The following is a 144,179-nucleotide window of genomic DNA, read 5'->3' as shown; positions in this document are numbered from 1 at the left end:
GCTTGACAGCTCTCATACCGATGGAGCCTTGCTCACTGCTGGTGCAGCAGTCTGAAATCGATCTGTGAGATGGCAGGCTGACTGGGGGAGGGGCGTCTGCCATTGCTGAGGCTTAAGTAGGTAAACAAAGTGGCCCAGAAGCTTGAACTGGCAGGAGCCCACCACAGCTCAATAAGGCCTATTGCCTCTAGACTCCACTTCTGTGGGCAGGGCATAGCTGAACAAAAGACAGCAGACAACTTCTACAGACTTAAATATCCCTGTCTGACAGCTCTGAAGAGAGCAGTGGTTCTCCCAGCGTGGCATTTGAGCTCTGAAAACAGACAGACTGCCTCCTCAAGTGGGTCCCTGAACCCTGTGTAGCTCAACTGGGAGACACTTCCCAGTAGGGGCCAACAGACACCTCATGTCGGTGGCTGACCCTCTGGGACGAAACTTCCAGAGGAAGGATCAGGAAGCAATATTTGCTGTTCTGCAACCTCTACTGGTGATACCCAGGCAAACAGGGTCTGGAATGGAACTCCAGCAAATTCCAACAGACCTGCAGCTGAGGGACCTGATGGTTAGAAGGAAAATCAACAAACAGAAAGGAATAGCATCAACATCAACAAAAAGGTCATCTACACCAAAACCCCATCTGTAGGTCACCAACATCAAAGACCAAAGGTAGCTAAAACCATAAAGATGGGGAGAAACCAGAGCAGAAAAACTGAAAATTCTAAGAATCAGAGCACCTCTTCTCCTCCAAAGGATCACAGGTCTTCACCAGCAATGGAACAAAGCTGGATGGAGAATGATTTAGACAAGTTGACAGAAGTAGGCTTCAGAAGATTGGTAATAACAAACTTTTCTGAGCTAAAGGAGGACGTTAGAACCCATGGCAAGGCAACTAAAAACCCTGAAAAAAAGATTACACTAATGGCTACCTAGAATAAACAGTGTAGAGAAGACCTTAAATGACCTGATGGAGCTGAAAACCATGGCATGAGAATTTCGTGACATATTCACAAACTTCAATAGCCAATTTGATCAAGTGAAAGAAAGGGTATCAGTGATGGAGGATCAAATTAATGAAATAAAGTGAGGAGACAAAGTTAGAGAAAAAAGAGTAAAAAGAAACAAACAAAATCTTCAAGAAATATGGGACTATGTGAAAAGACTGAATCTACGTTTGATCGGTGTACCTTAAAGTGATGGGGAGAATGTAACCAAGTTGGAAAACACTCTTCAGGATATTATCCAGGAGAACTTCCCCAACATAGTAAGGCAGGTCAACATTCAAATTCAGGAAATACAGAGAACACCACAAAGACACTCCTCGAGAAGAGCAACCCCAAGACACATAATTGTCAGATTCACCAAGGTTGAAATGAAGGAAAAAGTGTTAAGGGCAGCCAGAGAGAAAGGTCGAGTTACCCACAAAGGGAAGCCCATTAGAGTAACAATGGATCTCTTGGCAGACACCCTACAAGCCATAAGAGAGTGGAGGCCCATATTCAACATTCTTAAAGAAAAGAATTTTCAACCCAGAATCTCATATCCAGCCAAACTAAGCTTCATAAGTGAAGGAGAAATAAAAGTATTTACAGACAAGCAAATGTTGAGAGATTTGGTCACCACCAGGCCTGCCTTACAAGAGCTTCTGAAGGAAGCACTAAACATGGAAAGAAACAATCAGTACCAGTCATGGCAAAAACATGCCAAATTGTAAAGACCATCAATGCTATGAAGAAACTGCATCAAATAATGGGCAAAATAACCAGTGAACATCATAATGACAGGATCGAATTCACACATAAGAATATTAACCTTAAATGTAAATGGACTGAATGCCCCAATTAAAAGACACAGACTGGCAAACTGGATAAAGAGTCAAGACCCATATGTAATGACCTCAGGAGACCCATATCATGTGCAAAGATGCACTTAGGCTCAAAATAAAAGGATGGAGGAAGACCTACCAAGCAAATGGAAAGCAAAGAAAATCAAGGGTTGCAATCCTAGTATCTGATAAAACAGACTTTAAACCAATAAAGATCAAAAGAGACAAAGGTGGCCGTTACATAATGGTAAAGGGATCAATGGAACAAGAAGAGCTAACTATCCTAAATATATATGAACCCAACACAAGAGCACCCAGATTCATAAAGCAAGTCCTTAGAGACCTACAAAGACTCTTACACTCTCACATAATAATAATGGGAGAATTTAACATCCTACTGTCAATATTAGACAGATCAATGAGACAGAAGGTTAACAAGGATATCCAGCAACTGAACTCAGCTCTACAAGAAGCCAACCTAATAGACATCTACAGAACTCTCCACCCCAAATCAATAGAATATATATTCTTCTCAGCACCACATGACACTTATTCTAAAACTGATCACATAATTGGAAGTAAAGCACTCCTCAGAAAATGTAAAAGAACAGAAATCACAACAAACTGTCTCTCAGACCACAGTGCAATCAAATTAGAACTCAGGATTAAGAAACTCACTCAAAACCGCACAACTACATGAAAACTGAGCAACTTGCTCCTGAATGACTACTGGATAAATAATGAAATGAAGGCAGAAATAAAGATGTTCTTTGAAACCAATGACAACGAAGACACATGTACCAGAATCTCTGGGACACATTTAAAGCAGTGTGTAGAGGGAAATTTATAGCACTAAATGCCCACAAGAGAAAGCAGGAAAGATCTAAAATTGACACTCTAACATCACAATTAAAAGAACTAGAGAAGCAAGAGCAAACACATTCAAAAGCTAGCAGAAAGCAAGAAATAACTAAGATCAGAGCAGAACTGAAGGAGATAGAGACACAAAAAACCCTCCCAAAAATCAATGAATCCAGGAGTTGGTTTCTTGAAAAGATCAACAAAATTGACAGACCGCTAGCAAGACTAATAAAGAAGAAAAGAGAGAAGAATCAAATAGATGCAATAAAAAATGATAAAGGGGATATCACCACCGACCCCACAGAAATAAAACTATCATCAGAGAATACTATAAACACCTCTACGCAAATAAACTAGAAAATCTAGAAGAAATGGATAATTTCCTGGACACTTACACTCTACCAAGACTAAACCAGGAAGAAGTTGAATCCCTGAATAGACCAATAGCAGGCTCTGAAATTGAGGCAATAATTAATAGCCTACCAACCAAAAAAAGTCCAGGACCAGATGGATTCACAGCTGAATTCTACCAGAGGTACATGGAGGAGCTGGTACCATTCCCTCTGAAACTATTCCAATCAATAGAAAAAGAGGGAATCCTCCCTAACTCATTTTATGAGGCCAACATCCTGATACCAAAGCCTGGCTGAGATACAACAAAAAAAGAGAATTTTAGACCAATATCCCTGATGAACGTTGATGCAAAAATCCTCAATAAAATACTGGCAAACCGGATTCAGCAATACATCAAAAAGCTTATCCACCATGATCAAGTGGGCTTCATCCCTGGGATGCAAGGCTGGTTCAACATTCGCAAATCAATAAACATAATCCAGCATATAAACAGAACCAAAGACAAGAACCACATGATTATCTCAATAGATGCAGAAAAGGCTTTTGAGAAAATTCAATAGCCCTTCATGCTAAAAACGCTCAATAAATTTGGTACTGATGGAACGTACCTCAAAATAATAAGAGCTATTTATGACAAACCCACAGCCAATATCATACTGAATGGGCAAAAACTGGAAAAATTCCCTTTGAAAACTGGCACAAGACAGGGATGCCCTCTCTCACCACTCCTATTCAACATAGTGTTGGAAGTTCTGGCTAGGGCAATCAGGCAAGAGAAAGAAATAGAGAGTATTCAGTTAGGAAAAGAAGAACTCAAATGGTCCCTCTTTGCAGATGACATGATTGTATATATAGAAAATCCCATTGTCTCAGCCCAAAATCTCCTTAAGCTGATAAGCAACTTCAGCAAAGTCTCAGGATACAAAATTAATGTGCAAAAATCACAAGCATTCCTATACACCAGTAACAGACAAACAGAGAGCCAAATCATGAATGAACTTCCATTCAAAATTGCTTCAAAGAGAATAAAATACCTAGGAATCCAACTTACAAGGGATGTAAAGGACCTCTTCAAGGAAAACTACAAACCACTGCCCAGTGAAATAAAAGAGGACACAAACAAATGGAAGAACATACCATGCTCATGGATAGGAAGAATCAATATCATGAAAATGGCCATACTGCCCAAGGTTATTTATAGATTCAATGCCATCCCCATCAAGCTACCAATGAGTTTCTTCACAGAATTGGAAAAAACTGCTTTAAAGTTCATATGGAACCAAAAAAGAGCCCGCATCTCCAAGACAATCCTAAGTCAAAGGAACAAAGCTGGAGGCATCACACTACCTGACTTCAAAGTATACTACAAGGCTACAGTAACCAAAACAGCATGGTACTGGTACCAAAACAGAGATATAGACCAATGGAACAGAACAGAGCCCTCAGAAATAATACCACACATCTACAGCCATCTGATCTTTGACAAACCTGACAAAAACAAGAAATGGGGAAAGGATTCCCTATTTAATAAATGGTGCTGTGAAAATTGGCTAGCCATAAGTAGAAAGCTGAAACTGGATCCTTTCCTTTCTCCTTATACGAAAATTAATTCAAGATGGATTAGAGACTTAAATGTTAGAGCTAATACCATAAAAACCCTAGAAGAAAACCTAGGTAATACCATTCAGGACATAGGCCTGGTTAAAGACTTCATGTCTAAAACACCAAAAGCAATGACAGCAAAATCCAAAATTGACAAATGGGATCTCATTAAACTAAAGAGCTTCTGCACAGCAAAAGAAACTACCATCAGAGTGAACAGGCAACCTACAGAGTGGGAGAAAATTTTTGCAATCTACTCATCTGACAAAGGGCTAATATCCAGAACCTATAAAGAACTCAAACAAATTTACAAGAAAAAAACAAACAACCCCATCAAAAAGTGGGCAAAGGATATGAACAGACAGTTCTCAAAAGAAGACATTCATACAGCCAACAGACACATGAAAAAATGCTCATCATCACTGGCCATCAGAGAAATGCAAATCAAAACCACAATGAGATACCATCTCACACCAGTTAGAATGGCAATCATTAAAAAGTCAGGAAACAACAGGTGCTGGAGAGGATGTGGAGAAATAGGAACACTTTTACACTGTTGGTGGGACTGTAAACTAGTTCAACCATTATGGAAAACAGTATGGCGATTCCTCAAGGATCTAGAACTAGATGTACCATATGACCCAGCCATCCCATTACTGGGAATATACCCAAAGGATTATAAATCATGCTGCTATAAAGACACATGCACACGTATGTTTATTGCGGCACTATTCACAATAGCAAAGACTTAGAATCAACCCAAATGTCCATCAGTGACAGACTGGATTAAGAAAATGTGGCACATATACACCATGGAATACTATGCAGCCATAAAAAAGGATGAGTTTGTGTCCTTTGTAGGGACATGGATGCAGCTGGAAACCATCATTCTTAGCAAACTATCACAAGAACAGAAAACCAAACACCGCATGTTCTCACTCATAGGTGGGAACTGAACAATGAGAGCACTTGGACTCGGGAAGGGAAACATCACACACCGGGGACTATCATGGGGAGGGAGGAGGGGGGAGGGATTGCATTGGGAGTTATACCTGATGTAAATGACGAGTTGATGGGTACTGACGAGTTGATGGGTGCAGCACAGCAACATGGCACAAGTATACATATGTAACAAAGCTGCACGTTATGCACATGTACCCTAGAACTTAAAGTATAATAATAATAAAATAAAATAAAATAAAATAAAAGAGGAAGTCAAATTGTCCCTGTTTGCAGATGACATGATAGTTTATTTAGAAAACCCCATTGCCTCAGCCCCAAATCTCCTTAAGCTGATAAGCAACTTCAGAAAAGTCTCAGGATACAAAATCAATGTGCAAAAATCACAAGCATTGCTATACACCATTAACAGACAAACAGAGAGCCAAATCATGAGTGAACTCCTATTCACAATTGCTTCAAAGAGAATAAAATATCTAGGAATAAAACTTACAAGAGATGTGAAGGACCTCTTCAAGGAAAACTACAAACCACTGCTCAAGGAAATAAAAGAGGACACAAACAAATGGAAGAATATTCCATGTTCATGGGTAGGAAGAATCAATATTGTGAAAAGGGCCATACTGCCCAAGGTAATTTATAGATTCAGTGCCATCCCCATCAAGTTACCAATGACTTTCTTCTCAGAATTGGAAAAAAACTACTTTAAATTTCATATAGAACCAAAAAAGAGCCCACTTTGCTAAGACAATCCTAAGCAAAAAGAACAAAACTGGAGGCATCATGCTACCTGTCTTCAAACTATGCTATAAGGCTACAGTAACTAAAACAGCATGGTACTGGTACCAAAACAGAGATATAGACCAATGGAACAGAACAGAGCCCTCAGAAATAATACCACACATCTATAGCCATCTGATCTTTGACCAACCTGACAAAAACAAGAAATGGGGAAAGGATTTCCTGTTTATTAAATGGTGCTGGGAAAACTGGCTAGCCATAGGCAGAAAGTTGAAGCTGGATCCCTTCCTTACACATTATACAAAAATTAACTTAAGATGGATTAAAGACTTAAATGTTAGACCCAAAACCATAAAAACCCTGGAAGAAAACCTAGGCAATACCACTCAGGATATAGGCATGGGCAAGGACTTCATGACTAAAACACCAAAAGCAATGGCAACAAAAGCCGAAATTGACAAGTAGGATCTTATTAAACTAAAGAGCTTCTTCACAGTAAAACAAACAAACAAACAAAACAAAACAAAACAAAACACAAAAGAAAACTACCATCAGAGTGAGTAGGCAACCTACAGAATGGGAGAAAATTTTTGTCATCTACCCATGTGACAGAGGACTAATATCCAGAATTCTCGAAGAACTCAAAACTCAAACAAATTTACAAGAAAAAACAACAACCCCATCAAAAAGCGGGCAAAGGTTATGAACAGACACTTCTCAAAATAAGACATCTATGCAGCCAACAGACACATGAAAAAATGCTCATCATCACTGGTCATTAGAGAAATGCAAATCAAAACCACAATGAGATATCATCTCACACCAGTTAGAATGGCAATCATTAAAAAGTCAGGAAACAACAGGTGCTGGAGAGAATGTGGAGAAATAGGAATACTTTTACACTGTTGGTGGGACAGTAAATTAATTCAACCATTGTGGAAGACAGTGTGGCGATTCCTCAGGGATCTAGAACTAGAAATACCATCTGATCTAGCAATCCCATTACTGAGTATATACCCAAAGGATTACAAATCATGCTACTATAAAGACATATGCACAAGTATGTTTATTGCAGCACTACTCACAATAGCAAAGACTTGGAATCAACCCAAATGTCCATCAATGATAGACTGGATTATGAAAATGTGGCACATATACACCATGGAATACTATGCAGCCATAAAAAAGGATGAGTTAATGTCCTTTGCAGGGACATGGATGCAGCTGGAAACCATCATTCTTAGCAAACTATCACAAGGACAGAAAACCAAACACTGCATGTTCTCACTCATTGGTGGGAATTGAACAATGAGATCACTTGGACACAGGGCGGGGAACGTCACACACTGGGGCCTGTCATGGGGTTGGGGGTTGGGGGAGGGATAACATTAGGAGAAATACCTAATGTAAACGATGAGTTGATTGGGTGCAGCAAACCACCATGGCACATGTATAGCTATGTATCAAACCTGCACGTTGTGCATGTGTACCCTAGAACTTAAGGTATAATAATAATAATAAGAAGAAGAACTTGGCTTATTTCTATTAGTTTCCTAGTAAGATTCATTGGGAAAAATATCTGTTTGACTCAGAAGAAGGAGGAATTATTTAGAATTTATTTCATAGTGCTCTAATAACATGCCAGAATCTTCTCACTGAGAAGGACAGGAGGAAAAGGAAAGAAGAAGGAGAGGGTTGGATGAAGTCAAATCTTGTTTCCTCCAGGAGGTCTGACTTCAGTGAAGTTCCAAAGGCAGAGGCCCCTTAGGAGTCCTGCTCCCTGGAGGCAGTACATATTAGATTGGCCTTATGCTTAGCAGACAGGCCTTAATGCTTATTTCTCCTGACCTTCTCATGTGATTCGTGTCAGCTTGGTCCTCATTTGTTAAGCTTGCTTTAATTATGTGCATAATGCCTCATTATTTTTCATAATGGAAGCAGCAAAGGAAACAATTATGCAAATGACTGAGGTGTGTTGTTCACTGAGGAGTTGTGGGCTAATTGGGCACTGGTACAAAAATACCATTGCCAAATACAGTGCTGCCAAAAAGATTCCCACCAATCTCTATTTCAGATTAAGTACATCAGTGCCTACAGGATAAATGTCCAATAAGATAAAATGCCCTGAGAACTCAGATAAGGCTGGGATTTTTTTGCTAAGGTTGAAGTCTTATCTCAGTTGACCAAGGTGAAGCTTCTCCTAGAAACATCTTTTTAGTTTTGTCTTTGGTTGTTGCCAAATGGGAATAATTTCTGTGTTGAACCTAGTATTATTTCACTTTGTCTCTCCTTTGGAAAGTCTCACTCATTAATTCATTCTGTCTATTTTAATTCAATCTAGTTAAAATCTTTAACTAGGCCCCTCGTGTGATTTGGCTCCTTCATACCTTAACTCAGGTCAGCTCTCATTGTCAACCTATCTTCACCCCACCATGTGACCTCTAATTCTGTTTTATTAGATCAGGTCAGGAATAGATGTCCTATGCTTCCATGTTACCCTGTGTTTTTCTTTTAGGACATCTGTATTTGAAATTCATTACTGTTGTAAAATGACCTAAGCCACCTTGGTCATTTGCAATTATCATGTTTTCTCCAGAATGCATAACCAGCGAGGATATTACACTGAAGGCAGATTTCAAAACAGATTCTGCACAACAAATACCAAGCAGGCGCAAAAACTGTCACACAGCTTGTTCTGTTGGCACAGTGAAATCCTCGATTTCTGTCTTTTTTCTGTTTTCTTTTTTTGAGATGTAGTCTCACTCTGTAACCCAGGCTGGAGTGCAGTGGCACGATCTCGGCTCATTGCAAGCTCTGCCTCCCGAGTTCACGCCATTCTCCTGCCTCAGCCTCCCAAGTAGCTGGGATTACAGGTGCCTACCACCACACCAGGCTAATTTTTTGTATTTTTAGTAGACATGGGGTTTCACCGCATTAGCCGTGATGGTCTCCATCTCCTGACTTCCTGATCCGCCTGCCTTGGCCTCCCAAAGTACTGGGAGCTTTTTGTCTTTTTACGCACCCAAACTAGCCCTTAATTAAAGGGTTCATTTGAGGCAGATGTGAAAATATTCAGTAACAAGAATCAACTAAACTTCTAATCAGGATCAAATACTGACTAAATGGTAGGACCCAAAGAAATACCAAGGTCTAGGGCATTATTTCAAAAGATGTAAGGCTATTATATCTTATCTTAAATATTAGATTTTTATATGTGTTTATTGCAAGGTTGGGAGTGCCTATAGAATATTCTTAGTCATTCCATACAACTGGCAGATCTTTTATTTGACCAAAGAAAAATCATCTATAATATCCATTGTACTAAGTAACAAACTAGCTGTTGATCAGATATTAAGGTAACTAGCCTTCTGATAGCTGCCTCCTGAGTGTGGATTTTGATTAGTCTTTCAAATGCTAAGTAATCATCCTGGAGTGTGTATTTTTGATTAGGGTAGTTCTGATATTAATCAACCACCTCTAAGACATAAATTAAAATGCCCACTTATTGATAAACACAGTCTATGAAGTATTTAAAGTTAATTGCAGACAATGTAGCAATTGTTAAATTTGCAAGTTATTGTCTGACTTACTTGCTGAAATGCAAGCCCCCTGGAGGGGAAGGCGATTTATTCACATCACATACCCAGATTCTGCATGGTTCCAGACCTGGAGCAGGTGACCAAGAAATGTTTTTGGAATACATGGGGATCATCTGACATCATCACTTCTTTGCTTCTCAGTTCTCCCTTTGCTTCTTATTTTCTTCTATCACTCTTCTTTCTTTTTTTCTCTGTCTCTTGTGATTCCCCACCATCCCTTTCTTTTTTTATTTGTGTGGGAAACTCATGTGGCTTTTAAAGAATTTTGGCTATATATTCTGCTTTTGAAGAATTAGGATGTTTGAAGATTTGTTTTATCTTGATTTGGTCACTTGGAGGCTTTATACCTTGTTTTTTTGTCTGCAAAAGGATAGAAGTAGTGCCTATCTAGAGGCTGTGAGAATTTGTGGATTGTGCTTAGCATGCTTAATTATTCTTCTCCCTCACTCTTCTGATTTAGCCCTAGGCCTGCTTCACTAATAACCTGATTACTTGAATTTCCTTAGCCATGTTGTCATTCATTTATTTCTCCTTTGGTCTTGAGAGTGTGCCAAGGCAGCATTTTCTTTGTTGGGTGTGTATATATAATGTAAAGTAGGTGGGCAGGGGCTGGCAGGCCAAGGAGAATGCTTTGCTGCACTTATCATCCTCTTCTAGCTGGGTTCTCTTAGACAAGCCAGTTAATCTCTTTCAGCTTTTGTTTTCCCATCTGTAAGTGGAGGTTATGATGTTAACCTCACATAGAGATCATAAGAATAAAATGGGATTAGTGTGTGTGGAAGACATTCGGCCCAGATCAATGTTCAACAAATGTTAATGGAATGAAATAATCCTTTTTAGCCAATTGCCACATCAAGAGTTCAGCCAGGAAGCTGATCTTTCTGAGCTATGGATAAGAGATTTATTATAGGAATGAGACCCTTATACAATTGTGGGAAGGTGGGGAAAGTGAAATGAAGGGTGACTGGGGGACTGGGGGATCAGAGAATACATAAATTTGAAACCCAAGCACATCCAGCCACCAAAGTGAGACCAAGGGAGAGCTGATGGAGAGGACTGTGGGGGCAACTATTGCCTGTTTGGATCCACAGCCGTGTTTGTTAATGGACCTGGGATCTCTTAAACAGCAGAGGGAATGGCCAGGAAGAAAAGCTTGACCTTGGGTGGAGGAGGGTGACAACAATGTGGACCTCTCTGGTACCTGCATCTGTCTGACACCACATTCCAGGATGACGATGTTCAGAGAGTAATGGCTACTGTTACATTTCCATCTTCCAAATCTACGCAAATTCCACTTTTGACGAATATGACTCTGTATAATATACAGCATAGGTATAAGCATTCTAGGAAATGTAGTTTCAGCTTTGCCAAGTTGACACAGAACAGACCACCATACCAATGTTTTCCAGTTTAGAGCTAACTTCTTTTGGCTTCGATTTAAACTACTCCCCACCCCCAGTAAGGTATTCTGAAGATTACCCTTTAACTATGACTTAAGTTTACGGAGTTATATGAAGTATTAGTCTAAAGAGGCTCAGGATCCCACTTCACACTTAAAATGCAATCTCACATAAGAGAAGGATTTTAATGTAATTATATATTAGTTTCCTTACAAATAAGAAAGGGAGTCTTATTGATCATAATTTGGGTTTAAATTCCAAGTATACAGTATTACCTGTCAGGTTCTTTATGGTTTATTCATTGATTTATTATTTGTCTTCTCCCATTAGATTTAAAGTTTTGTGATAATAGAAACATTGTCTCTCTTGCGATCTTTTCTGGGAACCCCTTGGGACTCTGGCATGAGAGACCTGGACTCTTTTGAACCTGTGTCTCTGTATCTGTGGTGGACCCAGAGCACCATGGGCAAATAACTGAAGTAACGAGTACCATTTCCCACTTGTTAAGGAGAAATTAATGACCCAGAGCACCATGGGCAAAAAACTGAAGTAACGAGTACCATTTCCCACTTGTTAAGGAGAAATTAAGTGTTATGGTTCTTGGTTTTTTTAAGGTTTGATCCTTACATTTTTCTTAATAAAATTTGCTTCCTTACTTGAGGCTAATAGCACAACTGTGACACTGCTTACTTCAATATTTTAGTGTAGGTTAAAAGCATTAATCTTCTGCCTTGTTAAGCACATGGGAAGGAAAGAGGAAGGAGATGCTGGCATTGCTCTCAAAGAATTTAAATTTTTTTTTAAATTTTAAAATTAAAAAAAATTTTTTTGGGGGGTTTTGGGGAAGGGAAGAGAACAATTGTAAGATGACTTTGGTCTCTGGAAGAGAACATAACCAATTCTTGGGGAGGTGAGAACAAAAATCATGAGAAGAAAACTAGAGGGGATGCCCTCAGTGGTCAGCCTTCTAAGACTTCATTAAGCAAAGAAAGTGGGCAGTGTGTGTTTATTCCCAATAGAGGAAACTCGAGGAGATCTGAGGACTGAATTAATCTTGTAACAGTTTTGGTTGAGTGAACTGAGAAGCTTAGTTCTTATTTTAACAAACTGAAACCTAACAAGAATAGATAAAGGAGAAGATAGAGAGCAACCAAAATAGAATGTCTGTGATAACAAACAAGTAAATCGCTAAGGTTGCGAGTCTATTTTTGGCATCTCCATGGATCCCCTGGGGGTCCTCTCACCGCTTTGCACCCAGGCGCATGGGACCTTATGACGTCTGTGGTTGCTCCCCTGGCTTTCATGCTACACCACGGCTCAGCAGCACTCTTTCTCCCATTGAATCTTACCTGCTGTCTTAGTCAGTTCAGACTGCTATACAAAATACCATAGACCAGATGGCTTAGAATCAACAGAAATTTATTTTTCATAGTTCTGAAGGCTGGGAAGTTTCAGCTCAAGGCACTGGCAAATTTGGTGTCTGGTGTGGGCTCACCTCCTCATAGGTGTCAGTCTTGTCTGTGTCCTCACATGGTGGAAGAAATGAAGGATCTTTCTGAGGTCTCTTTTTAAAACATCACTAATCCCATTCCTCAAGGCTCCCCCCCATAACCTACTAACCTCCCAAAGACCCCACCTCCTAATAGTACCACCTTGCAGGTGAGGATTTCAACACAGGAATTTGGGAAAGACACAAACATTTAGATTATACTCCCTATCTTCATCTTATTCTTCTGGGGCTCTTTTGTTTATTAAATCATATTTTTAACCAGACAATTACTATTATCATTAGAGTGTCTCACATTTGTAGAGTTTCTTTAAAGTTTGCTAAGTGCTTTTAAGTATATCATGTCATTTGATCAACTTATTAAAATGAGTTAATATCTTAATAAGTTAGTCCCCCTAGGTATTGATACATTAACTACTGGAAATAGTACCATACTCCCCCAAATATCTTAGATTTGCAGAGTTCATTATACTTGGCTAAGTGTGACAACTGTTATTGAAAAGGCTCTATAGTATTGAAACTTGGGCACTGGGGTAGACTGGTGGGAAAGATATCTTAAGGCAGAAGGGACTTTTGGGCCAGGGTCACCACACTACACAACCCCAGAGAGCGCTGTTTACACTGTGGACACTGGGAAGAGTATCTGGCAGCTGTGCAGGGCACTGCCTTTGAGTGGCCAGATGCAGCAGCTTTGTTTGTGGCCTTTAATTCACTCCCTTGGTTCTGCTGCCCATGCCCAAGAAGATGGCTTAAACCTTCTAGCCAGCAATGGTTTGGGGTAGGGGTTGGATGGAGGTGATCCTGACCCTTACACTTCCCAAGATGGAATAACCGAAGGCCCCACAACACATCCTTCTTCCCTTAGCTGAGGGGCAGTCATAAAGTTATGCTCCACAGAAATGTTTTTTTCTGAATATTCAGAGTAAGTCTCCTTGGAGCTGGGAATAAAACAGAGGTCAGAGATCATAAAAGTACGCAAAGCAAAACAGGCTTTATTTTTATTTATTTATTTATTAGACACAGTCTCACTCTGTCGCCAGGCTGGAGTGCAATGACTTGATCTTGGTTCACTGCAACCTCCGCCTCCCAGGTTCAAACAATTCTCTAGCCTCAGCCTCCCAGTGGCTGGGGTTGGGGTCAAGTGCACACACCTGGCTAATTTTTTGTAATTTTAGTAGAGACAAGGGTTTCGCGTGTTGATCAGGATGAGTCTTGGTCTGCATTTCGATATTCCATGCCCTGACCTCCCAAGTTCTGGGACTGCAAAGGCATGACTACTCTTTCGGCCAACCAGGCTTTATTTTAAAATATTGCTCCCCTCACCAGGCGGCTGTCTCATTTAGGTCAGTTCCATGTTTCCTTCATTCCATTCCTTCCTTCCCTTCCCTTCTTTTCTCTTTCTTTCTTTCCTTCTTCCCTCCTTTCTTTCTCTTCCTTCCTTCTTTCTTTCCTTTTCTTTCTTTCTTTTCTTTTCTCTTTCTTTTCTTTCTTTCTTTCTTTCTTTCTTTCCTTTCTTTCTTTCTTTCCTTTCTTTCTTTCCTTTCTTTCTTTTCTTTTCTTTCCTCTTTTCTTTCTTTCTTCTTTCTTTCTTTCTTTCTTTCTTTCCTCCTCCTCCACCTCTTTCTTTTCTTTCTTTTCTTTCTTTCTTTCCTCCTCCTCCACTCCTCCTCCTCTACTCTCTCCTCTTTCCCTTCTTTCTTTTCTTTCTTTTCTTTCTTTCTTTCTTTCTTTCTTCTTCTTTCTTTCTTTTCTTTCTTTCTTTCTTTCTTTCTTTTACCAAGGCAACAGATGAATTTTCTTACAGATCCAGAGGCCAGAGTCTCAAGCCAAGATGCCAGCTACGTTGGTTGCTCCTGTGAGCTTGAGTGAGAATCTGCTCCATGCCTCTCTGCTGCAACCTTGGTGCAGCTTCCTGCATGGCTTTGTCTTTGTTTCCAAACTCCTGGGCTTCTTGATGCCCCGTCTCACATGACCTTCTCCCCTGTCTATCTGTGTTCAAATTTCCTTCTTTACTAAGGAGACTCACACAATCTGGTCAAACCTTAACTAATTACATCTTCAAAGATCCTATTTCCAAGTAGATTATATTTCCATTCTGAGGCTCTGGTGGATGTAAATTTGAGGGGTACAGAAGGAAAAAGGTGTGTAGGCAAGATCTGGGGACTGCAGAAGTCTTCCCTTCTTTCCTACCTGCTGGTGCTTACCTTGAACATGCATTTAAAAAGCAAAAGCAATAAAGCAGAGTGGGTTAGGCTCTGGACCCTCAGTCACAGCATCTGCATGCATATCTCAGCACTGTCTCTCACTGTGTGAAGTTCTACTTCTTTGCTTCTGTCTCCTCACCTACTAAACGGGGATGATGATAGTCTTCACTTCAAAGGTTTATTCTGAATATTATCTACATTAACCAATGTGGAGTGCTTAGAACAGTTCCTGGCACATGGTTTGTGCTCAATTAATGTTACCAGCTGCTGCTTATATTTTCTTTTAAATATTTTTAACTTTTATTTTAGATACAGGAGGTACATGTGCAGGTTTGTTACATGGGTATATTGGGTGATGCTGATGTTTGGGATATGAATCTGGTCACCCAGATAGTAAACATAGTACCAAATAGGCAGTTTCAACTCATGTCCCCTTTCTCTCCATCCCTTCCCTTCCAGTAGTCCCCGATGTCTATTGTTCCCATCTTTATGTCCCTGTGTACTCAATGTTTTGCTCCCACCTATAAGCACGGTCATGCAGTATTTGGTTTTCTGTTCCTGTGTTAATTTGTTTAGAATTACAATCTCCAGCTACATCCATGTTGCTGATAGACATGATTTTGTCCTTTTAATGGCTGTGTAGTACTCCATGGTTTATATGTACCACATTTTCTTTATCCAATCCTCAGTTGATGGGCACCTGGGTTGTTTCCATGTCTTTGCTGTTGTGAATAGTGCTGCGATGAGCATTCGAGGGCTTATATCTTTTTGGTAGAATGATTTATATTCCTTTGCGCATATACCCAATGATGGGATTACTGGGTCAAACAAAAAGGTATTCTGCTTTAAGCTCTTTGAGAAATCTCCAAAATGCTTTCCACAGTGGCTGAACCAACTTACATTCCCACCAGCGTGCATAAGAATTCCCTTTTCTCCACAGCCTTGCCAGAATCTGTTATTATTTGAATTTTTAATAATAGCCAGGGCCCCTTCTTATCAATCTTTCACATCAAAATGGTGTTTTCAGAACTTCTTGGTTCTTCTGATCTAAACTCTCTGTGACGTTTCTGCTTCAGATGCCCAGGAGTTCTGCAAGGACTCCTGATACCTTTGGTTGTCTTAGCAGTTTATCAAGACGTCCTCAGAAAGTGTGATGATTTTACAGGAAAGAACAATGACCATTTTCTCCATATTTATTTCACATATTTGCAATACAAGATTAATTATAGGTTTTGGAGAAATTCTATTACATTCTTAACAAACCAAAATGTTCTAAAAGTATTGTTTCTGTCAAAACACCAAGTGGGTCAGCTATTTCTGCTGACATCTGGTTCATCTTCATTACTATGTTCATGTTAGGTTTGAATTTCAAAAGTTTGGAATCACTGCTCCAGACACACACAGATTTTGTCTCAGGCCTCATAAGGAACAAGAATAAATGGGAAAAGCAAGGTTTCTTTAAACATTTAGGCATTCCCCCCTTCCCAAATCTCAATTTGACAAGTAAAGAATGCAGGAGCAGGTGACAGTTTCTTCAGATCTTGGCGGGAAACACGGAAAGTCACAGAGATAACACAATACATTTGAGTAGCTTTTCAGCGCTTAGGGCAAATGAATGTACAAGTAGCAGATGCTCCTCACAAACTCTTACATGAAAGCTGCCTGTAAAGCAACTTTGTTTGAGGATAGTTTTGAAAGTCAGAAGGAAGTAGGGTCTGTGGGGTGTGGGATTCTAACCCTCCAGTCCTCCCTGTCATCTCCTCGGCCAGTTGGCCATTCTAGCTTCCTCTATCTGTCCACAACTGTTTTCTCTGAATGTTAACCCCACAGTCAATTCTTGCCAAAACTTAAGAAATGGTCATTACCTGATATTACTGATTTAAAAATATATGGATGTTACCTTAGTGCCCCAATTTATGCCCAACATCTTAATCAATGTCATTCATACTACATGCATGACACATTTGAATGCTCATATCAATAACTCTCTGCTTTACAGTTGTGACACACACAAGCTCTTTACCCAGAGAAACTAAACCATCTCTAGTTGTACCTAAACTGGAGATGAGGTCTTCACAATTTTGCAGAGAAAATTCGACAAGTTGAGTATTTTTTCTCAGCTCCTCGCTAGCACTGTGTTTTACCATTGGTGTTATTATTTATATTTGTTATTTTTTATTTTGGTTGTTGCATGATATACTGATGTTGTCAAAGTGATTCAAAGCCTTAAAAGGGTTTATTGATGTATAAACATAATTATAATAGTAGGCACTGCGAAATTCCGGAAACTGGGACAAGTAAATCCATGGGAATAATGATTTTACACAAGAAAAAATATATTATTAGAAAGCACAACCATAAATACCTGAATATGAGTGTTTCTGGACTGACAATTTAATTTTCCCTTATAGTGTATTGCTCTTTGGGAAAAATAGCATGGAGTCGTTGTAGTCTTTTTCAAACAAAGTTTAATAATATACCCACTGGGGATAATTTCAGCTGCATATAAGAAATATCCCCAACATAACAATGACTTGAGATCATTTCTCTTTCTCAAAGAAGTCTGGGGTTAGGCAGTCTTGGGTTGGTATAGTGGCCCCATGGTGTCATCAGAGCCCAGGCTCTTTACTCTTTATTCTACCTTCTTAGTGCGTGGCTTCTTTGTTACCTTTAATTCATGGTCAAAGATGGCTGCTGGAGTTCCGGGCAACACAATCTTACTGTAGCCTGCAGGAAGAAGTAAGGATGGGTGCACCCATTCTCCTTCAAGAAGGCTTCCTGTAAGTCCTAACACAAACACATCTATTTATATCTCATACCAGGATGTAGTCACATGACAATCCTAGCTGTAAGGAAGGTGGGCTCGTAGTCTTCCATCTGAGCATCACAGTGTCCATTCTAAATGTGAGGTTCTGATACTAAGGAGGAAGGGGAATATGGGCATTTTACAGTCAACTAACAGTTTCTTCCACAAATGACCTCCATAGCAAACTAATTTGTTTCCCAAGGATAAGCACAAAATGATGATTTCTGGTATAATATCAATAAATTTTATTGCTAAAGGTGAAGAGACCAAAATGCAAGAATAAAGTCATACTACTTATGACAAAAAATCAGTACTTATTACACAAATCACAAGAATCTTATAAAATTGGTCACAAAGTTAATGATAAATATGTTTGAAGATTATTGGTAAAATTTCTTTATGAATTGGCTCCATTGTGCATTGCTCAGTATCAATAAAATGTAATGTGAAGAAGCAACTACTATTATGATAGCATTATAATGGTAAATATTTTACTTGGCAGTTGTATAAAACCACAGAGATTGAGAGTTTTAAATTAGCTCCTGACATTTGTCAAGTTATATATGAGGGAAAATTGCTTGATACTTTTTTGTGTTATCTATTCCTGAAAACCCATGGTATAGGGGATTTGTGTTCTTTTAGTTAGGAATAACTTTATAAATCATGATGTATATAGGAAACATACATGGAGATTAGTACTGAAGAAGAACCAGCCATGTTTACATCAGGTCAAAGAGATTCTACTGAAATGTGAAATCACTCACTGTTTTATTTACACGGGATAGTTGGTTGTCAAGTAGGCCACAGGTTTTAATTTTAGAGAGAATAGTGAAAGTTGTAAATATACATAGTGGTTACCTAGTGTTTTCTGTTCAATGAATTATTTAAAAAGTTCAGCAGCAAGTGAAATCTACTGATGGAAGGTAGAACACAGATAGCCCAAGACATGTGATGGTGGTGCAGTTGTTCAACATTTTAATGGTGGTGAATTAGATGACATGCAGCCAACACCTTGACTTTGGCCTTGTGAGATCTTAAACAGAGAATCCAGTTGAACCTGCCTGGACTTCTGACCTACTTCTGACCTAATATATGGGTGTTGTTTTAAGCTGCTGAGTTTGTGGTAATTCTTTATGTAACAACAGAAAATTTAACACAAGATGTTCTAGAGGGTGGGAGATAAACACTAAGAAAATTCAGGGGCTCACAAGATTAATGAGATTTTTGTCCTAATAGTGTGAGGCACACTGAACATTCTCTCCAAAGTTAGGGGAATATTGCGTCTTATACTTCCCATTACTAGGGAGGTACACAATGCCTGGCAGGCATCTTTGATTTATAGAGGCAGCATATTATGTACTTAAGAATATTGCTTCAACCCACACACTGGGTGACACATAAGACTTCCAACTTTGTGTGGGGCTCAGGACATAAAAAGATCTGCAGTAAGTCTAGGCTGTGAGACCCCTTCTGCACTGGAATTGGCACCTATTCCAAATATGGGTTTGCCTTTTCTGTCTGCAGAGCTTCATCCAGTACCATTAACCAAGGGCTGAGACAGAGTTTGAGCTGTAGCACGGGATCCCACATAACACTGCAATGGGCCAAGACACCCATTATATAGCAAAGGAGTGCAGCAGGGGGCACATGGCCATGGTATCCACTGGTCCTATCAAATACCCCACCACCTAGAGGCTACTGGACTGAGAGTAAAGCAGTCTGTCAAAGGCCCCGCTGACCTACTCTCTAGGAAAGGGTGCCTTGTGCAGATGGGACACCATCCTTTAGGATGTAGTATACACCCCAAATCCATACACATATCATGTTACACATATTGTGTTTTCAAAACGTAGAATATATAGATCTGGAAAGCAAGAGGTGAAAGTAGCAGTGACCCTGTTACAGTCAACCCTAGTGGCCCCCTTAGGGAAATTGTGTGCTTCCCTTCTCTACAACTCTGGGTTCTGACATTTTAGTGGCCTTGGTTTTTAGAGGGTAAATCGTTTCACCAAGGAACAGAGAAAGATTATGTAAGGTTAGAACTGCTGCTTAGTTACTTCAAAGACCTTGTCTCAAGAGACCAGTAGGCAAGAAAAGTAATCGCCATACTGGCAGGAATAGTTGACCCTAACCATCAGCTGCTGTGGAGCAATATAGGAAAAGAGAATGATATATTTGGCACCAAGGTGATCCACTTGGTTTGCTCTTGGCAACCCTTTGCCCAGTTTTGATGGTAAATGAACAAATACAGCAATCATGGCCTGAGAAGGTCATGGTGACCAGTGAGTTGCCAATGGCAACCCTAGGAGTCTATCACATCAGCAGCCTAGCTACCTAGAGCAGCAGAGATGCTAGTTGAGGGAAAGGACACTCTAGAATTGGTGGTGGAGGACAGGGAAGATGACTGTCTGTTACTTCCTTGAGATAGCTGCAATGACAGGAATGGTAGTTTCTCTCATTAACCTTTCTCTTATAAGAGTCCTCCAGAATACTGGAGTTTTCCCAGAATTTATTACATGAAACAAATGGATCTAAATGGTGTCAAAAGTTGTCTACAGTGAAGGTCATGGTGTGCCAACCAGATCCCCTTCCAGGTCTGTTTGTTAATCCCCCCAGCTGGCGGGAGTGTTGGTGGCAGATAGTCGCAGTTGAGCTTCCTTTCTGGGACTTGCCATGGAGTGGAGAGAGCTGTCTTGCCTGAATTTATGTCCCTGTGGGGTGAGGGTGAGGAGACAGGTGAACCTGTAATTTCACCAACTTAAGACAAAGCTGAAGGGGCACCTCAGACTCAGAGGTCCTCACAGGATTGGCTGAGACCTTTGCTGCCACTGTACGACAGTTCCAACTTGCCCCCTGCCCAATCCTGCTTCTTTCTCTCCCTTTCAGGTGCCGATCCCAAATTCACTTTCCAATAAGCCTCCTGCACACAAATCTCCATTTTGGAGAATGATCCTCAGGTTTCCAATCTGTGAGAGGTTTTCCCCAACATATATTCCACTAGAAAAAATAGTAATCATTTTATTAAAGTATGTCTGGAATTGGATACCTTGATTTTTAAAGTTGGAAATGTATTTTTTGTTGTCTAACTTTATTATGCAAAAATGGTATATCAGTTTTATTTAGAATTTTAAAAATTACTACCAAGGTTGAAAATATTCTTACATATTCATTTACTAGTTATACTTTTTCTTTCATAAAATGTCTGTAGGCATGAATATTTCTGAACCTGACCTTTTAACGTCATCCAGACCAATAACTGTTTCTTTTCTACCTTTCCTACTTCTTTGACATGGTGCACAGCAGAGGATTTTGAAGCATGCTGATCTTGTTTACTGTCAGGGTTTAAGACACTATTCCATTCTTCAATCTCCCAAATTCCTAGAAGGACCTATTAATAAAATTGGGTAGAACGCTGGGTTGAAAATATGCTAAATGTAAATAGGTTTTTTATTAAAGAGCAATAAACATACTTCATTACTTCTTTTGCTTGTTTAAGTTTTTTGAGCTTGTGACTTCAACTTTTCCAAGGCTGGGCTATTTACTCTGGATGTAGGACTACGTACTTCAGGACTAAATGTGCAGACATAACACTCAGTATTCATAACCCTGTATTGGGACCCTCTTCAGACTGACAAAAAATTTCAGCTTTCATCTGACTTCATAGAAAAGGTTACACAGACTTAAGGATATTTGGAAGTCTTTTCAAAAGTCAGAAACACTTTTATATCACTCCAAACTACAATTGACATTTAAAAACTTGATTATGCAAAGAACTTCGTCTCTAGGACAGGAATTACCAAATGCCAAAAATAACTCAATTGAGACCTAGAATCTTTTCCTAGCTCTCAGAGAAGTGATGTTAGTAGGATTAGTTAACAGGCCAGAGTACCCCTTTTGAGCAAAGACAGCGTAGGTGATTAATGGTATATTTGGAAACAGGCACCACTTGACTTAGGATGGTTTAACTTGAGAACTTTCATCTTTATAGGCTTATCATAAGTAGGGCTTTAATCATAAAGAACAAATTTTTATTTATGATTACCTAACAGTTGAAACTGATGTTCTCTCAGAATAAAGTCAATGCAAATAATTAGTGATAAGACAATGTGATGTGCTAATTTGAGAGGTGGAAACATTGTGATGATATGGATTCATGATTGGCTAAAGAACATGCCCTTGAACTAAGCTATAAATTTTGGCAAGGGCAGTAATTATCTCTTTTTAAAACTCTTACAAACAGAGCTTGTGAAAACGTCACAGAAACATGATAAATGGAGTAAAAGATGGTTTGAACATTCCAAAAGAGAACCGATTATCAAATTATCAGATTTTAGCACAAGCTGAAAGGGTTGATATAGAGAAGTTAGCTGAAGTCTTTGAAAATGAGCTACTGTTCAAGATGGGTGTTTAATTTTTGAAAAGGAAACAGGAGATCTCTGTAAGAGAAGTCACCTGAAAACTCCTCCCTTAGAATTGACCATTCATCTTCACTAGCTTATCAGTGGAAAATTTTGCCCCAGGCAATCCAAATACTGAACATTTCTAGGTCCCTGGAGCAAAGAGAATTGCGGAATCTGACTATTTAGAAACCTAGCAGGAAAAGGTGGCCTCTTTAGTCCACTGGACTCTCATTTTCAGGAACTAAACAATTAGCCTATATCCTCCCTCATCACAGATATTTTCAAATGCAGATTTATGTCACGTGTTTGGTTTTAGATACTAAATATATTTTTATGAAAGTGTGTATACAAAGTGTAGGGGTTTTTCTTTTCATGAGTATTTGGCATTTTAATTAAGCGAAATGGGATTTTTAGGGACAAAACTCAAATTTATAAAACTTCAACTAATTTAGCTGTCATCCAGAAACTTTATTGTAAATAATTTGTCAACAAGATCTGCATTTCTAATTTCAGTTTGTCATTCCTTCTGAGGCACAGAGGAAGGAAAAGAAAAATGACGGTTAATGTTTGTTGAGCGCTATACACAAAGGATCTTATTTGGTCCTTAGAAACAACAGTGCCAAATAAGACTTATTATCTGTGGATTTTTAGGTGAGGAACTGGAGGCTATGGGAGATTGAGTTATGTGCCCAAGGTCATTAAAGACAGTAACTTGCAGACCTGAGACTTAACTGCGTTTTTATGTTCACACGCCAATTTGCCAATGATCTATCCAACACGAAGATAAAGGTGTGGCATGAAGTTATTAGTTTGAAAGTAAACGTTGTGAGTCTAGACTGGGCACGGTGGCTCACACCTATAATCCCAGCACTTTGGGAGGCCGAGGCGGGTGGATTACCCGAGGCCAGGAATCTGCGACCTGCCTGACCAATATGGTAAAGCCCCATCCCTACTAAAAATACAAGAAAATTAGCCGGGCGTGGTGGCGGGCGCCTGTGATCCCTGCTACTCGCGGCTGAGGCAGGAGAATCGCTTGAACTGCGAGGCGGAGGTTGCGGTGAGCCGAGATGGCGCCATTGCACTCTACCCTGGGGGACAGAATGAGACTTCGTCTCAAAACAAACAAACAAACAAAAATCATTGTGAGTTTTACTTTGTTTTATCCTACAGGATGCCTAGCTTAGGGCTGGATACATAATAGATGAACAATAGGAAGGCGAGGAGATGGATAAAGCATGGACTTGGGAACTATAGCACTCAGGCTCCAGAGTCAAACCCTTGGGCTGAAATCCTTGATTCACCACTAACCAAACAGGTTACCTTGGGTGAGTAACTGTTACTTCCTAGTTGTGCCTCAGTTTACTCCATGGTAATGTCATGGGATCCTTGGGGTGTTGTTTTGCCAGCTAACCTCTGTGGCTGGTGGCACCTTCTGCCTGAGCATTGCTCACGCCTGCTGGGCTTGTTCCGCCCACTCGGCCTAGTGGGCTGCGCTTGCCTCATGCTACTGGCTCAGATCCCACACCTGCCAAGGGTGAGCCAGGCATGGAGCTGCAAAGAGTGTGTGGGTGAGTGAGTGCGTGGTCTGGCCACTGTGCACAGCCAGGCATGCTGGCTGTTGCGGCAGGGCAGGCTGCTCCTTGCGCCAGGACAGGTGCCAGCCCCGTGCAAGACTGCGGCTGGAGATGGACCCAATGCAGCTTCTGCTGTGGACACCTGCATCTGGACGAGCGGGATGTGTTGATGCCCAGAAGCTTGGAAATGCCAGGAACTGCAGGGCCTCAAAGAGGGTGTCACAGTCCTGGCTCATGGAGCCCCTAGGTCTGGGCTCCCTGAAGGACCCCAGCTCTTCTCTCCTTGTTGCCCACAGCATGGTGAGGTGGCAGGGATATTTCAGTCCTGTTTGTGTTATGATTCTTTCAGTCCTGCCATTTGACAGGTCCTGAGTTCTTGTCCTGCATCCAGGAAGAAAGAGCTATGTAGAAAACTGGAGGGTGAAAAAGGCAGAAAGGAACTTCATTCAGAGGCAGAACAGCTCTCAGGAGACCCACAGTGAGTAACTCCTTTCCACAGACAGGTCGTCCCATTGAGTGTCCTGTTCTCTGTAGAGAGGAGACCTGCAGTGGATAGCTCCTTTCCGCAGGCAGGTTGTCCTCATACCTGTTGGATGCTGGTGAATCCAGGGTTTTTATAGGCTCAGAAGGGAGGAAGTGCATGCTGATTGGTTCATGGACGGCCATGGGTGGGCCTGGAAAAAGTATAAATTCTCACTCCTGGCCGGGGACTTCACCTGGAACTAGCCGGCCCTCAGGCTTCAGGCCATCCCTGGCTTGAAGGTGGGGTTTCACAAGGGACCCACCCTTTTCAGCCCAGGAACCTATCTGCCTCCTGCCATCAATGCGCCATCCATGGTGCCCAGGCTGTTCCTGCCAAAGGGTGCAGGCCTACCCCAAGAAGCCCTCAGCACCCCGTCATCCTCTCTCTTATGCTGGTTAATGCCCAAAGTCCAGAGGGGGCTGAGGTGGCAGGGGGCTAGTGTTTCAGTGCTGCCCTGAGCACGTGCACACCCAGCCAGGTTGCAGTAGTGCCTGGGCTTGGCCACAACTTTGCTCCAGCCCAGAATGGGCACCAGGAGCGGGAGCAGGCACTTTCAAGCCTGTAGGGGGAGGGAACTTCCTGGATTCCGGAAAGCGCAGTGATGCCTGGGTCCAGAACCCTGGCTGGGCGGCTGCAGCTGTGCCAGGGATTGCGGGGCTCCTGTCCCACCGACTGGATAAGGAGCGGGGCTCCCGCCTGTTCCCAGCCCTGCCAGCTCCGCAGAGCACAGCCCAGGCCATGCCTCCCAGGCTGCAGTTAGCATCCCCACAGGGGCTGCTCCAGACAGGCCAGAGCCGCCATCAGTAGAATGGGGATAAAATACCTATCTTTTAGGGTAGTTGTGAGGATTGAGTTGATCCTGATAAAACACTTAGAATAGTATCTGGCACATAATAAGTGCTCAGTGAATATTAGCTTTTATCATGATTAATCAGATTTTACTACACTGTGGCTGTGTTCAACTTGAATGTCTCAGTTTCATCATCTGTAAAATGAGGAAAATCATTTACCTAACATGGCAATTTTATTTGGCAATAATATGCTTTTATTATTTCAAAATAAAATATTTTATTATGCTGTGGATCTAATGAAACAACATTTGTACATTTGCTCTGTGCCAGGTACTATTCTATTCATTTCATAACAGCCTAATAAGGCAGATGCCATTCTGATCCCCATTTTACAGATGAAAAAACTGAGGAAACAAGAGATTAAACAAATTTTTCAGGGTCACACAACTGGCAATTAGCTCAGCCAAGATTCAAACTCAGACACAGTAGCTCCACAGTAGTCTAAGTCTATGATGACTACACTATGCTATGGATCTAATGAAATAACATTTGTAAAGAACCTGCCCAGTTCCTGACGTAGAGAAGAAGCTTAGTAGATGCGAGCTCTTTGCCTATCTTTTCAATAAATACCCTTTGAAATTCTCATGGAATGCAAAATGATATAAATTTTTCAGCTGGCCTACATGGTTTACTAAAATGTCCGATTTTAAGTAATAGTGGCTTCCCTGTACTCTTGGAAGGCACACAGAAATATGTGAACACACCTCTCTCTGATAAGGCCCACCTTGGATCATCTTTTCTGTTGACATTTACGAATTTCAGTTAGCAAGACATCAACATGCACTCATGTGAGTGCAATGATATCCTGCAGAGGAGCTGTCAATGATGACAGTTTGGAACAGAACAGCTGGAGGGCAGACCTGAGTTTCTAATGACTGAGAACAAGTCATGGAAATAAGGCAGCCAAAGGGCTCGTGGCTGACAGTGGTGTGCACCTCCCCACGTTGCTGTTCTGGGTTTCTTGATGGGGATGCTATAAAAATTGTAGGTGGTACAATTCTGGGTTGTGCAGGACTGTCCTGAGCAAATCAACCTGGACTATTTCTTTCACTGTAGCATTTGCAGCATCCTTGACTCCCAGATACTAAATGCCAGTAACTACATCAGTCATAGTAACAACTAAAAAACACAACTAAGAGATGCTGCCACACTTTGTTGCCCTGGGGGAAGATATGGTGTTATCACCCCTATTAAGAACTGAATCCTGTGGGATCTTTTGGGTTTACCTAGGCTTATGTGTAGAAGGTTGCGTCTTCAGTATTATCTCCCTTCTCAAAATTGGGTGCAGTATCCCAGCATTAGCACCACCTGGGAGGTTATTACAAATGCAAATCTCAGACTCCACCTGAAAACTATGAATTAGAATCTGCATTTTGACAAGATCTCCAGTAATTTGCATGTGCATTAGAGTCTGAGAAACATTTCCATACTAGGTAGAACATAGATTTTGGAGTAAGAAGGTCCAGGGTTAAAATTCAGACTCTGACTCTCACTAGTTGTGTAACCATGGGAATGTCACTTAAACTTTCTAAGCCTCAGTTTTCTGCTCTCTGAAAAGATCTTAATTTCTCATGTGTAGGCACATAACAGGCATTCAACAAATGTCATTTCTCTTCTCTTCAACCTTTCATCAGAAAACATAGTCAAGAAAACCAATCTAGCTCTTTGGATATCATTAGGGAATTATTACCATAGGATAGTGTGGCAAGATAAAGAAAGATGACTACTTTCTCTCTTTTTCCACGAAGACATACTATATGTCAAGTTCCAGTTGTGGCATTGCAGACACTGGAAGAGGGGTTCTTCTGGCTGTGACCAGGGTTAGAAAAGGCCAGTACACCTGGTTCAAACAGGTCAGTTAGGAGGAACAAATCAAATTTCCCAGATGAAATCTGGGACTGATGGCAAAAGAGAGATCTTCACAGGGAGAGCCCAGAGAACAAATTCAGGCCCAGGAAGTCAGTTAGGCAGATGGTGGGGCATGAGTATCAGAGAGACATCTGGAAAAAAGGAAGAGAGGAAACACTTATCAGGACGCTTTCATATCCTTTGGCTTTATCCTCTTCTTGCTCCTTGTGTACCCTGCACGTTGCTCTACCAAAAGGTGCCCATTATACACTACAGAATTGTAGATTGGACTGTTTCATTAACAGATTCAAAGCATTTTGAGGATGAGTTTTTGAGAGGTCATGTCTTGTTTTATTGTTTCACCTAAATATTGTGTGCAATGTCTAAGAAAGTATCTAGAACGTGTAAAATAATACTGTTTGTTAAGTGATTGAATGGATGAATGAATGTATGTTTTGCTTCCAACGTTGTAATTTCCATCACAGGCCGTTCCTTAGAGAAATCCATGGGGCTTTTAGGAGAGTAAACATTGAGACTCTCTGTGAACAAACGCATCCTTGTTGGTTTCAACTCGCATTTGCCTGTATAGCAGCCTGGATTTCCCACCTCCCCCTGTCTTCTTGCATCTAGTGTCTCAAGCCTACGCTTCTCTATAGGAGAAACCAAGGGAAAAAGGATATAAAATTGTCAGAATTTTCAGTCTACCAGTTTTTCTTTGCTCATGGTTTTGGCTATGGTTAGATTTAGAGTCTGTTACTTTTCAAGGACCAGCTGCCTAAGTTTCTAGGAGATCAAGGAGACTAGGAAAGAATGATTGTGCCGTTCTTTACTGAAAAGCCACCTGCCAGCCCCCTGGGATTGCTCAAATGGTCAGTGCCCCAAATTCTTGCTCAGGGATTTACCTGAACTGTGATAGATGAAGCATTGAGACTGGCCTATAGGAGACAGACATGAAATCCGGCCTCTCCACCCTTTGGAGGAGAAGCCAGCAGCCAGGTTACTCTGGAAACCCTTAGAAGGGGACAGGTAAAGGCCTCAGGTTGTGTTCCCTTGAGTAGAGCTGCTTGATGAACTTGCCTTCTTTCTAGAAATGGATGTTCAGAAGGAGGATGCGACAACCCCTCAGACAGTCCCTGGGCCTAAGGACATGAGATTAATTGTCATCGAGGATTACTCATCCTATAAAAGTTAAGTGTATTTCATTTCACTGCTTATCAGCTCCAGAGCTTGTTATCAGTGGCCCAGTAAAAGCATCTGCAGCCTGACATGTGTATGAAATGGCTCATGGCACTTCTAAGTTGAAAGTGAATACATTTAAGAAAACCTTGTTCTTTCTCTCCCCCACACTTCCTGGCATGTCTTTTATCAACTCTTCCCTGTTTGAAGGATGCATAGGTCTTCTCAGAAGAGCTCAAGCAGAGATAGGAGAGCTGGGGGGAGTTAGTGGGCAGATGGGGGCATGGAACGGTCCATGGTTCTTCAGGCAGCAAGCCAAGGGCTGAGAATGGTTCTGAATCCCTTCTCTATTTTCTCCCCCACTTTTTCTTTGCCTTTTTGATAAGGGTAGGTGAGGTGGGCTGGAAGGATGGGGGAGGAGAGAGAGAAAAAAAACAATGAAAATAGGAAGGGGAATATATTTGGGACATTACATGCAATGTGAGCTGGTCTTTCTTTTCAGTGGTAGAAACATTATTCAGTTTACTAACTCCCTTTTTCTTTCCTAGTACCCAAGTGTTAGCTGTATTTTGAAGACAGGTTTGAGTCACCCTGCCACATAAAGAACCAGGACCAAATGAAATGTCGACTGAGGACAAGAGGAACACGCAATGATTAGTGGAAGAAGAAGAAAGTTATAAATACCAATATGGTCATATGACTAGGGGTAAAAGGGAACTTTTAGTAACTATGCATATTCTCTTGCTTGCTTTGATATGTATATGTGTGTGTGTATAAATCAGTTCTTTTTTCTGTCCTTTCTTATCCCCCCTGTCCAATATAAAGTGAGTTAAACTGGCTAACCCTATAATTTGGTATCAAAGGAAGATTGCATCTGAACTGGGAAAGGCATGAATATTTCCAGAGATAAAGCAACAGATGGAATGATGTGTCTTTCTTTTTAGGGAGAAGGTGTGTGCATCCTCAGTTGTATAAGGAACAGTTGCATAATGTTACAGATAACATATTGTTGTTATTGACTTTTTGCCAAGTTCTCATTTGTGGTAACAGAGGTGGCCTGTGATTATTTGCTTACTTTTAGCTCAGCATTATCACCTTTCTAAGATCTTTGTAATACAGAGGAGAAGCCAGAAATTACATTTCTCGGAATGCTCTTTCCCTTATGGCTCTGGCTAGAGTTTGTCTATGAGAGGTTCTCAGGCAAGATACGGAAGATGGAAAAAAGGCAAAGCCATTCTTCTTCAGAAACAGTTGCCATCAGGTGTGTGGGCAGGTGTAACTTTCCAGTGAGCTCTTGAGAACCATTCACTTTACTGTTGTAGCCTGAGATGGTGGCCGTTTTCCAGAAACCCTGGCATTTTAGCAATTATCTACCGGTGGTTTCCCTAACCTTTTCTCCTGCTCTCTCAGTGTCTGTATAAGAAACTAAGTTTTATATGAAATCCACAACTTTGTATCAATACTTTTAACATATATTCCAGAAATACACAGAGCAGTGTCTTGGTTTCTCATGTCAAACCTCTGAATGTCCTGGCACAGGGGCTGGCAGTGAGCATTTGTCTCTTACCACCTGACAACACTTGGCTTATGACCGGTGTGAACTTTTCAACACTCTTCTCAGTGGTGTTTGTGGCAGCAAATTCTGTCCAAATGCCAAGGGAGAAATGGCTAGTGGGAGAAAAAGACAGTAGTCTAGACTGTCTCATTACAGCTGCTGTATGGATCTGGTCACAAGGGAAGGGTCAGCCTGGAGTGCCCTGCTGTTGAGCTGGTGGTTATCGGATCAGTGACTTTGACTGGAAGTGCTATGGTGTAGACAGAGACAAGTCAGAATCTGCCAGGTCATCGGTTCTGAGGGTGCCAATGTTTTCAAAAAATCCCAAGCCACCATCCTGACAAACATGAATGTGTAAAGGCTCAATCAACCACAGAGCTGCCTAGTTGTGGGTGCCCTTAAAATAGGCCCTTTGGGCCACTCTAGAAACCTTTCTTCAGGGAGAAAGCTGCTTCTGCATTGGGTGCTCAACTTTGGCTTCAGGTTGTCGCACATGGCTGGGCATGTTTGATGGGCAGCAGCACGTACATGTCAAGAATCTCTGGCATGGAGTGAGAATTTGGCTTGGGAGTGGTCCAGAGCATGGACCCTGGAGACCCATGGTCCCCATTTCAATTCTGTCCCACCGCTGTGTGACCTTGGGCAATTTTCTCCACCTCTTTGGCCCTTAGTTTTCTCTTCTGTACAATGGCGATGTTAATAATATCTATTTCACAGGGATGTTAACCCAGGTAAAGTTCCTACAGTAGTATCTAGTTCATAGTAAGTGATATGTAAGAATAAGTTGTCATTATTATTACTACCCTGAGGAAAGACAAGTTGGCCCGGTGATGGAATCTCAGGTTAAGATCAGGGAGTGACTCCGAGGGCAGCATCTCTAGCGTAGGTTGCCATGAATTCACATCTGATTCCTGGGAAGAGCAGGGAGGCTGTAAGTTGAAATTAAGAGAAGTTTTCACCAAAATTCTGTGAGACAATGGGGCTCTGTGCTGGCGTCCTGACAGGAGGGAAGGCAGTCTCCCCCTTGGCAAAGAACACAGCCATAGATGTGGGAGTCAGCAGAAAGCGACAGTGTCTGGCAGGGGATATGTGCTTTAAGAGCTGACTGGGCTTGCTCTGGACTGCATGCTAGACACCCTTGAGACTGCCTGAAATAGCTGAGAGGGACTTCAGCAATTTCTGCAAGGGGTGGAAGGTCTCATATGAGCAGGAGGTATGAGGGTCTTAATACCCAGATAAGATTTACATTGGACACTTGTCCTTTGGGTGATAAAAGACCAAGGGCTCTAGTGCCAGATGGACATAGTTTGAACCCCACCTCTGCCACTTACTAAACTGTAAATACTTGGAGGGTAGGGACTATTTTGTTCATTACAGAGTACATAGAAGGATTTAGTATGTGGATGAACAAATTTAACGTTCTGGAACTTCAGTTTCCCCATCTGTAAAATGGAGATAATGTAATGACCACTAAAGCAGATGCAAGGATTATACTAGATAATGCTCACAGATACCCAAGTTCCCTAAAGAATATTATACTCCTTTTTTTGTGGTAATTATTGAATATCTTGCTTAGGATAAAAATTCAGTACATTTGTTGAGTCAAACTGATTAATGGTGTTTTGGTGCAGTAAATGTAGTCTACATCTGCCAAAGACTAGATCCTTTAAAGGAAGCGATCATGCTTTTTATAGGTTTTCCCCAATATGATCAGTGCTTTTAAAAGTCATTTATGATTCAGTGCTTTCTGACAAAAGTCAAAATGTAGCCAGCTATTGTAGAGTACTATCAAATTTTGGGGGAGTAAAAGATCACAGATATGTTACTAAATAATCTAAATAGATTATTATCTGACCTAGAAAACCTATACTATAGGAAAAATTAGATTTGGACACAAAAATTCATAATATGTAAACACCACACATTCTTATTAAGCCTTTGCTTTCTATGCCCATTTAAGGTAACTTTCTGACCAATCCTCATTCAGGCAAGCTTGGAATAATAGGGTTTTTAGTTGCTTTTGTGCCCATGAAATGGCCCTCAAGAAATGACCAAATAATTAATGGAAAGGGCCTGTTTCATGCTCAATCCTCATTCCCTATCTTGACTCTTTCCAGTCAATCCTCCATGCTATGTCACTGAAAGCGAGTAACTAAACTTATGAAATCTGACCAAGTAACTAAACCTATTAAACCTGACCTTAAGTTTATACCCATCATCTAATCAACAAGTTCTAGTTTGTAGGTGATCCATTCCTTTCCTATGGAACAAAATGAATGGGTTTTGCTGCTGCTCTTTTCTTTGGAATTAGAATCATCTTCAGTTAGCTTTTGGGGGTTGAAATTATATTTTGGATGACTGAAATTGCCTGCTATTTAACTGTCAGATAAGGATGAGTATGCTGAATTTAATTTTTAAAGGGGAGTGAAGCAAGTGTCAAATGTGTCACTAGTGCCAATATGCCTTAATATGACTTGATTATGTATTGCTATCAACTCATTGAATCAAAGTGTTTGTTTTTACATCTATTTTATAAGGCCCAGAGTATATTTGGGAGTAAAATCACTGCTTGAAAAGTTTCTTCAATTCTGACATTCTTCAATTCTGTTTCAAGGTCAGAGAGCCCTTTCTGCTATGCAGAAAATATTTACTGGTGTGGGATACATTTTCTTTAAGAACAAGTCAGAACTACTTAATATGAGCAGTGTTGAGCATATCAATCAAGTGGTTTAAATAACAAAATATATCAAAATGTGAATCACCCACAGCCAGACGGAAGCTTTTATCAACTTTAATTGATATAATTATAATTGGTATGCAATGTGTCTTACAACAAATGTGGATACAATGACATCAAATATCAAAGAAGTTTCCCATCTTTCCATCTTTAAATGACTTCAGCTAACTCACCCCAAGAGAGAAATCTGGCATTGATCTCTTGGTTAGCATTATTACCAACAGCAACTAGCACTATTAAAATCAAAGATTGAAATGGTACATTCATTTGCCAAAAAAAAAAAAAAAAAAAGGTTAAAGGCAAAGAAGGTGAATCAACGTGCAAATTAGCGTCTGGCCCAATTGCAAAATTCATTTCCTGGATGCGAGGGATTGAACCATGCACACTTGCAACAAGATGAAGGGCAAACAGATGACATCAAATCAAAATCAACCCCACAAATAATCCAGAAGACCTCAGATGGTAAAGGCCAGAGGTCTACGTCTACTGCTGTTAGTGCTCAGGTGTCCATCCTGTTTTCCCTAATCTCCTGATTCTGATTCAAGAGTCTTTGAGACCTATGTCCTAGGCCATCCTTTCATCTAGAAATGGAAACCATTGCTGTGACCCCAGGCATGGTCAATCCTGCAGTGATTCAGCTGTACAAAAGGGTAGTCCAGAGCTTAGATAGCTGTCTGATGTGGCTAGGACACAACTGTCATGTTACAGAATAAGTAAAAACAACACACTAGTATCATAGCAAACAAGAAACTGGGATCACTTATACATCTATGTAATAGTCAAACTGTCTATAAGTATTTTTCTCCAGAAACTGAAAATACCGTAGACGTAATTTTATTAATCCTCACAACACATCTGTGAGGTAGTATGGGGTGAGATCAATATGAAAGCATCACCCCCATTTTAGAAATGAAGACACAGACGTGCAGGGAGGGCAGGAGATTTCACTGTGGCCACAGAAAAAGAAAACAAAGTAGAATCCCGCTCTTTCATCATCTGCAGTCGATGGTTGAAAAGAGGCAGCTTGCCTCTCTCCTGCTCTGACATTCTCTCTAAAGTGTTATGACTAGACCTATCCACGGATGGGACATGGTTGTATAGACCCACTGGAGCCATTTCCCTTAGGTAGACCTGAACAGGTGCTCTCCCTGAGGTCAAGGACGTCAATTTTCGGTATATATTTCAGATATGTGTGTGTGTGTGTGTGTGTGTGTGTGTGTGTGTTTTAAGTAACATTTGCATAATATAGTTGCTAAAATCCTTTGGCCAATTCAAAAGCAGAAAAGATACATTTGGCAAAATAAGGTTCAACCCTTACATATTTTACACTCACATAACATAAGAAGTGTTAGAATTGTTATGGGAAACTGTCGCCTTGCTGAATACATCTACTCTAGGCCCACAACTCTCTCTTTGCCACACACATTTGGAAGCCAATAAGAGCAACAAACCCATTATGTGCCCTTGCACAGCAGCAGCCTTCAGTAAGAAAAAAAATGCCTGCTTGAGTTCACGGTTTATAGAAGGCCATGGTTCCTGGGAAGAGGCTTGCCCCAGCATTTACGGCAGAGGCAGCAATCAGACGTGCACCTCTCCAAAGGTGTTTCACAAACACTGTGTCAAAATGTTTTTGGCCAAGGGAGAAAACAACACATGGAATGTCTTGTTTTTATCTGCTTTTCCTTTGCCAAACTGAAAGCCCTATGATGGGGGTGGGGAAAGAGAGACAGTTACTCAAGCCAAGCACGGCCAGAAGGGGCACCCTTGGTCATTTGCTGCCCTTTTTTTCTGACAAGGTGACTTTTTTGGTTGTTGTTTTCAATATTCAGAGATATCACGATTCCAGTAAGCCCCCTCCTCAGTACCCACTCTGGTTGTAAAACACTGCTGGGGCTTGCTCATTCTCCGTTTGCACTTAGAGAGTTTAGGAATAATTTTTTTTCAGAATTACTCCAGTGCGTGGGTTGACAGGTTGTAGAAAGTGGCACTGCCCCTATTGTCTCTGAGACCAGAGGGGTTTAGAAAAGCAAGGGTGGTTTTCATGTCAGTGCTTTGCCGGGCCACAGCCAGAGACAGGATGAGCCGGGGTCAAGTTTCTGTAAACTAAACAGTCATGACAGCATGGTCCAACTTGAGAAACAAAAGTCCATTTTCAGGTTCTTTATGACACCGTAGGACAATATAACACATTTTGAAGTCAGACCCAATGTTTGTTTTCTACTACATGAAATCAGGACATAGATGCTGCTTGCTAATGTCAGCTGTTACAAGAAGACAGAGTTGTAGCAACGAAATAAAGCTCTCTAGGAAGCACACAGAAATATAAAGGTCACCATGCATACCAAGAACAACCCACCAGCCAATAAACTAAACACTTTGGAGATAAAAACTTAACAGATCATTTCACTTCATTAACAGTAAAACGTATCACTGATCTGTGAGTGTCTTGTTCTGTCACAGTGGGCACTGTGATAAATCAGGGCTTCTCAGTCTCAGCACTATTGATATTCTGGGGTGGATGATTCTTTGCTGTTGCAGGTTATGCTGTGCATGGTAGGATGTTTGGCAGCATTCCTGGTCTCTAGTAGCACCCCCAAGTCATGACGATGAAAAGTGTTACCAGACATTTTTGAAAGTCCCTAGGGTGGAGGCAGGGGGCAAAATCACCTGCGGGCTGAGAATGATTGCAATACACGGATGCCAACAAAGAGGAACAATTCTTTCTCAAAATTTATTGTGCAGAACTTTAAGACTATACCCAGAGTTGCTCATTTATTAAAGGGAAGAATTAGTAAGGTCAGTGTGTGGGAAGAATAAACGGATTAATCATAGTCTGTTTCCTATGAAAATGCCTCATTGAGTAATTGCAGATAGACCAGTGCCTCTTTTTTTGTTTTGTTTTGTTTTTAAGCAGTTTACAGCCATTAACCAACAGACAGGAAAGCAGTGGACCAGTTGCTGTGTGGGTATAAAGCAAAGAGTTTCTGGGCTCCTCCAAGCTGTGGATGTCTCCGGCCATTATCGACAGCTGATTCTCACTAGTCCTAATGAGGTACTCAGTGCAGGTTAGCCTCCTTCTCCCCCCGCCAGCTTCTCTTCCACTTCCCCACACTGTACATGCCTCTCCCTTTCTCTCTATAACTCAGCTCATCTCATAGCCTTTTTCTTTGGAAATGCAACTCTGCTGATCATTTGTGGGCTGGGATCCCAGCTGCCTTTTGAACAGAGCAGACATCCTTTATAGGCCTGGAGGGGAGAACAGGTAGGGGCACACTGAGATCCCCCAGCAACCTGCGAGATTCTGCCCCGTGACCTGCTGGCCTCCTCCAGGGCACTTCCTATTTTCATCTTTCATTAATTAGGCAGCTAAGAAGCTGCTTTCCAGCTTGTAAAGCCAAGTAGGCAGCATCCTGTCAGAAACAACCAGATAAACAGAGATGAAAAAGGAATCTGAGAAAACCCTGCTCTCTCCCATGCAGGGTGAAATCCTTATAGAGCTCATTTCCTTTTCCCTCATTAATATTTAATGTAATTTCCTAAATAGAAGTTTAAGAAATAACACAAATGAAATGTTCCCCTGAAAGTAACCCCTGACAAAACAACCCAAATCCTCCTCCTCGGTCCTTCTCAAAGTGGGTCCTGCAGTGGGGAAAGAAGCCTCCACCATGGTGGTCTGGCCTGGCTGGTGCAAGGCTGGCCCACTTCAGTGGCAAATCAGCCTCCACTCACCTTTAAAGAATGGTTTTTTTGTACCAGAAGGGGGAAGTTGTAGCAGCCAGAGGAGAGGGAGGAAAACAAAAACAACCATACCAACAAAACAGGACTTAAGATTGTCGTTCAATGTGCATCAGGTACTTATTAATTCTACTGGATAAGCACTTATAAATAAAGAACAGTTCATCCTCATCCCAGGCCATATTCCGTTGTTAGGAGTCATCGTACAGGGGGTTGTTGTAGTTTCCCCAGGACCCGTAGTCGTGGTCATCCAAAAGCCTTCCATAGGAGGAATGCCTGGTGGAGAAACAGAAGAGGGTGGTGATTACTTGGAAAATCATCCATCTGAGGACAGCGTAATGCCCTGCACTGAACTGGGGATGCTTACAGGGCAAAAGAGAGGCAAAGGTGTGATGCTGTCACTAGGACAACAGACCCACCCACTGTGGAGGCCCCGGTCTACCAAACACCCTGTCAGTGACAACTCTTCCTGCTAGGATCCCGACTGGCACGTTCTGTTGGGATCATCTGAGTCCTTGTCGTCTTCTGGATCTCCAGTGCTGGGGAAGGAAGAGGAGGCTCCATTTCCATAGTAATTTAATAAGAAGAGATGGGAAAGGGAAGCTTGCATTCCTAACATTCTGACTTAGGTTCTGGGCTTAATTTTCCCTGAAATAATGGTGACACAACCACAACCACTGTTGCTATCACCACCTCTCCTGACATTTATATTGTCTTATAATTTATGAAGTGCTTCTATATTTAGTTTTTACTTGATCCTTAGAATAAAGCCATGGGGCAGGTATAGTTTATACTTATTTCTCTGACAAGGAAAATGGGGCTCAGAGATGTTACTTGAAGAGCCCAAAGTCATCCAACTAAGCTGTCAGCCAAATCCCCATCTCCTGTATCTAAATCCAGCACTCAGAGTTCAAGTTCCCAGAGTCTCATTAGCACCTTAGTTGAATGGTAATATGGGTTAAGCAGAATTTGGTGGATAATTAATTGTGAGACCCTCTCTCATAATTAATAATACATCTATAAGAAATGAAATCAGATTGTTATCACTCCTCTGTTCAAAACCTTTGAATGGATCCTCCTTTCAGAGTAAAAGCCAAGTCATTAAAATGCCTTGCAAAGCCCTATGGGGTCTGGCCCCAGGTACTTTTCTGAGCATACCAGCCCCTATTAAAGGACCCTTGCTCCCTCTGCTACAACCATACTTGTCTCCTTCTCCTCACTCTCATGCCTGACACAACTTTGTCTCAGGGCCTCTGCACTGACTATTCCCTTGGCTTGGAACAATTGTCCTCCAGTTCTCCACACAGCTCATTCTTTCATTTCCTTCAAGTCTTTGCTCAAATGTCATCTTTTCAGTGAGGCCTTCCTTAACAACTTGATATGGTTTGGCTGCGTCCCCACCCAAATCTCATCTTGAATTGCAACTCCCACAGTCCCCACATGTCGTGGGAGGAACCCTGTGGGAGGTGATCAAATTATGGGGGCGGGTCTTTCCTGTGCTGTTCTCATGATAGTCAATGAGTCTCGTGAGATCTGATGGTTCTGTAAGCGGGAATTTCCCTGAACAAGCTTTCTCTTTTTTTTACTGCTGCCATCCACATAAGATGTGACTTGTGCCTCTTTGCCTTCCGCCATGATTTTGAGGCTTCCCCAGCCACATGGAACTGTTACGTACAATTCAACCTCTTTCTTTTGTAAATTGCTCAGTCTCGAGTATGTTTATCAGAAATGTGAAAACGGACTAAAACACAATTCAATTTAAGTTTTCAACCCCCACCCCAGACTCCCAGCTTAATATTTCTCATAGTACTCATCACCTTCTAACACATGATATAATTTACTTGTTATTGCTTCTCTTCCCTAACTAGACTATAACCTCCATGCAGGTATGGATTATTTGCCTATTGTGTTTATTCTTAGCTCTAACTCCAGCACCCAGAAGAATATCTGACACATAGTAAGTCCTCAATATGTGTTTATGAAAGAAACAGTGATTGTAAAAAATAAATCCAGAGTTCCCCTCAAAACTGATCTGTTCATAAGACGGGAGCTTCCTGGAAAGGAATATGGTCATTTTAAGGCTAAAACCAATGGCAGGATTAGAAGAACATCACAAAATGAGCATTTGTTACCTCTAAGGCTCATGCTAGCATATAAATTATTATACCTTGCCACTGGAAATCATGTGTGCTACATACAGCACAAAAAATGACCACTCCCACTAATTTTTATCTCAGCTAGATGTGAAAATTAAACAAAATGAAAACACAATTCGAAGGTGCAAAAGCATTTGGTGTACTTTTGTCTGTGCTAAAATAATTGCCACTGCACTTTTGAAGCTTATTTACATCTGCCAGGTATTTGCAAAAAGATGAAATTTTTTTTTTTTTTTTTTGCAAAGAACTAGACCTTGGCTGTGCTCATTTCAAACTCTTAGCCTTCAAAATTCTGATTTATGTCCTGAAGGCTGACTCTGCTGACCTAATCTAAGTACCCGAAAACCTGAAGATGTTCCACAATTTACTTTGCTTTCCATAAAGGCTCACATTCATTTCTGTGGGTGTGGGAATGAAAGAGACCACAAATAGAAACCCAGAAACACTACTGCTTCTTTGATCTATAGAAATAAGGGAGGTCGTTTTGGTAAACAAAGGTGATGGGCTGTCTATGGCCCAAATTTAAAACCTCCAGTTCCAATCAAGTCCTTTAGCAGGATAGTTGAGAAATGGAAGCTATAGAATGAACAAGTTAAAACCTTGTAACTAAAGCCCTGGAGCCCTGCCTAAATTTCAGCATAACTTACTGCTGCAAGCCTGGCAAATGTCTACTTAATAAACATGCTCCTTTATTGATAGGGTACTCCTGCTTCACCATTGTATGGTAATTGAACTTCTCACAGAATTTTTATATCTATCATATAATTTTATTCCCATAAAATGCAAGTTTGGTCAATAAATGTATGTCCTTGAATAAGTTTTTAACCCCTGTTTCTTCATCTATAAAATGGAGAAACTTTTTAAAAAATTGCTTTATGGTTGTTAGGAGAATTAAATAAGGTAATGAATATAAAAGGCTTGCCACATAGTAAATGCACACTGAATGTTGGCCAATATTGTTTTTTAATTTTTAATATGATAAATCTTATACAAGCACGTGGTGAATCTGCCAAATAGTAAAAAATGTCATTGAATGAAAAGTGAACCGCCCTCCCAGTAGGAACTCTTGAAACTATATCCCAGGCATAGTTATAAAACCAGTTTCTTACATGATTGTTATTGTATTTGAATTTTTAAAATTTATTAATATGTTGGAATGGGGATTAGAGGTTTAAAAATCTTCGGGCTGTCAGGTTTTACTGGCTATGGTTTTCTTAGGCAAGACTATTTGGTTAATGTTATATCTGAATCTCCTATATTGTAAGACACATCTATACAAACACTAGTAAAATAAAGTAGAAAGACTGGCCTTTACTTTCCATTTTTTTTTGTTCTTGTTGTTGTTGTTGTTTTTGTTTTTTGTTTTTTTTTGCCTTCCCATTGAAGAAACAGTGAGTTGAGTAAAATGCTGATAAGTGAGGAATGATATACAAGAGATATGGATGAACCAAAATTGGGAATGTACTGAACCCATAGGGCTTATTTACCACATTAATGAGCTTAAACAGGAAAAATTGGGTGTGCAGGGATTCCAGCCAGGTTTGGATAAATTGGATACTATTGTAGTAAGAGTAAGACAAACACTTTTTTTTTTTGTATGTGTGATAAGAGGACAATAATTAGTGAGCATGTTAAACTTTCTCTCTAGGTCAGATGGCTTACTACTGGCAGACAATCATCACAGAAAAGGTCTACACATTGGCACATCTGTTTATTTGTAAACTAGTTCGGTGCCACGAGGTAGCTAGTAAAAGTCTGTGTGGTTTAACAGATTCCCATGGCTTCCCCTTCCCCAAACCCTGGTTCTTCTTCATTAGGAGTAAACAAATGTTATTGCTGCACCTCCAAACTTTCCTATTCAGACTCATTAACTCATCCAATAATGTTCATTAAGCAACTACTATGCCAGAGACTTGATATTGTTCTAGTGGAGGAAACTGGTAGAGAATGCACTGATTCCAGTACAGGGAAGCACATGGTATGAGGGAAGCATGCACAGCAAGGAACTCAGTATGGAGAGGTGGGAGAAGGCTTCCCAGAGAAGGTCTCTCTTGAGCTGGACAACTTGAAATTAGCCAGATGAGAAAGGGGTGAACCAAACACCTCTCACAGAAGGATCAGCATGTTCAAAATTCCAAAGGCGATATATCTGAAACAGGACAACATATCTGAAATATATACGAAACAACAAGGCAACCTCTCTGAGAAACTCTACAGCAGAGAGTGTGTTTGGAGTGGGTAAAACACTCAAAGTGTGATCCTTGGACCAGCAGCACTGACATCACCTTTGAGCTAGTTAGAAAAGTAAATGCAAGGGCCCCACCTGGACCTACTGAATCAGAATTTATGGGGATGAGACCCAGGAAATTGTGTTTTTAATAAGCTCTCCCATTGATTCTTATGCACACTAAAGTTTAAGAACCACTGAGGGAGAAAATGGAGTAAACAAGACCTAGAGAACTCCAAAAGGTGACCTGAAAAAGTCAACTGTGTATAACAAATTCTAGAAGATCTCGGCCTTTATGGCTGGCTGGGCCTACTCTAACAACCAGAAGAAATCCAATTGTACAATACGCAATCACTAGAAGACATAAAGTAAAATAGGTGACATCTAACAAGAGATCTTAAAAGACAGGTCCTGTTGTGTTTATAAATCAAGATTGCATTTATTTTTGTGAAGAGAACACCCCATGTAGTCTGTCTGGGTAACTAGCACACCTAATTACAGCAACATCCACATCACTGGTCTTAGCAGATGTGGTCTCCTGTGCAGGGAGATTATCTCTTGGTTGGACAGTTTTGAGCCAACTTAAACAAATCAAAACAGACTTATCTCATTCTTCAATCATCACTAATTAAAGACACTTCTGCAAAAGGCAGGCAGGGGCTTTGCTTTCTTTTAAAGTTGCAAACAAACCCTGGCATAAAGACTGCTCAGAGATAGTTTCCATTTATAAATGTGTAACATGGATGCAACTTCACAGGCGTTTCAGAACAGCACTAATGAAACTGCCAAACTGGAACATGGAAGACCAACATATCAATATTCAATTAGGAAATGAGCTGTTGTACCATCTTTCTCCTCCTCCTCTCCCCTCTCCTTTGAATTCCTGTGCCTACTGAATGGAAATGGTAGGATGGACACTGCGCTCCCAACCTCACAGCCTATGTGTTGGTGGTTACCAGTTCACTGAGTCCCTATTTGCTAAGCGCTATTCTAACAATGACTACAGCAGTAACAGTAATTGCCCTTCCATCATCCTCACCTCATACCAGGCACTGAACGTTTATATGTATCATAATTTAATCTTTGTAACAATCTTGAGTTAGGTACTACTATTATTATAGTCTCATTTTACATGAAGAAACTGAGCACAGAGTGATTAAAAAACTTGCCCCAGGCTGGGCGCGGTGGCCCATGCCTGTAATCCCGGCACTTTGGGAGGCCGAGGCAGGCGGATCACCAGGTTAGAAGCTCAAGACTATCCTGGCCAGTATGGTGAAACACTGTCTCTACTAAAAATACAAAAATTAGCCGGGTGTGGTGGCATGTGACTATAGTCTCAGCTACTCAGGAGGCTGAGGCAGGAGAACTGCTTGAACCCAGGAGGCGAAGGTTGCAGTGAGCCGAGATCACGCCACTGCACTCCAGCAGCCTGGGCCACAGGGTGAGACTCCGTCTCAAAAAAAAAAGAAACTTGTCCCAGAGTGCATGTTCTTAGTCACCATGCTACAGTCACTCCAGTTACTCTGCATTCATTACTTCATTTCATCTTTAAAACAACCTTGAAAGATACATATTATTAGCTCTATTTTTTGCAGATTGAAGAAATTGAGGATCAAGGAGTTAATAATTTGCTCAAGGCCACCTAAATAGTAAGCAGAAGAGTCAGCATTAAACTTGACTGCAAAGCTCACATTTTTCCCTCCACACCACACTGCTGCAGGTTAAAAGCTGGGGTCATAAACCAAGAAGGATCCTGGGTTCAGGGCAGTTCATTTTATAAGTCACATCCAAAAGTGGCTCAGGTTACAAAAAGATGTGGTTCTCCAGGCAGGGGTCACTGTGACAAAACTAGGGGTCATGGGTCCCTGGAGAAAGGGAGTGTGAAAAGCAGATGGCTCTTAAGTTTACAATGTCTTTAGAGGAAATGAGGATTTGGGAAGAAAGGTGAAAAGTCCCAACCCACTGTTAGCAGAGCTTGCCAAGCATTCTATTTTTCTGGTCATGAGGCTGCCTTTTCAAGCAGATTCTCCCCTTGCATTTGCAGAGAACTTGGCTGGGCCAGGGCCATATCCTATGGTTGCAGGTCAGAAGCTAATGGCTCCCTATGGGTTGTGATTTTAGTCACTTGCTGCTCCAGCCAAACCAGCTAAAAGACCACAGAAACAGACTTTTTGTTATGTTATTGTTTTTAGAAATCTGGAATGAAGAAAGAAGAGTAAGTTCCCAGCCAAAGCAAAGCCTATCCTTAGGAACATACATGCACACACACATGTCAATTGAAGTATTTTTGATGAATGATTAATGGGGCTTTCCGACAATCTGGCAAAATAACAGTTGAAGGGGTTTTAGCATAGCCTTAAGATTCATAACAACGATTAATCTCTTTATGTCATCATTTTACCGAAATAATTAATAGAGAGGCAGAAAGGGGTTTTCCTTAGGGGGTTTCTGAAACCCCTTAAGGGTCTAATAACTGTATCCATTCATTCTTAAGTTTATAGTGCTTAAACTTAAGTAGCATAATAGATAAATAGCAACCTTATATTTATGCCACTGTGGATCTTACTATATTTAGGAGACAGAAGCTGAATGGGGAAGAATAATAATGATTTATTCAATTTAATCATTGACTTAATTTATCTGGTGCTCTGAAGGCCTGGGGAAAATATGGCTTAAAATAAAATTTTAATCAGCACTCATCAGAGCAAATTGTAATGGCCTGCTAACAAAATTTTCCAAGCATGGTAAGTTCTGTGATGGCAGAACTGTGTCACATCACTGATGTGGCCTGGCACATGGCTGACGCTCTACAGCGGTCTATCAAGGACTGTCGTCCCGGGGCTCCTTCCAGTCTACCACTTTGATGATGATGATGATGTTGGCAGTGCTATGTACTTGCTTCCAAACAAAGCCACAAGGTAGAAACTACTGCCCTTATTTTACAGGTGAGGGAAATGAGGGTGAGTGGTGCTCTATGACATGCCTATGTCACAGTGCTGGAAATAGTAGAGCTAGGATTTGAACTGAGGTCTCCCTGCTTGTGGAGTCGGAATTGTTAATCACTGTTTTAGACTGCCTGCGTATAGCCAGTGTGGGTTTAGAGGTGGTAAACTTGAATTCTTGCCAAAGTGAAGAGGAAGAGTCCTTCCAGTTACTTCCGTACCGTTTTGGGGAAGTGTGTAGCAAGAAGGAAGTGTTTCTATTTCACTCCACACGTCAGTGAAGGTTGTATTTTTGATACTGTAGCCCGTTAGGAACTCACCATTGGTGATTCTAAAATGACTCTAAAATGTATGTGTAAGTTCCTTTTTGGGGAGGAGGGGCAGAACATATTTTTCAACAGATACTTTGTTATAAAATGGAAATGAGGTTCCCAGAGTAGTTCATAAAAGCCAATTTAACTCATAATTAAAATACGGTGTATCTGCAGCAATAAACTAATAATTAAACCAGATGGAAAAAGGTACCATTCAGTAAGACATAATTTATAAAATTAAGTTGAGTGCTCAAGGACATGCAGACTTAATGAAGAGAAATATTTTTTTAAATCTGGGGGAAACTTCTGGATGCTTTTATAAAATGTTTTATTAGAAACAGATCATGTGGGCCCTTTCATTCCAATTTCTCTTCAAAACCTGGCTTTCCTGTTCTTTGTATCGTTGATGCAGGTGATATTGCAAGGCACTCTCATACTTGACATTATCAAGATTGATTTGGTGCACATTTAGAACACAAGATGGAGGGAGATGAAAGGGAAGGAGGAGGGAAGCGCTCCCAGTGGGCACTGGGTGGGGCTGGGCGATGAGTGGGGATGAGACGAGGCAGCAGCAGAGTGGATGTGTGCTCTGAGATGAGGAATCATATCCATGAGCTCTACATGGGAACAAGGGCAGGAGGGAAGGACAGGGTGGCACAGCTTCTTGAGGAAGAAGCATGGCTGCTGGGGGTACAAGTCACGGGTGTCTGTGTGTGTGCCACAGTGCCCATGGGATTGTGTGTCTTTATGTTTCATTGCTTATTTGTTCAATATATCAAGCACCGTCTTGGTCCCTAGCACTGTCCTCACAGACAAATCCAGGTCCTCAAGTGCCCTACATTTTTTGTGGGGAAAAGAGACAATAAATAAGCAACACATATGCAAAAACAAAATGATAGCTAGAAAATAAAATAATAGACAGTGGTCATAGCCAGGATGGACTTAACAAGGCACTAAGAGAGTAAATAACACGGGCCCTGAACTGGAATGGATATCTCTCAAAGGAAGTGAGATGAAAGTCAATGTACACAGCATGAGAAGGAGCTAGAAGAAGAGCATCTCAGGGAGGGACTAGCAGGATCCCAGGGCCTGGGGAAGGAAAGACAGAACCTGATGTGTCCTAAGAATTGGAGGGAGCTGGAGTGACTGGAGCTCAGGGCTTCTGAGGGAGAGAGGGATGTGATGATTGGAAAGAGGGAGGCAGGCATGGTCCAGGATGACTGAGGGCCATGCTGAGGAGTTACAATTTAATTCTCAGTGCAAGGGGAGCCACTGGGGTTTTTCAGGAAGGGAGTGACAGGGCAGAGGAGCTTACATAGAAATAGTTCTGGCTGCTGAGAGGAGAACGAATTGGAGGTCAAAGGTGAGTGTCCTCACCACGCAGCCTGTGTCTTTCTGTCCTTTGTTATGGGCACTGCACAGACTGGGAAATAAGACAGTCACTTGCCATCTGGCATATTACAGCTGGAAGGACACTCAGAGACTGTGAGTAACGTGGTATTGAGACTTGATTTCACAGAGCAATAGAAGACATAAATGGAGGACTCACGGAGTATTGCAACTTCCTATTAGGCTAAAGAAAGTAAAATCTCAGCTACTATTACTTAATTTCATAGGAGAAAAGATATTTTAAAACCAAAAATATAAAGACATAATCACAGGGGAAAAATAGTTTTATAGGAAAAGCCACACCTTCCTTATATTTTTTACATTTTGCATTAGAATCAGTGGAAACCTCATTAACAGATTGGGTACAAATCCACAGTTCGGTATTCAGAACATCAGAATTTAGGAACCATCGATCCCACCCTTCTACCCCCTTTCACAGATGAGAATAGGTGAGCTTTAGGAGGCATGTGGCTTTCCCAGGGTAATGAGGTACATTCAGGACAGAGAGCCTAGGCTTCAGTCTCCCGACTCCACGTTAATTCTTCTTCCATTGCATCATCATGCTGTATATCTCAGCTTACTTCTTCTACTTTGCCAAGGTACATCTATACCTGTGTTGTGCGAAGCAGAACACCCACCATTTTTCACTTCTCTGCCAATATTTCTGAGGGCTCAGATACCTATTAAGGAACAAGTATCCAGCAAAACAGCGCTCAGAACCAGAGCCCAATAACACAGAATCCTTTTCTTTAAAGAGAAGACGAAGCTGCGTCTCACCTGATCTTTAGGTAGGCCGCAACTCCAAACACCAGCAGCACCACGGCGATGACTGTCACGGTAATGGCGGCGATGCTGCCTGTGGGGGAGGAAGGGCACAGAAAAGAAGATACATGAGGATACAGGGCATCACGTGACTTTGGCGTGCATCGTATCCACCTTCTGCCTGATCCCATCTTTTCTCTGAAAGGGGAAAAAGCTACTTCAGATCATTCTGTATGACATTCACAGTTAGAATAAAACCCAGGATCTTAACTCTGTTACCAAAACACTTTTTATGCAGGTAAAATTGGGTAAATGATCAATATTTATCAAGACTTTTTGGCTGACCTGGAATTCAGAGAGAAGTACTTAGTCATAGTTTGATTATCTTTTTAAGAATGACATCAATCTGTTGTTGTTGCTGCTGCTGTTGTTTGCAGGGGTAGTGGGTTTTACATTTCTTTTTGTCCTATTTTCTTCTTTTATGGGCTCTGCCTCTTCTTTCTACTACTTGTGAAATATTGAGAGACTTAGGATGTTTTATTCAAGGGTCACTACAAAGTAATGTGGTTGGTTTTTTCATAAAAATATCAGCAGTATCCACTTTAAAAGGGTCGCCTTGGTAGGAAATACACTAATTTTCATGAGGCAATCAAGTCAAAGCATTTTAAAACATTCCTCTGTGGGAAATATGTTCAGTTTTCATTCTTGAATAGTCAACTTGGTTTTATAGAGAATAAAGCAAAGTTTGATAGATAGAATAAGGTCAGGTCTGATAGGTAACACTATTTTGTGTTTGTAGAAATACCCTGGTGCGATATAAAGTAACGTGAATGTTTTATTCTGTAGTTTGAAATCTGGTTCCCAAAGCAACTATTAATGGGCAGTTTAAAAAAACTCTTTGAGCATGTACCCATGTAAGAATAACCATACCTCCTCCAAATACTACTTTGAAGCACAACATGCTTTTTGTGTGAGCTTTGCATTAATAATGAATATACTTTAGTTTTATTTCACCTTAAAAATGGCAAGAATCAATTGGGTTCTTGTCCCCTAATACTTAAAGTGAGTTTTTGGCACTAAAGCTGGTGTTAGGGACCCCATTTACTCTTTTAGGCAACTGGGAAATTATTTACTAGTACTTCAACAAATGAATTGGACTCTTTTAAACACACTGCAAAGAGCACAAGAGATTTGGAGTCTGAATATGTGGATTTGAGTGTGGTCCAACTATTAGTAGCTGTGTGACCATGAACTATTTATTTAACCCTGACGACTCTTACACTACTTACCTGCTGAGACAGAGGAATAAGAGTGATCTACCCATCTTGCATGATTTTAAGGGGATTAAATGAGATGCCAGGTGCACCAGTTTAAAGCACTATGCAAATATATGATCCTGGACCAATTCTCATCTCTCGTGCACTAGAGATGACTCTAGTCTCAAAAGTCTCAAAAGTGATGACTCTCCCCAACATTTTTGGAGATTTATCACTGTAGATTATTTTAGTATCTCTTCTTTTATTTATTTATTTTTGTCTGCTGGTTATGAATGGCTCCTGTTACTGTTCGCTTTATTAGCCTTCCCACCAAAAGAATTGTAGCACAGTTAAGAAGCCAATCAGTCCACTTGTTAATTCTTTAGTAAGTTCTCAAAAGCTTTGGATGAAAGAATGCTACATCAGACATCTATGCTCCTGTTGGTTATAATTTCTAAAAGAGAGATCCAAAAAAAAAATCATTGCTAACATTAAAACTGAGACGAAGACTTATCATATTTAACCATTTCAGAGCTTACAAGCTTCTGAACACTCACAGATCCATTTCTTTGCTCCTGGAATCATTTTGAGCCAGATTAATATAATTATCATAATAATTCTCTTTCCTTTTTACTATTGTAAAGACAGAATTACGGCACTGAATGATCAAATGTGCAGACTGGGTCAAGTAGAGAACATCCGAGGTCAGTTCCCCTTATGGAAAACCTCCACTCCTACTTCGAAAGACTCCTCTTGGCTTCTTGGCCTCTAAACTGTGTTGAAATTAGAACAATTCAAAGTTCACTGAAGCCTCGTAATAGCTCTTTTAAAAGCTTATGAAAGGAGGGTTATAACCACAGGGTAAGGTGATAGGAGTATTTTAAGATTCAAAAAGATACAGTAATTGCAATTAAGAGAAGTGTAAAAAACCGACCTTTTAATTTAATTTTTCTTTTTTAAAACTGGAAGAAAAAAGAAGGAATGTAGCTGATTTTCCCGCAAGACTCTTCTTTCTTGCTCCAGGGATAGCTTAATATAGGAAATCACAGGTTTGGCCTTTTTCAGAGATTCTTCTCTAACTTTAGCAGTTGGGTCCCCTCCAACTTTGTGATTTACTGAGTTTATTTATATACCACCTCTTTCTAAAGATAAATCAGGCAGGTTCTCCAACTAAAGTGCATTCTTTTTTTTTTTTTTTGGATTGTAAGTGATAGAGTGACCACTTCTCCTCCATGTAATGGGTGGCTCTCTAGCTCCAAGTTTACCCCCAATCTTCAAATGGGGCTCTTCCACGTCACCCTACCATGTCCATAGAAGACAGCCTATATGACCAGAGCTGGAATTAGCCAGTTATTTTCCTCCTGATGGGCCCTTGAGGGCAGCTGGGCAAAGGGGCACTTCTGAGAGTTTGTACAGCCCAATATAAGGCCAAATGGTATAAGATAAAATAGATAGTACTTAAATATTTGAACCACTGTATTAACTATTCTGCTACCCACTGACTCTTCTCAGTGGATGCCAGCCATGGGAACAAGAGTCCTCCAGAAGCCGAAAACCTTTATCTGGCCCTGAGCCTAGGAGATCTTGTATCCTGAGCTTGCTGTTACCTCCACAGCAGTGGCTACTTTCAGAAGCAGCTGGTAACATCAGCCCTGGGAAGTTCCACACCTGAGGGCATCACAGTTTGAGAATATGAAGGGGTTGCTGAGCCCATGTTAGCACAACTTTATAGGGTGACTGAAAAGGCTTTATGTCCTCCTTCTGAAAACAAATGCCATTTCCCTCTGAGTTCTGTTTAAACTAAACTGGAATTCCCCTCCTCCTCCTCTTACATTTTTCAATATGAGGAAGGGAGAGAAAAAATGAGGAAGGTGTGGCTGGGGGGCAGGGGAGCCTCTGCCTTACGAGGAAGGTGCGGGACACTGACAGGCAGTGCACTGGGAGTGGAGACACGGGGAAGGTGGCTCGCATTTCATTTCTTCCTCATTGGGATTTGTAAGTTAGAGAGTGGGTGTGACTCATGTGATAAAGCCCTGGAATGGGCAGAAATTAAGAACTGGAGGAAACTTATCTATATGTTTTATAATCCAAGATACAAGAATATTCCACTGTACTAGCACATTTCACTCTACCAACATGTTCTGCCTATCCAAAGGGTTGGTGAAGGCCTCTTAACCAAAGCCTCTTTGAATTTTGGTCTCCCTGAAGTCTGGAATTCCTCAGGGTTGCATTTTGCCACTTTTTTTTAATGCCCCAGGACCAGAATAAACGGGCTAAAGAATAACCATAGCTACCGTTTGCAGGCGACTACTTTGGGCTGAGACTGTGTGCAAAACTGTACAGCTATCATCTTATTTAATTCTCTTTACCAGGAAGAATTGTTCCCATTTTATGGATGAGGAAGTTAAGGCTCAGAGAGATTAAGGTTCTACATGAGGTAAATGATTGAAATAGCAATTGGACCCAGTACTATTTAATCCAGGTTTTGCATTTTTAATCATTAACTTTTCTTAGCTTGGCCAGTTCCTATTCTTCTTCATCATCTAGCTAAATATCAACCCTTCTGAGCTGTTTTCCTTGACACCCCTGAATAAATTACAGTGTCGTTGTGTGTTCTCAGATCTCAGCATCAACTTCTTTCAAGCATTCTGTGTTATGTTCATATGCTTCCCTAGGTCAATTCTATTCATGGCCATCTTGCATCTCTTCCCATTTCTTTGTGCACCATTAGCTTAAGGCACCATCTTTGTCCCACAGTGGATACTTAACTGATGTATTTAATGTTGAATAAACAAATATAATTTTAGCGTAAAAAAGATTACTGGAAATTTTTTTATACCCTAATAGCTGTGCTAAGAACGTTTCCACACAGCTGACTCACCACATATTCACCTTGGAATCACCTGCTCCAGTTCTTACCTGAGTACCTACTCCTACGACTACATCTGTGGTCCCACCTCCCCAGCCCCCTGCCCTTCTCACTGTGCACTTGAAAGTCCCCATCAGTGACCAAGGTGGTTAGCTGGAGGAGAGTTCATTTAGGAATGAATCAGTCCGTTCTCATGCTGCTAATAAAGGCATACCCAAGACTGGGATATATATATATATATATATATATAAAGGTTTCATGGACTCACAGTTCCACATGGCTGGTGAGGCCTTATAATCATGATGGAAGGTGAAAGGCACATCTTACATGGTGGCAGGCAAGAGAGCATGGGCAGGGTAACTCCCTTTTGTAAAACCATCAGATCTTCACTATCATGAGAATAGCATGGGTAAAACTCACCCCCATGATTCAATTATCTCCCACTGGTTCCCTCCCATGATGCATGGGGATTATTACAATTCAAGGTGAGATTTGGGTGGGGACACACAGCCAAACTTTATCAAGGAATAATTGTCTAAATAGAGTCACATAACATCCTTGAAGCAGCCAGAGTAAACTCCTGGTCAGCCTGGTCGGCCACTACTCCACTCCCCTACAACCCTGAGGAAGGAGGCTGCCTTCGGGGTTATTCCTTTCCCTGTTTTAGCTCTGTTCTATACCCTGAGGCAGTCCAGGAATGTGTGGCATCCTTTAAGAGTCTCTCTCCCCACACTCACACATCCCCATGGGCCCGCACGCCACACACATGGGCCCCTTTTCTTTCTCACACACTCAGAAGGGGTTCTGTTCACATCCAAGCCTCCTGCCTCTCACTTGACTAAAAGGATCCTTCTGTATTCCTGGGCTTAGCAATATTCTCAAACCTCAAATGTTCCTCTAGGGACTCTTCTCATTGAGGGATTTTCTTTTTATTTCACTTTAAACATGAAATAAACATTTTATTTGAGCTCTTTGGAAGAAATATTAGTATTTGCCCAATTGTATCAAAAATGTAAATATTAGGACATGATGGGATGAACCCAAACAACCTCTGAAGAAAGAACTTTGCTGGGCTCTTTAAAGAAGTTTTTGTTGCTCTGAGAGAGCTAGGGGTGGAGGAGGTGATGGTGGAAAGTTTCCAGAGGTGAAAAAGAGGTGAGTGTCTCACTGCTATCCATAGATGACTCCTGAGACACATTCTCCTTGAAAATTCACCAGTCAGCTTATTTAGAAGGTGCATGTAGATACTTGACCAAGTTCCTGAGTATGTGTGCATGCCTCTGATCTATTTTGAGAAGAGTCTTTAACAAACCTCTTGACTGTTTTTCAATATTCTTGCTCTTTTCTTTCCACTTCCTGGTCCAGAGATTAGGTAAGAATCGGAGAAGAGGAGCAGGTGGCCACTTCAGAGTGTGTGGCGGCTCCTTCAGTCAAGGTCACCAAGAGGGAAGGAACATTTTGTGTCAGAGGAATTCTTTCTCTTTAAAAGCATGTGTCTGTGGATGTGCTGGAGGAGGGAAGTGGGTCACTGGCGAGGGCTTGACAGTTAGAACTCTGTGCCTGCTGAATCTCTATATATTATGCTAGGCTCTTCATTTTCACAGCAAGAGTATCAGATCATCTCTCCTTCCTCCAAAGAACAACAGTAATAGCAAGAGAAATAAACAACAACAAAAATAAAAGCAACTAACATTTTCCTGTTACTTACTGTGTGCCAGGGACTGTTCTATGAGCTTCACTTATTTCAGTTCATTTAATCCTCATGAGAACTCCATAAAGTAGGTATTCTTGTTATCTCCATTTTACAGTTGGGGTAACTGAGTCACAGAGATGCTAAGGACCCAAAGCCACAGAACTGCTAAGTAGAAGAACTGGGATACAAGCACAGGTTCGAGAGTCCATGTGTTACCCACTAGGCTCTCCTGCCACCCTGGGCTCTAGTACTAAATCTTCAACTGTTTTAAAATAAAACCTACAGTTCTGGTGCATCCTCTGTCTGCTTTCTCTTAGCTGCCCTGGAATCAGGGCCTGCCTTAGGCTGTGTGATGGCGTGGGTCCTCTTGTACATACTGGTGAAGGAAGATTGAAGCTCAATAATTCAAATTAATTGGAAGAGGGCTAGTTAGAAGCAGACTACAGTTCTAGAACAGCAGCCTTAGATTGTTCGGGTCATTGGTTTCTAGTGTGTGTTGTGGTGCAAAATAACTGCTCAGAATGCTGCCAAATGCTGTTCATTTCAGTGTATTAAATAACCCAGGGTACATGGTAACTGCAATTTGCTTCTAGTGGGGTGGTAGTGGGAGCAGGGTGTAGTTTGTGAGATGGAGAGAAAGTTAGAAAAGAAAACCTCAGTTCTTAGACACTGCAACCTAGGTAGATCCTAATTTTACCATTATTGAAAGTCTCTTTGTCTTCTGGCCTTGTCTGCTTGGATTTCATTCCCATTCTTCTTTCCATTCTACCCCATGCCAGGGGAAGCACATCTTGTCTCCTCCCTCTTACCCCAAATCCACCCTATAAGCTTCTCCTGAATGAACTCCATGGGCTCACCTTAAGCCAGGACAGTGTGGGGTACAGAGACTCAATAGGCCAGGGCCCTGAGATGTCACCACTCCATGGCAGAGACAAGTGTCAGGCCCCAGGAACCATACTGGGGTGTGCAGGATTGGATGGATAGACAGGCAGGGAGGCAAGAGAGGTGAGTAGTGCCAGCCTCTGTATTTCTGCCTGTAACTAAGGTGGGTGGGCCTGTAAAGTCTGGAGCAGTCTTGGAAAGAGCTGGGAATGAAGCTGTTCTCTGATGGATGGGGCAGGACTTGGACAGACAGCAATGGAGGATCGAGGCAGGAATCACCTCGGAGGAGAGCAGACACCCAACATTTATGGGCCTGAAGGGTTTGCACTGGGCTTAAAGACAGAGCACCTTGACTGGTGTTCTTATCTAAAAAATGGACTAATCCCTGTCCTCTCCACCTCACAGGGCTACTGGGAGGATCAAATGAGATGAAATGCTTTGTAAATTAGCATGAACAAAGAGGGCTGTTGAGATCTTTGTAGAGGCCAGTGCCTTCATTTTATGGATTAGGAGACTGAAAGGCTGCAGGACTGATTAAGTGACAAAACGAGGACCACAGGCTATATAAGAAGGCATAATGGAAACTAACAGAGATCATGTAAATGGTTGAGTACTCAGGACCAAATCATAAAAACTCTGAAAGCCAGGAATCATGGTGTTTGGCTTGATAGTTTGGGGAGCAGGGACCATGGAAATGCTTTGGGAAGAAGGATGCACCTTTTATGCAAAATCCTTCTCAAGTCCAACTTTCTCTTGGAACTCATCCCTGATGACAGTCACTATCTTGAGTCCTCTTTTTCTAGACATTTGCTGTCTTATTGTGTATGGGACAATTTAGTAAATTTATTTTAGTATGTAACTGATACTGCCATATGTAGCTGTGGGTGGTTATGTATATTATACATATAAGACGTAGATGTATGAAATACACTGTCATACCAGTGGTTTTATGGGAATACGTTCTGCCTACTCTCTAGACTGAAAGTCTCTTAAAGCCAGGTATACTACATTATACTTTATTATTTGTCTAGGCCTAAAGTAAGTGATTCACAAAATCACTGATTTCTTCTGAAGCACAGCCACTTTAAAAAACCTGAACTTTATTAGTTGTTACGTTGCAAAAAGAAAGCATCTTTATAAAGAAAACAGCTTGCGTAAAACTATGCTACAGAAGTATTTTTAATTAACACAACCTAAGCTTGTCCCTGTAAATAAGTAAATTAGCCCTTTTCCCCATTACTCCTCTCTCAAAATCTTTACATCATTAAGTTACTAGTCATTTGTTTATACAGAGTGGCAGAGGTAAATTTTATCAAAATTAGCCAAGTATTATCACAGCTGGAATGTTTTACCTCATGTTTATACTCTTATCTACATGCTAGTTAGTGGGCAGAATTGGGATTCAAACTGTGGGGTAGGATCCCAACATCTATGTTTCCACTTCATGTCATCAGAAGACCTGGTTTAGAGAGTGGCTTCACTTTTATCTAAAAGGATGTTACCTACCTAAAACCTGTAATTAAAAATGTATGCTAGAAATATTAACCTTGGTTGAGATAATAAAATACTTGCTCTTGCACAAACCCAGTGCTTGTTTCCTCTTTTTTCATTCCTCTCTCATAGGGGCACATCAGCTGTATTTTAAGGACCTGGGAAGCGCACGTTTGCAATGAATGCAAACCAGGCACACGTGTCGGCACAGTTCTTGGTTACCATGGTTTTAAAGTTTCTTCACTTCACTTAGAATTACAATCTTTTCCCACACGAATGAAGCCTCTTTTCCACTTGGAATTTATTTTAACTGTGTGTTCAGGTTGTTCAATCTCAGCTCTCTTTTGACACCTGTAATGTGAACTATACTGGTTTTCTAAGAATAATGAGAGATATTCTTCATTGCCTTTTCTCAAGGCAAAGCAGCCATTTTCCACCTTAGAACAACCGATTAACACACAGCAACTCCAGCTAAGTGTCCGGGATCAATCCCCTCATTCAGTTGTGCTAATGGTGCTCCCCAGATCAAAAGAAGTGTGCCAGGAATGAGGAATATCAGAGGCCAGGCTGGGGAATCTCAACTCCTAGGTCATCTCTGTGAAGGAAGCTTAGAGGGGTGAATATGGACTGCAGGAAGCATGCCACCATCTTGCTCAGTAGGTGCCAGCATCTCCGTGAACAATGAGAGAGAAGAGCTTTTTGTTGTTGCTGTTGTTGTTAACTGTCTCCTCTGTCTCTTTAGTATTTCAGTGATGAAAACAAGGCATGATCATGGATAAGATAATACTAAAGGGGCTGGGAGCAGTGGCTCACGCCTGTAATCCCAGCACTTTGGGAGGCCAAGGTGGGTGGATCACCTGAGTTCAGGAGTTTGAGACCAGCCTGGCCAATGTGGTGAAACTTTGTCTGTACTAAAAATACAATAATTAGCGGTGTGTGGTGTGGGCACCTGTAATTCCAGCTACTTGGGAGGCTGAGGCAGGAGAATCGCCTGAACCCGGGAGGTGGAGTTTGCAGTGAGTCGAAATTGTGCCACTGCACTCCAGCCTGCGCAATGAGAGTGAGCAAAACTCAGTCTCAAAGAAAACAAACAAACAAAAAACTAAAGGGAAAAATAAATGAGAAAAGTTGGCGTATGTCCTTTGCAAAAATCATCCAGTCTGCTAAGGTAAAGGCTCAGATTCTTGTGGAGTTCACCAACCTTGGCAGGTGAGAGCTTCCACACTGGTATTTTCTTGGTTCAGAGGACATAAGCAAGAAGGAAGAACTTCTAAGAGCCCAAGACAAAGTCCTAACCCTGGTTGCCAAGCAGTGTGCAAGTTTATCTTTTTTATCACAGAATATGGGCAGGGAACAGAGAGTCATAGTTTCAGGTTACCTATCCTGACACCTTGGCCAAGGGCAGTGACATCAATATAATTACTACAGTCCCAAGGACTCAGGGATCTCCTAGGAACCACAAGCTAAATTTAGCCTCACTCCATGTCATTAATCAGCAAGGCCACGCAGGATCTTGCTTTTGAATACTGTATTTACCAAGTGTTAATTTCTCCCAGACTCAGGAATTCAAAGTTTTGGAGTTAAAAACATTGGAAAGAAAAATAATTTCCAAACTTTGATGCAAGTTAAGGGAAGAGTACAACTTCTAGGTCTCAATTGTCCAACCTTGGGGGCAGATGGGACCCAGGCTAAATCCTACAGCTCAGCTTTTGTTTCCCCCAATGCCCCAAGATTGCCTTTCTCTTAGCTAGAAAACTGCAGTTGTTTGGACTCCACTTTTCTTTGGATTTTCCAAGTTTTCTGAAACTGTTATTGTTTCAAATGTGAACATAGCTATTTTTCTCCTTTACACTTTTTGGATTATGCTTTTCTGTATTATGCTGTAGGCGGGTACTTAAGTGGACTTTTATTATCTAATGGTCACAGTAATAATCCCTTTGGGAATCTTAAAGTGTTTTTACAAACATTCTAATTCTTCGAGTTAAGAAAATCAAAGTCTAGAAGAGTCAAAACTCTTGCTGGTTGGTATCCACACTGAGAATTAAGGACCCAACTGTAATAATAATAGCTAACATTTACACAGTGCTAACTATGTAAGAGGCACTTAATATACTTGTCTCATTTAACCCTAATAAGAATCCTGTAAAACAGGTACAGTACTATAATTACCCTCATCATCTAGATGAGGAAAATGGAACACCTGTGATAAACAAACTTGCTCATTTCTCCCATTTAGCAAATAGCACAGGTGAGATTTTTAACCAGGCAGTCTGAGGCCAAAACTTGTGCTGTTACTACCATTCTTGCCTTCCTAGAGCCTGTCTTTGAAATGACTCCATGATTTCTCCACATGGAAATATGGCAAAGTGTTTTTGATGGCCCACATCCATGGACCTACTGAGATTTTATAATTTTAACATTTGCCTTCATGAGTCTGACAATAAAAGCATTATACTGTTAAATAAAATATCATCTTTTTGGCCAATATTTTTGTATCCTAGGACCCGAGGGGGAACAAAGCATGCTGAGGACAATATTAAGTTAGCATCCATTTTATGCACTCTTAATGCAATATTCCTGAGTTGACTCTCTGACATGGGATTTTTAGAACCTTTCTGATAAAGATGATGAGAGGGTGTTGATCCATTCTCATTTCCCTGCCAAATTATTTTATAACTAAAAAGACATGCTTTTTTGAGTTGGAAGATTAGAGTAAGGGTTCAGTCAGGGTATGGAATCAAGCATATCCATATCCGACATATTAATGGTATCAGCTGTGTTTATAAGTTAAATCCCACCTTCTCAGTAAACCATTTCCACAGCCACTTTCATCATATGCGATTGGTGAAAGCATTTGAAACAGAAAAAGAAAATTGCTCTGTAAAGACAAAAACTTTCCAAATGTAATAAAAGGTGATGTTGGGACAATTAAAATATGTGATAGAGTTATATTACTACTACATGACAAACTAAATAGACAGTAAATAGCTGATTTGATTACCTTGACATATATATCTCAAAAGATATTTTGGAAATATTTCAAAACCAGATTAAGATTTAGGTAATATAACTGAGCCAAAGGAGAAATATAAGAAGAAGAGACAATAATTCGGAATAATTTTTACTTAAAATAAAATCTGACAGTTGGAGCCCCTTATGGGAGTTTATTTGGCTTTAGGAAACTTTGAGGTTTAAACTAAGTTTAAAGAATAGGAAAACAACAAGTATATGAAGAAGTGCTCAACACTACTCATCATTAGAGAAATGCAAATCGAAACCACAATGAGATACCGTCTCACACCAGTCAGAATGGCTATTATTAAAAAGTTGAAGATAGATGCTGGTGAGGTTGCAGAGAAAAGGGAATGCTTATACACTGCTGGTGGAAATTCAAATTAGTTCAGCCACTGTGGAAAGCAGTTTGGAGATTTCTCAAAGAGCTTGAAACAGAATTACCATTTGACCCAGTAATCTTATTACTGAGTATATACCCAAAGGAATATAAATAGTTCCACCATGAAGACACTTGCACATGTATGTTCATCACAGCACTATTCACAATAGCAAAGACACGGAATCAACCTAAATGCCCACCAATGGTGGATTAGATAAACAAAATGTGCATATACACCATGGAGTACTATTCACCCATAAAAAGAATGAAATCCTGTCCTTTGCGGCAACATGGATGGAGCTGAAGGCCATTAACCTAAGCAAATTAATGCGGGAACAGAAAACCAAACACTACATGTTCTGACTTAGGAGGAAGGTAAACCTTGAGTACACATGGACACAAAGAAGGGAACAACAGATACAGGGACCTACTTGTGGGTGAAGGGTGGGAGGAGGGTGAAGATAAAAAAACTATAGGGCACTATGCTTATTACCTCAGTAACAAAATCTGTACAACAAACCTGCATGGCACACAATATACCCATGTAACAGACCTGCACATGTACCCTCCAAAACTGAAATAAAAGTTGGAAAGAAAAAAAAAAAAAAAAAGAACTAGGCACAAAAGAAAAAATATGAGTGAGAGTTTATAACAACCCATAGCGTTGGCAGCCCTGGAGTCTATGGGAAAGCCAAAGAAGGGAGTCAGAATGGTGAGAAGAGAGGTGGGGTGGGCTTGGGGTGGGCAGCAGAAAGTCCTTTAGACATCTACACTGCTTAAAGGCATCCGAAGGGATGTCTCTGCAGACACAGTGAGGATGTTCAATTTTTCTTCATTCTCATTTCAAAGCACAGGATTAATGAGGCTAACACAATATGTGAATTTATTGTCTAAAGATTGATATTGTCACCAAAAGTCACTGATTGATTTGATTGATTCATTGGACATTTATTGAAAACCTACCCTGAGCCAGACACTCTTAGGTGCTGGGAATATATTTGTGAGCCAAAATAGACAAGGACCCACTCTCAGGTACTTTAAAAGCAGTGAAGGCAATGAACAAAGAAACACAAGAAAAATGTGTTCTCCACATGCTGTGAAGAAGAGATGTGATTGACTTGTGACAACTTGTAACTGGGAGGCCAACACTGGACAGGGGGCCCCATAAGAGACCTTCTGACCAGGTGCTATTTGAGCTGAGACCTGAGGAATGAGCTAAAATTAACCAGGTGAAGTGATGGGTTGTGAGAAAGTCCCAGGTAGCGTCCAAGTGAGTGAAGGCCCTAAATCAAGAGGGAGATGTAGGCACTCATGGAACTGAGAGACAGCCAGTGTGGGTGGTGTAGAGAGCGAGGGGAGGGTTGTGGGATGACACTGGGGTGACAAGTGGAGCCCCCATAAAGTGAAGTTGTCTGGACTTCACCCTAAAAGCAGTGGGGTGCCCCCAGAGATGGTGGTGGTAGTAAGGTTATGTGAGACTTGATCAGATTTGTGTTTAATTGTCACTCTGGCTGCTGTGTGGACAACAGGGAGTAGGGAGATGGGTGCAGGGGGGGAAATGAGGGGCAGTTGGGAGGCAATTGCAGTGCGATTATGGGAGCTCTGAGATAAAAACAAAGAGAGGAAGATGAATTTGAGAGCTACCAAGAGTTCAAAATCAACAGTACTCAGTGACAGAGTAGAGCGAGGGAGTGGGAGAGAGAGAACTGAAAAGATGGTGGCAGCACTCACCGTAAGAGGACCAGGCCTGGGCATGTACAATGATCTAATATTTGTAAAGTTGAGCCTAAGATACTATACTTGTTAGGATTATTGCTTTCTGATACATTCTGGCCATTTTAAAAGAATCTGACCAGGAAATGTTTACCATGGTCTTCTCACACCTACGTTGTTTTTTTTTTTTTTTTTTTTTTTTTTTAAAATTTATTTTTTTTTTTTTTTTTTTTTTTTTTTTAATTAAATAATTGTTTTCCCCTTTAACCTATTTTTAATATGTCAGTTAAACATGATGGTCATTAACATACTACAATATACATTTTTTCACTTCTGAAATTTTCTACGTATCCTTTTAAAATTATTGTTTCATCGTTTCTACAAGTTGAGTCTTTTTTCAAATCTAAGGTTTATGGGTGTCTTGTAGAGCTGAAAGTCCCTTGCCGGTATGGACATAGAGATGTCTAGATGTCTATGCCTGCTTAGTGCCCTTTATTTAAAGGTATTTATTGGCATAGCTCACACTGAGTAAATACTGCGGTTCAGATCAGCAATTTAATGTTCAATGGTCTTCACCAATTTTCACAGTTGTGTGTGCTTCTCTTCATAATGAAAATAATAGGATAGTGAAAGACCAGTGTACATGTGGATTTTACAGACAAAAGAGAATATCCACTTTACAACAAGCACAGTGACTATAATTTTAAAGTCTGCATATGCAAGAACTGATGATGTTTTGAATATTACTTGTTTTGCAATGTCAGTTAATCCCTCAAGCATGTACTGAGCAGCAAATTGTTCATAGCACCATTCAATTTTGTTCAGGGAGTCAAAAACACACTATAGTCATAGTTTTCATCCTTGAAGAGCTCTGATTTAATAAGACAAAGTGACCCAAATTTAACACATCACATCTTTCTCTCTTCCTTTAAGAGCCAAACAAAAGCTAAAAAATGAAAATCCATCAAACTCTTCTTCTGCACAGCCAATTTTGCATGGCGGCTACCACCATCTGCTTCTCTTCTCACTGGGCACCTCCACCCCTGGGACCCAGCTGGCAACATCTGGCAACTAGCCCATCTAGCTCATTTCTGCAGTAATGCTGAAGCCCATCAGTTCTTCCCTAACTCTGTGTTTCTACTAATTCAGGTAGGATGGGCATTGTGAAAGGAACACTTGACTTAGGGTCAGTCAGCGGAACTGGATTTCAATCCTGGTCTGGTCACTCAAGTGAGAACTTAGTCTCTCTGGACTTGTTTTGTCACCTGTAGAACAGATACTGCTGAGCTCATGCCACTAGGATCAGATGAGGGCTACCTGTGTCAGTCCCTAGCCCAATTCTTGGAACATACATATTCTCAGTACGCTTCATATGACCATGAACCTCATGTCTTCTGTAAAGGATAATTGTAATAAATAATTACCATAGTATAAAAAGCCAAAAGGACCTGAGAGATTGCTTCTCCTGTATTCAGTTTACAACCAAGCCCTTTTAAGTTAGAGTAGTTAAGTGATGTGCCTGCTATCAGTGCACAACAATGACAAACCAGAAAACAGTTATAAACTGGCATACTTGGTTCCAATTCTGAACTCCCTGCAACTTGACATACATATTACCATCAGTTGAATACTTTTAATATATGATTCTCAATATGTTCTTCCCCTGATCAAAAGCCCTTGGTGACTATCAATGGCCTAGAAAGTATAACCAATTGTCTTAGGCTGCTCCCTAGGGTTCCCTAATGCTTATCCTGAAGGCATCCTTCCTACATCTGCAGTGTCTCCCTCCATGTAGCTTGGGACCCAAACTAGGTTACTCACTATGCCGTGCACCATGTGCACACTACATTGTAATGTCCATGAGTAAAGTGACTGTATTACTCATGGCTGTATCCCTAGTATTTAACCAGATGCCTGGCTCATAGTAGAAGCTCAATAAATATTTGTTGAAGATGGTGGGCATTCTTCAACATGATAAATAAAATAATAACAATGATAATCACACGAGCAGAATAGTAATAATGGTAAATAATAGTAAAGTAGCAACCATAGCCATTGATTGAGATATTGCTCAATAGCATATGCTGTAAATTTATTATCTTACCTGAACCTACCAATAACCCCATCATGTGAATACTATCCCTATCCCATTTTACTGATGATAGGATCAAGGCTCAGGGAGATCTACTAACTTCCCTAATATCAGTTGATTGACTGTTTTATTCATGTATTCAACAGATGTTATTGTTATTGAGGGTCTACCATGTGTTGGGCTCTGTTCTAGGGGTTGGGGGTGTTGCCCATATCTTCCTATTTGCAAACAAGGTCCTCGCTTTCATGGTGACATGAAAACAGACACTGACTCTGTCTAGTGGCAGAAAACAGACACTAACTTATCAAATAAATCATATGATGTCAGAAAATGGTTAAGTGATAAAAAGAAAAATTAAATAGGGAAAGGGATCAGTAGTGATGGGGGTTACTATTTCAGATGGGGGAGTGAATAAAGGCTTGCTCAGGAGGTGACAGGTAAACAGAATCCTGATGGATGAAAAGGAGGGAGCCACTGAAGATCTGGAGGGAGAATGTTCTAGACAGCGGGGATGGTAAGTGCAAAATCCCTGAGACAGGAGTATCTCCGGTATGTTCAAGAAGCAGTAAGACTGCCAGTGTGTCTGAGGGTGAGAGTGGAAGAGGTGAGGGTAGAGGTCCTATGGTCAGATCCTGCTGAGCTTTGTAGGCATGGTAGAGACTTTGGCTTTTACTCTGATTCAGAGCGGGGAGCGACTGGAATGTGAGAGCAGACGAACAGTGGAGTCTGTTCTGAGTTTTGAAAAGATCTGCCCGACAAGGGTGCAGTGAATAGTGAGATCAGTTGCAGGAATATTGAAGTGACACGCGTGAAAGATGACAGAGGGACAAGAGGCGATCAGCCCCGATCTCATGGACTGGATATAGAGTAAATGAGAAAGAAAGGAGTCTAGGATTGCTTCGAGGGTTTTGGCCTGAAGAATTGACAGAAGACAGGAAATGATCAAGGGGCACAGGCCGAGAGTTAAGGAAATCAGTAATTCGCCTTAGACATATTAAGTGTGAGATGCCTATGAGCCACCCAATGGAGACAATGAATTGGCTGACAGCTGGCTATTCATGTCTATAGTTCAGTGAAGCAAAACAGGGGGAGAATTTTACATCTCAGTGTTATCAGTACACAGATGACACTGAAAGTCATGAGTCATCCACTCAGGAGTGACAGTGGAGAGATCAGGGAGAGAGGAGGCCTGAGGTACTTGACCTGGATAGTGAAGGAAAATGAGGAAGTGAAGCGAGGCAGCAGAGACAGAAGGTAGTGAAGATGCACACCCTGAACGTCGAGCAGAGCCAGTGCTTTAACGATGAGGGCAGTGATCATCTGAGTCAGACACTGCTCCAGGTCAGGTCAAACCAGGTCGAAGCACCAGAGAATACAAGAGCAGGGAGGCAGAATGGGGGAAGGGCTGAAAAACTATCTATTGGGTACCGTGCTCGCCAGCTGGGTGACGGGATCAGTTGTACCCCAGACCTCAGCATCACGCAATAAACTCACGTAACAAACCTGGGCATGTACCCACTGATCTAAAATAAAAGTTGAAATGATAAACAAATAAAATAGGCCTAAGAATTTACCATTAGACCTGGCAATGTGGAGGGCACTGGATTATTCAACAAGAGCAGCTTAAGTGCTTACAGCTTCTGGGTGGATTCTGAATGCAAGTGTGTCCAGCCTTAACGATCGTGCTCTTGGTTCCTTGCCTTTGTAAATGAGCACCTGAAACTCCCTTTGCCCCAATCTCCTTCATCTCCCTTTAGGCCCAAATTTGCTTTATTTCCTGCAACTCAGCTCCCTGCTCTCTCCATCATGGAGCCCTTCCTTAACATGTATAGTTAAATTTAACTCCCACAATATTCACCTTGTTTCAGAATTATTCATTGGTGACTATGTTTAGATATTTGTTGAGTGGGTGAATCCTTGGATTAATAGAAACATACTATGTGAACCCACACAGGATAAGACAAGATGCTATGCAAAATGTGGTTTTATTACTGCCACTACTAAAAGCAGTATAAAGAATCTCTAAATAAGAGCATCCCAAAATAGTAACCTGAAGCGCAAACCCACAGAATGCTGCTTGGTCTGCTAGCTAATAAAGGAGCAGTGCAGCAATTCAGAGTGGTGAGAGAGGACTTGACTTGGCTTAGAGATCTGGGCCCTGGGCACAGGGCCCAATGCTGCCACTGAGCCGTGTGATCTTGGGTGAGGCACTTCAGACTTCTGGGACATAGTTTCTTCACCTTTGAAGTGAGCAGGTTCTATCATATCATCCCAGAGATCCTTCTGCCTACCAGGGTTCATTCTCATATTAGAAACTAAGTAGTGATATTAAGAGTTACTTGTCCTGTGTCCTTTCTCTCTACTTAAACGATAAAATCTCAAAGGATAGGTCTCGTACTTGTTTGCATGAAGAAGAGGGTCTTGGTAGATGCAATCCTAATATTTTTTCATTTACTAGATCATAGGGATAAACACTCTTTGGTCTGTGAAATGTGCACTGGTCAGTGATGTCCCTCTAATCTGCCACACGTCTCTTCCCCAGCCATTTCAACATTCTGTCGTTTATTCTGAGTTTCTGCTGTATATGATATTCCCATGAACTTCAAGGTTTATGAGCCAACTGCCACCAATTTGGGGCCTCTTGACCCTGCTGGCCTAGAGTTGAGGAAATCAAGATATAGAGCCTAAAATCAAGCCAAGATATTAGAACAGAACTGTGTTGAATAATCCAGCCCATAAAACTAGAGTACTTGTAGGAAGGAGTAGATGTGTCAGTTTAGAGATTCATGTATGCTAAGCTTAGATTTTGTGCTCAGGAATATCAAACTGCTATGTCTAAGGTATCCTGAAGGGGACAGAAAGTGAAGAGAGGATGGCCGGTTAAAACCTGAAAAAGTTGTACAGACAAGTGGTGGTGAGGGCCTGAACTAGGAAAGAAAAGAGATGGGGTCACTGTATTTTGATGCTCCCTTTGCTTAAGATGGTTCTTAAGATATCGCATCAAAGTCAACACCCACTCTGCTCCAGGTACCAGTGTCAGAGATGTTATCTTCATGCTGGGAGCCTGGGGTACAGGGGTTGGGACAGAGACAGACTGAAGATATACATTCAAGCTCAATGTTTTAAGTGCTGGCCCGGAGGTATAAAAAGGGTGCTAATGGGGTGATGGGCTGCACAGAGGAGTCAACAGATTTCCCTCCTTCACCTCTGCAGATCCACTCTCCACCCTTCTCTGTGTGGTTCTCTGACCAGCCCTCTAGGAGGTCAACCTGCATGAACAACACCAGTGCGTCTCCTTGTTGGCTTCTGGCTGCGTATCAGAGGAGCTGGGAGAGGGAGGTAGTCATTCCCTTCACTCCAGGGAGGTTAACCTTGAGATCGTTGTGTCCGTCAGCCAAGAGTCACTGCTCCTGTTGGCGTGGTCAACTCTACTGGGCCTCTCCTTCTGGGTTCTGGTTACTACTCTCTCCTTTCCTCCTAGGTCTGGCCTGTAACAGCCCTGTTATCATGACCCCCTGTGGTTCTCCCATTCCCCAGCCAGACCTTTGTCATTAGTTCCTTTATCCCAATCTGAGTGTCTCTCTTTTTCTTGTCGAGATCCTCAATGATATACTGGACCTTTGAAATAAAAATGTGCAATTCTTTGGGACTTCTTCCCTTACTAAATTGTGAGCTCTTCCATGAGGAATCACATCTTAATCTTAGTTCTGTCTCTTCCTACCTCTGCTGTCAAGCACAATTTCCATTCATGATGGATGTACATCAATTGTTTGTTAAAAGTTGTGATTCTCTCCTCAGTGATGGCCATTCCTTTGACCCCAACTGACCATGCAGGGTGCTGTCTGGAAATGACCTTCTCAGTCCACATCTCTCACAGGACCACCCAGTGGAGGGGCTGCAGCTCCATTTCCCCCACTAACTTCTGGCTCATCTAAAATGAGCTCATCTCCCTCTTTCTCAGCTAAGTGGCCAAATGCTCCCATGAAAGCCTCTTCCTGCCCAACACCCTAAATTGTATAGTCTTCACATCAATGTCAGATGCGGGTGACCTCAGAAAGAGCCCTCGATTTCTCTCCACCATAATTTCCAAGATTACAAAACAAAGATAAAAATAATACTAACTTCATAGAATTACTGGGAAAATAAAAGCAGATGTGACATCTTGTAAAATTTATTGTCTTTCCCTTGAAATACATCAGTGACTATAAAGAATAAGTAAGTTTTCTCCACTCCTACTCTACTTTGACTGGTTTCCAAAAGGGAGACACTACTTTAAAACGCTGAGCAGAATAATACAAATGACTTTTCCTGAGCATTTACTCCCTGCCAGGAACTGTTCTAAGTGCTTTATGTCATTTCAGTTAATCTCCACAAGAACTGTATGCAGTAGAACCTGTTTTATCCCATTTTACAGATGTGGAAAACTAAAGGCACAAAGAGGTGAAGTAACTTGTCAAAGGTCAGGAGCCAGAGTTGAAACCTAGGAAGCTTGGCCAAAGCCATGCTGTTAATCCCTTTGCTATCTGGTCCTATGTGCTTACATTCCCTGTAGCATCATTATGACTTGTGAAAATAGGCCATAAAGGTGCAATTGGCCACAGTGAATCATGAAAATTGTTAAGGGACTAAAAGTTTGCACTCTTGTGGAAATTCTTGTGAATTATAATTCAACTTAGGTGTTACACTGCAAAATTCAAATTTTCCATTGTATTTGGTTCACTGAACTGCATTCTTAACGTGTGAATGTAGTAAAGAAAACTAGTGGACTAGACAGAGACTCACCTGAACTTAATGCATGTTCTACTTCCTGCATGATCACCCTGGGAAAGGTGGTGGTGGTCTCCATGTCTATAAGCTCACACATCACTTTGCCTGACACAGTTGTTGGGGATGTTTTCTCCTGGGGCACTGGCTCAGCTGTGGCATGTGAGGTGGGTGTGTGGTCAGAGTTGGACTCCTCTGTCGGTGACTCTGATGCAGTTGGAGCTCCAGTAGGTTGGGTGCTGGTCACAGTGGAGCTGTGGTTGGTAGCAATGGAGGCAGAAAAAACCTCAGGTGGTGAGGTTGATAGGGATGAGGGTGATGTGGCTGGAGCTTGTGGGGAGATGAGTGTGGGAGGCTCAGCAGCGGAATGCGACACTGTAGCTGCCACGCCTGCTTCAGGAGTGCCCGAGCTGTGTTCCTCCGAAGTGGTTGTTAAGTGGACTCCACCGCTTGTTGACGAGAACCCAGGAGGTGAGGGGTCTGTGTTTGTGCCTTCCCAATTCGAACCTGGGCTGGTGATCTCCTCTTCTCTGGACTCTGTGGAAATGTTCTTAGGAAGCAGAGATGTTGGGGCTGATGTTGTAACTGGGAGCACTGAGTTGCTGTGAGTGCCATTGGATGGGGAGGCAGTGTCTGCATCAGTGTTTTGTGGAGAGCTAGTCCAGATGGTGATCGGTGGCATAGTGTTTGCCGGAAGAGAAACGGGCAAAGGAGCTGATGTCGGCAGACTCTGTACCCTCCATCCTGTGGAAGAGCCAGTACAAAAGTGGTTAATATGTGAAACACGGTAATATGTGAAATAGAGGCAACGCTCTTACTCCACAGCTGTTTTGCAGTATTTTCACAGGTATTTCTCATTTTGCATTGTGCCCGCCGCAGTTGTGAAGGCAACTTTTAACGGATTTTCTTCCCACCAATTGCTCTGCAAGTCTCAGTAGGAACCTGCCCAAAACTCCATAAGAACAATTAGTAGGACTGTCAATTCAAGACTAGCCAATGCATGGTATGAACTAATCTTGTCCCCAACTTGCTTAAAATCATGTCCTTAGAGAGTAAGACCCTCTGGGGAATTGATTTATGGGAATTTGTCTGGTCTGTCGAGCAGCCAACTCCACAGCTCCAGTAGGAACGCTGGGAGTGTGGACATTGGGAGTGGGGAAGGAGTGGTTGGTGATGAGTGTGGTCGCTGGCAAGAGGGGGCTTCAGTCTCGTTCCATCCCACAGCTGAGGAGCTCACTGATTGGCTGTTCCATGTCTTGGGGGCTACCCATTCTGCACTTACGCACAGGGATGTAAGGGATATGGACCTGCTGGCTGGGATGAATAAATATGTGAACACATATCCTGCAGAGAAAGAAAAAGGGAGAGGTCCCAGAATAAAAGCTAGAAAGAGAAATCTGAGCTTTGGAAATATTTTCTGAGAACCCAGTTGTCTGAAATTCTAGCCCAGGGTCCTTACCATCATATCATTTGCCAAATGCACTCCTTCATATGTAGTAAAATTTAGAGCTAGTTTCCATTCTTCCTTTCTCCTTCCCCACGCTTACGCATTTGGTTTCATTCACTGACTCATTCAATGATTATTTAATAAAGGGCTTTTATGTGCCAGTACTTTCCTGGACATGGGGTTTATGGTTTCACTTTTAGGTAACACATCTCTTGATTGCCTCCCCACACCCCCTTGTCATTCCCTGACTAGTATTTCCCCCAGTCATTTGCATCTCAGTAGATGGGAACCCCATTCACTAGGTTGCTCAGTTAAAAACCAAGATGTCACCCTTCAGGCATGTCTTTCCCTCACATCCCACATCAATTCCATTAGTGGATCAGGATGAGTCTACCTTGCAAATATAATCCTGATTCAACCACTTTTCACTATCTCTCCTATTATTTCCCATCCCCTGAGCCATTATAGTCACTAGTCTAGATGACTGCTGATTAGTTTGGATGTGCCCTCCAAATCTCAGGTTGAGATCATCAGCGTTGGAGGTGGGGCCTGGCGGGGTGTTTTTTTTTTTGTCATGGGGGCTGATCCCTCATGGTTTGGTGCTGTCCTCATGGTAGTGAGTGAGTTCTATCAGGATCTGGCTGTTTAAAAGCATGTGGTACCTCCCACCTACACTCCCTTGCTCCCACTCTCACCATGAGATGTGCCTGCTCCCACTTCCCCTTCCACCATAAGTAAAGCTCCCTGAGGGCATCACCAGAAGCTGAGTAGATTTGTTGCTATGCTTGTACAGCAAGTGCCGCAGAACCATGAGCCAATCAAACCTCTTTTCTTTGTAAATTACCCGACCTCAGGTATTCCTTTATAGCAATGCGAAGAATAGCCTAACACAACTGCAACAGTCTCTTAATTGGTCTTCTAGCCCCCAGGTTTCCTCCCTTTTAGTGTGCTTTCCACTGAGCAGCCAGTATGATCTTTTATAGCAGTAAATCAGCTCATGTCCTTTCACTGATCAAAACCCTCCAAAGGTGTTCTGTTGTACTTAGAACAAAATCCAGAATTGCTTCCCTATGTAATCTCATGTTCTCGTCATCAATTTGATTGGTCTCTAATCAAATGTCACCTCTTCCTCAGAGGAATCATCCCAGACAAGTCTAACTAATTCTTTTCTCCTCTAGCCCATTGTCCATTTAATTTTTTTAAAAAATTTTTTATTGTCGTAAAGTATGCATAACACTTTACTATTACAATGAATTTTAAGTATACAGTTCAATGGCAGGAACTATATACATATTGTGCAACCATCATTATTCATCTGCAGAACTTTTTCATTTTCCCAAACTCAAACTCTGTGCCTATTAAACAACTCCCTTTCCACATTGGAATGGCATAAAAACAACCAACCATTCTACACTCTACTGTCTGTATGAATTGAACTGCTCTAAGTACCTCACATAGAATATTTGTCCTTTTATGACTAGCTTATTTCACTTAGCATAATGACTTAAAACTTCCTTTTTAAGGCTGAATAATATTCCACTGTATGTACGTGTCACATTTTGCTTATCCATTCATACACTGATGGACACTTGGGCTGTTTCCATCTTTGGGTTACTGTGAATATTGTAGCCATGAACGTGGATGAACAAATATCTGTTTGAGTCCTTGCTGTCAGTTCTTTGGGGCATATTCCCAGAAGTGGAATTAATGAATCATATGGTATTTTGTTGCTTAATTTTTTGAGGAAATGCTATACCCTTTGCTCATTTTTGTTTTTCACAATAAGAGAAGGGTTTTCCTGAAATTACATATTTATTTATTCACTTATGTATTGTCTCTCTCTTCTACTAGAATAGAAGCTCAATGAGGGCACAGTGACCTGGTCTTACTCATGGCTGTTTCTCCTGAGCCTAGGACAGCATTAGGTCATAGTAAGTGCTTAATAAGGACCTGTGGGAGAAATGAAGGAAGAGTAGAAAAATGAATTAACCCAAGAACCCTTTTCATGAATACTCCAACATCTCTCCACTCTTTTCCACATGTCACTTTAGTTATGGCCACATCCATCATGGCTTCCTCAGGGAGGGCTGCCTACCTGGTACTATTTGAGGGCAAGATTCTTGCTTAAAGATCAGCTTTACTCATTTTAATTCCAACATGACATATGCCTATGACTGATGTCTAGTTAGGTCTTCAACTATTTAACTCTACGTACCTTGAGGATATTTCCTTGAAGGTGTCAAATAGGTAAAGGTCAATCATAATCAATATTCAAAAGGAATAGAACACTGCCTAGATGCCAGTCAGAGGAAGGGAGAAAAGATCAAAAGGGAAACATTCAGGTACTAGGGTAAAATCTGTTTACATCATCATTTGCCACTCGGCTGACTCAGGAGCTGATGGAAGGCTGTGCTACAGAGTTTATTCTGAATTTAACATTTGGATTGTCATCAAAATAATTGGCTTTATTTTATTTAAAAGGAGTTCATTAAGGCCATAAGCTTCAGGAGAGTTAATTTCCTGGTAAAGAGGAGGACAGACCTCCCAACTTAGGTCACATGCTATTCCATGCTGTTATAGTGGTCTTTTGGCAGCTGTGAACTGTCAACAGTTTTAGAATGAATCCAGATCAAGAAATCTTTGAAATATGGACAAAACAACAGTTGGGACAAATATTATTAAAACATGGGATCTTGTCTATGACCTTTGGAGCTTACTGGCTTTGCATCCTGGCAGCTGTCATGGCTGATTGAAGATTCTAAGGGCAAAAAAAAAAAAAAAAGGACACCATTTACCATGCATAGCATCATATAATAGATAGGCAGATGGAGGTAGAGAGAGCCTCAGTCTGTTAGTCGAGTCAAAGAGTCTTGCCAAGCCTGAGATAAATGAGAAATCAGTCATCTACAAAGGAGAACCAATTCACTCGTTCATTCATTCAAGCATTTATTGAGCTTTTCCCTCAGAGAGCTCATACTCAGCTTCCTGTAATATGACATGATAAGTGCTATATAAAAGTAAAACCAAGTTGTAATGGAAACCCTGAGGAAAGATTAATAAATTCTGTACTGATATCATGGAATGTAAAAATATACAAATGTCATTTTTCAAATGACATTTAGAAAAGTCACAGAAGAGATGATATTTGAATTCATCCTGAAGGAATAAGAATGCAGAAGATACCACTTAAGATATGTGATGTTCAGAATGACACTTGCATTGTTGTTTCCACTGGAGCTAAAAGCTGTACCATGGAAATCATTATAGTGCTGAAAATGACAAGCTCTGGGAATTGGTTTTGTTGCTGGAAATATCCATTTTCTTGTTTAATTTTACTAATACACTTATATAATTCCTACCTCGCCTGCTTCCAAAGAAGACTGGAAGTGGTCATTCATTTCCCATAGCTATCTACTGAGTACTTATTTAAAGAACTTTACTTTACAGCCTAGTTCAGGCAATTTCTGCACCTATAAAACTAACAATGCATGAAATTGTGTGACAATGTTGGTTATCTTCGTTTGAATGAGGCTTTAGAAGCCTCTGCTTTGCCTTATTTGATGGTACATTCCATAATGCACTGACTCCTGGGGTAGGTCTTTTTCCAATGTAAAGATAGCCAAGGCTAAGGCACCACGATGATCCTAGAGAATGCTTGCTGTCTTAGTCTGCTTGGGCTGCTATAACTAAATACCAGATGGGGTGGCTTAAATAACAGAAATTTATTTTTCACAGCTGTAAAGACTGGGAAGCTGAAGATCGAAGTGCTGTTTGATTCAGTTTCTGGTGAGGGCCAACCCCTTGGCTTGCAGATGATCGCCTTCTGTGTCCTCACATGACCTTTCCTCACATGGCATGCGAGTGAAGACAGAGAGCGAGTTCTTTAATGTCTCTTATTATAAGGGCACTAATCCCGTCATAAGGGCCTCACCCACATGATCCCATCTAACTTTAATTACTACCTAGAGGCCCCATCCTCAAATATCACACTGGGGGCTAAAGCTTCAACATTCAGAGTCACTGTAGAACTCGTGTCTCTGCAGGAATAACAAACTGCATAAGTCAAACCAGCAAGAATGTACCCTTTCTCAGGATTTCAAGGAAATTTTAGAGCTAGAGAGGGTCTAACTAATGAGTGAGTATAACCCTTCATTTGATAAATGAGGGCACAGACACAGAGAGAGGAAGTGGTGTAACTGACCTTACACTAAGAAGAAGAATTGGACAGTGTCTACCTGGAAAGAACCGTGCAGGGACAGTCAGAACTAGAACTCCTGCTCTCTGACCCCCACTGATACCCTGTGTCCCAGCCTCAAAAAGGCTAGTGGAACTTACTTTAGCAACCACTATTACAGAGAATGCAATGAGGAGCCTATGTGAGACTGGGCAGCTAAAGAAGTTAAAAAAATGTCTACAGTCCGACCAACAGTGTAAAAGTGTTCCTATTTCTCCACATCCTCTCCAGCACCTGTTGTTTCCTGACTTTTTAATGATCACCATTCTAACTGGTGTGAGATGGTATCTTATTGTGGTTTTGATGTGCATTGCTCTGATGGCGAGTGATGATGAGCATTTTTTCATGTATCTGTTGGCTGCATAAATGTCTTCTTTTGAGAAGTGTCTGTTCATATACATCGCCACTTTTTGATGGGGTTGTTTGATTTTTTCTTGTAAATTTGTTTAAGTTCTTTGTAGATTCTGGATATTAGCCCTTTGTCAGATGGGTAGATCGTAAAAATTTTCTCCCATTCTGTAGGTTGCCTGTTCACTCTGATGGTAGTTTCTTTTGCTGTGCAGAAGCTCTTTAGTTTAATTAGATCTCATTAGTCAATTTTGGCTTTTGTTGCCATGGCTTTTGGTGTTTTAGTCATAAAGTCCTTGCCCATGCCTATGTCCTGACTGGTATTGCCTAGGTTTTTTTTCTAGGGTTTTTATGGTTTTAGGTGTAACATTTAAGTTCAACCATTGTGGAAGACAGTGTGGCGATTCCTCAAGGATCTAGAACTAGAAATACTATTTGACCCAGCCATCCCATTACTGGGTATATACCCAAAGGATTATAAATCATGCTGCTATAAAGACACATGCACACGTATGTTTACTGCAGCACTATTCACAATAGCAAAGACTTGGAACCAACCCAAATGTCCATCATTGATAGACTGGATTAAGAAAATGTGGCACATATACACCATAGAATACTATGCAGCCATAAAAAAGGATGAGCTCATGTCCTTTGTAGGGACATGGATGAAGCTGGAAACCATCATTCTGAGCAAACTATCACAAGGACAGAAAATCAAACACCACATATTCTCTCTCATAGGTGGGAATTGAACAATGAGAACACTTGGACGTGGCATGAGGGCCATCACACACCGGGGCCTGTTGTGGGGTGCGGGGAGTGGGGAGGGATAGCATTAGGAGATATACCTAACGTAAATGACAAGTTAATGGGTGCAGCACACCAACATGGCACATGTATACATATGTAACAAACCTGCACATTGTGCATATATACTCTGGAACTTAAAGCGTAATAAAAAAAGTAAAAAAGTCATGCCTCCATACACCTTCCCACCCAAAGCACAGCCACTTTTCTTTGAAGAAAAGAATTAGTTTTAGTATTTCCTTGAGAAGATAGGATGAAGAAACTGAACCCATTAATTTCTCAGTTAGAGGTGAATGAGCATAGTTTCAAAACACAGTGACATTGCCAGGGATGGTATGCCCTGCCCGGGCTGTGATAGGCCCACAGACGTGAAAGGGACAGATTCAGGGAAGGGCATCTCTTAGACTTAGCCCACGTGTGCAGCTGAAAAGTCTGATGACCAATTCAATCTGGAATTCCTCCTTGTAAGCTTACAATTAGCAGTGGTTCCTGAAGTTTGGTCAGGTTCAAGCTTTTTTGTGGCAAGAATAGCTGACAAATTGTTGCTCTGAAGAAAACCAGATTCTTAGTGAGATAGAAAATTATTTGTTTCCATGTGTATTGTCCTCTATGGGGAGACCACTATTATAGTTTACATCTCTTCGATATTTAAAAGAGCTAGTGTGTGGCTTGGTCCTCAGTTTCTAGACCTGCTAGGAGGGACGTAGGGGCTGATTGTTGAGATATGCAGGCGAGTTCTTACCGTGCTGAGAGGAGTTAAAGGCATTGTAGCGTACAGAGTCTGCCTTCTGTGCCTCCTGACCTGACTGCGTGTCAGGAATACAGGCAGTGAGTGCTCTGAACTCTGTCACCTTTTCTTGGATTCCATGAGCAACAACCTGGGTCAGTGGCAGAGTTGCAGACAGACTGATTTTCTGTGTTGCTCACCTATTCTTTTTTTTTGCCCCGGCCATGTCTTTCCCTGCTCTTAGCTTGTCAAGCATGTGAGAAAACATGTGACAAAGCTTTGGCAAACTTGGTGAAACTTGATCAAAATGCAGTCAAGCCCTTTCCTGCTGCTGCCAAGTTAGCCGGGAGCATTGCCTGTGGTCCCCTGGCAGAGGCCCCACAGCTGCTGAAGGTCTGTGTGCTGAGTAATTGCTACCAGTTTCTCCACCTGTTACGGCCACCATAGTGAACTGCTGAAAAGGCCAGCGGGACTGTTTAACATATATATTAACAAGTGTACTGAGCACTTTACATGCATCATCTCATTTAATGGAAATATAACCTCTGCGAGGTAGGCACTATTGTTATCTCAAGTTTCACAGATGATAAGACAGAGGCTCAGAAAAGTTCAGTAATTTTCGTAAAGTCACACTGCTAGTACACGGTACAGCTGAAGCTTGAATGCAACACCATTTGACTTTTAACCATCAGCTTTTTAATGATTCTATAGTATTGAATTGGGAAAAGCAAAGGTGTTTTCGAAGTCTGGGCTCCATGTTTGTGAGGCAGTTGGTAACCAGTTTGCTTCTATCTTCCCTAGTACATTCCCTAGTGTGGGCAACTAAGTGACTTTTAAAAAGTTATTAGACTTTATGAACCCTTCCCCTCCCCTTTAATCTGATCACAGAATTCCTACTGCCTTTGGGATAAAATCTAAGCTCCTTGGCACAAGACATGCCACCTTTCATAGTCTGTCCAGTTTACCCCTCATGAGCCTGCGGTCTTGTCAGTCTGAATCACCGTAAGCTCCTGAAGTATCCCATGGCCATCTGCCTCCCTGCCTTTGCACTGCTGCTCTTTCTACCCTGACTCCGCTCTCCATGTCTCCCCTCTTGCCATCCCAGTTCTGAGAAATCCAGAGCCTTGCCTTCTCTATGAAATATTCTCCAACTTGATAGACCCTTCCTCCTGTGTGCAGCCACCTCACTTCCCACAGACTCTAATGGCAGCACACATCATATTGAGCCATAGTCTTTCTCCACGCTTGTCCCCATTCAGGCTGGCAGCCCTGATAATAAAAACTAAACTTGTTCTTTGTGTCTTAGTGCCTGGCACAGAGAAAGTGCTCAATAAATATTCATTGAGTAGCAACATGGATTTTCTACCCTTTGAAAACAGAAATGTTTTCTGGCTTATATGCTGAGTCATGATAACAGAAATGTATCCTCCCTTTGAGTTGTCTGTAAGCTCCATGAAAATGACCTGTTAACACAAAATTGTGGATGGGCCTCCAGACAGACTTTTGTTATATTTGTTTGCTTGTTTTTACTTTGGAGACTGCATGGATTTCCTTTCTTTATGCATGATCTAGACCAAGGTCAGCAGCTTTTGGTGACCACCTATCAGTTGGGCCAAACACAGGCTAGTTTTAACATCTTCACATTGAATGAATTGAATTTCAGCAGGTATTTAAGAGAGAGAGAGAGAGAATGTTAAAATGATAATTATTTATTTACATTTCAAAGCTAGGTTTTAGTGTGTTTTAGGTTGAATCACTATTAGGGACCTACAAAAGTTTCGCACCTACAAAGTTTCCCATGTTGTCTTTGGTGGGGTCTGCTGAGGGCAGCCAATGCTCCAGAAGGCTCATCTAACATCTGCAAAACCATTCCTAATCAGAGTGTGGTCCAACCATATGGTATTTGAAAGCTATCATATGTCAAAACAGAATGCGTATGCCCCAAAGCCATCAAACTGTGTCTAAGAAGATACTTGTTTGAAGTAGGAAAGCCATATTCTCCTGAGTATTTTGCTTATGGAAATGAGACATAATTCAATCAAAAAAAGAGGAAAGAGCTTCTGTTTTCTAGCCACCGAATCACAACCTGCAGACCTGGTGAATGACTCAATTTCTCCATCCATAAAATCAGTTCTAATGATATCAGCAGGCTCCCCGTGGTGCTGTGAATTCTAATGAAAGAATAACATTTGTGAAGAATGCTGTACTTCCTGGGAGAAAAATATGCCATTTTTCTTTCTTTCTTTCTTTCTTTTTTTCCTTAGATGCAACATCTGTCTTTGTCAGTCCCTTAAACTTACTGCTTCTAGGTTGGGAGGGACTATGGTGGTCATATCAGAAGGAAGCCGAGCTGAGCAAGGATGCCAACGAATGCCTGAAATCCCCATACTGGGGTTTCTCAGGGTGGGGCAATGGAGATAAAGAGAGACTATGCAGGAGGGCAAGTAGCTTCTCTTCCATCACTTTGTGGCTGAAGGTGGATATGGGCATGGTGGTGGGGAGTGGGAAGGAGATTTTCTGAAGGACAACATCAGGTTCTCTGATTCTTTCCTTTCATAGGCCCGGTCCCAACATTTGTGGGGCCCAGGGCAAGAGTACAAACAAAGGCCCACACAGAGCATGTCTAAATATGTAACTTACAAATTAAGATGTGCCCATGGCTCAGCCTGCACTCCATCCTGGGCCCTGCAGCCACTCCCAGGGTAACCCTCTGCAGACCCAAGGCTAATGGGACAAGGGATCTGCTGGGGCAGGGTAGGCCAAAGCTGCGGCTGGGTCCACCAGGAGCCAAGATGGAGACTGACCTGGACATGCTTCCTGGGCAGCTTTGGTGGGCAGTCTCCCTTCTCTATGCCTCACTTTTCTGGCATAATTTTCAGGCATTTTCAAGCAGAAGGGAGGGAGAGAACTCAGGCAGCACTTTGAATGCTTTGCCAGTGACCAGCTTTAAACAAAGACAGACACTCTGATTCTCTAGAGCCAAGGTGGTGATTCTCTCCTTCCTACCCTCACTCCTGTGCCTGCAGGTCACACACACTGGCCTAGGGGACCAGTTTACTCCCTGTATACTTCTTTTGTTTGCTCAATCATTCACTGAAATTAAAAAAAAATTCTCATGGGTTCAAAAAGATAAAAATTCTTTGAGTTTGGGTGTTTGTAAAATTCAGGTATTTGTTGCCTAGTCGAGGGGTGGCATACCCTTCTAGAAACCCACCTCTTATAAGCACAAACTGCTATCCAGTCATTTCTCAAGCCCTATAGCCCCTGGCAACAACCAGAATTTAACAAAGCCCACATGTTGCCTTGTTTTGATTCTGAACCTCTTCCTTCAGAGGATCTTTTCTAGGCTTAGAATTGCCCAAATGGCTGAGGCTGCTCTTGTAGCCTAATGCTTTACTTGTAGCCACTTGTCCACTTCTTTTCCTGATGTCTCTACTTCAGCTAATTGCACCATCCATGACTCTTTGTTCCCCAGAGAGCTGGAGCCCTTTAAGTGGTCAGCTCCATGGCAATTTGCCTTTGAAAGGACAGTTCTCAGCGGCATTCCAGGCTAATGCATCCTGGCCTTCTTTTTGGTGAATCAGTAGGCAGTTTGACTGATTACAGGATAATGTTCAGAAAATGCAAGCAGGCTTTGTATTCATGTTGGCTTCACTGCCAAAGTTCACTACTGACCATCCAGGGAACAGGGAAGGGGACAGAGATGATTCCAGTGCAAACACATCTCCACAACTGGAAAAATGGCTCAAACTTAGAGGGTGTTTCCTCTGATGGGGGAGAGGAAACTAGGGACTTTCTGAGAGAAGGCAAATAATCTGTAATATTGCTGTGCCCCTTTCTCTTCTCTCTGCCACCAGTTTCTTCTAAGGATTTTCACCGAAGATGCCAGTCAGCATGAATGGGTATACTTCATGGTTTCTTTTCTTTATTTTTATTTACTATTAAAAATAAAATAGAACTTGCATGCAGTGAAATGCACACGTCTTAATTGTACAAAACAATGAATTTTTACAGGTGTATACTTGTGCTACCACCACCAAGATCAAGATACAGAACCTTTTCAGCACCCAGAACACCCCATCATGTCCTCTCAGCACTTAATTCTCCAAAGGTAATGCTTATTCTGATGGAACATTATGACTTTTAATACAATAGATTAGGTTTTTCTGTATCTGAACTTCACATAAATGGAATTATACAGTGTATTCTCTTTTGTCTCAATTCTTTCACTCACTGGGAGACTCACCTGTGTTGCTATGTGTATTACTAACTCATCATTTATCATTGATAACTTGTACTTGGTTGTATGGATATGCCTCATTTTTTTCACAGTCTACAAATGATGAGCATTTAGGCTGTTTTTGATTCAGGATTATTACAAACCAAGCTGCTTGCTTCATGGCTTCTTAGTAACTCTTTTCTAATGCTTATTACATGCCATGTTCTGTGTATTTTATAAGTAATAAGTCACTTAATCTTCACAATAAACCTATGGGAAGTATTATTATATCTCCATCTTACAAGAACCAACTGAGGCACAAAGAGGTTAAATAACATCCCAAGATATACAGCTAGAAAGTAGTACACCTTGGACTAAGTAGTAGTATACCTTGAATTATCTCTTGCCCCCTTAACCACCAAGCCATATAGCTACCTGCAATGGTTAAAACTATAGGTCAAACCACTTATTAGCTTTGTGATCTTGGACAAGTTCATTAATCATTCTGCTTCCTCATCTACAAACATGAAATAACAACAATATCTCCAGTCAAAGGGATAATTTAGGAATTAAATAAATACTAAGGCAGATACTATTGCTTGGGTAATCCGACAGCCACTTCCAATCCATTTCCAAGCTAAATGCTCTCTTTGTGGCCTTCTTTGCAACTAAGGGTGTCTACGTGCCCCAGTTCTGTAAAATGAGATTGATGGAACATATGCTATGAGACATCTGGAAAAGTGTTTGCCTCTTTATAAAAGCAACGTATAAGAAAGGACACCCAAGAATAGTCTTGGTGACTATTCTTTCCTCCTCCTTCTCGCAACCATGTCTAGCACAGTGGCAGCCATTCTGTGAAGCCAAGGATGCCAGTAAACCCACTAAGAATGATGAAAATGAAAGACAGAAAGAGACTTTCTCCTTGATGATATTGTTGCTCCACCAGGCCAGGCCTGGGATGCCTATCTCCAGACTTCCTGTTAAATAAATGCTATATACCTTGGGAGCTAAGGCATGGTTCATCAGGTTTCCCATTATTTGCAATATAAGTAAATGTTAGGCCATGTAAAGAGCTAATCACAATGCCTGACACAAAGAGCTCAATAAATATGAGGTTACTATGTTAACCTCTGTCTAATTGGAACCTGGGCCCAAAGGCTGTCACCTCTTGTAATCTGCTAATGATTTTCTAAAAGTGCTTTGCGGCCACTATCAGAGGGAGATGATTACTCCTCATGGTATCAGCTGTGAGCGTCAGGAATGGAGTGCTTCCCACATCCTTCAACAAAGCAAGAAGCAGCTGGACCCGTCAGTGTCCCAGAGGTACTCTCTAAGCTGATGCCCAGGAAAGCCAAGCTGCTGCACACACCCACAGATGCATCCAGGAAGAAAAAGAAAAAAACCCAGATAAACATGATTGTGTTTTTCCACCTTATTAAAAAAAAGTTCAGAAACTTCTGGGGCAGTTTTCAAAATGAGTCATGGTATGACATGCATCAGGCTGAATGGCTCCTGGAGGCTGAAGAAGCAGAGGAAACAGCACTCAACAACAATCAGGGACCACACTTTGTTTTTAGAAAACCTGGCCTGAATTTATCAGTGCTGTGAGGCATAACCTTGCACACACTGATTAGAATGGCATCCTATTATACTATTTATTTCATGCATTGCTTAGTTTACTTTTTAAATATTCTTTTAGATTTTTATTTGTTTAAGTTCAATTCAACAACTATGTATAGAGCGCCTGCTGTGCACAGGGAACCCAGGCATCTAAATTATATGAGGGAAGGTATACTGGAAAAACATATGCATTTGTTTTATTATATATTTCATACAATCTTTCCATGATTGTTGCAATTCGGCCCTATTTACCTTTAATGGATTTTGATGCTTAATGTCTCCTGCACCTGACCTCTCTGAATAAAGGTCTCTGATAGTGGAATAGTCATGTTTTCTCTTCTCCCACATATTCTCCCCACAGATGGTCTGTTTCGTCAAGCATGCTGAGAGGAAGGGATTGGTAAGTAATTAAGTAATGCACCAGTGTAAGGTTTTCATTAATTATGCTATCTGCCGTTCAGCTCTTTTTCTTCCTCCTAAACTGTCTTCTAAATAGCAGCTTTTAAAACTTACAGTGTTGGGATGTAGTTCTTAGAATCCGAGAGTCACTGTCCTCTATAGACATCTAAATGAGAATGAAGTTGGTTGCTCCCTTGAGGGTACCAGGCTGGATGTACTGAGGCAGAGTTTGGATCTCTGAAGTCTCCATCTGGCTTTGTGGGTCTTTAGGTAAGCAGCTTCTCGTCTATGAGACCCAGTGCCCCTGATAATTAACGCTCTTTCCCGTCACGGACACTCTATGCTGTGTGGTCATTTTAAAAACTAGGATTGAGTGGAGGAAGGAGGCTGTTGATGGAGCCACAATGTACAGCAGGACCTAACTTATCACCAGAGACTCCAGGAGAGCCTTTGGGTTTTCCTTTCTTGTGGAATATTTCCTAAGTCCTGATATATCATCAAAGATAGGCAGGCAATCCGAGGGGCGTAGGAACCATGTATTCATTCTTTCCCTGAATAAAGAAAGGGGGCTAGAGAATGGAAGTCAATTATTGGGAGATTACTGTAATGCATGCATGCTTGTAGCTCACACCAAAATATGAATAGCATAAAGCTAAGCTGGAACAAATCTGATTTCCAGTTCAGATGTTATTAAGGTAACCTATTAATTTTGTAGGAATGAATACCCTCTGCAAAAATGTTGCTCATAATGAATTAAATCAGTTGAAATCAATGTGGGGAGCCATACTTTATGTAAGAGATGTTGTGGGTAATGAATTTTAATCAAATACTTTAAGTGACAAGGGAAACTGGACGTTTGAAGAAACTCCATGATGAATCCTCATTTTGTGTAATTAATTACCTTCCAATTTGTCTCTTCTGCAAGAAGCTTTTAGACTTTTAATTTGCCTAAAAGGCCAGACTTTCTTATGCTTTTGTTACCTAACACATTCACTATTCCAGAAAGAGGCAGCTTGCTCTTACAGAGTTTGCATCTCTGCTGAAAATAACATAAATCACTACTTGGGTACACATAGATACATAAACACCATCTTCGGTGTTTCATTTGTTAACCAACCTCCAACTGCTGCAACCGTCAGTATCTCTCAAACGCCTGCAGCATGGCCACCTCTGCTAAAGAAAGTGTTTGCAACGCCAACTGGGGAGTTGTCATTGGCACTGTGATTGGAGTACAGCACATTCTGATGAAAATCTGTGGGAACTATTAAAATGCTACTCTGCAACCATTGCTGACAGATGCTATTAAACACATCAATCTGGAAGGACAGAATCTGGCGACATGAGCTAACTTGGGTGAATTGCGGAAGCTGTATAAAAATTGGCTCTGTTGAGCTCAACTCAAAGAATAATTTTACTTTTGGTGCACTTATTTAGAATAAATCTATATGTGTCGCTGCTTAGAAAAAATATTCAAAAAATAACTCTGCCCATTTTAAACCTTATAAACCACTTTTTAATATATTCCTATGTTCCCTCTGGCAATGTTGGGAATATACAGTGACACCCCAAATATACACATGCTTCATCTGAGGCAGAGTCACCTCTACTGCTTGACTTTATTTTAAAGGTGAGTCTCAAATCTGGATATCCAGCTTTGTGTTCTCTCCTGTATTCCGGTCCTCTGTCTTTTGGGCTTTATATTCAAAGTCAGTAAATCTAACATATCTGGCTTATCTTTCCCTCATCATACCAGCTCCCTTATTTCTGTCATTATCCTGCACCTTATCCAAGTTCTAATTCAAAGTCAAACAGCTCACAAGAGGCAGAGCTGGGATTTGGGCTCAGATAGGTCTGACAATTCCAGTAATCCCTCAGGTCTTTTTGAAGGAGGATCCTACTTCTATAAACATGATGCCCATTAAGGAAAGCACTTATTTTTCAGTGGGCTGAAATATTATCCACATATATACCCTTCTAAATGATCCATCAGAGAAAGAGAACTTTTTCTGTCCAGCCAAATGTGCACATTCTTCATATAGCTACCCAGAAGGCAATGGGTGTGTCACTCTTCAGACCGTAGGATAGATGCCTACATGTCCCTTGGTAGAAACTACCTGCCAGTCAGACTATGGATGCACCTTCTCTCTAGCTCAGAGGCTGCTTTTAACATGACAGGTTCATCTCATCCTAAAGGCACTTATCAGCTGAGAGTCAGGTCTCTGCAGCTGGAAACACAAGCATGTCAGCCTGGTGTAGCTAGGGGGCTGTAATTGCATTCACTAGTCTTCATCCAGAAAATCTGCCTTTTATTAAGTCCTTATCAAATAGTCACATATAGAAAAGCCAAAATTATTTTTTAGAAGATCAGAAATAGCATTTCTATTTCCTATGTAATTGAATCAAAAGCATTTCAGCTTTGGTTCTTCTCTCTGAAATCTATCCTTTTGTTCACTAGCTAAGCAAGTATGAGCATCATATAAAAACTACAAGCAAACTTTCTGAAAGATGTAGAGAAAATTAATTCTCCTTTCTATGTATGACTACCCACACAATCTGGGAAGGAATGGGTCTGGTAATAATTTTGATTTCTGTTTCACTGTAATAAAACAATCAATCAATCTCCATAAAAACTACAGAGCAAAGGGAGAACAGCAAAATTCCCTAAGAGAAAAGTAAAATCTCCAGGAATTAGCAAGTCTGAATCTCCAGGTTCAATTTCAAATGAGTCCCTGATCCCATCATTCCAGCTGCACACAGGGCATTCATTTCTTCTTGGATGACATTTTATCATCAAATGCAATAGATCAATCTACACTAAGCAATTCCCCACTGCCCACCTCCAAAACAATTTTCCTAAATGCTCCCTGATTCTGTCAATAGCACCGGTCAGGTTTAATGTATTTGAAGAAAGTTTGATTTGTTTCTTGCTTTTCTTTTCTATGTCCTGTCACACTCAATCCTCGTTTATTCTTCAATTTAAAAAAGTATTTAGAGCCCACTAGGTACCAGGTACCATGCTAAGTGTTGGCAATAAAATAATGCACAGAGTCATTGCCCTCACAGCACCAATATTCAGTGGAGTGAGCCACCACAGAGTATGAAGTTAGAATGTGGTATAATTAGTGACAACACAGGGGCCTGTCCAAGCACATCATGGGGCAGGCCTACAACAGATGCAGGTCAGGGTGTCAGAGTAGACTTTCTAAGGGACGTGACCTCTCAGATTGGATGGAAAAGATGAGTAAGAGTCAGTCCAGGAAGAACAGTGGTGTGGATGGAAGGGGGAATAACATTTCCAGCTTTAAAAGCATTATGTCAACAATTCCAGACATAAGAGCATATGAAGCCTTATATCTGGGACTTAGGATGCAAAATGGAGAGGGATGAGAGACAAGGCTAAAAAAATCATCCAGGACCAAATCATGTACGACCTTGTAAGACACGTATGAGCTCTGAACTTCATCTCAGTGATTTTGAACCAAGGGATGATGTGATAAGCGTGATGCTTTTGGAAGATCACTCTGGTGAGGGCAGACAACTGATTGATGGAAGAGGATACATCTGGAGGCAGGAAAAGCTGCTAGAGGCTGACGCTGAGAGAAGACATTGTCCTGGCCTAAGGTAGTAGCCATGGAGAAAAGTGAATGCATTCAGGATCTCTCTTGGCCTTGGTTCCTGCTTTAATGGCACTCTGAGTACTTCTCATAGGACTCATGCAGAGTGAATGGATCCTTAAGAGGGCACAGAGTATGTGTGAAACTCTGGAGCCAGACTACCCCATTCAAACCCTGACCGGGTTCCTCACTAGCTCTCTCTTGTGTCTCAGTTTTCTCAAAAGTGAAGTAGGGATAATAATGGTATACATTCCATAGTAAACACTTAGTAAATGGACAGTTAATACATGCAAACACATAGAACAGTGCCAGGCACATGGAAATACTCAATAAATGTTAATTAGTAGTAAATGTGTTCAGGATTGTACTGTCATTTCCTTTATCCACAATCTCACCACATCTCACTCAATCTACCCCATGATGACCTCTTAAATCACCTTTCCTTCTATTTGTACTCTGCCTAATTCTACTCTGCACATGAATTCTAGATTAATCTTAAAGACATCTTTCATGATGTCACTCTCTTTATTCAGATCTTATAAGGCTCCCAATTAAGCTCCAAATCCTTAATCCAACATTGCAAACACTTCCCCAGACTGGTCATATTTAATCTTCTCTAAGTGTATTTCACTTTACAGTTATATCCCAGGATATGCCCTTTAGTTTACAAAAATTTAAATTTGCGAGGAGTTTTATATAATATCTGCTTTGGCCTATGATGCATGCACCCACATTTATGAGAGCTGTTTTGGATTGTGTGTACCTCCCAAGTAACTGAGCGCCAGGAAACAACAGCCCTTATGAAGTCATCTTCCCAGTTCTGAAGTGTTCCCAGTATTTTTGGTTTTTAAGTTTATTGTAGTGACAATCTTATGCATCATTTACATTGCTATTTATTTATTCATAGTTTTTGAGATGGAGTCTTGCTCTGTCACCCAGGCTGGAGTGCAGTGGTGCGATCTCAGCTCACTGCAACCTTTGCTTCCTGGATTCAAGCAATTCTCCTGCCTTAGGACTGTAGGCATGTGTCACCATACTTGGTAAGTGTTTGTATTTTTAGTAGAGACGGGGTTTCACCATGTTGCCCAGGCTGGTCTTGAAGTACTGACCTCAGGTGATCCATCTGCCTCGGCCTCCTAAAGTGCTGGGATTACCGGTGTGAGTCACCGTGCCTGGCCAGCATTGTTTTTTAATTGATTTATTTAGCTTTTTGTGGCCTAAAAAAGGACAGCAAAGGTTTAAGTTTATGTTATGCAGTAGCCATAATGAGCTGAGCAAATACATTCAGCCTTATTACAAGATAATTAATGAAGGGAAATTGCTTGGGAAGGCCATGCCATGCCGATGAATGTTATCTGCTGAAGCAACAGTGTCCATTTTAAGGCAATTTGGTGTTGTTTTAGTATGAGTGGCTTAATTTGGGGTCTCAGGATGCATCAACATCTCTTGAAACTAATAGTGATTATGTTTTTGATTTATAAGAATTTGCCTCTTGGGAGTTTTCAGGAGAAAATTACCCTTGCAAGCTGGTTTTCTTCAGAAGGCATGCTTTGCTCAATGTTCTTTCCCTCTACACATCACACCAATTCCTCCTTCTTGGCCCTGTTAGTCTACTGTCCTCCACTTTAATTCCTTCCTTACATTTCTTCTGCCATTTTATCAAAGCCTGATTCTATTGGTGTGTCCTCTGTGAAGTCTTTTGTAATAATTATACCTACATCAACTTCTCTCTTTTGTAAACTTCTATTATCTGTTCCTTAGACTTTTATTTATATTTTTGAGGTATAATCGACGTATAATAAAGTACATATTTGGAGTGTACAAAATGGATGGGATTTGACATATGTACCTACCTATGAAAACATCACCACAATCAATAATGAACAGACCCATCACCTACAAAGGTTTTCTCATACCCCTTTGCAATTCCACTCTTCATGCCTAGCCTTGTCTCAGACAACTAGTTATCTGCTTTCTGTCATCAAAAATAAAAAATGGTCATACATTTCACTTCTTCGTTTGTTATAAAATCATAATCCATTGTTATTATTTTTATCTTAAACACTCAATTATCTTTTAAAGACAGGTAAAAAATAATGGAAAATATTTTATTTTGATCCTCATATATACTTCCCTTTCACTTCTCCTGGTGTATCAGTTATATTTGGCTGCATAACAAATTATCCCAAATCTTCCTAGCTTAAAACAACATTTATTATTTCACAGTTTTTGTGGATCAGGAATTTGGGAGCAGTTCAGATGGATCCTCTCTTGGGGCCTTGCACAAAGCCGCAAACAAGGTGTAGCCAGGGCTTCAGTCATCTTTAGGCTCAACTGGGGAAGAAACAGCTACTAAGCTCATTGATATGGTGGTTGGCAGAATTCAGGTCCTGGTGACCTTGGAATGGATGACCTCAGTTTCTTCATGGCTACTGGCCAGAGGCTACCCTCAGTTCTTTGCCACATGGGCTTCCGTATAAGGCAGTACACAAAATGGTAGATTGCTTCATCCAAGCAAGCAAGCCGGAAGAAACAGGGAAAGAGTTTAAGCAAAATGAAAGTCACAGTCTTTTATAACCTAATCTCAGAACTGACATCTTAACACTCTTGGCATATTCTATTCATTAGAAATAAATCTCTAGTCTATCTTACATACAAGGGAAGGGCATTACATCAGGAGGGGGGGATAATTAGAAGCTATTTAGAAACTGCTACTATGTTTTATTTGTATATATGTTATAAAGTTTACAACACACTATTATTATTTTTATTTTAAAAATACACTTTCTAGAGCACTTCATTCCTTTGTTTAGATCCAGATTTTCATCTGGCGTCACATTCCTTCTACCTGAAGAATTTCTTGCATTGCTTATCCGATAACAGTGCATTCCTTCAGATTGTGTATGTCTGAAAGAGACTTTGCCTTTGTTTTTAAAAACACATTCTTGCTGGGTATAGAATTCTAAATTGAATGTTTGTTTTCTTTCAGTACTTTAAAGCTGTTGCTTCACTTTCTTCTCACTTGCATTGTCTCCATTGAGAACTCTGCTGTTATTTTTCTTTGTAGCTCTATACTGTGGTTTTATTTCCCCTCTGGCTGATGTAAAGACTTCCCCTGCCCCACTGGCCTTAAAAAATTTCATTAAAATGTGCCTTGATGCAGTTTTCTTCCTGTTTCTTTTATTTGATTTTGTTGAGTTTCTTGGATTTCTAAATTTATAGTTTCCATCAAATTTGAAACAATATAAGCCATTAGGTCTTCAAATATTTTTTCTGCACTGCCTCTTTCTTTGAGGACATATGTCCTAAGCCTCTTGAAGTTGTTCAACAACTCATTGCTGCTCTGTTGTGTTGTTTTCTTTGTTTTATTTTGAAAACGTTCTATTACTTTGCCTTCAAATTTACTCATTTTTTATTAGGTGAGAGACATTGTGACAATGCTGGTTGGTGTTAATTTTTTTTGTTTGTTTGTTTTTGCATTACGTTTACTGTTTTTGAACTTTGTTCTGGGACATGCTTAAGTTACCTAGAAACATTTTGATTCTCTAAGCTTGCAGTTAAGTTTTGTTATATGGGGACCACAGCAGCTTTCATTAATTTGGCCCCTCTACTTATGTAATACCCTTTTGAGTACTCAACCTAATGCCCCCTGTATTACAAGGGTTCTTTCCTCTGGCTGCTGGAAATGTGAATTATTTCCAGTCCTGAATTACTGTCAGGAATTGTTCTGTTAATTTTTTTCTGGCGATGTTTCTACATAAGCATGCGCTAATCAGTACTCAGCTTTGGACTTAAAAGGAATCCTCCTCAGGTTCTGGAGCTCGCTATCTCTGCATCTCTGGTATTCTGCCTCAGGAATCCTAGCTGCTTTAGGCTACCTTAAAATTCTCAACTGTGCCTCTCAACTCAGGAAGCTTGCCTGGCTCTGCCTAGATTCCTTTTCCCTGAAACGCTAGCCTGGAAACTGTCTAGGTATCAAGTTGAGGCAATTGTAGGGCTCACTTTGTTTTTCTTGTTAGAAATTGCTGCCTGTTGACCAATAGTGGAAAACCACTGATTCATATATTTTGTCTGTGATTTGTTTTTTGTTTAGCTGTTTAAGGTAGAAAGTTGAATCTGGTTTCCATTACTCCATCATGTTCAGAGGTGGAAATCTTTCCCATTTGCTTTAATAACCTGTAACACAACTTACCCCCCAAACTTTTTATATATCCTTTATGCTCAAGAAAAGGTGCTTCTGTAGGGCAGAACCCATGTTATCTGACTTCTTTTACACTTAACACAGTGCTATGTACATGTTGAAAGTATATATTTATCTTTACTTGGTCTCTTGGAAAAGTTGGCTGTGAAGTCTGTTTCCTTTGCTTCAAAAACACTACATCCTTTTGATCTTTCTCTTATCTCTGTCTTCTTCACGTCTAGCTTCTCTTACCATTCCATAAATACGAGAAAACACCTTTGAAATGTCATCCAATCCAACGGTTTCAGCTATTATCTTTGTCAAATACTGACCAGCGACTTTATAACACCGGAGGGCCTCCAACTGGCATTTATGTGCCAAATACAGTGTTTTAAAGGTGAACTCAAGTGAAAAATTTTGCCATCTGGCAAAATTAGTCTGATTATCCTAATTTACTATGCTTGGTTGACACACATTATTTTGGCCAACTCCCTATTTTCTGATCCTCACATCCCACTCTCTGCTGGGATTTTTGGTGTCTTCCCAACTCAGCCAGTAGCAACTGTGACTTTCCAAGACTTTCCCTGGATGGTCCTAAGTTCTTGTCTCTTGGATCACAGACAGAGCCTGAAGTCCATTTGCTGTTTCTGGTACTGTGCCTGCATATCTAAGTTTCATCTCTGGCCAGCTCTGTGTTGTGCTGAAGCCAACAGTATTTTGGAGGAGCTCACTAATCCCTATTTACATTGCAGCTGCAAAACTCTTCCTCCTTCCAGCTGGAAACACTGATATTGTAGATGAAGATATCAATGAGATTACTATCTAATAGGTGAAAGTCACTCCTTCAAGTACCTACTGCAGTTGCTCCCAGGCCTTGCTTGCTTGAATAAATAACCCTGTGTAATGAATGTACTACACATTTCCATGTGCATACTCTGCTCTCATTTCAAGCCTAGTATGTCCAAAATGCATCTTCCCTGCTAATCTGATCCTTCCCCTGTGATCCTTATTTTCATTAGTGGTGCCTTCAATCTCCTAAACAGGAAACTGTGAAGCTCAGGAATCATCTATGATGCCTTGGTCTCTTATTATTACTTGATATGTCCTCTAGTTCCATAAGTTTTACATGGAAATGCCTCTTGTATGTTATAGTTTCTAACCCTCCAGTGTTTATCATATTCATATTTTTTTCTACATTCCCATGATCACTCCCTTGCTGCAAGGCCTCATTCCTGGTGAGGCAACCAATACAATCCACACAGCATTGCTAGGTGAATTCCTCTGTGATATTGTGATATATATACTTGGCCTTTATCCCATTTTCTGACATACATCTCCTAAAACACTTTGAATCTCTAGAGTGATAACAGTGTCTTTTGTATGCTCACGAGATGACTGGTGGCTGGCAACTCTAGACAGCAGTCAGGATGGGGGCTGGTTACCAAAAGACAAAGGCAGGGTTAGAGGGTTGGGACTTTCAGTCCTACTCTAAAACTTCTACAGAGGGTAGAAGGGCTGGAGGTGGAGTTGATCATCAATGGCCACTGATTTAATCAATTGTGCCTACCTAATGAAGTCTCCATAAAAACCCAAAAGGAACAGGTTTGAGGAGCTTCCTGACAGCTGAACACAAAGAGGTCCCTGGAGAGTGGCTGCCAGAGAGGGCATGGGAATTCCACATCCCTTCCTAAACACCTTGTCCTATTCATCTCTTTATTTGGCTGTTCATCTGTATCCTTTGTAATATCCCTGAACACAAGCTGGTAAATGTAAGTGTTTTCCTGGATTCTGTGGGCAGCTCTAGCAAATTAATTGAACACAAAGAGGGGGGTATAGGAATCTTGATTTATAGCCACTGGGTCAGAAATATAAATAACAACCTATTTCCTGGGATTGCTGTCTGAAGTAGGGGCAGTCTTGTGGGACTGAGCCCTTAAGTTGTGGGATCTGACACTATCTTCAGGTAGATAGTATAAGAATTAAATTGAATTAGAGGAGACCCAGCTGGTATCTGCGGGAGGGTTGGTTGCTAATGGGGAGAAATGCCCGCACATTTTGGTGACCAGAGGTGCTGTGTTGTATTAAGACATAAGAGAGAACAGGAAAAAATACTTTGGTTTTTTCCTCTCTGTCCTTGGACACCCTCAAAGACAAACAGCTTATAGGACTTCTAAGTTTCAACAACTCTTCACTGTGCACAAAACTAAGTCCAAACTAACCCTTCAGCACCAAATGCCCTTTCCTCAGTGGTTTTGGCTTATACTACCTTTGTAATCTTAACCATTGTGCCTCACCTTACATCTGCCATCTCCAGCCAAACTTAACTTTGATCCTGGAATTCTCTCAGGCCCATTTTGCCTGTTTAAATCTATGAATTGGGACTTTAAGGTCTAGCATACCAACTCTAGCATGCCAACTCCTTTGTCATTTTCTAAAAGTTTCTAACCAGAAGTAATAGCCATATAGTTATGCTTCAAACAGCACCTGATATATAGTAGGCATATAAGAAATGTTTATTTAATGAGTGAATGGCTCTCTTTTGCACTTTTATAATATTTTGTGCTTGTCCAATAAAACTTTTATCATCCTGCCTGATGCACCAGTTAGTTTATTCACTCAACAAGAACTGAGCACCAATGATGTGGAAAGTTCCATGCTACAGAGTTTACAGAATTATGGTCATCTTTCCCATGTCTCTCTTATCTCTCCCACTAATCATCATCTCTCCCATATTTACACAGCAGCATAACTATGTATACTGCATACCTGCCATCTCTCCCACCATTATGTAAATGTGTCTACTCTATACATGGCCGTCTCTCCTACAGTTGTGTAAATGTGTCCATTGTATAAACAACCATTTCTCCTATAGTTGTGAAAAGGTCTACTGTATACACAGCCATCTCTTCCACCACTGGGTAAATATGTATACCGTGCACATGACCATCTCCCACAGTTGTGTAAATTATCCGCTGTGTACATGGCTGTCTCTCCTACAGTTGTGTAAATGTGTCCACCATACACACGGCCATCTCTCCAACAGTTACATAAAGGTACTCATTGTATACACAGCCATGCCTACCATAGCTGTGTAAATAAATGTATCCCCTGCATACACAGCCATCTCTCCCATAATGAAGTCCCCAAGGGAAAAGAGCACATTTCATTCCTCCTGACCTCACTCACAAGCCTACTAGCCCAGGGCCTCACATGACACACAGTAAAAGTGAAATTGAGCAGAAATAAACTTTTCTGAATAAATGAAATAACACAATCAAGAATCAGAAGGATACTGATGATCTATTTGCTTGTATATCGAATAATCGAAAGGAGAACAAAGATCATGTAGTATCCTCAGAGGAAGTAGGTGCCAACTTGCTTCTTTACATCTGATTTTAATCTCTTTCAAAAAAAGAACAGAATTCTGTCCTTCTTGATCAACCATAAGAAAATACAACAAACAACAGAGGATCTGTCAAGTTTAGTTTCTTTAAAAGGAGATAAAGCAAACTGCATGGCAAACTTTAAAACTTCACAATTTCATCTCTTGACATTGATATAACCTGTCTTAACAAACACCTTGAATATTTTCATTTTTAATATACAAAATAAATATTCAGTATGTTATTTCAAATTTAAAAGAAGTTTTTACAAATAATTTTACTTGATGATCTTCTTAGACACCATTTAGAACAGGTTTTGATTTACACGCATCTTTCCTTATATATTAAGATGTTCTACCATTTATAAACAGTAGAACATTCAATATCAATAACTATTAATATGTATACTGAATTCAAAAGTACTATGGAAGTTCTCTGTCTCTCCTCATGCCCCCAGCTAACAAAGAAATGGGTCTCTGTAGTCAAACCTGAACCCTGTGATCCTGTCCTCCAACCACAGCTGATTGGACCAGGAATAGAACCTTACCAGTGCCGGACCAGATTCTTTCCTCTAGGAAATTGTATTTGTGACTGAGGCACTAGGTAGTCTGTTAGAATCAGTGATTAAATTGGGAAGACATCTTATCACATGCATAAAAAGAAGGGGAAGCCAATTTGATGATGGAAAAGGATAAAGCAAATATAAAAGAGAAGCGCTAATAATATTGAACATTTAGTATGTGTTAGGTCCTAGCTCAATTAATTCTCATAGAACTCAATTAAACTCAAGTGCTTACAGTTAAAGAAACTGACACAAAGAGAGATCAATGGAAGTGCACAGCAGGGGTGTGAATCTAGCTGTCTGACTCCAGAGCCCAGCTTTTGACTGACATTCTACTACCCTGGAGCAGTAGAGCAGGTGTGAGGGACCACGGGATCACAGAGAGTTGGTAGGCTTCCTTAGCAAGAGGTTTCCTGATCTTGTCTAAGACTTGTCTGAACTTTCTGCCCTGGATATTACAAGGAAGGCCATTTTTTTTTCCATTGATTTTTTTTTCCTTTGCTTAAACAATTTCAGAGGTTTCAGTTACCTGAAACCCCAAAGTCCCCAGCAACAGCCCTGCCCCCTTCATTTCCACCCCCTTGTGTTGGACCTAGCATTGCCACTAAGTTTCATGTGTATGTGCTGTCATTCTTGTTTTCGGCAACCTCTTCTGCTGTTTGTGTCAGTTTTTCACAGATAGACACATATGCACAACGCCTCTCTGCACTTGTTTCTATACTATGCATACAAATCAGTTACTGGTTTGTGGAAATGTAGAGAGAGTAACACAAAGGGTATGGAGGAAGATGTCTGGGACTTCATTTAATTGATGGGCCTGGTTAAGTCATGAAGAAATATTTTATCGTGAGTTGCAATTTGTAATATCTGTAATTGGCACTTTGAGTATAATTAGGCAGTTCAAACATTAGCTAGAGAAAGATAATTAAATCTGTGTTTTGCCTTTCATACTGCAAAGGAAACTTTTCCAAACAATTGGCAAAGGTAAAAATCTAGCCAAATCCTTTTCTTTGTTAATCAGGAAAGATTTTAGCAAGCTTTTGCTAGTATCTGAACATATATAAATCTTAAAATTATTATGCACCAAAGACTCCATGTATTGTCAAAATGCCATCTCTCAGCATTATTATCATTAAAAGAGAAAAACAAAACAATGAATTATTCTAGGGCTGGGTGCAGTGACTCATGCCTGTAATCCCAGCACTTTGGGAGGCCAAAGCGGGTGGATCATGAGGTCAGGAGTTTGAGACCAGCCTGGCCAACATAGTGAAACCCCGTCTCTACTAAAAACATAAAAATTAGCCAGGCGTGGTGGCACACGCCTGTAGTCCCAGCTACTCAGGAGGGTTTACTTGAACCTGGGAGGTGGAGGTTGCAGTGAGCCGAGACCATGCCATTGCACTCCAGCCTGGGTGACAGAGTGAGACTCCATCTCAAAAACAAAACAAAACAACCAAACAAAAAACCCCAATGAATTATTCTCTCAGATACATAATTTAAATCTGTTCCTTGTGGTTCTCAATTTCCTGCCAAATGGAATGAGGCAGTTGTATGTTGTCTGGGCCCTGCATTCAGACAGAGTAGGGTTAAATCACTGCTCACTCTCTACTAGCTTTGCAACCTTAGGAAAGTTACTTTTGACCTTGGGCAAGTTGCTTATGACCTTAAGCAAGTTGCTTTGTTACTTCCCTTTCACTGAACCTCAATTTCTTCCATTGTGAAACTGGATAATAGTAGTATCTTCTTCTCAGGATTGCGATAAGGAAGAAATGGACAACCCATTGTTGGAAAAGGCAGTCTGTCATGGGCCCCTGCATCTGCACCCATCCTTGCTGAGTATGCCAAAATGCAAGGCCTAGCTGTCCTATGATGCTGAGCCATTTCTGTAGCTAATCACATAGCCAATTAAGTAGGTCATGGTGACACAGACGAACAACCACATGACTACTAACTCCTCAGGGGAAAGATTCTGCCTTGTTCATTACTTGCCGTAAAAGGTACTAAGGGCTTGGTCCTAGATTCCTCAGCTGCAGCACAACTGCCTGCATAGCTGCCACCTGGGCCCTTTGTGTTATGTGGGATGTAATGGCAGAGGAACTGGCAGTATCATATGATGTTCCTGCTGCTTTCTGTGCTGTAAATAAAAATGGTCTTGCTCAGATCCATTGAATCTCATTGTCTACTTTTGGAATCTATGGGGCTGTGGAAAGCCAGCCTTCCTGATTGCTTACTCATGTTCTTTGGATCTTTATTGGAGCTGTGTCACTCCCTGCCATCCTCTGTGACAAGGGTTGGCAAACTTTTTCTCTAAAGGGCCAGAAGGTAAATATTTTAAGCTTTGGGGCCACACATAGTCTCTACTGCATATTCTTCTTAGTGTATTTTTTCTTTAACAACCTTTTAAAAATTAAAAAAAAAAGTTTAATTCACAGGTTGAACAAAAATAGGCTGAGGGCTGGATGTGACCTCAGCTCTTAGGAGGCTGGTATCTTCCCTGATATCCATGTAAAACACTTAAAACAGTCTATGCTATGTTAACGACATTTCAAAAAAACATTAGCTATTCTTACACTTAATGCTTTTTTATTTTGTTAATCTCCAAGCCTAAGGAAACCCTCCTGGTACTCCAAATAACGTTAGAAAACAATACAGAACCTTTTGGGAAACACACAGTGCACAGTGACTAGTTATTCTCACTCCTTTAAGTAAATTCTGTGTCTTTGGAAACAGGGCAACCCCTTATGTCAGGCTTCCCGACATGGTGCCAAAAATAGGTTACAGGTATGTGTGTAGATATTGAACTCCTCCACCTTCAGGGCAGATGGTCACCTTCATCTGTTTATTCCAGAGCACTGTGCAAATATTATCATTTTCTATGTGGGTCAAGGCATGAAAAAGGTTGTTAAACCCTGTTTCAGGTCATTAAGTTACCACTTAGTGAAGTACAGGTTTGGTGTATAACAGAACAGTTTTCAATTTTTAGACCACTATTTTCAACTAGAGTGTGGTTGGTGTGGAATTCAGAGGAGCATGCAGTTTCCTTTACTGATTCCAGGTGACTGCAGAATGATTTCTCCTCACAGGACAGGAGATAGTAAGTCACACTAATTGGTTAACTCTTAATGGTCCAGACACCCTCTGAGGAAAAAGATGATAAAAATAGCCAAGAAAGCCAAGTGTGGTGGCACACACCTGTAGTTCCAGCTACTTGGAAGGTTGAGGCAATTTTTAGAGATGGGGTCTTGCTATGTTTCCAGGCTAGACTTGAATTCCTGAAATATTTCAAGTGATTGATCACTTGAGCCCAAGAGTTCAAGTCAAGCCTGGCAACATAGTGAGAACCCCATCTCTAAAGATAAACTTTAAAAAACAGCCAAGAATACATCAATGATACAAAGAATAAAGACAACAAGAAGTTTTGAAGGACTGCTGAACTGGAAGGTGAAGGGGTGAGGTGGAAAGGGAAGCCAAAAGGAACTACAATAATAATTGAGTGTCAAAAACTGTCCAAGCACTCGTTCTGGTTAAAAAGGTAAATTCTCCAGGGCCAAATCTAAGAAGAGAGGAAAAGTAGTGGAATAAAGTACATGGGAGCAGGAGGGGAAGTTGAAGGAATAGAGCCATGGGCTGCAGAAGATACAGAAGAGAGAAGCATTGACGGGGATCATATAAATCAGGTCCAGTCATGGTGACCAGAATAGCCAGCTTTCCAGATAGGAGAAACTCCTACTGAAGTCTCATAACTGGTAGTGCTATCCACTGTACCAGCATCCTATGACATCACTCCATCACTGAAGTTCTGTGACAATGACCTTGAGTCATCCACAGATGCAAGAATGATGCACAGTCTGTTTTGTCTCCTGAGTCAGAAAAGCATACGTTTAAAAGATCTCCCCCTCAAAATAGTTATAAGATTTCAGACATTCTCTCCATAAAAGGATATTTTAGTTTTCTGAAAAACCTATTCCCAGACCATATTCAGTGACTGAAGCCACAACAATCCACTATCTACTGAGATATATAATGACTCTCATAGTACATGAGGGGCGGGTCAGATGAATGCTCTAGAGTCTCCTTGTAAGACCTGTCCTGGTTGTGAGTTGAAATCAGTTCCTCTAATTTTCCCTCTAACTTAGTATAAGACTCTGAGTTGTCACTATAGATACAAGGCAATATCTGGTCCCTGGAACAATTTCTCAAATGATGTCAGTGGTGAGGTAAGGCCGTAGATATTCAATTTTTTTTTTTTTTTTCCCTATTGCAGTGTTAACATAAAAGTACGAAACTAGGAAGTGTACTTCATGGGGTCAGGGAGCTGTCCTCTGAATAGTGAGCTGATTGACTGAAGGAGTGATAATGATTTTGTGTATAAAATGAATTAGGACTAAACGGTACGTGTCATGGAATAGTGACAACTTAATTCAAGCATATCACTAAGGAGATTGCTTTAGAATGTTTTCTTTTAAAGAACTTCTCTGAATATGTTCCCAGAGGGAACTGTTTCTGAAAGTTACCCTGGAAATAAAGAGCCCTGCCTCTGGAATACATTCATATTCAACAATGGTGGCACAGTTTCAAACCCTAATCTTAGGAGTCTCTGACATCATTTTAAAGATATACTCAAGAACTAAGGTTGTACAGTGGTGATCTTTGGGTGGTGAGAAGAGAAAGTTGCTACTAAAAAAAGTTTGTTGCTTGAATTTTCCTTTTTAAAAAAGTTATGTGAATGTGTTTATTATTTTATTTTCTTAATTTTAATTTTATTTGTTTTAAGTTCTGGGGTACATGTGCAGGATGTACAGGTTTGTTACACAAGTAAACATGTGCCATGATGATTTGCTGGACCTACCAACCCATCACCAGGTATTAAGCCCAGCGTGTATTAGCTACTTTTCCTGATGCTCTCCCTCCCTCTTCACTCCTGACCCTGACAGGCCCCAATGTGTGTTGTTCCCCTCCTTGTGTCTATGTATTCACATTGTTCAGCTCCCATTTATAAGTGAGAATATGTGGTGTTTGGTTTTCTGTTCCTGCATTAGTTTGCAGAAAATAATAGCTTCCAGCTCCATCCATGTCCTGGCAAAGGACATGATCTTGTTCCTTTTTATGACTGCATAGTATTCCATTGTGTATATGTACCACATTTTCATTATCCAGTCTATCATTGATGGGCATTTGGGTTGATTCCATGCCTTTGCTATTGTGAATAGTGCTGCAATAAACATATGAGTGCATGTATCTTATAATAGAATGATTTATATTCCTTTGAATGTATACCCAGTAATGGGATTGCTGGGTCAAATGATATTTCTGGTTTTAAGTGTTTTTTTGAGATAGAGTCTCACTTTGTTGCTCAGACTGTTGTGCAGTGGCACAATTTCGGCTCACTGCAACCTCTGCTGCCCAGGTTCAAGCGATTCTCCTGTTTTAGCCTCCTGAGTAGCTGGGATTACAGACACCTTCCACCACATCCAGCTAATTTTTGTAGTTTTAGTAGAGACGGGGTTTCATCATCTTGGCCAGGCTGGTCTTGAATGCCTGACCTCATGATCCACCTGCCTCAGCCTCCCAAAGTGCTGGGATTACAGGCATGAGCCACCGACCTAGCCCTGGTTCTAGGTGTTTGAGGAATAGCTACGTTGTCTTCCATAATGGTTGAACTAATTTACATTCCCACCAACAGTGTAAAAGCATTCCTATTTCTTCCCAGTCTCACCAGCATCTGTTGTTTCTTGACCTTTTAATAACTGCCATTCTGAATGGCGTGAGATGGTATCTCACTGCGGTTTTGATTTGCATTTCTCTAACAATCAGTGATGTTGAGCTTTTTTTCCATATGTTTCTTGGCCACATATGTTTCTTGGCCACATAAATGTCTTAAAGAAGTATCTGCTCATGTCCTTTGCCCACTTTTTAATGAGGTTGTTTGTTTTCTTCTTGTAAATTTGTTTAAGTTCCTTGTAGATTCTGGATATTAGACCTTTGTCAGATGGATAGATTGCAAAAATTTTCTCCCATTCTCTAGGTTGTCTGTTCATTCTGATGATAGTTTCTTTTGCTGTGCAGAAGCTCTCTAGTTTAATCAGATCCCGTTTTTCAATTTTTGCTTTTGTTGCAATTGCTTTTGACATTTTCATCATGAAATCTTTGTCTGTGCCTATGTTCTGAATGGTATTGCCTAGACTTTCTTCTAGGGTGTTTATAGTTTTGGGTTTTACATTTAAATCTAATCCATCTTGAGTTAATTTGTATATAAGATGTAAGGAAGTTTCAATTTTCTGCATACGGCTAGCTAGTTTTCCCAGCACCATTTATTAAATAGGGAATCCTCTCCCCCATTGCTTGTTTTTGTCAGGTTTGTCGAAGATCAGATGTTTGTAGATGTGTGGTCTTATTTATGAGTTCTCTATTTTGTTCTATTGGTTTATGTGTCTACTTTTGTACCAGTACTGCTTTGGTACCAGGCATTTTGGTTACTGTCACCTTGTACCATAGTTTGAAGTCAGGTAGTGTGATACCTCCAACTTTTTTCTTTTTGATTAGGATTGTCTTGGTTATATGGGCTATTTTTTGATCCCATATGAATTTTAAAATAGTTTTTTTTATAATTCTGTGAAAAATGTCAATGGTAGTTTGATGGGAATAGCATTGAATCTATAAATTACTTTGGGCAGTACGGTCAGTTTCACGACACTGATTCTTCCTATCCATGAGCGTAGAATGTTTTTCCATTTGCTTGTGTCCTCTCTAATTTCCTTGAGAAGTGGTTTGTAGTTCTGCTTTCAGAGATCCTGCACTTCCCTTATTAACTGTATTCTGAGGTATTTTATTCTCTTTGTAGCAATTGTGAATAGAAGTTCATTTATGATTTGGCTCTCTGCTTGTGTGTTGTTGGTGTATAGGAATGCTTGTGATTTTTGCAAACTGATTTTGTACCCTGAGACTTTGCTGAAGTTGCTCATCAGCTTAAGAAGCTTTGGGGCGGAGATGATGAGGTGTTCTAGATATAGGATCATGTCATCTGCAAACAGAGACAGTTTGACTTTTTCTCTTCCAATTTGAAACACTTTATTTCTTTCTCTCGCCTGATTGCCCTGGCCAGAATATCCAACACTATGTTGAATAGAAGTGGTGACAGAGGGCATTTTGTTTTGTGCCAGTTCTCAAGGGGAATGCTTCCAGCTTTTACCCATTTAGTATGATGTTGGTTGTGGGTTTGTCATAAATGGCTCTTATTATTTTGAGGTATGTTCTTAGAATAGCTAGTTTACTGAGAGTTTTTAACATTAAAAGATGTTGAATTTTATCAAAGGCTTTTTCTCCATCTATTGAGATAATCATGTGGTTTTTGTCTTTAGTTCTGTTTATGTGATGACTTATGTTTATCAATTTGTGTATGTTGAACCAGCCTTGGATCCTGGGGATGAAGCTGACTTGATCATAGCAGATAAGCTTTTTGATGTGCAGACGGATTTGGTTTGCCAGTATTTTATTGAGGATTTTTGCATTGATGTTCATCAGGGATATTGGCCTGAAGTTTTCTTTTGTGTTGTTGTTGTGTCTCTGCCTGGTTTTGGTACCAAGATGATGCTGGCCTTGTAAAATGAGTTAGGGAGAAGTCCCTCTTTTTCAAATTTTTGGTATAGTTTCAGTAGAAATGGTACCAGCTCTTCTTTGTACCTCTGGTAGAATTTAGCCATGAATCTGTCTGATCCTGGGCTTTCTTTGGTTGGTAGGCTATTTATTTCTGCCTCAATTTCATAGCTGGTTATTGGTCTATTCAGGGATTCAACTTATTTCTGGTTCAGTCTTGGGAGGGTGTATGTGTCCAGGAATTTATCCTTTTCTTCTAGATTTTCTAGTTTGTTTGCATAGAGGTGTTTACAGTATTCTCTGATGGTTGTTTGTAGTACTTCAGTGGGGTCAGTGGTGATATCTCCTTTATCACTTTTTATTGTGTTTATTTGATTCTTCTTTCTGTTCTTCTTTATTAGTCTAGCGAGTGGTCTGCCTAGTTTAACATTTTTTTCAAAAAACCAGATCCTGGATTCATTGATTTTTTGAAGGTTTTTTGTGTCTCTATCTCCTTCTGTTCCTCTCTGATCTTGGTTGTTTCTTATTTCTGTTAGTTTTCGGGGTTGTTTGCTCTTGGTTCTCTAGTTCTTTTCATTGTGATGTTAGGGTGTCTATTTGAGATGTTTCTAGATTTTTGATATGAGCATTTTAGTGCTATAAATTTCCCTCCTAACACTGCTTTAGCTGCATCCCGAAGATTCTGGTACATTGTCTCTTTGTTCTCATTAGCTTCAAAGAACTTCTTGATTTCTGCCTTAATTTTATTATTTACCCAGGAGTCATTCAGGAGCAGGTTGTTCAATTTTGATGAAACTGTGTGGTTCTGAGTGAGTTTCTTAATCTTGAGTTCTAATTTGATTGTGCTGTGGTCTGAGAGACTGTTATGATGTCAGTTCTTTTGCATTTGCTGAGGAGTGTTTTACTACCAATTATGTGATCAATTTTAGAGTAAAGTGTCAGGCAATTCTGAGAAGAATGTATATTCCATTATTTTGGGGTAGAAAGTTTTGTAGATATCTATTAGCTCCACTTGATTCAGAGCTGAGTTCAAGTCCTGAATATCTTTGTTAATTTTCTGTCTTGATGATCTGTCTCATATTGACAGTAGGGTGTTAATCTCTCCCACTATTACGTGTGGGAGTATAATTCTCTTTGTAAGTCTCTCAGCACTTGTTTTATAAATCTGGGTGCTCCTGTATTGGGTGCATATATATTTAGGATAGTTAGTTGTTCATGTTGAATGGAACCCTTTACCATTATGTAATGACCTTCTTTGTATTTTTTTATCTTTGTTGGTTTAAAGTCCGTTTTGTCTGAAACTACGCTTGTAGCCCTTGATTTCTTCTGCTTCCATGTGCTTGGTAAATTTTCCTCCATCCCTTTATTTTGAGCCTATATGTGTCTTTGAACATGAGATGGGTCTCTTGAATACAGCACACTGATAGGTCTTGACTCTTTATCCAGCTTGTCATTCTGTGTCTTTTAATTGGGGGCATTTAGCCCATTTGCTTTTAAGGATAATGATGTTATGTGTGAATTTGATCCTGTCATCATGAATCTAGCCAGTTATTTTGCAGACTTGTTAATGTAGTTAATGTAGTTAATGTAGTTGCTTCACAGTGTCATTGGTCTGTGTACTTCAGTGTGTTCTTATAGTGACTGGTAATGGTTTTTCCTTTCCTTAGGAGCTCTTGCAAGGCAAGCCTGGTGGTAACTAATTCCCCCAACATTTATTTGGCTGAAGAGGATTTTATTTCTCCTTCACTTATGAAGCTTAGTTTGGCCTGATATGAAATTCTGGGTTGGAAATTCTTTCCTTTAAGAATGTTGATGTTGGCCCCCAATTCCTTTTTGCTTGCAGGGTTTCCGCTGAGAGATTTGCTGTTAGTCTGATGGGCTTCCCTTTGTAGGTGACCTGGCCTTTCTCTCTGGCTGCCCCTAACATTTTTTCCTTCATTTCAACTTTGGAGAATCTGATGATTATGTGTCTTGGAGTTTATTTTTCTCATGGAGTATTTTACTGGGGTTCTCAGAATTTTCTACATTTGAATGTTGGCCTGTCTTGCTAGGTTCGGGAAGTTCTCCTGCATGATATCCTGATGAATGTTTTCCAACTTGGGTCCATTCTCCTTGTCTCTTTCATGTACTCCCATTAGTCGTAGGTTCAGTCTTTTTACATAATCCCATAGTTATCAGAGGTTTTGTTCATTCCTTTTCATTCTTTTTCTCTAATCTTGTCTGCCTGTCTTATTTCAGAAGATAGTCTTCAAGCTCAGAGATTCTTTCTTATGCTTGGTCTATTTGGCTATTGATACTTGTGGTTGCATTGTGAAGTTTTCGTGTAGTGTTTTTCAGCTCCATCAGATCCTTTATGTTCCTCTCTAAACTGGTTATTCTGGTTAACAGCTCCTGTAATGTTTTATCATGGTTCTTAGCTTGTTTACATTGGGTTAGAACATGCTCTGGTAGCTCAGTAAAGTTTGTTATTACTCACTTCTGAAGCCTACTTCTGTCAATTCATCCATGTCATCCTCAGCCCAGTTCTGTTCCCTTACTGGAGTGGTATTGAAATAATTTGGAGGAAAAGAGGCACTCAGGGTTTTTGAGTTTTTGGCATTCTTGCATTGATTTTTCCCCATGTTTGTGAGTTTATCTACCTTTGATCTTTAAGGCTGATGACCTTCAGTTAGTTCAGTTAGGGTTTTTGTGGGGTCTTCTTGTTGATATTGTTGTTGTTACTTTATATTTGTTTGTTTCTCTTTTAACAGTCAGGCCCCTCTTCCGTAGGGCTGCTATGGTTTTTCTGGGGGTCCACTCCAGACCCTATTCACTTGAGTCCCTCCTGCACCTGGAGGTGTCATCAGTGGAGGCTGCAGAACAGCAAACATGGCTGGCTGCTCCTTCCTCTTGGAACCCTGTCACAGAAGGGCACCCATCTGATGCCAGAGGAACACTCCTGTATAAGGTATCTGGCAATCCCTGTTGGCATGTCTCACCCAGTCAGGAGGCACCAGATCAGTGACCCACTTAATAATATACTCTGGCTACCCCTTGGCAGGGCAGGTGCCCTGCAATGGGGGAAGTCCTCCTCATCTGGACTGCCCAGACTTTTCAGAGCAAGCAGGCAGGAAAGACAAAGTCCACTAGACTGTGGAAACTGTGGCCACCCCTGCCCCCAGGGTCTCCATCCCAGAGAGTTCAGAGTTCTGTCTGTAAAGCCCTGGCTGGAATTGCTGAAATTCCCAGGGAGGCCTCCCACTGTGAGGAGGAATGGATTCAGGTCCCACCTAAAGAAGCAGCCTGGCCATGATCTGCCACAGCTGCTGCACAGAACTGTGGGAATTCCTCCCAGTCCAAACGGCCCAGCTTCCCTGGCATCAGCAGGGGAAAATGGCAGACTGGAGCCACAGTAATGGCCATCACCCCTCTCTCCAGGAACTCCGTCATCTTAGGCAGTCTCTAGCCTGCTGCCACTGGCTACAACTCAAACAGCCACAAAGAGTTTATATGATTCTGTGCTTGGGACCCAAGGCCCTGGTGGCATGGGCTCACAGGGGGATTTCCTGATCCACAGAAAAAGCATGGTTTCCCTGATGAGGTAGCACAATCACTCACCACCTCCCTTGGCTGGGGGTAGGAATCCCCTTGCCCTATGTGGCTCTCAGGTGGGCTGTGGCTCCACCTTGCTTTTTCTCACTCTCTGGGTGTTGTACCAACTGTCTAGCTGGCCCCAATGAGAAAAACCTGGATACCTGTGCTGAAGGTGCAGGATTTACTTGCCATATTCATTCTTCTCCATGAGAGCCACTGATGGCAGCTTCTTCTAGTCAGCCATCTTGGCTCCTCCTCCCTATTGCTTCAATGTTCTAATTTTCTACAATATCTACATACTGCAACTATAATAATGCAAAGCTTAATTAAAAATTATACTCAAGCTATTGCGAGGTTGATTATATAATTATGCAGAAGTTGTTGAACTACCAATTTACTTGTCTCTCCTAGCCCCATGCATATAATTAACATAACAAATGTAGTCAAAGGCGACTACATGTTTATAAAATATACCTTTGACTTCATGTTCATGAAATACATGCATTTTATAAACTTCTCTGGTGTGCATGTTCTGGTAAAATTTCTGGCAAATGCCAAAACCTAGTAAAGAATATGCTTTCCCTTCTATTCACAGCCATAGTTATGTCTTTCAACTACTCAAAAACTCACACAAAGTCAATTAAAGAAGTTGAAATCACTGAACTACTTCTAGGTGGAGCTTCACATCCTATGCTTTTGTTTTGTTTTACAGAAAAAATAATACCACACTCTAACATGATTGGGAAAAGCAAAACTCTCATTAACTGCAGTGTCTGGTTATGACTAACTAGAGTTCATGTAATTCTAAAGCCAGGCTAAAGATACTTTGGTTTTTAAAGAGTGATACATCAGAATGTGTAATACATCTAACAGGGGATGGAATGTTTCAAAAACTGGATGCCAAAGTCCACCTGTTTTAGCTTTGCAGAGACTGCACTGATATCCAAAGGTTAGGTGAAAGAGGGAATGTGCAAATGTCTGATGCAGTGTCTGATGCTGTCCATATTACTTGCTTTGGCTGCCATAACAAAATGCCACAGACTATGTGGCTTAAACAACAAAAATTTATTTGCCCACATTTCTGGAGGTCTGAGATCAGGGTCTCAAATGGTCAGGTTCTGGGGAGATACCCCTTCCTGGGTTGCTAATGACCACCTTTTGCCTGTGTCCTCACATGATGGAGAGAGACAGAGAGTAGGCTCTCTGGTGTTGCTTCTTAGAAGGGCACCACTCTCATTACAAGGGCCCCATCCTCGTGACCTCATCTAAACTTAATTACTTCTGAAAGCCCTATCTCTAAATACCATCACATAGAAGGTTAAGGGCCTCAATATCTGAATTTTAAGGGAACACATTTCAGTCCATAGCACTGCCCCTGAAAGTCACCCCCTCAGGCCAAATTTTGGGAGGTCACAATAACATCTGCATTCACATTTACCTTTCTCTACTATGACTGCAATCACCTCTACATTCTATAGTAACAAACCATAACAGAGAATAGAAAACTTCTGACAGGCTAGTGCTGGGAATAAAAGCCTTATATGTCTCCATGCCTCCTGAGCTTGAATGAGTCAAATTATATTGACAAAGATACAGGAGTCTGAAAAACTGGACAAGTCTTCTGTTGAAAGCTATTTAACAACTTCCAGTGGCTCATCCTCCTAGGGCGTCATTGCTATGATAGTGGAGACCTGGGGACCCATGATGGGTAATTCTTTGTGTCAACTTGACTGGGATAAACGGTGCCCAGGAAAAACATTATTTCTGGGTAAGGTCTGTGAGGGTGTTTCTGGATGAGACTAGCATGCGAATCCATGGACTCAGTTAAGTAGACTGCCCTCCTCAAAGTGTGTGGGCATTATCCAATCCATGGCAAACCTGAACAGAGCACACACAGAGGAAGGAGGGATTTGCCTCTTCTTTTTCTGCCTCATGGCATAATGTGGGACATCTCACCTCATTTTCTCTGGTCCTTAAACTAAATCACGCCATCAACAACCCTGGTTCTAAGGCCCTCATATTTGAACTAAATTACACCACTGGCTTTCTTGTCCAGCTTGCAGACAGAAGATGGTGGAACTTCCCAGCCACTGTAATTACTCATCTGAGCCAATTCTTTATAATAAATCCCTCTCTCTCTTACTCTTTCTCTCTTTCTCTATGCGTGCGCACACGTGCGTGCACACACACACACGGAACATATTTTACTATTTGATTCTCTAATCATGATCAATATAGGATCCCAGTGTCCTAAAATCTGAGGGTGGTGTCCTGGGTTCCTCTGTAGGAATTTGTGTCAAGAGAGAGAAGACAACCAGAATCTACAGAGTGTGAATAGTATGGGTTTTATTTACCTAAAAAAATGGTCTATTTAACTTTATGGCCATCTTAAGGCTTGTGCCACTGCAAGAGGGCCCTGGGAAGGATTCCTCCGGACAGGACTTTGTATTCAACTTGTACTGCCTTCCAGGAGTCAGATGCAGATGAGGAGACCGGATGTCTCCAGTTCTATCCCTGGACTGTGATATACAACTCGGGGGCAGGCAGGGGGGTGGTTGGGAGGGAGAGTTTCTTGTTTACAAGTTGCTGAGATCTTTATGGGGAAAATAAAATTACTTTTAGGAAATAAAAGCATTTTATATGCTGAGATCATTTATTCTTTTAAACACCTTAAAAGTCTGTTCATATTTATTGGAAATTTTTTTTATATATTCATATGTACTGTCCAGTATCTTCAGATGGCAGGTTTCACTAATTTTTCTATTTTAAGTTTATATTACATATGTGTACCACTGTGAAAATATTCAGATTTTATACTTCATTGATGGAAAAACAAAATCGAAAATCAAAATTCAAACCCAAAAAATGTTAAACAAGGCTCCTAAAGGCAGTGTGGACATGAGAAAGAGGAGTAAATCTAAATACCTCCCATGGGATGGGGTTGTAGAAAATCCATTCTTACGTTATTTTGTTTAATCTTCAGAATAACACTGTGAGGTGTGATTGACTCATTATGTGCAAGTGAGGACAATGAGGCTCAGAGAACTAAACATCACATGGTAGATAAGGGGCAGAGCCAATGTTTTCAACTGTCATCTAAAAGCAAAGCCTTGCCTTCTCCACTGCACTGTACCAGCTTGCAGATGTCCTCAAGCCTCCTGTCCCCACAGTGTAAGTCTTCATTTCCTCTTACTGCCTGCACACATTGAGGCATCAGCAAGATGACATCGTCAAGGACTTAACATTTAAAATAAAATAACCCAAATAATTTAGAGGCTCACCTGTTACTAGGCTCAGATTGAGCTTATGTTACTTTCTGCTGACCAGAAAAAGAAATCATGAAGTACTAGTTTGTGTATTTACCAGAAGAAGTTTCATAAGCCGCTAAGAAACAAGTCTCTCAAATATAACTTTTGATTCCAAGAAGCTATTTACAGCAGAATGTCAAAACTCACATATTACTACCGAAGAGCTGCACTAAAAGACATAATTTTGAGAATATTCAGATCCATCTGCAGATGTTCAAAAAGGTAAAGATTTCAGAAACGTGTTGACTTAGATTTGTGCTTCTTTCTGAGGTTATTTTATTGTACGAAGCATACAAACACGTAACTCAGTGCCAAATAAAGGGATTCTGAAAGAAACAGAAAGAGGTTTCAAAACTAAGTGAATGAATATGAGTGAAAGGTAAGTATTACCGCAGGCATTTTCTTTTTGCATTATAAAAAACAAAGCAAATCCAATGTTCAGGGCAAAAATCAGGGCTCCCCAACAGTACACCACAATCTTGCAGATGCTCAGGCAATCCCAGAGCTATGTGGCCCTGTTTTCAGCTCATGTTCCCTCTGTCCCTGTAGTTTCATGGGAAGGTGACATGGGCAGCACTGCTCCACTGAGCATTCTCAGGAATTTCAGTGTTTTTACCCCTTCCCTGCTCAGAGACAGGGCATGCTTGTTGTCAATATCCTTGCTCATCCTTGCAGACCTCCAGCCATACCCTCACTACCAGCAACTTCAAGGAGCTACATATGAATAATAAATATGTGTGATAGAAAATTATTATGCTTGTGGCTGTGAAAGATGTCCTCTGGTCTTGTTAGGAGCAGACACCATCCAGCTAATCAGTGCTGCAGGAAGAATGTGTCCCAAGACCTTGAACTTCTCAGAAACCTTGAAAACTTTATTCTAGAAAGAATAGTCTAGACTAGGCTGGGAAAAGATTAGGATCAAAGGTAAGATATTAAAAGGTTAAGCCAGCTCTTCATTAACCCCACTAGTGTACCAAGTAGGTGACGGAGTGTGCAATTCAGCAAAGCAAGACTCAGAATCTCAGACAGGAAGGAGATCTGAGGACTTGCCTCGCCCACATGCTTTATTTTCAGATAAGCAAACTCAGCTCAGAAACATAAACATAACTGTATTTCATCAAATCTAAAAAGTGCCAACTATCAGACACATTGTTATTTTATGTAGTGTTAAGAGTGACATAAAATGCTGTTAATAAAATAGGATATGCCATTGATTGTGAAACACATCTCATTTTTAAAGTGGTAAAAGCAAAACCAAAAGAACAAAACAAAAGCTGAAAACAAACAAACAAACAAACATCTTCTATGGTTTGGCTGTATCCCCACTCAAAACTCATCTTGAATTGTAACTCCCATAATCCCCATGTGTTGTAGAGGGACCGGGTGAGAGGTAATTGAATCACGGGGTCAGGTTTTTCCTGTGCTGTTCTCGTGATAGTGAATAAATCTCACAAGATCTCATGGTTTAATAAAGGGCAGCCCCCCAACCCCCGCACATACTCTCTTGCCTACCATCATGTAAGACATGTCTTTGCTCCTTCGCCTTCTGCCATGATTGTGAGGCCTCCCCAGCCATGTGGAACTGTGAGTCCATTAAACCTCTTTTTCTTTATACATTACTCAGTCTTAGATATGTCTTTATTTGCCCTGTGAGAACAAACTAATACAGTGTCTTAGAAGGGATATCTTGATGAGACATAGTAAGCAACTTGCCTCCAAATGTTCACTTCTCAGTCCTTAGGTCTCCTATTGTTCCCCACTATGCTCATGCTGCTTCATTTCCAATGAGAAACCTAAAATCCAGGCGTGGGGAAACTATCCCAAAGTCACTGAGTGAAGAAGGAGCAGAGCCAGGACTGACAGTAGGCCCCTGATTCCTTTGTGCTGGCTCCCACAACTCTATATTGCCTCTCACTCTAAGGTATTTATCTCTTGCTCTGGAAAACAGAGCTAAATTAGTCAGCAGAACATTTGCCTCCTGATTAGGTTTAGCTTATGATAACATAAAAATTACATTGCTGCCCTGAACACATGCAGGCAGGCTGGAAGCAGCCTGGGTAGACATTTGCCAGGGTAACAAGACAGGGTCTCTGGATTTGAAACATGCTCAGTAAAACCTATAAAACAGGTAATCCACGTGCCAGGCAATTGAATAGCTATTTATCCAGTTAGATTAGACGTTTTACTCTATCTAGACTTACTGCAATATGGGAGAGAGGCTGAGAATAATTTTATTTTCTCACAGACCTGGCCCTTCCCTCTGTCACACAGCTGGAGCTCTGGGACTTCTCCACAACACCTGTGCCACTGCTTAAATGATGGAAGTTTGCCATGTCTGTGACTAAGAGCCTGGCAGCTGACATGTGAGCCGTCCAGCCTCACGTGGTCCACAAACCCCTCAAACTTGAAAAGAAGAACAGAGCCACACAAGAGGATAGCTCCTTCTGCAGTGCCTCCTCTGACCTGCCTGGTGAGGCACAAGTTAGGCAAGGAGGAGAATTATTTGGAATGTCTTATCTGGCTGGTGCCCCAGGAAACCTGAGATACTGTATATCTCCTGTTCACATACTAACACTTCTAAATTTAGCTTAAGGAGCTGTGGCCTCTAATTCTTCATATGAAGATAAGCTTCCTTTAACTCAGTGTTTCAACCTCTGCATCGTGACTAGATGACATGTGAGTGGAGATACTGACTACCCCCTCTCCCGCCTCCATCCCTAGGCTGATCATCTGGTTGTGAACCGCTGTGATTTTTAAGTCTGCCAGTGACTTAGACAATAACAAAAGGTTGCATCCAGACTAACTTGGCCCATGTTAAGAACCCTGGGAGCTCGGCCCACAGATCTCAAGATGAGAGTGTAGTGCGCTATCAATTTCTACAATCTCAAAAACAGTGAAAAACAAAACCCCTGCTGCTCCTCGGCTACTTTATTCTTATCTACTGGGTGACGGCTGATAGTAAGGTGTTGAGGGCACCCAGAAAAGAAGGAACAGCCCAGCTGACCATGTTGGGAGGGGAACAAAGACATCTGCTTTCTCACTAGGTATTTAGTTTCATCGCAACACTACTAGGTCTTTTAACTTTTATTTTCTCTGGCTTCCCTGCCTGATGAAGAAAGGAGACAGCCTCAGAGCTCTGCCTCCAGACCAGGTGCTTGAGAAACACATCATTCCTCTTGCAAGACTGACTGTTTTCACAGCAAGATGGGCCCTTTAGCCCTCCTCATGAAATGTGAGGCCGTGTGCCCTCTCCGCCTTCCTCTGACTGCAGGGGACCACTGGGTGAGTCTGGAAGACACAACACATGTCCTAGCACTGGATACAATGGAGTGGCAACTACATTCAGACTTGGTTGTCTGCAACTTGGGTGATACAACATTCTGAGTGCTGTACTATATATTCTGGCATTTAAGTCCCTTCTTACATGTTAAATAGAAATTTGGGTTCATGCTTTCCCTCTAAGTGCCAACAAACCCTCCTTAAACAGCTTACCACAGCCATAAAAGGGCCTTGGACACCTGCGCCCCAACACAATGACAAGGGACCCATGAGCTTGGCTCTCTCTGGGTACTTCTGTAAATGAGAAAGAACAGCAGGGGACGTCAGTTGCCCTTCTGCACCCTCTCCCTCATCATCAGGAGAAGCCCTATGCACACACCATCACCTACCGTCACAATGTCCACCTGCAAGGAGAGAGAAGCAGCCAAAACTTGGTTTACCATGTGCTTGTATTTAGTCCATTTTGCTTCTCTGTCAGAAGGTTATTTCCATTTTTGAACATAAACTACTCTGGCAAACCAGCCCATAGCCTACTTTCAAAGCCTGTCTTTCAAAACATTTCTTAAATATGGGAAATCACCACTATTCTCAGAATGACTGGAAACCAAAAATCCTACAGATCTACCCATATTTCTAGAATTTAATTTTGACACCTTCCCAAACTCAGGCTTGTTTTAATTCTGTTCAAAGAAGTTTCATCATGTATTTTGCCACCTCTGAGCAAAGGGGAACAGAAGTAAATGGCCAAAAGGAAAAGTTCTTTTATTTGTTTTGAATGAATGAATAAAAAATGCAATGAATGAGTTAATGAATAGGACAATCATTGGCAAAAGAAAGCACAATGGACAACTGACCCCAAACTGCCTTATCTCTGCAGTCAACAAGACCACGTCCAGGGGCTGAGGCTGGTTTCACAATTAATTAAGTTCCAGAATTATTTTCCCTTCCTCTTCCTTCCTCTTTCTTCTTCTATGCACACTGACAAATAATCAGGGCGTGACATGTAAAAATTTTAAATCTCATTTGAAGTTGTAATGGTATAGAATTCAGGAAGTGCTGAAGTCTTATTAGCATTACAGCATCCTTATAAACAATAATGCTTAAAATCAGAATAATCAACTTTTATATTTCCTGACCTGTACAGATTTAATTATCTAGACCTAATGTTTTAGTAATCTTATTTTCAAATGATACAATTTTTTTCTCTTAATTTTATCTTGAAACAAATGCTCAAGTTTATTTGTAGAAGTTGGGGAAAGTAAAGTTCAATGTCTAATTTCTCTGATAAATTTAGAGCTCTTTTCCTCTGCTTTCCAGGAGACAAAATAGAGAAACAGAAATAGGATCAAGTTCTATAAATAAATAGTGGTTGGCTTGTCCTTAAATATCATAAACTGTTGAAAAGAAATGAAGTCATAAACATATATTAATTTTATTTTAAAAGCTGGCTAAGAGATGGTGTTAAAATTAAAAAGTTTTGCAAGAAGGAAAATGAAAAGGGGAGGAACCTGCAAACACTTCAGAAATAACGAAACACTTATATTTTCTGGTCAGTTTCTTCTAAGGCAACAGAATTCTGTGTTTGCCACTTTACCACTGTGCTGGTGGGATACTTAAGTAATCCACCAAAGCAGTGAGGCATTGGCTAACAATCCATCTGTGTGTTGCTTATTAATAATGGTTACATTTTGCCCAATATTTTAACCATGGTTTCACCTTCTCCCTATATTAAAAGATCCTCCAAGGAAAAACCACAAGTTTAATAACAGCAGAACAAGACGTTACAGGTAGGCATGTATTTGGTTGGATTTTGTGCCCTTCTTTCATGTCTTTTCAGAGTTTATTTATGGAGTTGGGAAAGTCAGAATGCGTTCGCCTATGAAAATTTTTTTTGGAACTGAAACAAAACAAAACAAAAAAATCCAACCAACTTTGAACTTGTTTTCACTAGCCCAGCCCATGTGCCAGTATCAGCCTCCACTGGCCTTACCCCAACAAGGCTTCTGCTTTGCTGCTCTCCATGACGCAATCTGTGTCTCTGCAGACAGAACTCTAAGGCGTCTCCAGAGCCAAAGTCAGGTGAAGAAATGGGGTTATTGTGCAGATTATCTTAGGTCAGAATACAGGCCAAAAAAACAAAACTGGTTCCATTTGAAATTGTCTGACTGCACTCATTTTGTCACTTGGTTTTACATGGAGAGACATTGCTCCAGGAATTACCCAAAAGACCAAAACAAACAAACAAACAAACAAACAAAAACACTCATTCTCAAGAATAAATAATGCAAAGTGGAAACTGAGCTTATTAATTTTTTCAAAGCCTTCCATACCTCAATATGTTAATGTGAATTAATGTGCTGGACTGGCCCAGAGGAAAATAAAGTCCTTCTGTAGTTTATCTTTTATACCTAAATTGGCAGATTTATGGAATTCATGTTTTCATTACATGTAAAGTTCTTACAGTTCTTACACCTGGATAAGGATCTTTTGACTGGAAAGTTCAACATATTTCAAGGGCTTTGGCTCTGAGAAAGAACGGCTTGGTGGATTCCAGGTACCAAATCATCTGTAAAATCACATGCCAAATCCCAAAAGTTTACTGTCTCCAGGACCACAAACCAATCAATTTGGGAGGAAATTGGCTCAAATAACATCAACACTGGTAACACCAATGGCCAAACTCTAGATGGTGAATGTGAAATCTTAGGTGGAATCTGCTCCCAGGCCAAGAAAATTAATACAACCAAATCATCTGGATACAAGTCAAGCTATGAGGTGAATGTGCGTAGGATAGTCACCACTCAAATTCAAACAGTGTGACTGATGATGACAAAGACCCTCTCCTTGACTGAACTTCTGGGTTACCCTCAGCCCTCTTCTTGACTAGGCCTCGACCTTGGCGCCTCTCCTGTCTGTGGCTTGCCTAGCCCAGTCTCAGCAAGAATTCTGCCAAGTCATTTTAGTGAGAATTCCCCCACCCTTGATATCTGATCAAGTTCCTCACCCCACACTTTTGATGTGTAAGTCCTTGGCTTGCCTTCAAAAAACCTCTTCAGTTGGTTTAGCAACTTCCCCTTACCCTGGATGTCTCCTGTCAGTGATCTGCCGTCCATTCGCCCCTCACTCTACTCATTGGTTATAAACCCCCATTTGTCGTTATTGTATTTAGAGTTGAGCCTGATTGCTTTTCCCTCTTAAAATAGTCTTGACACATATTGCAATAGTCCTGAATAAAGTCTTTCTTGCCATTTTAAGAATTAAAACATTTTTTTAAACATGATAGCTATGTTTAATAGGAGCCAAAGGTCAAGGGACTTTGGTGACAACCACTGTCCACTTAGCAAAGAGCTTAAGTTCAGCAAGAAGCCAAAATTGACTATTTTAGTTTTGAGGCTTTACCTGTAGACAAACTATTTATTTTGGAATGATTTTAGATTTATAGAAAAGTTGCTATGTGCCCCTCACCCACTTACTCCCATTGTTAACATCTTACTTTTGTCGAAACTAAGAAACCAACATTGGTACATGGCTATTAACTAAATCTAGACTTTATTTGAATTTCACCAGTTTTTAAAATTAATGCCTTCATTCTGTTCCAGGATTTCATCCAGGAACTCCATTGCATTCAGTTGGAATGTTTTCCCAGTCTACTCTGTTATATAATGATATCTTAGCCCTTCCTTGTTTTCAGCACCTTGACACCCTTCAGAATCACTGGTCAGGTACTGGGGAGACTGTCCCCAGTCTGGGTTGGTCTGATGCTTTTCCCATGATTAGATGGGCCATGATTTTTTGAAAAGAATACCATAGAAGTGAAGTTATTTTTCTAATCACACGGTCATGTTTTTGAGATGACTTTTTGATGTGGCAATTTTTGCTCATTAACCTTACAGCAGGATTCTTCATACCTCATTGCTAACCAAAGTGAAACTCACCTCTCAAGGCTTTAGTGAAGAATTTTACTAAAGATTTCATACTGGAAGGTGGGGAAAGGAAAAGAGGAGAAAGTTACACCACATATAACAGAGCACAAGTTAATGAAAATCCCTTCTAATATCAGTTTTGCCCTTTTACAAAGGAAGGACAGCACCTGTATCCTCCACTTGCCCAGGAAGTTTCTGGAATCCACCTGCTCTAGCCCATCTGTACCCCAGATCCCCACTTCTTCTTGCTATGCATCTGCATGCCATCATCTAGTTCAGCAAAAGACCTTCTGAAGACTATCTGCACAGAAGACACCTGAAGATAGTATTAATAACTAAGAAATAGTTTTTCAATCTCAAATAACTTTTTTCGTTATACAAAAAAAAGTTTATTAAGAACATTTTTACTCCACAATTTATCAGTGAGAACTGAGTTCTGAACAATGCCCCTCATCCATGATGAATTGGAAGGTTGAAGCGAATTAGAAGGTTGAAGCAAATTGTCTTGCTGCTGGAATCTGGGGGGTGGAATGAGTGAACAGGAGCTTACTTTGATCAAGTGTTAAACGTTGGGCTTTCTTAACAGTCATATTCACAAAGTATCACAAATTCACTTATTATTTTGCTTTACTAGTTTGAGTCTCAGTCTCTTTCTAGTTCTTGGTCTTTAGGCAAGTCTATTCCTAAACTTTCAAGAGAAGTAGAAACTAACCTAGATTTCTCATAAGGACAGGTAATTTATCCATTTACTCACTTAGCAAAAAATTATTCATTGTGTTTAGTTGATAGTCACTACCCATTAATAGAGTTTTTCTTTTATTTACCTATGTTTTAATTCAACAGATATTTACTAAGCTTCTACTGAATGTCTGAGAACAGACTAGACCCTGGAGATAGGGTCTCTACCCTCATAGAATCTATAGTCTAAGGAGGAGATAGATATTAAACAAATAATAATAAAAATGAAGTGTATTAAAAGCTGTGAAGAGAATCAAACAAAAGATCAAGGAAGGATGCAATGAGTGAGAGTGTGTGTGTGTGTGTGTGTGTGTGTGTATTTTGCCATGTGTGGAAGGAGTTGATTTACTTTTTAAGAGTAGGGGTCAGGAAGGCTTATCTGAGGGAGCAATATTTGCAAATGATCTGAAGACTTGAGTAAGCATTAGCTAAACCGGCTAATAGGAGGAAAATTACAGACCAATGCTGAAAGCAGGACCTGCGGGAATGTTCTAGGAACTTAAGATGACAGCGTGTCTGAAGTGGGGGGACTAATGTGACCTCATCAATCACGCAGCCCAGGCTAAAACCAAGTTTAAGATTGTGAATGCTGTTCTCCAGGTAGAGCTCACTGGTAAGTGCTCAGGAAGGCAAGAGCTAAGTATTAATAACAGCTCCTTCACATAAAAGAATAGTATTATTTGAACTGTGAGTATAACGCTAATTGACTTGTCCCTCTCTTCCTTAGCTATCCCTCCCTGCTTCTACACAACCATGCCCATGTCTTAAGCAGAAGGCAGCAAACTTTCAATGTCTAGTCAAACTCCCTGACACCATGCACCATTCCCTAACGAGGGTCATTTACAGCTAAAGAGTGATATTTCTCTTTGCAGAAGGGAAGAGATACACTTGTGTAGATCAGGTACAACAGTCCCATTAGCACATTTGACTCTTAGTTTAAGGATAACTAACTACAATGATTGCTGCAAAGATCTTGTCTTTGTCTACACCTGATTATCCCATTTTTATTTTTATTTTTTGGCACATAGAAAGATTTGTAAATGTTATAATATGTAAACATATTACAAAATTTTCCATTTTAAACATTTTTAAGTGCTTAATGGGGTGGCATTAATTATATTCCCAATGTTGTTCACCCATTGCCACTATCTATTTCCAAAACTTCTCAATCATCCCAAACAGAAACTGTACCATTAAGCAATCACTCCCATTTCTTTCCTCTCCCTAGCCCCTGGCAACCACTTATCTACTTTCTGTTTCTTTGACTTGCCTATTCTAGATATTTCATATAAATGAAATCATGTAATATGCGACCTTTTATGTCTGACTTCATTCACTCGGCAAAATGTTTTCAAAGTTCATCCACATTGTAGCATGGATCAGAACTATATTCCCTTTTGTGATTAAATAATATTTCACTGCATGTATATACCATATTTGATTATCTATTTATCTGCTAATGAACATGGGTTATTTCCATATTTTGGCTATTGTGACTAATGATGTTAAGAACATTAGCTAAAAGTATCTGTTTGAATTATATGTTCAGTTCTTTTCGGTTTAATATACCTTTTCAAGAAATAACACATTTTTAAAAATTGAAGTAAAATGCACATAAGATAAAATTTACCATCTATATTAATCTGTTTTCACATTGCTATGAAGAAATATCTGAGACTGGGTAATTTATAAAGGAAAGAGGTTTGATTGACTCACAGATCCGCATTGCTGGGGAAGCCTCAGAAAACTGACAAACACAGCAGAAGGCAAAGGAGAAACAGGCACCTTCTTCACAGCATGATAGGATGGAGTGAGTGCAAGCAGAGGAAATGCCAGACGCTTATAAAACCACCAGATCTTGTGAGACTCACTCATTTTATGAGAACAGCGTGGGGGAAACTGCCCCCATGATCTGATTACCTTCACCTGTCCCACCCTTGACATGTGGGGATTATAATTTAAGATGTCTTAATTGTTCTTGAGTGTACAGATCTATGGCATTAAGTATATTCACATTTCTGAGCAATCATCACCACCATCCATTTTCAGAACTCTTTTCATTTTGCAAAACTGAAACTCTATACCCATTAAAGAATAACCCCTCATTCTTTCTCTTCCCAACCCTTAGCAACCACCATTCTACTTTCTGTTTCTATGAATTTGACTACTTTAGGTACCTCAAATAAATGGAATAAAACAGTATTTTTCTTTTTGTGACTGGCCTATTTACCCCTGCTCTCTTATTTGCATGGCATACTTTTTTCTATGTTTTCACTTTTAACCTATTTGTGTCTTTAGATCTGAAGTGTCTCTGGTAGATAGTATATAGGTGGATCATACTGTTATAAAATCCATCCTCTCATTCTGTTTTTTGATTGGGCAGTTTAATCCATTTAGATTTAAAATAATGACAGATAAGAAGAGACTTACTTCTGCAATTTTATTTCTATTCTATATTCCTTATAGCTTTTTTTGTTCCTCATTTCCTGCATTGCTGTCTTCCTTTCTGCTTAGTTGATTTTTTTTGCAGTTAAATGCATTAATTCTTTTCTCCTTTTTCTGTGTATCTGTATATTCTTTAGCTATTTTCTTTGTGGTTTTTATGGTATTATATTTAACATCTTAATGTTATCACATTCTAATTTGAATTTATACATCTTAACTTCAATAACATACAAAAACTCTGCTCCAATACAGCTCCACTCCCACCTCTCTTTAGTTATTGATACTACAAAACTGTATCTTTACACATTGTGGGTCCAAAGGTATAAACTAATTTTTATGCATTAATCTCTTATATAATGTAGAAAACAAAATGTAGAATTAAAAACCAAAGTTAAAATAAGACTAGATTTTAAAACTGATAATAGTTTTAAAAATAAGCATTAGTCTCTTAAATCATATAAAATGCATAAAGTGGAGTTACAAACCAAAGTGTTAAAGTTACCAGATTTTATAATTGTTCGTGTATTTACCTTTATTGAGATCTTTATTATTTATTCACATGTCTTCAAATTACTGCCTAGTGTTCTTTCATTTCAACCAAAAGGACTTCTTTCAGCATTTCTTTAGGGCCGGTCTAGTGGTAAAACACTTTTTCAGGTTTTGTTTTTCAGGAAATGTCTTAATTTTTCCTTCTCTTTTGAAAGCCAGTTTTGACAGATACAGGATGTTTGGTTGACAGGTTTGTTTGTGTGTTTTCTTTCAGCACTTTGTATATATCAGCCCTCTGCTTTCTGGCCTCTAAAGTTTAGAATGAAAAATATGCTGATAATCTTATTGAGGATCCCTTATATGTGACAAGTTGCTTCTCCCTTGCTGCTTTCAAGGTTCTCTCTTTGTCTTTGTCTTTCAACAGTCTGATTATAATGTGCTTTGGTGTGAGTCTCTTTGAGTCCATTTTAGTTACAGTTTGTTGAGCTTCTTGAATGTTTATATTCATGTCTTTCATCAAATTTGGAAAGTTTTCAGTCATTATTTCTTTGAATAATCTGGCTTCCCTTTTTTCTATCCCTCTTCTCCTTCCAAGACTTTCATTATGTGTATATTTGTCTGCTCGATGATATTCCACAGATTCTTTACACTCTGCTCACTTTTCTTTGATATTTTTTTCTGTTTTCTCCAGAATTGACAATTTCCATTGTCCTATCTTCAAGTTCACAGATTCTTCAGTCTGCTGAAATCTGTCTTTGAATCTTACTGGCAAATTTTTTATTTCAGTTATTGTACTTTACAGCTCCAGAACTGCCTTTTGGTTTTGTTTTAGTTTTTTTTCTCTCTTTATTAATCTTTCTGTTTTGTTCATACATTGTTTCCTTGACTTTCTCCACATCATTTTTCAGGTTTTTGAGCATCTTTAAGACAGTTGTTTTAAAGTCTTTGTACCACAGATCTTCCATTGGGTATTTTTTAGGTATGTTCCTATTGGGTTATTTTTCCTTTTGAATGGGCCACACATACTTTCCTACGTTTTTGTGTCTTGTGATTTTTGTTGTTGTTGAATGCTGGACTTTTGAATATAATAATGTAGTGATTTTGGAAATTAGATTCTTCCCCTTCCCCAGGGTTTGCTAATTGTTTTTTTTTTTTTTTTTTTTTTTTAATTGCTATAGGCTGTGTCAGTGCTGGCGATAAGCCCAACATGTAAACTTAAGGTCTTCTCAGTTAGTTTTTAAGACTGTGTCCTTCCCTGGGCATATGTTGTGACTTTCTAAATGCCCCATATACGTGGTTGTTTTTAGAAGTCTTAGACTTTAAATGTCTGTCTTCCAAAAGAGGAAGAAGAGAAAAATAAAGTGGGAGGAGGAGAAGAAAAAATAAAATAAAAGTGCACTGGTCCTTTAGATCTTATGAAATTTGCTTTAGCCAAAGGGAGAAGGGCTTGCAACAGTGAAGAAAGGGTTGCAACAATGGCTTCCTCCTATATGTGTGTACCTCAAAGATTAGACACAGCAATCAGCAATCAGAATATATATCTCCAGTTTTTGTAGGATTCCTTTTGCTCACCCTGGCACCTACAAACTGCCTGCAAGTTACATATGAAACATGTGCACAACTGCCTGCCATGGGGCTGGAAAATGAATAGCTGCTGCCATGCTGCAAGCTGAAATTAACCAAAATTTACTATTACCAATCATTTCCCTGGAAGTTACAATCATTCTAATAGATTCCAGAATTCCAAAATAGACCAGACAGATTCTGCAACTGCAATTTTGTTTAGATGGGGAAACTGGTGCTTCCTATTCTGCCATATTCCCATAGCGCTCTGATCAATCCTTCTTAACCGATGACTCTGCTAAATGGTTTGATCATCCTAATTTCTTAATGATGAATAATCAGAACTTATGTTTTGTAAATGCTAAAAAAGATCAATGTTTTTGTTGACACAAGTTTAATACTTAGGCAAAGTAACAAAAATTAATAATAGTATAACAACAAAAAGAACAAAACACTAGTTATGAAAATAATGGTGCTGAGAATTTTGTAATAAATGAGCTGCTGCTGATACAAAATGTTCCCATGAGCAGGAGCTAAAATATCTATCAGTGAGTTATGGATTACTTGGGATTTACTGGATGTAGCATGCATATTATATTATTAAAAAAAGAAGTAGAAATGAACATGGTGAGGGGAGGAAAGGTGGCTGAGTGGAACATCAGAACCCATGATGCATTTGCAACAGACACTTTCTAAGGTGGAAAGAATAATCCAACCAGACTTCAGAATAATGAGAACTTTGCCTAGGATGCAAGAAGAGCTGCTGGGTTCTAGCACCAGGTTTGTCATTAGTTATGCAACCCTGTGCAAATCAATTTCCCTCTGAGAAACATTTGTAAAATGGTGATGGGGGGAGGATAAGAGCTTTATATCAATTTCTAAAGTCTTTTACAGATAAAACATCTTATGATTTTATAAACCTAGATCTCTAGTGTCTAATACAACAGCCACTAAGATGCATGGCTATTTAAATTAAATAAAATGAAAACTTCAGTTCCTCAATTGCACTAGCCATATTTCAAATGCTCAGTAGTCAGACACAGTAGTCAGATAATGACTAAGTTGGACAACACTGATAGAGAACATTTTCATCATTACAGAGAGTTTTGTATTGGATAGCCCTATTCCAGATCTTTTCCTTTAAAAAGACTCTTGAGAAGCCTAATGTGGACATTATTTATGTTCTTAGATAGTGCTATTGATTTTATTATAAAAATTGACTATTGCTACTAAAAATACTACAAAGAGTTGGCATTTATTGAGCATGACCATGTGCTAGAATTGTCCAGAGGGGTATTTTGACTTAATCCTCATAACTCTTGGAGATAGGAACTATTATTAGGCCCATTTCACAAATGAGAAAAACAAGATTCAGAGTGACTTAGTAAGTTCTTCAGAGCCACATTCTAGAAATGGCAGTGCTAGGGCTTAATCCCGTTAAGTCTCATTTCTCAGAGTACCAGATATTTCACTTTGGCCCCAACCTTGGTCTCTGGTCTTACTGTCCTATGGCCGAGCCTCATAAATTCCTCACAATCTTTCTTGTGGACACTGGACCTTTCTATATACTTTGTCAGAGTACTCCTCTACCCCCCACTTTTCATTTTCTTTGCTTGGCAAGTTCCTATTTATCCTTTAAAAAGTAACTCAAATATTACTTCTTCATCAAGTAAAATAGTCACCCAGTCTGCTTTGGGTTTCTGTTATATCCCATTCATACCTCCAGCACAGAGCCTACCAGGCTGCCTTATAGTCTCAGAACACATGTCTGGTCCCCTACCAGACTGTTAGTACATTAAAGATGAAGGTTATGCCTTAATTATTTTTGTATATCCCTAGTTCAAGGAAAGTGCTGAGTCAAGGTTAGCTGAATAAAAATATCAAAATATCTTCCTAGGATTAAGCGTCATCACCCTTTTCAACCACTCTGGTTTATATAGATGCTTTCCATTATTCTTGGAACATGCAGTTTTAGATTGTTATCTGTAAGCAGAGAGCTCCAGCACCTTCATGCCAGGAGCAAGGTATAAATAAATAAATAAATAATCATTATTTCTGAGATAAGTAGTTATTCCCAAGCCTCTCTATGAGTAGTTGTCTGTCATTTACAGGCAAGAAAATATTGCCATTCCCTACCAATTCTCATGAAGTTCTGTTCACATTTCCTACCATGCACCAGGCATGGGCAGCACTCTGGGCTACCTGCCTGCAATAAGAGGCCATTTGGAATACTGCAGGCCTATTAAGGTGCAGCTTGGCCATTGTCTACCTTCAACCCCTCCCTGAAGTGACACACACTGTAGCTGCTTAAGGAAGGAATATTAAAGTTGTGCACAAAGGTCTTGGTGCACAGTTAAGAAGACACCTGGCAACCCCACACACTCTCCCAGGGTGCAGAACAGCACCACCCCATTCCCTGCCTGCAGCTCTTTACTCTAGATAAGTGACAGAAGAACAAAATGTTGTTCTGGTTCTCCTTGTCTTCTAATGTCATAGAGGCACCTCTATATTGAATCATCTCTTTGCTTCTGCATCTTAGAAAAAGCTGAGGTAGGCCCAGATCTTTAAAAAGAACAAAAACCCCTAATCAATCAAGCTAGCAAACAAACAAATCAAACAACAAAATCAGAGCTATTACCAGAACAAAGTGTAGGGAGAGAAATACTATTCATCCAAGACTGTTGTTGATAAATTAATCTCTTATAATCCAGCAGTCTTAAAAGGTATGCTTACTGATCTTATTTTACAGATGGAGACATTAAAGCCCACATAAGAAGTGCTGAGTAATAGAAAGAACATGAATTTATTGGCAGAAACACCTGAGTTCAAATGTGGGTGTCAGTAACTCTGTGGCTTTGGACAAATTATTAAACCTCATTAAATCTCTGTTTTCTCATCTGGAGATTGAAACCAGTAGTACCAACTTTCCCGGGCTGGTACAGAGTAGAAATTAAAATGTCTGTAAAGTGCCTAACACAATGGTTGACACCTTATTAGATTTAATAAATGTTCGTTCCCTCTTCCCTTGCCCACTATATGGCAGAGATGTAATTCAAAAGCAGGGAGGTGGGTCTCCAAACCCAAGTTCCTGGCACATCTGTAATGAGAACTTGTCTGAGTTGCTCCTCCACCACTCTGGTGATACAATCAGATTGGCTGAACTTGAATGATTCTTTCCTTTATAGTGGCAAACCACTATTAATTTATGTATTCAGCCCAGATGTAAATCTTATAGAAGTCAAAATCAAAATATATAAATCATGCATCTCCCAGTGCATTCTAATGTGCCTGCAGTACAGCCTGATCATAAAAATATATACCAGCTACTTAAAGTCATAGACCTACTCGGAAAAAAAGCTTAACATTGGCAAAAGATTATAGAGTAATTACTGGGCTTCAGGTTCTAGGGAATTCGCAAAAAGCCAATAAGACATAGGGAACACCAATAGCCTTTCTTGTGCTAAATCTCTCCCACAGTCCCCCTGTTTTGAATCAGGCCATGTCATCCCCTGGAAAGAAAAGAAATACAAGTTCACAAAAATTGGTCTTGTAAAAAGTTGCAAGCTGCATTTACAACGGGGAAGATTTCAGTCTCAGTTGTTTTCTTGCTGTTCATAGATACATTTGTCCTTTGTTTGGTATGGAGAAAGATTCTGAACTTTCAGAAAAAACTTTCAAATCTAGACTCCAGAAAATGTAGTTTATCTTACTATGGCATTTATTTTGCAGACAGTTCCCTCTCCAACACATGAGTCTATACAAATGGTCTCACCTGGCAACATATTTCCCAGCCCATGCACCCCTCCCCTATCCCTGATGCCCTAAGGACACTGCAGACACAGCTGTGGGTGCAATGAAAAAGTGCAAACTTGGAGTAATGAGATCAGCATCAAGTTCTAGGTCTGCACTTTTCTCTCTGACTTTGTACATGTCACCTCAATTCTATGAGTCTTGACTTTTGTCATCTCTATAATGGGGACATTAGCTGACTACCAAGAGCTTTTGATGACTGAGTGTTCCACCTGAAAGCTCTGTAAAAGAAATCACATTGTGTTATATAAATTTTTAAAATCAGAATTTAGAGAGCAGAAACTGAAGAACTGTATGTTCAGCTGGTATTTTCCATTTTTAAATTAAAATTCATACTTGCTACTAGTCTGATTTCTTTTGAATTAGTTTTTTTTTCTTTTTGAGGTCTAAACTTTGGAGACCTTTGCATACATAAGTAGCTTCCAAAATACTGAGCTTTGTGCATTAAAATGTAAGTTTTATGATACTCTACATAATGGACTGTAATGGGAAAAGCACCAGACCAGGAAACCAAAACTGACTCCTGTGTTTACTGACATACCTGAACATTCTGCCCCTCCATTTCTTCATCTGTAACTTGAGAGGACAATGTCTTTCTTCAAGGGTGATCTGAGGGTGAGATGAATTTATGCAAGAGTCATCTATGTGATGGAAGCTATGGCCACAAAAAACTAAAGCCAATACTAGAATATCCTGAGAAGCCTTATGAATTTTCAAAGAAAGGCTACATCACTTAACAGTTAAGTTAATCACAGAATGAATGTTAGATATTCTTAAACTTACTAGGGGCACAAAGTTCAGGTCTTGGATAAAATTTATGGATCATCCAAGAAAAAATGCAAATAAGTACATACACATAATGTTTTATACAATTTCGGGTGTTTTGTGGGCTTTCTGTTGCTAATTTGTGGTTCATTTATGTTTAGATAGACCTCAGGTTAAGAATCCGTTTCAGATCATAAAGAAAAGCAGACACTAATGATCATCTCATTTCATCCTCTTATTTAACAGATGATAACTGGAGGTATGGAGCTTATCAGTGACCTTACCACTGCTAAATATAGCTTTAATGAGTTTTTTTTTTCATTTTTCAAAATCTGCAGCCTACATTATATAGAGTAAGCTTAGTTATTTGGAATATGTTCATTAGCAGAACATTTCATTTATCCTCCCTGTTAAATCAAAATAAACTTATGCATATCTTATACATTTTCAACAATATAAATGGAATTTGTATCTTGAAATGATGTCGTATGGCAAGAAAGCACAGACTGAATTAATCTAGTGCTCCTTTTAAAGCCAAGTTGCCAAACACTTTTAGAAAGAAACTTTATCCACCATGGCTTAAGCCTAAATTCCTAGGTGAATTATGATCTGTTAATCAGGTTTCCTGAATTTACACAGCTCCCAGATAATTGCCTAGGTTCTGCCAAATTCCTCATTAAAAAGAAAAATCAAGTGTTACTGAAGTCTGATGCTAAGAAAAATGCAGTTTTATAACAATAAGATCAAGAAAATGCATAAACAATATAATTTGCACATTTAGAAGCCTTGGTGAAGAGGGCCAACATTCTCATTGCAGATAGGATTTGAGACCTATTACTTTTCCACTGTCATTGAAACCAGCAGAAATTGCTCTCCCACAGGTGCAGGATTGATTGGTGTTTTCTTAACATGATGCGGCACGATGCTAGAATAGGCCATCAGCATCATAAGTGAAAAGAAAACGAGCAGGTAGAATCACTGAGTGTACAGCAAGATTCAAGCTACACTTTGCTATCTCTATAATTTCAAAACAGCAGTATTTTTTTGTTGGGCATTGTGAGTCAAACACAGGTCAAGTTTACATTGTTAGAAACCTTGCAGTAAGTGCTCAGCAAAGAACACAGGCACACTTTCAAATCCTAGGTGTCATTCTTGGTAAAATTGGAACAGAATAGACATGGCTTAAGAAGGAAGATAAATGTCATCATTTTTACTAGTAAAGACTTAGTGAAGTATCAACGGGCACATGTCAATGAACCTTGCTTCTCCAGTTCAAGTTTTCTGTGCCCTCCTAGAAACACCAAAACCCAACATTGATTAAGTAAAAGAAAAATTGGGTCTATTCCCTAAATTCCTGTCCCTGAACACACCATCTCAGAAGGCTTTTGGTTCTTCCTGGGTAGTTCTTGCTGAAATAGTGAATTTTCTCTTCTCACTAACTTAAGAATAATTTACTGTGGATATCAAGCCTTACAGCTTTAGAAGATTTATTCCATATCTACTCTTAGTTTTTGCTTCAGGTGCCGTGTAATGTCTTAAGCTGCAGTACATGTCACCTTTGGAGAGGAGGTTGTGAGGTGGCCAGGCCAGCCAAGATAGAGTCTGTAGTCTCCAAATCACTCAGCTTGACTTGCCAAGAGAGACAGGCCACTTCACCAGGCGTGACCCACTTCCCTTCCTCTTCCTGGGGTTGGAGCCCAAGCTGGCTCACCTGTTTCCCTCAGTCAGATGTCTCTGGAGAGGCCAGGATGTTCTCAGATGTCAGTGGTGGTGGGGATCGCTTTTCAAACTTTAATGTTTCTTGTCAGTTCTTTCATTCTGGAAGAATTATCATAAAGTACAATCTTCCATGGAAAAGTTTGGTCATCCAAAGCATGTGCCCCAAACGAGATATATGAGCTGGTTGACCTGTTCACCTCTTACATAACCTCAGATTTCCTGATTAAGTCCTTTAATCTTAATTGTTTTAGAAAAAGATTCAAAGCTTCTAAAGCTCTTTACTCCTACCCTCCTGGGCACCAATGTTTGGTCCCAGGCTGTCTTGCCACATTGCTTTAGCAAAACAATGATTTTCCCTGGAATTTTAAAAATATAATGAGGCTGTTCTCTTGCTTTGTAACTTTTTATCTCAGCATGAACTCAGTTCTCATCAAGGAGCTTTGTTTGCAGCATCAGAGCTTTAATTTTTTTTATTCCTTAAATAATAACTCTCAGCAATAAAGGCTTTAGACAGCAGACCTCTCATTTTTTCTTAGAATATTTCTCTTGCCTATATAAGCAGAACTATTTAAGTAGTTAAATCTCCTATAAGGGAAATTACATTTTTTTACAGAGGAAGAAGTTTCAAATATTGATTTTCACTATGACATATAAGGAAAGCTGTGATTCCAAAAGAACATGAAATAGGTAGCTACAGAGCCAAACAAATGTCCCTGCTTACCTAATAAACATTGTAGTTACTAATCAGAAGAAATGGATGTATATGATTATGGCTCTTCAATATACAGACTATCTTATTTTTGTGGGGAGGGAAAGTGAATTTTAGATGCTCCAGAAAATGGATTAATCTATTTAATATTAATTTTCTCTTAAGAAATTATTTCAATGCTATTTGGTCTCCTTTTAAAGACTTCTAATTACTTTAGTAAGGAATGAAGCAGGTAAGGAAAGAGGAAAACATATATCTCACTCATGAATATATGCATATACACATTTTGCATATGCACACACATAAACACACACTTTTCACATTGGCGAACAGAAAACCACTGTCCTAGAAGGTCACATTTTCTATATTTTTTAGTGAAAGATTCTTGTGACTTCTTATGTTCCCATATCCAGTAATACTTACACAGAACTGAGAAGATACTTTTAATGGTGTTGGGAAAACTGGCTAGCCATATGTAGAAAACTGAAACTGGACCCCTTCCTTACACCTTACACAAAAATTAACTCAAGATGGATTAAAGACTTAAATGTAAGACCTACAACCATAAAAACCCTAGAAGAAAACCCAGGCAATACCATTCAGGACATAGGCACGGGCAAAGACCTCATGGTTAAAACACCAAAAGCAATGGCAACAGAAGCCAAAATTGACTAACTGGATCTAATTAAACAAAAGAGCTTCTGCACAGCAAAAGAAACTATCATCGGACTGAACAGGCAACTTATTGAATTGGAGAAAATTTTTGCAATCTATCCATCTGACAAAGGACTAATATCCAGAAACTACGAGGAACTTAAACAAATTTACAAGAAAAAAACAAACAACCCCATTAAAAAGTGGGCAAAGGATATGAACAGATACTTCTCAAAAGAAGACATTTATGTGGCCAACAAACATATGAAAATAAGCTCATCATTACTGGTCATTGGAGAAATGCAAATCAAAACCACAATTAGATACCAACTCATGCCAGTTAGAATGGCGATCATTAAAAAGTCAGGAAACAACAGATGCTGGAGAGGATATGGAAAAACAGGAACGCTTTTACACTGTTGGTGGGAGTGTAAATTAGTTCAACTATTGTGGAAGACAGTGTGGCAATTCCTCAAGGATCTAGAACTAGAAATACCATTTGACCCAGAAAGCCCATTACTGGGTATATAGCCAGAGGATTATAACTTATTCTACTATAAAGACACATGCACATGTATGTTTATTACAGCACTATTCACAATAGCAAAGACTTGGAATCAACCCAAATGTCCATCCATGACAGACTGAATAAAGAAAATGTGGCACATATACACCATGGAATACTATGCAGCCTTAAAAAAGGATGAGTTCATGTCCTTTTGCAGGGACATGGAGGAAGCTGGAAGCCATCATCCTCAGCAAACTAACACCAGAACAGTAAACAAAACACCGCATGTTCTCACTCATAAGTGGGAGTTGAACAATGAGAACACATGGACACAGGCAGGGGAACATCACACATGGGGGCCTGTCAGGGAGTGGGGGACTAGGGGAGGGATAGCATTAGAAGAAATACCTAATATAGATGACGGGTTGATGGATGCAGCAAACCAGCATGGCACATGTATTATAATGCCTTTGCTTTCTCCTTCCTTCCTTCCTTCCTTCCACCACTCCTCCTCCTCCTCCTCCTCCTCCTCCTCCTTCTTATTCCTCTTCTTCTTCCTCTCTCTCTCTCTTTCTCTTTCTTTTTGACAAGGTCTCACTGTGTCTCCCAGGCTGGAGTGCAGTGGCATGATCTTGGGTCACTGCAACCTCCACCTCCTGGGTTCAAGCAATTCTCCTGCCTCAGCCTCCCGAGTACCTGGGATTACAGGCACCTGCCACCATGCCTGGCTAACTTTTTGTATTTTTAGTAGAGACAGGGTTTCACTATGTTGGCCAGGCTGGTCTCGAACTTCTGACCTTGTGATCTGCCCACCTTAGCCTCCCCAAATGCTGGGATTACAAGCATGAGCCATGGCGCATGGCCTATAATGCCCTTTCAAATTCCATTTGCTGACGTGTAATCACAGGAAACCGGCCAGCTGGATCTCCTGGAACCTGTCATCTCTCCCGTGTTTCCTCTGTGTCTTTTTGATGTCTAGTGCATTCACCATGCCTCTCACTGTGCAATTTCTGATCCAAGTGGTGTTGCAGGTTCCAGCCTACTTCCTTCTTCCCTATAAGATGTATTTGTCTTATAGGCCACTCACCCAGGGCCTTCCTTTTCTACACGCCAGTACATGGTAATGGATAATAACTTTCAACTACTCTAAGTTAATGTGTTACTTCTCTCAGACATCATAAAGCCTTTAAATCTTAACTCCCAAGGAAAGGAATGCTGGTGAACAAGCATGAAGAGGCTTTGGAGGTCCTGAAGTCAAGGGACTAACATTTACATGAGATTTTTAGTTAAGTTCTTTCACTAACTAGCTGTGAGACCTGGGAGTCCACATTTTGAGCCTCAGTTTCTGTAGTTCAATTTGACAAGCACAGAGCACTTACCACATATGTGCTCATACCTGGGAGGAAGGGACATGAAGCTGAGACATGATCTCTGTTCTCTAAAAGCTGAAAGACTAGTAGGGCTGACATGTGAAGAACACAGGGAAAAATTTGAGCCTGCAAAATGAAGAGACTTTTGGTTGGCAGAGAATGGAGGACTGTGGCATTCTAGAATGAGGAAATGGCATGAGCAAAGGCAGAGAGACCTGAAAGTGTCCAGCAGTCTTCTTGGGGAAGACTTTCCAAACAAGAATGACCTCTGCTTCTCTGGCCTTTCACATCATGATAAGAGGCACCTCCCTTGTTTTGTTCCACCTCTAGTTCAGATCCCAAGTCACTTGCTAAACACTGTGGACTTGTTTTGCAAGCAATTAGGGGGTCTAGAGGACTTGTTTCAAAACTTCTTATAATGGAAGAACGTAATCATCTGCAAAGTAGGAGAGAAGAGTATAATGAATCCCCATGTTCCTTTCAGTCAGTTTCAGCAATTATTAACTCACAGTCATTTTTCCTCTAATATTCCCACTCCCATATTATTTTGAAGTAAATCCCAAGCATCATAGCATTTCTTCTATAAACAAAATAGTATGTATCTCTAAAAGATAAGGGCTGTTGAAAACATAAGGGTTATATTATCATATTGAAAATATTAACAATACCTTGATGTTATCATATATCTAGTCAGTGTTGAAATTCACAATTGTCTCATAAATGTCATCATTTATTTTTACAGTTTTGGTTTGATTCAGGATCCAAATAGGTTCATAATTGTGATTGGCTACTATGTCTCTTAAGTCTCTTTCTTGACTATAAATTCCTCCTATCTCTGTCAATCTTTCTCTCAATCTCTTTTTTTTTCCTTGCAACTTATTTATTGAAGAAACTTGGTTATTTTTCCCATAGAGTTTTCCACAGTCTGGAGTTTGCTGATATCATCCCCACAGTGTGATTTAACATCTTCCCCAGGCCTCTGTATTTCCTGTGACTTTATTGTTGGAAGTAGAAGCTTGATCAGATGTAGGTTTCTTTCAATTTGGCAAGACTGCTTCATAGGGGATGGTGCATTCCTCCATTAGGAGATGTAGTACCTGAGAGCATCATACTCCATGGTGGTGGCAGTCACTGATGATTAGTACCCAAGCCCACTAACTCAGTAGGTCATACAATATGGTGATATTCTATTTTTTTCATGCCTTCTTCATTTATTAGCTGGAATAATCCTATAGAGAAAATTATCCCATCATCTAATATTTGGTCACTCAATGGTACACTTCATAAAATAAAGGCAGGCTTAGGTAAATAAATCAATAAGATACTTGATTTTTTTTTCTAGTCATCTATTATGTATTCAAAATAATGTGTTGCTTATTAGCATTCTCCAATGAAGGTCAATGAATTTTGTATTATTATTGTTTTGTTTTTGGTATTACTGTGAACTTACGAGTTTAAACGTATTTAATGTGTTTCAATCTATTACAATTATAATCATCATCAATGCTCTAATTGTCCCACCTTTGGCCAGTTGGTGCCTCATTAAGTGGTTTTGAGTCCTTCTGAGAGGATCCTAGTATTCTTTGAGAATATGTTTACTATCTGGTCTAACAAGATATTCCAGATTCATCTTACGTATTTCCTAACCCAGACCTGGAATTAGCCACTTCTCCAAGGAACCTTCATTCTTTTTAGCGGAAATAAAATTTACAAACCATAATCTGAGCACCTATAAGATTATCCTCTTTCTTTGGAAAAGAGCAGGCAATTTGGCATGGCCTAAATGAATCCCAAGACTGGCAAGAGACTGTGGGAGGAAAAGGGGTGACCGTTTAGGAGTTACTGATAAGAGATGATAAGGCTCTCAAACAAGGCTGTGGGGATGGGGAAGAGAAGCAGAGTTGGCAAAAATTCTGGAGGCTACATTTATGCAAGAGAATTTAGCAACTGATTTGGTAGTTCAAGCGAATGGGGCAGAGGTGGGTAAAAAGTAGAGACCTGGGTTCAACGTCCAGTCCAGTTCTATTACTTATCTACTGTGTGATCTGTGGCTCATTACTTGACTTCTGAACCTCAGTGACCTGAACAGCAAAATGGGAATAACCTACTTTCTAGGGTGCTGAGAGGATTAGATGAAGTGGCAGATGAAATGAATGTAGCACAATGTGTGATACCTAGCAAAACTAAAAATTTTAAAATGTGACACTCCCGAATATCTAGTTTTATCTATAATGTGAGAGGTTGGCCTAGATCACCCCTAAAACTTCCAGTCAGTTCTGCTCCGGCTCTCTCCCCAGTCACACCTGTGCTGCTCTCTGATAATGTCATAGAATATTAATAATGTATCCTCCAGCGTAATTTGCCTACACCACATTTTATCGATTATTTTATTGAAAAGATTATATAACAAATTTAACGTTGCCAAAAGAAAAATAAATTGCATATTCTTGTGAGGGCTGTTTTTCTTTTTTCTTTTTTTTTTTTTTTGAGACAGAGTCTCGCTCTGTCACCCAGGCTGGAGTGCAGTGGCAGGATCTCAGCTCACTGCAAGCTCCGCCTCCTGGGTTTACGCCATTCTCCTGCCTCAGCCTCCCGAGTAGCTGGGACTACAGGCGTCCGCCACCTCGCCCGGCTAGTTTATTTTTGTATTTTTTAGTAGAGATGGGGTTTCACCATGTTAGCCAGGATGGTCTCGATCTCCTGACCTCGTGATCCGCCGGTCTCGGCCTCCCAAAGTGCTGGGATTACAGGCTTGAGCCACCGCGCCCGGCCTGTTTTTCTTTTTTGATATCTGTATTGGCCACTTTCATTTTAGAAGAGCTCAGAATAATGTTTTAAGAAATTGCTCCCATATATGATGAAGAGAGGAGACCTAAAAAACTAACAAAGTATATTAAATACTGATCAGTTAGGACAGAGTCCCTTAAAATACTATGCAAGATGGTTGTCCTGATCAATGACTTACGCAGCATCTGGTTTTAGAAAATGGGATATTTCTTTAAGTCAATTCCTTCCCAGAACCTTCTCTGACCATTACATCAGTGATGCCCGGTAAACGTTTTTGAGGTTATTTGCTTCTCTAAAATCTTATTTTTGAGGGCTCCAGCAGAATGAATTTTGAATCAAGATTTTAAACATCAAAATAGCCATCTAGCAGTCACTATAACCACATTAACTGTTGCTAAAGAGGGATTAACAATATTCATAATATCTCTACTTTTAAAATTGTAAAGGGAGTACAAACTGTTTTTTGAAAGTTCAGAGAATGAAAGAGAGAGGGAGAGAAAGTAAAAGTGACCCAAGGTTCACTTATCAGATACCACTGTATCCTTCTAAACCCTTTCTCCACAGGCACACACAATGCACATTTAATTTTGTAGTTTGCTTTTCCAATGTACTGCGAAATATAAAGCTACAATATATTATGTCAATATATTATATTCATTTTTGCATGTCAGTACATCATGGACCATTTCATTATTTTAAGCAGTTGCCTAATATTGCCCAGTATGAATGCTGAATTTATGTTGGTTGATCTAACCAGCACATTATTGTTAGACATTTACATTGTTTCTAACTTATTTTTATTAAAAACAGTTCTTAACCCAAACAGGCAAACAAACAGGACTTTGAATCAGGTATGGGTAGGTGACAGATACATTCTTATCTATTTCTGTGTAATGTGGCTTTAAAAAAGCGTTATAAAACAAGAGACAGCTGTTTCTTATGACATTAATTTTTTTTTTAACCAAAATCTTGGCTGTAAATTTCTGAATCTCAAAAACCACACTTTCCTCTTTTCTGTTACCCCTCCAATCTGAAACTCTATTCTCAGTGATGGAACCATTTTCACTTCCTGAGCAGCCACACTTGTCTTTGAGATTGGAGGCATTGAAAGCCTGCCTGCTCTTGCTGATGTGCAATTCTTTTCCTTCTGGTGAGAAATTAGGCCCTGCTTTTCATTTCACTTGGAGAACATGGTGACTCTCATGGGAGAAGAGGTGGGGCCATGGTCACCTGTCCTCCAGCGCCACAAGCACAAGACCAGACACAGCTCCCTGCTGGGCCTCCAGCACAGGTCAGAGCTACTCTCTGGGAACACACCTCTGTTTACAGTCAGGGCTGCTGACATCAAGATGGCTGAGAGCCTGCCCTTCTCAAGAATGGACAAATGGACATATCATGGAACAAGCAAAGCAAATATTTTAAATAAACACAAAGTGTCATCCTCTTCTTTGGTTTGTTTATAGGTTGCTCTTCGAGTTGATATAATCTTAAATTTTACCATGATTACTAAGGCTGCAAGGCAAGCATGTTATTTTTTAAGCTCATATTCTTTTTGTCAGCCAAAAAATAATTAAACATTCTTATTTTGAGTAAGTCAGTGTGTACCACGAGGATCTGTTTCATGATGAAGCTGGGGGATATGCCAACCTTGGGGACTTTAACACCAGCCACATCAAGAGGTGTCAGCCCTGCTGGGTAGATGACAAGTGCTTCCTTCTCCAACCTTGGCTAAGGTACAGGTTTTATTTGAGGCAAGACTTCTGCATCCCTTCTATCCATTGCTTAGTATAAAACACAATTCATATTTCAGAATAACCAAAGACGGTAGCCCAGGGTCTCTAAGGTCAACAAAGCTCCCATTCTGTTCTTGAGCTTATTAGTGACTAACTTATAACTTTACCACTCATCATCTTAATTTACTTAAATTTCTCAGACTTAACTGGGTAACTTTCAATCGTGCTTCCCTTAGACTCAAATCACTTTTCATCACCAGGTTATTTTTAGTTATTTGGAATTCTCAAAAATGCTCAAATGGTGAAGGTATCTTTATCTTCCCTAGCTGAGCTCAAAGGTGACATTTTCTTAATTGTCCAGGGAGTTTATAAAGTTTCAGCTATTTTTAAATGATGTCTATGGCACCAAATAAAGCTTACATTTTAAGAAGAAGAATTTTGTGTGTGTATAGCTCAAAAATAGCTGATTTTCAAAGTTTAGCTTCTGTAATCCTCAATGAAGACTAAAGGCCTGACTCATTTTTTTTTTAAAGCTTTTTGGAAGCACTAGACATAAGCACCTGATAGTAAGCAAGTTTGCCAATGTCTCATTTTTGGGTCATTTAAGGCAAAATCTGAATTAAGTCTTCATTTTGCCAGCCCTCAGAAATGTATTTTAATCATCCAATTCAACAAATAGATTTTTAGTATCCTCATGTGCCCACACAGTGTTCTAACACAGTGGGATACCATAGCAAACAAGAGGGACAAAAATCTCTGTCCTCCTAGAGCTATGTTTTAGTGAGGCGTAAGGAGGGATGGAGGGAGATAGACTTTAAAGAAAAAGTAGAGGCAAGAGTCAGATAAGGGGCACCAGGAATATGGTGTTGGCAAGTGGAACAGACTACAATTTTAAGAGGTCGGTCAGGGTTAAGTCTCATTGAGAAGGTGACATTTGACAAAAGTTTTAAGGAAGTGAGGGAATTAGTCATGTGGGTATCTGGAGAAAGTACATTCCAGACAGAGGACTTGGCTACTATGTGCTACTAGGTAGTCCTGTGGCTGGTGCAGAGTGAGCAAAGAAGAGTGTAGAAGATCCGATTCAAGAACCAACGAAGCCCCAGCTCATGGAGGTCTTGATGGTCACTCTAAGGGTTTTGGCTTTTACTCTAAAAACAATAAGGAGCCATTACAGGACTCTGAACAGAGCAGTGACTGACATAGTTCCAATGAATTCGCTGTTGCTATGCTATGCAGAAAACAGACCTGAGAGGGGAGGGGTGAAAGCAAGTAGATCTGAGAGGAGGCCACTGCAGTGCTCTTAGAGAAAGATAGTAGTAGCTTGAACCAGAGTGGGAGAAACTGAGGTGGCAAAACGTGGTTGGATTCTGTACATATTTTAAAACAAGAGCAGACAGACTTTCTTGAAGGTTGGGATGAGGAGTGTTGAGAGAAAAAGAGGACTCAAGGATGACTCATGATTTTCAGTCTGAGCAGCTAGAAAGGTGGCATTTCCATTCACTGATATGGAGAAGGCTTTAGGTAAGCCCCTTAGGGGAAGAAAGTCTAGGAGCTCAGTTTTGGACATGTTGAGTTTGAGATGACTATTAGATATTCAACTACTGATTTCCTTTTGACTAAGTCAAAATTTATCATCCTCAAAGAATGTAAATTCCCTGAGGGCAGTTTTGTCTTTGTTCATTAATGTATATCCAGAGCCTTGGACAGGGTTTAGCACATGTCGATTCTCAACTAAAAGTAAACTGAATGAAAATTTACAAAGCACACACTATGTTTCTTGCTCTGTTCTACATGCTGGGGATACAACAGTGGAAAAAAACCCCACCATCATTTCTGTTCTCATGCACTTTACAATCTCGTAGTGGGAGACAGAGAAAGCAAATGAAGTAAAATAAAATAAATCCTTTTCCTGTTGGTGTACGTACTCGATGGAGACTGGTTGAATGTCTACTCCCATGGCACTCTATGTCTATTGTCATAACCCTACAAGGAAGGAAACTGAGAGCACAGAGTTGGCATTGCTTGCTGGTCTATCTTACTCTAAAGCCTCTGTTACCACACCATATTGCTTCTCATATAAAATAACACAAATCCCTTCATCACCTGATAAATATCAGGGCTATGTTTCTCTTCGTATGAGCATCTAAAGGAGAGTCTTCTCATAATCAGTTTGTTTTTGAAGAGCAGTTCTAGGAAGGATGCCTGGAAGTAGGCAACCCTAGACCACTTTGCCCTCCTTAGCTGAGTCAAACCATGTAGCTGCTTTCATCTTTACACCACAGGGCATTTTCTTATTCTTCACTCCCTTTCATGATGCCAAAGTTACCTTAATTACCCACCATAAAGTCTAACACATCATTTCATCTGAAAGGCTCACTTTGTAACTTTTCACAGAACTAAGGAGGCATACTAAAACAAATATTATATTCATATAAATTTGAAGAGGTATCCCTTATTCCTTTAAAAATGAAATCAAATGAATTTTTCATATCTAGAAGTAGCATCTAGTGTTGGTTTGAGACTTAGTACTCCAAAATAATTTTAATCCTCCTCCCCCCCTGATTCAGCCATTTGATGTTTTCTTGGTCTCATGAAACATTATGCCCCCAACTTCTCCTCCGTAATCTGTGCAGAAATTCTGAAACAGCCACTGCCCCTTCCTACTGCGCATTTCTTACCATGTTTCTGCATGTAATTTGATATCACACTTCCTGCCCCCAGCAACATTTCCTATCATGTAAATGATGAATATTTTTTCTTCTGGTCTGACCTATCTGACTAGGTCTCCAAAAAGGAGACTATCTGGGCTCTCCTCCTGAATGTCATTTCCATCAACATTGTAATTTTTAAGATAAAACCTCCAGGGTTCCCCACTAGTTGAATGTGGTAAAAGTGTATGTCTTGATGTTGCCTTTCAGGCAGCAATGCTCATTAATAGCAAGAATTCCCATGATCAGTAGAGTGTGTGATCTACCAATAACTTGCCTCTTTTCAAGGCCAAGAAAGACATCTTCAATCCACCAGATTTTCTTTAGGACCCTCTGATGAACAAGTGGCAGTGAGGTCACCTCATGTTGTAATTCTGAGATACACTGAAATCCTTTCCTAATATGACACATTACATTAACTTAATAGAATGACTGGGATCTTAAACATCGTCCTAAATACATATAGTCAGTGCATTGTAACTAACATACTAAATAAACAGATCGCCTTTAACCTTTACAATAATTGTTACTGTTCTTCCTGAAGAATCCAATTACAGTACAAAGCAAGAGTCCTACAGTATGGAGTGTTCTAACAATCAAATAATGGTCAACACTAGTTAGTTATGGTATCTATCTGCTGTCTATCTGTGGGATCATGCTATGGCTTCAATATTTGCATTCTGAAAAAATTCATATGTTGAAATCCTAGTCTCCAAGGTAAAGATGGTATTAGGAGGTGGAGACTTTAGGAAGTGATTAGACCATGAGGGTGGTGCCTTATAAAAGAGGCCCCAGAGGGGTGCCTTACCCCTTCCACCACATGAGGAGGACACAGCTAATGAACCAGAAAGATAGCCCCCTTCAGACACAGAACCTGCAGATGCCCTGATCTTGGACTTCCCAGTCTCTAGAACTGTAAGAAATAAATATTGTTTATAAGCCTCCCTGTTTATGGTGTTTTGTTATAGTGGCCTGGACGAACTAAGACAGATCACAAAAGCTTTTCCAACAAAACTAAAACCATGTCATAAAGGATAGAGGACCAATAACTATCCATTATAGATACAATAGTGGGTGAATGAACTCTGTAAGTAATGAAGTTATGCTTGTATACTACCCCTGGTAAAAATATCACAACGTAAAAGGTAACGTGTATTTTGTTAACTTCGTATTAGGAAATATAAGGTGTTCTAACCTCTGGGAAGTCTGAATGGTAGCTCCAAGTTTATAATCATGGCCAAAACAACAACAACAAAAAACAAATAAACAAAACCCTCTGTCATCTAATTCCTTTCATGTTCAACACCTGCACTGAAGTTCCCAGATCCTTATTTCCTTGTTCATTGAAAAGAAAATCAAATGTTGGAATTTGAAATGTAAGTGGAAGATGTTATCATCAAAGGTGTATTCCACCACTCACCTTATTTTGTATTGAATAGACATGTTTTCTAAATATCACACCTGGTAATTTATCTTAATATTTTTTCCACTTAACAGTAAGGTATTCACAGATTTTTGCCTTAGGTATAAAAGGTACAAATATCCACCACAGTTCAATTGATCAAAGGATTTTTTTAAACATCTGTCTTAAAATTCTATCTAATATGTTGCTTCAGGCTCTATATAGCCACAGCTTGCAAGTGATACCAATAGACTTACCCAGCAGGGATTATGTAAACCTTATATAATTAATATTTGTGAGACTTCTTAAGATCCTGGCACAAAAGACAGCACTGAAATTCAAAGTTTTCAGTTTTAATCATAACTTTCCTTTTAAATTAAATGCCAGTTAGAGTCCGGAAGGCTTCCAGTCCCAGCCCCTATAGCAAGACCATTGCTACCATTAAAAATATACTTTTTTATATAAAGGAAGAGTCAAAAGGGGTTAAAGTCATTTAGGGAGGCCATATAAATCCCATCAATGTTCAGAAATACACAGTTAATGGATATATAATCAGAATCAAAATATCTCATTGGTGTGAGTGCTGCCTCGAAATCCTAATCCATATAGTTGCTAACCCAGAGAGCTGCTCTTAAATCTCCATGTTTTCCCATGAACAGATTATTTCTAATGAAATGGTGCAGGGTAACTAAAGCCCCATGAGGCAGGCTTCAAAATAAAGCTAATCCTGTATCAAAGTCTCTGCATAAATGAACTGCAGATGAAAGGCCAAAAGTATGGTTGGCAGTTAAAATACAAGACAACCAGTTGAATTTGAATTTAAGATAAACAACAAAGAAAGATTTGGTCTAAGTACGTCCCAAATATTGCATGGACGTACTCAGAATTCACTGTTCATGCCGGGCGCGGTGGCTCAAGCCTGTAATCCCAGCACTTTGGGAGGCCGAGACGGGCGGATCACGAGGTCAGGAGATCAAGACCATCCTGGCTAACACGGTGAAACCCCATCTCTACTAAAAAATACAAAAAAAACTAGCCGGGCGAGGTGGCGGACGCCTGTAGTCCCAGCTACTCGGGAGGCTGAGGCAGGAGAATGGCGTAAACCCGGGAGGCGGAGCTTGCAGTGAGCTGAGATCCGGCCACTGCACTCCAGCCTGGGCGACAGAGCCAGACTCCCTCTCAAAAAAAAAAAAAAAAAAAAAAAAAAAAAGAATTCACTGTTCATTTTACATTCAAATTTGACCGGACAACCTTTGTTTTTTATTTGCTAAATTCGGCAATACTAGCCAAAGGAAAATTAAGACTATTTTCAATTGACACTATACCATCCTGTACCAATGAAAAGCACAGATGAGATGAATTCTATAACTGTCTATTTCATTTTAATGATTTCTATTACTTACCCAATGGCAAAGTTCCCAACATGTATAAGCCATGTTAAAACAGGTGAAAGAAATTGGTTATGCTGGTGTAAAGGGTTGTGAGGAACATTTAAAGATTCACACATCAGAAAATACAATGTTACATCAACCCTGTCATTTAAATAATTTAAGCTGTAACTAAAAAAATAAATGTTATGAACTACATACACAAATCAGTCTTACTGAATAGTTGCCCGGCTTGCACATTAACTAGATGACAACCTATTAGCTCTGTATGTCTAAGTAAAAAGCAAACATTGGATAAAGCAGACATTCACTATCTGCCTACCTTTTCTCAGAATTACCACGTCTTCTACATAAAACATGAATTTTTCCAAGAAACTGCTTCACTTGATATCTTATGAACAAGACAAATAAGTTTGATTTCTAAACTAATGTGCCCAATTTTAGTGATAGATACTTCTTTTGGAAGCAAACAGTCTTAACTGCTATTTCAGGATTCCTTCATTTAGATTTAAGACAGTCAAATTCGTTTTGAAAACACTTAAAAAATGTTGTTGTCCATTGCTTCCGGTGCGGTGCTATAACCCCCTTAGGGTAAATTACTGCTTAAGAAAGTCTGCTTAAACAGTATAATATTTGGCCAATGTTTTTCTCATAAAAACCCAAGCACAATTAGACTGGGGTCAAATGCTGAAGTTAAATTAGAGATGCGGAAATTATTGAGGATTGCCATTGTTTTGGAGCGTTCGGACAAAATGACCTGTCTTTTCCTAAGTTGTTAATCTGAATTATCTCAAGTTTGTAGCTCTGGGGAACTGACCTTTGAGGTTTAGCTGAGTTGAGTTTTTGAAACACACCAGTTTGCAAAAGTTTCTATGGAAGAAATAAAAGTCCTTGATGAGACTTTACATCTATTTGTTACTGAGAATTTTTTGGACTCTTGTGCTAAATCTGAGTTGGCACATTATTAACCTTTTCAAATTAGGCATTTAGTAGGCTCAGCTGAATATTTTCTTAATTTGCACATTGGTTTGCTGGAACAGCTGGCACTGCACTGGAATATTAGTTGAGATCTTTGATTTACATAGTCCAAGTACAAACATATAAACGCTGCTTTTGGAGAGAATGACCTAATTAGTGCAGAATATAGTACACTTCATTAATAAGAATAATAGCAACAACAACAGCTAACACGTATTGAGCATTTGCTATGTCTCCAGCACTGTATACCTATAGGTATATTCAGTTATTGAACACTTTCAATAACTCCAATTTTTTATTCTCCAAATTTTGTAGATAAGAAAATGCAGAGTGGTTAATGTACTTGCCCTCAATCACACAATTAGTAAGTAGTAAAGCTTAGATTTTTACCTAGGCAATCTAGCTGCAGAATCTATGCACCTACCATCTTGAAACACTACCTCTGTAAATGCATCAGTTCACAACAAAGAGAACAACAAAGAGTGTTCATGCACCTTTTCAGGTCAGTTTTCATGTGAAGGAAATGTCCCATCTTTGACTGTGACCAAAGATTTCAGGGGAATAGGAGTTTTCAGGCTAAGGAATGCAAGTGACTGTTCACAACCACCCCCAACAAACCATAATCAACCTTCCTGTTCCTTTAAATGTGTGCACAATTTTGTGCATTTTAATATATGTGTGATAAGGCTACTAAGCTGACATATATCAAGTACAGAGTCATAAATCTGCAGGGTGAAGTCAGTCTTCCTTCAAGGATAAGGACATTCTAGGTGTTAGTTACCTGGAGAAGAGGTACCTACCAGAACCAGAACACAAATAGGATCCCTAGCTGTGTGGCAGACTGGGAATCTAGCTCTCTGGTGATCTACATCTTAATCACTAAGGGACTAATATGTCTGCGCAGGGTGGCTGGGTAATGGGTGGAAGGTCCTGAGAGGAGACAGGGGCAAACAGAGCAGATCCAGTGCAGGAGAAATAGGACCATGAGGTTTGTGTCTCTCTTACCTAGTGTCTTTCCTTTTTGTCCTTCTTGAGTATTCAGAAAATGCCTTTGAAAGTTCTAATATATCTCATACTTCACGGAGGGAGTTTTTAAATAAATAGGGCCATGAAAAACTTGAATGTAACAACCATGGTGGCAAGAACAAAGAAAGAGAATCCAGATGGGGAGCAGGAGAGGGATAAAGGTGGAAGCTACCAGGGGCCTGCCATTCTCGTTCCCTTCTTGGTTTTGGGGACAAACGTTGGAGGTTCTGGTTTGTATTTTAATCTGGAATCAGTAGTGCAATATGCCTTATACTGGCATAAGAAGTGTTTGATAATGGTTTATACAATAGACATGCTAGTTTTCTACTATAATCAACCTTGAGAGAACTGAAGACCATCTAAGATTTCTCTCTCCTTTTAGAAATACAAATGAGGCTGGGCACAGTGGTTCACATCTGTAATCTCCGTACTTTGGGAGACCAAGGTGGGAGGATCACTTACATTCAGGAGATCAAGACCAACCTGGGCAACATAGGAATACCCCTCATATCTACCAAAAAATAAAAACAATTAAAAAAAGCTATTTATGGTGGTGTGAACCTGTAGTCCCAGCTACTCGGAAGCTTGAGGTGAGAGGATGGGGAGGCCGAGGTTGCAGTGGAGCTGGAATCGCGCCATTGCACTCCAGTCTGGGTGACAGAGCTAGGCCCTTTCTCCATAAATATATAAATATGTTTATATATACCCGAGTGAATAAATGTGGAGATCTACCCTTGCTGGCTTGTTGACAATGCACACATATTTGCAAGTGTCCATTATATGTGCTGGAGGAAATATGTATATTTTGAGAGGATTTGTTGAGCCAAAAAATAAGCCCCTGCGTAACGCTTTTCCTGGCTCAAGAAAGTATCACCTTAAGAATTTTACAGAAATATTTTTGAAGCCTATAGCTTGAAGGGGAAAAAGAGAAGGAAACAAAAAAGAAATAAGGCCTGGTGAAAGTAACTAGAGGTTTGCTAGGGAGTTCTGGGATAAGCCCCCAAAACACATGTGCCACTTCCACTTCAAGAGTCCTCATCTCGTTCTTCTTTACCAACACGTCTATTTTTTTCTTTAAAAACTATATTTTACATTTTGAAAACACCTTAAAATTAAGGTGCAAAGAATCTCATGAGGTATTTATGCCAATTTTCATATTTTTTTCATGAAATTTATTGCAAAGTAGCTCTAACAACAAACTGATGTCTTAAAGAGATTCCTTCAGAGGCACAAACTTCAGCGGGAATGCAGCGTCCATTAGCTTCATCATTGTCCGCTTGGGATATGCACATCGAAACATAACTAGGGAAATGAGGCAGTATGTCTTCCTGAGTCTCGAGCCTCACAGCTGGAAGGCTGTGACTATCTGGAATCTGATCCTAATTAGTGCATGGGGGTAGGTTTGGTGCTCAGCCGGTCCCTGGCCCACCAGTCTCCTCACTCTGGTGGTGGGTCAAGGGTGATATTCCTCCCGCAATAGCGGAGTTAAATTAAAAAAAAAAAAAAAAAAGCGTCTTGGGGGGGGGGGTGGGGAAGCTACAATACACTGCTTGTTCGAGTTAATCCCGGTTTTGACAACTGCCAGAGCTGTTCAAAAAAGGAAATGATTAAATAAATAAGACAAACCACTAAATCAAATTAGCAATGAACCCCTCTACTGACTCACTCAAGGGTTTCTGAACCTCAAGAAAAGATTTTTGAGTGAGGAGAAGTAAAGGTACCTTTCGTGTCATTACGTAAGCATCTCCTGCTTTAAGGATTACGGGAATTACCACCGGCAGCCAGCCAGGAGCTCCGCTGCCTATTACACCTGCCTGACCCAGGCTCTCTGAGCCCAGCCAGAGGCTGGGCAGCCAAAGCCCAGCGGTTCGGGAACTGTCCGCGGACGCGTCTCCAAACCGTGCCGAGATACCAGCGCGAAAGAGGTTTTCTCAGATGGATGTTCAGTAAGTAGAGAAAATACGCTATAGTTTCAAATTGGGAAACTTTTCCTTATAACTGCATTACCCATTGTGAGCTGCCAGGAAACCTCTAGCTTCTTTTCAAGGGATTGCGACGACCCGTGTCCACAATTGCAGGAACCCGACGAACTCAGAGGGAGGAAATACAGACTCAAGCATGAGTAGAATCGGTTTGCGCTATGTGACTTTGGTTCACATTTAACTGAAAATGCCAGTGGCCGCGCAGTCGGGCTACCTTTTCCACCAGCACCATATCCACAGCCAGTTGTCCCTTTGCGGGAGACATTTTCTGGAAAAAATGAGTACCTGAACTCCAGATTCAAAGCGTCTTTCTGAATCTCTCCCCGGTCCCCGCCAAGCCGAGCTCAGTCGTCTGGCTCCCCTTTTCCCCATCCCCGCTGCCAGAGGTCGCCGCCGTCTGTGGTCTCGAAACCCGAGAGTGGCTCCTAGGAAGCCTTTCAGAGGTGGTGCAGGGGGAGGGGAGAGGATGCTAGTTTAGCTAAGTTAATAGCTTCTTCCATGAGATACGTTTTTGGGGAGCTCTGGGGCAGAAGGTAGCCTTGCAACCCCCAGTGACGACTGCGAGCCTGACCAAGGCAGGGCCGCTGCTGTTAGTGCCACATCATCCTAAGCGTAACTAGGAATGGACGCCGGAGATCAGAGACCGCCAAGACTCCAGAAAGCAAACCTGCCCCGCCAGGCGCGCAGCCGCTGCTGAAGCCTTCCCAGATGCGAACCTCCCACCCCCACTTCCCCGGTTTTTTCATCCCTTCCAGTGCTGAACCGCAACAAGAAGTCTGGTCCCGTACTCTGGCAGAGTGCGCTCCGAAACCCTGGTGAAGAAAGAGAAGCCTTGAGGCGCAGTCCGTGTTGCCCACCCTGGGCTCGAACGTGCAGCTCAGCCAGCCACCTGTTCCACAAAGCTGGAGTTTGAGCGGGTGCGGGCGCGGGCTGCGGCAGGAAGGACCCCATCGTCCCCTCCCTCTGCACGGTTCGGGACGGCCAAAGGCGCACATCACCTCAAATCTAAGTGCGCACACACCTGCGCACTCAACCCGGAGACTCGCACCACTCGAGGCGCCGGCGCGCGGCGACTAGCTGCCGGGTCTCCTAGCTTCAGCCCCGACCCCGCGCTCGCCACTGGGGCCCACCCCGCGACCTGCCCTTCCGGGAGGATGGCGCCAATTACCTGACGTTAAGATGCAAAGAGCGAAGAGAGTCTTGCAGACCATGGTAGCCTGGTGTTTGGTGCCAAGCCCGGAGCGGGCGGCAGGGAGTTTGCGGACTGACAGAGCGCAATGGGCGCCGGTAGTGACTCCTCTGCCGGGTGGGCTGCGGTGGGAGCCAGGAGGCGCGGACAGCTACAGTGGAAGGCGCGAGGCAGACGAGGCGAACGCAGCCCAGCTCCGTCAGCTGCGTGCCCTCCAGTGCTCCGCGCGCTTCTGCTCCATCCCAGCCGCCCGAGCCCGGGGCCGCCTCCGCCGCCGCCGCCGCCGCCGCTGCTGCCGCGCCTGCCGCTGCCAAACCCCTCCCACCCGGGCCCCGCGGCAATGACAGGGCCACCCCCTGGCCTTCCAGCTCTCAGCCCTCAGGTCCCGAGAGCCCCGGCCCAGAGCGGCCTCTGCTGGACAGTCAGGACGCGAGACCCTGGATTCGGTAAATGTTTGCAGCACCTTGCACTGTGCTGGGAACTAGGGATACAAAGAAGTGTGAGCACATCTCTGTCCTTAGGAATCTAGCTCAGCTTTTCTTACATGAGCTTACAGCCTTTAGAGAGGTGACTTTATGTCATTTTAGGTGTTCCCTCGGAGAACCGACGCATGTTCCAAGAATGAGGACCTTCTTCATTTGTCCAAACACTTCTGCGTGTACATAGTAAACCCCCATCCACATTCAACCCGGCTGAGTTTCCTGGGGCCTGAACCGGGATGTCTGCCGCTGTATTCAGCTTCTTACTAGAAGAAAATACTAATGTCAGGTAACTGATGGTGGAATAACTAAGCCAGAC

General features: G+C 40.6%; 1 protein-coding gene and 1 long non-coding RNA gene across 2 annotated transcripts; both read right to left on the bottom strand.

Annotated features, from left to right (window-relative positions):
• Positions 1 to 35,232: 35,232 nt before the first annotated feature.
• Positions 35,233 to 143,634, bottom strand: PARM1 (prostate androgen-regulated mucin-like protein 1). The gene is made up of 4 exons (XM_003898756.5): positions 143,361 to 143,634; positions 66,218 to 66,943; positions 46,061 to 46,139; positions 35,233 to 36,531 (listed from the first exon to the last, which is right to left on the bottom strand). The coding sequence occupies exons 1-4, from the start codon at positions 143,401 to 143,403 to the stop codon at positions 36,447 to 36,449; spliced, it is 933 nt and encodes a 310-aa protein (XP_003898805.1). The 5' UTR covers positions 143,404 to 143,634; the 3' UTR covers positions 35,233 to 36,446.
• On the bottom strand, positions 118,231 to 126,200 carry LOC108585940. Its single transcript, XR_001902546.3, has 2 exons — positions 124,940 to 126,200; positions 118,231 to 123,072 (listed from the first exon to the last, which is right to left on the bottom strand). It is a non-coding gene; the product is annotated as an uncharacterized LOC108585940 (long non-coding RNA).
• Positions 143,635 to 144,179: the final 545 nt, after the last annotated feature.

The sequence above is a fragment of the Papio anubis genome, chromosome 3 (assembly GCF_008728515.1).
Source record: "Papio anubis isolate 15944 chromosome 3, Panubis1.0, whole genome shotgun sequence".
NCBI lineage: Eukaryota > Metazoa > Chordata > Mammalia > Primates > Cercopithecidae > Papio > Papio anubis.
Note: the sequence above shows the minus strand (reverse complement) of the source record. Positions and strands in the feature narration are given on the sequence as shown.

Bases quoted from the DNA above. Each gene is read 5' to 3' on its own strand.
- PARM1 (XM_003898756.5), bottom strand. From the start codon at position 143,403: ATGGTCTGCAAGACTCTCTTCGCTCTTTGCATCTTAACGTCAG. The intron at 46,140-66,217 runs GTGAGTCTCTGT...CCTCCCCCACAG, and splicing joins AGAACATGCATTAAGTTCAG to GCAGCATCGCCGCCATTACC. The intron at 36,532-46,060 runs GTGAGACGCAGC...TTTCTCCACCAG, and splicing joins GCGGCCTACCTAAAGATCAG to GCATTCCTCCTATGGAAGGC.